The 142,405-nt window shown below is 47.0% G+C and overlaps 5 protein-coding genes and 2 long non-coding RNA genes across 21 annotated transcripts; 1 reads left to right on the top strand and 6 right to left on the bottom strand.

Moving 5' to 3' along the window:
• Positions 1–35,601: 35,601 nt before the first annotated feature.
• Positions 35,602–38,411, bottom strand: LOC133168534 (uncharacterized). Its single transcript, XR_009718230.1, has 3 exons — positions 38,290–38,411; positions 37,534–37,690; positions 35,602–36,554 (listed from the first exon to the last, which is right to left on the bottom strand). It is a non-coding gene; the product is annotated as an uncharacterized LOC133168534 (long non-coding RNA).
• A 710-nt stretch (positions 38,412–39,121) lies between these two features.
• LOC133168417 (uncharacterized) lies at positions 39,122–40,521 on the bottom strand. Its single transcript, XR_009718208.1, has 3 exons — positions 40,041–40,521; positions 39,703–39,821; positions 39,122–39,631 (listed from the first exon to the last, which is right to left on the bottom strand). It is a non-coding gene; the product is annotated as an uncharacterized LOC133168417 (long non-coding RNA).
• Positions 40,522–66,848: 26,327 nt separating this feature from the next.
• smg6 (SMG6 nonsense mediated mRNA decay factor) lies at positions 66,849–101,055 on the bottom strand. 6 transcript variants are annotated; one of them, XM_061298741.1, is made up of 19 exons: positions 100,918–101,055; positions 98,528–99,805; positions 85,549–86,143; positions 85,219–85,405; positions 85,031–85,141; positions 84,828–84,934; positions 84,485–84,563; positions 84,114–84,401; positions 83,685–83,746; positions 83,448–83,593; positions 83,245–83,379; positions 75,507–75,675; positions 75,206–75,425; positions 74,939–75,109; positions 74,565–74,747; positions 69,106–69,250; positions 68,037–68,263; positions 67,805–67,886; positions 66,849–67,690 (listed from the first exon to the last, which is right to left on the bottom strand). In XM_061298741.1, the coding sequence occupies exons 1-19, from the start codon at positions 101,003–101,005 to the stop codon at positions 67,557–67,559; spliced, it is 4,407 nt and encodes a 1,468-aa protein (XP_061154725.1). In that variant the 5' UTR covers positions 101,006–101,055; the 3' UTR covers positions 66,849–67,556. The 6 variants fall into 6 exon arrangements, with proteins under 6 accessions (XP_061154725.1, XP_061154724.1, XP_061154727.1 ...); XM_061298740.1 differs by having other exon boundaries at positions 100,858–101,040; XM_061298743.1 differs by lacking the exon at positions 98,528–99,805.
• Positions 101,056–120,077: 19,022 nt separating this feature from the next.
• On the bottom strand, positions 120,078–125,786 carry ovca2 (OVCA2 serine hydrolase domain containing). The gene is made up of 3 exons (XM_061298797.1): positions 125,470–125,786; positions 120,398–120,698; positions 120,078–120,318 (listed from the first exon to the last, which is right to left on the bottom strand). Exons 1-3 carry the CDS (start codon positions 125,615–125,617, stop codon positions 120,120–120,122), a joined length of 648 nt encoding a protein of 215 aa, XP_061154781.1. The 5' UTR covers positions 125,618–125,786; the 3' UTR covers positions 120,078–120,119.
• Positions 125,787–125,831: 45 nt separating this feature from the next.
• LOC133167826 (uncharacterized) lies at positions 125,832–131,605 on the top strand. 10 transcript variants are annotated; one of them, XR_009718108.1, is made up of 9 exons: positions 125,947–126,591; positions 126,856–126,934; positions 127,255–127,304; positions 127,374–127,434; positions 127,506–127,564; positions 127,701–127,759; positions 130,092–130,176; positions 130,805–130,937; positions 131,367–131,605. XR_009718108.1 is itself a non-coding variant. In XM_061298804.1 (8 exons), exons 1-8 carry the CDS (start codon positions 126,503–126,505, stop codon positions 131,368–131,370), a joined length of 486 nt encoding a protein of 161 aa, XP_061154788.1. In that variant the 5' UTR covers positions 125,899–126,502; the 3' UTR covers positions 131,371–131,605. The 10 variants fall into 10 exon arrangements, 9 of the variants coding, with proteins under 9 accessions (XP_061154783.1, XP_061154782.1, XP_061154788.1 ...); XM_061298804.1 differs by lacking the exon at positions 130,805–130,937 and having other exon boundaries at positions 125,899–126,591; XM_061298800.1 differs by having other exon boundaries at positions 125,952–126,591; positions 130,805–131,605.
• Positions 131,574–134,951, bottom strand: LOC133167828 (chromatin complexes subunit BAP18-like). The gene is made up of 6 exons (XM_061298807.1): positions 134,623–134,951; positions 133,908–134,002; positions 133,736–133,837; positions 132,415–132,626; positions 132,101–132,190; positions 131,574–131,924 (listed from the first exon to the last, which is right to left on the bottom strand). The coding sequence occupies exons 1-6, from the start codon at positions 134,641–134,643 to the stop codon at positions 131,860–131,862; spliced, it is 585 nt and encodes a 194-aa protein (XP_061154791.1). The 5' UTR covers positions 134,644–134,951; the 3' UTR covers positions 131,574–131,859.
• Positions 134,952–138,634: 3,683 nt separating this feature from the next.
• Positions 138,635–139,936, bottom strand: LOC133168457 (ribonuclease kappa-B-like). The gene is made up of 3 exons (XM_061300043.1): positions 139,703–139,936; positions 139,102–139,184; positions 138,635–138,974 (listed from the first exon to the last, which is right to left on the bottom strand). The coding sequence occupies exons 1-3, from the start codon at positions 139,778–139,780 to the stop codon at positions 138,830–138,832; spliced, it is 306 nt and encodes a 101-aa protein (XP_061156027.1). The 5' UTR covers positions 139,781–139,936; the 3' UTR covers positions 138,635–138,829.
• Positions 139,937–142,405: the final 2,469 nt, after the last annotated feature.

The following is a 142,405-nucleotide window of genomic DNA, read 5'->3' as shown; positions in this document are numbered from 1 at the left end:
TGAAGCTCCAGACGGTGCTTCCTTGAATGCTTAGCCGCCTTTCGAGCTGCCATGCCGGGCTTGAGTTAGTGGTTTGCGCCCGGTACTCTACGTTAAAAGTCAGGCGGAACGGCTCTGAAGCTCCAGACGGTGCTTCCTTGAATGCTTAGCCGCCTTTCGAGCTGCCATGCCGGGCTTGAGTTAGTGGTTTGCGCCCGGTACTCTACGTTAAAAGTCAGGCGGAACGGCTCTGAAGCTCCAGACGGTGCTTCCTTGAATGCTTAGCCGCCTTTCGAGCTGCCATGCCGGGCTTGAGTTAGTGGTTTGCGCCCGGTACTCTACGTTAAAAGTCAGGCGGAACGGCTCTGAAGCTCCAGACGGTGCTTCCTTGAATGCTTAGCCGCCTTTCGAGCTGCCATGCCGGGCTTGAGTTAGTGGTTTGCGCCCGGTACTCTACGTTAAAAGTCAGGCGGAACGGCTCTGAAGCTCCAGACGGTGCTTCCTTGAATGCTTAGCCGCCTTTCGAGCTGCCATGCCGGGCTTGAGTTAGTGGTTTGCGCCCGGTACTCTACGTTAAAAGTCAGGCGGAACGGCTCTGAAGCTCCAGACGGTGCTTCCTTGAATGCTTAGCCGCCTTTCGAGCTGCCATGCCGGGCTTGAGTTAGTGGTTTGCGCCCGGTACTCTACGTTAAAAGTCAGGCGGAACGGCTCTGAAGCTCCAGACGGTGCTTCCTTGAATGCTTAGCCGCCTTTCGAGCTGCCATGCCGGGCTTGAGTTAGTGGTTTGCGCCCGGTACTCTACGTTAAAAGTCAGGCGGAACGGCTCTGAAGCTCCAGACGGTGCTTCCTTGAATGCTTAGCCGCCTTTCGAGCTGCCATGCCGGGCTTGAGTTAGTGGTTTGCGCCCGGTACTCTACGTTAAAAGTCAGGCGGAACGGCTCTGAAGCTCCAGACGGTGCTTCCTTGAATGCTTAGCCGCCTTTCGAGCTGCCATGCCGGGCTTGAGTTAGTGGTTTGCGCCCGGTACTCTACGTTAAAAGTCAGGCGGAACGGCTCTGAAGCTCCAGACGGTGCTTCCTTGAATGCTTAGCCGCCTTTCGAGCTGCCATGCCGGGCTTGAGTTAGTGGTTTGCGCCCGGTACTCTACGTTAAAAGTCAGGCGGAACGGCTCTGAAGCTCCAGACGGTGCTTCCTTGAATGCTTAGCCGCCTTTCGAGCTGCCATGCCGGGCTTGAGTTAGTGGTTTGCGCCCGGTACTCTACGTTAAAAGTCAGGCGGAACGGCTCTGAAGCTCCAGACGGTGCTTCCTTGAATGCTTAGCCGCCTTTCGAGCTGCCATGCCGGGCTTGAGTTAGTGGTTTGCGCCCGGTACTCTACGTTAAAAGTCAGGCGGAACGGCTCTGAAGCTCCAGACGGTGCTTCCTTGAATGCTTAGCCGCCTTTCGAGCTCTCCTGCCCGGCGTGGGTTTCGCGTCCGCGCCCGGTACATTATGGAAGCCAAAAAAAAAAAAAATTCTAAGTGCGAGTGGGACCGGCCTGGGGGGCTTCCTTGAAAGCCCATCCGCCCTCCGAGCTCTCCCACCGGTCGTGGGTTGGCGTCCGCCACTGCTCAAAGCGAACTTCAAATTATCTGCTTAATAATGTGGAACACCATTCTTAAGTAGTTTTTCCTTAATTTGGGCTCAACTGGCCGGTAATGATCCCCGGTGTCTGAGATTGATCTCAGTGATCCAAAGAGCCCTGACACGTAATACCATCCATGAGTTTAATTGAAAAACAAAAAATGTAATCTTTATGACACATAAATACAATTTGCATAATAATTTGGAACACAGTGTATAACTTAGTCTCCGGAGAATGACAGCGGGCGCGCGCAAGAGGCCAGTCCGGGGATGAGGCAGCATCCTCGGGCAGCAGGCGGGAGGAGGCAGCCTCCCCTTAGTATAACTTAGTCTCCGGAGAATGACAGCGGGCGCGCGCAAGAGGCCAGTCCGGGGATGAGGCAGCATCCTCGGGCAGCAGGCGGGAGGAGGCAGCCTCCCCTTAGTATAACTTAGTCTCCGGAGAATGACAGCGGGCGCGCGCAAGAGGCCAGTCCGGGGATGAGGCAGCATCCTCGGGCAGCAGGCGGGAGGAGGCAGCCTCCCCTTAGTATAACTTAATCTCCGGAGAATGACAGCGGGCGCGCCTAAGAGGCTGGTCCGGGGACCAGGCACTCTCCCCGGACAACAAAGCACGTCCCCCTCCTGAGTGGACAAAAAAAATCCACTCCTGGTACCTAGAATTTTCTCCAGCGGCGGGCTGGGAGTCTAATCTTTCTCCTGGCCGAGAAAAGAGCACTCTCCCCGGACAACAAAGCACGTCCCCCTCCTGAGTGGACAAAAAAAATCCACTCCTGGTACCTAGAATTTTCTCCAGCGGCGGGCTGGGAGTCTAATCTTTCTCCTGGCCGAGAAAAGAGCACTCTCCCCGGACAACAAAGCACGTCCCCCTCCTGAGTGGACAAAAAAAATCCACTCCTGGTACCTAAGATTTTCTCCAGCGGCGGGCTGGGAGTCTAATCTTTCTCCTGGCAGAGAAAAGAGCACTTTCCCCCGGACAACAAAGCACGTCCCCCTCCTGAGTGGACAAAAAAAATCCACTCCTGGTACCTAGAATTTTCTCCAGCGGCGGGCTGGGAGTCTAATCTTTCTCCTGGCCGAGAAAAGAGCACTTTCCCCCGGACACCAAACCAGCCAACGTCCCCCTCCTGAGTGGACAAAAAAAATCCACTCCTGGTACCTAAAATTTTCTCCAGCGGCGGGCTTGGGACGAAAATCAATCTTCCTCCCGAAATTAAACCACTATTGGCGGACGCCAGCCCCAAGCGCCAGCCCCGACCGCCACCCCCCGACCGCCACAAGGCGACCGCCACAAGGCGACCGCCACAAGGCGACCGCCACCGGCCCCAAGCGCCAGCCCCGACCGCCACCCCCCGACCGCCACAAGGCGACCGCCACAAGGCGACCGCCACAAGGCGACCGCCACCGGCCCCAAGCGCCAGCCCCGACCGCCACCCCCCGACCGCCACAAGGCGACCGCCACAAGGCGACCGCCACAAGGCGACCGCCACAAGGCGACCGCCACAAGGCGACCGCCACTGGCCCCAAGCGCCAGCCCCGACCGCCACCCCCCGACCGCCACAAGGCGACCGCCACAAGGCGACCGCCACAAGGCGACCGCCACCGGCCCCAAGCGCCAGCCCCGACCGCCACCCCCCGACCGCCACAAGGCGACCGCCACAAGGCGACCGCCACAAGGCGACCGCCACAAGGCGACCGCCACAAGGCGACCGCCACTGGCCCCAAGCGCCAGCCCCGACCGCCACCCCCCGACCGCCACAAGGCGACCGCCACAAGGCGACCGCCACAAGGCGACCGCCACAAGGCGACCGCCACTGGCCCCAAGCGCCAGCCCCGACCGCCACCCCCCGACCGCCACAAGGCGACCGCCACAAGGCGACCGCCACCGGCCCCAAGCGCCAGCCCCGACCGCCACCCCCCGACCGCCACAAGGCGACCGCCACAAGGCGACCGCCACAAGGCGACCGCCACAAGGCGACCGCCACAAGGCGACCGCCACTGGCCCCAAGCGCCAGCCCCGACCGCCACCCCCCGACCGCCACAAGGCGACCGCCACAAGGCGACCGCCACCGGCCCCAAGCGCCAGCCCCGACCGCCACCCCCCGACCGCCACAAGGCGACCGCCACAAGGCGTTAGTGGCCGCGCCCGGTACTTTACTGGACCCTATTTGGCCCGCGGACCGGCCGGCGTCGCTTCCTTGAATGCTTAGCCGCCTTTCGAGCTGCCATGCCGGGCTTGAGTTAGTGGTTTGCGCCCGGTACTTTACTGGACCCTATTTGGCCCGCGGACCGGCCGGCGTCGCTTCCTTGAATGCTTAGCCGCCTTTCGAGCTGCCATGCCGGGCTTGAGTTAGTGGTTTGCGCCCGGTACTCTACGTTAAAAGTCAGGCGGAACGGCTCTGAAGCTCCAGACGGTGCTTCCTTGAATGCTTAGCCGCCTTTCGAGCTGCCATGCCGGGCTTGAGTTAGTGGTTTGCGCCCGGTACTCTACGTTAAAAGTCAGGCGGAACGGCTCTGAAGCTCCAGACGGTGCTTCCTTGAATGCTTAGCCGCCTTTCGAGCTGCCATGCCGGGCTTGAGTTAGTGGTTTGCGCCCGGTACTCTACGTTAAAAGTCAGGCGGAACGGCTCTGAAGCTCCAGACGGTGCTTCCTTGAATGCTTAGCCGCCTTTCGAGCTGCCATGCCGGGCTTGAGTTAGTGGTTTGCGCCCGGTACTCTACGTTAAAAGTCAGGCGGAACGGCTCTGAAGCTCCAGACGGTGCTTCCTTGAATGCTTAGCCGCCTTTCGAGCTGCCATGCCGGGCTTGAGTTAGTGGTTTGCGCCCGGTACTCTACGTTAAAAGTCAGGCGGAACGGCTCTGAAGCTCCAGACGGTGCTTCCTTGAATGCTTAGCCGCCTTTCGAGCTGCCATGCCGGGCTTGAGTTAGTGGTTTGCGCCCGGTACTCTACGTTAAAAGTCAGGCGGAACGGCTCTGAAGCTCCAGACGGTGCTTCCTTGAATGCTTAGCCGCCTTTCGAGCTGCCATGCCGGGCTTGAGTTAGTGGTTTGCGCCCGGTACTCTACGTTAAAAGTCAGGCGGAACGGCTCTGAAGCTCCAGACGGTGCTTCCTTGAATGCTTAGCCGCCTTTCGAGCTGCCATGCCGGGCTTGAGTTAGTGGTTTGCGCCCGGTACTCTACGTTAAAAGTCAGGCGGAACGGCTCTGAAGCTCCAGACGGTGCTTCCTTGAATGCTTAGCCGCCTTTCGAGCTGCCATGCCGGGCTTGAGTTAGTGGTTTGCGCCCGGTACTCTACGTTAAAAGTCAGGCGGAACGGCTCTGAAGCTCCAGACGGTGCTTCCTTGAATGCTTAGCCGCCTTTCGAGCTGCCATGCCGGGCTTGAGTTAGTGGTTTGCGCCCGGTACTCTACGTTAAAAGTCAGGCGGAACGGCTCTGAAGCTCCAGACGGTGCTTCCTTGAATGCTTAGCCGCCTTTCGAGCTGCCATGCCGGGCTTGAGTTAGTGGTTTGCGCCCGGTACTCTACGTTAAAAGTCAGGCGGAACGGCTCTGAAGCTCCAGACGGTGCTTCCTTGAATGCTTAGCCGCCTTTCGAGCTGCCATGCCGGGCTTGAGTTAGTGGTTTGCGCCCGGTACTCTACGTTAAAAGTCAGGCGGAACGGCTCTGAAGCTCCAGACGGTGCTTCCTTGAATGCTTAGCCGCCTTTCGAGCTCTCCTGCCCGGCGTGGGTTTCGCGTCCGCGCCCGGTACATTATGGAAGCCAAAAAAAAAAAAAATTCTAAGTGCGAGTGGGACCGGCCTGGGGGGCTTCCTTGAAAGCCCATCCGCCCTCCGAGCTCTCCCACCGGTCGTGGGTTGGCGTCCGCCACTGCTCAAAGCGAACTTCAAATTATCTGCTTAATAATGTGGAACACCATTCTTAAGTAGTTTTTCCTTAATTTGGGCTCAACTGGCCGGTAATGATCCCCGGTGTCTGAGATTGATCTCAGTGATCCAAAGAGCCCTGACACGTAATACCATCCATGAGTTTAATTGAAAAACAAAAAATGTAATCTTTATGACACATAAATACAATTTGCATAATAATTTGGAACACAGTGTATATGGGGGAGTTTCAGGTATTTTAGATGCATGTTTTGCATAGGAGCAGAAAGAGCTTTTTGCCTCAGGCTCCTCTGTTTAACAGTGCGCCTGCGCACTGTGGCTTCATATTCTGACAAACATACTTGGGCCTCATCGTTCTTAATGACACTTGCCTCAAGTTTCGTAACTTATTTAACATGTATACTTCTCATCTTCTTATACATTGTCAATAACACTTTGACGGCCCCCCATTTTAATGAATTTAGTCCAACTGTCAAATCTTGGGGATTTCTAAAGCTGGAATGTTTCTTTAGTGGGATAACGACTTTCTGTGGTAATTCCTGCTTCGACCAGTTTTCTGGTGAGGAATTCTTGCCTGTGCTTCCACAGAAATTCGTTATTTCTTCCCACTATATTACATGCAGCACATACGTGCTACCATTCACACACACATTCACACTGCGGAATTTTAACACCACGAGGTGTATTTACGTCTACAAGTTCCATCTGTAGACCGAATTCCTATCACTTGGAATTCACAAGGACTCCGCCGCCCTTACCCGGGTACCCTTTTTTCCAGGGACTAAAATACCCCAACCACGCAGCCAACAAAGAGGTCTCACTGAATCTCTGAAAGATTTCTCTTGAAGATTCCGTCAATCGTCGCCGCCGAGAGGTGCTGAACTGGACTTCGCCGGCCTGGTGGATTAACATCGCTCCCCAGGGCTTTCCTTCAGGGTCCTGTGATGACCTCTGCCGTGCACGGATTCGGCGTCTTCAACACTCCTCGGATCAGCAAGCAGATTTTCAGGAATCCCCGTACGGGCCACCAGAAAATGTTGGGTTCACAACATTTATCTGAACAGAATCTCACAGAGGCGGGATAAGTCTTTTTTGGCGTGCGACCCCTGCAGAAGGACACACCTCATGCCACAGCGAATGTGGATGGGATCTGCGCCTTCCCTCAGTTTGGTCGTGCCTTTTATTGAGGAACAAACAATGGGGCAAGTGTACATGTACATGAATGCATAGCTTCCACAAGGAGGTGGAAGGACTTTCCACAATTACATCTCATGACCACCGCGCAACAGCGACACTATTAGGACAGACGCGGTATGGTCGTCTCATGACTTTAGCTAGACAAAAGATGTAGTCTTAGTGCTCATGGGATGGATACCTCTGTTGGAGTCCTCATGACTTCTACTTAAATAAGACGTTTGTCTGCTTCGGCCATCCCATGACAACCTCATGATCTGTTCATGGCTAGCTAACTATGGGGCTCATTGTATAGCGCGGCTCGTGACTCCATACATGAGCTCCTTAGCCAGCCATCTGCTCCCAAGTCATTATCACGAGGCCAAACTGTCACATGTTGCGGAAAATCTTGCACACATAAGTAGATACATAGAATCCAATGATAAAAAGTATATTTTTCCCAACAGCTTGCCTTTCTTCTCTTCTTATTTTTTCAAAATTGCTTTTGTTTTGCGGTGCAAATCAATTCTTTTGTGCACCTACATTAGCCAATTTCATCCTTTTAACACATAACACTGACAGCACACAGACAACACAAAAACTTACAACAGAGACACAGCTCACAAACAATACCAACACACAACGCTGCGCAAACGTCATCATCTATTTTGACGTTTTGATTATACCCTTTTATTTATTTATTTATTTATTTATTTATTTATTTATTTATTTATTTATTTATTTATTTATTTATTTATTTATTTATTTATTTATTTATTTATTTATTTATTTATTTATTTATTTATTTATTTATTTATTTATTTATTTATTTATTTATTTTTATCTCATCAGTGACTTTTATCCTTCATCCAAATGTCACATCTTCCTTAAGCATCACTCTCTGAGAAAATCACACTGTCCCTGCCCCGCCCGCAGCCATAGCACCCCTCGTGTGAGGGGGGGGCGTAGCATCAATGTTGATTGGTCACAGGCTGGCCATTTCCTGCAACAAACATGATGCCGGCCCACCGCCCGCACGAGCAAAGCACAGGCCCACGCGCACAGCCCCGCCCCGCGACAACGCACGAGCGCAGGCACGCTTATCAGTCTCACCTAGGGGTGTAAATCGCGGGTTTTGTCACGATACGATATAATATCGATACAAAGAACTACAATACGATATTTGCCGATATCTTAAAGCTTGCTGCGATTCATTCACGATATATCGCGATATAGTGCTCTACGATTTTTTATTTTTTTTAAATAAAAAATATAGAACAATATCATGATTTATAACAATTCAAACGCAAAATCAACAAGGTACTGCAAACTCTTTATTTAGGAAATTACAAGAGTACAAAGTGCTTATTTTAACACTGAACTTTGATGTCGTGTTTTTTCTTTATAATGTGCGGCGAGATTTGTGCTCCCTGAATATTTGATCACCGCATGGCAGGATTTACAAACTGCACGTGTCTTGTCCGTTGAGCCATATTTTCTTTGGAATCCAAAGTGCTTCCAAACGAATGACTTGAAGCCTAAAGGGGAGCAAATTTCTTCGTCTTTTTGGACACTAGCCATAGCACCAGCCCAGGAGCCGCGTACTGGTTGTCGACTCCCCTTTCACGTGCCTCCTCTGCTCACAACACAACGCCGCGCACTGCGCAAATCTTTTTAAATTTTTATATATTTTTTTTAAGTCCCGATGATCGTCACACACGCAGGGAGGCAATGGGTCCCATTTTTATAGTCTTTGGTATGGTCTTAAATAGGCTGGATGTATTTTTTTTGTTGGCGTTGATTTCTCCGACGGCCCGTAAAGGCACCACCGCGATCAGATGAAAAGAGAGGGAAGTGGCGTGCGGACATGTGAAAAAGGCGGCTCTGTATGGGAGAGACGTTGAAGAGGAATAAAAACACCCTTGGAAACCAAAACTTGCCCCTTGTCTGATACGAGAGCATTGCGGTCGTATGGAGCGTGTTTGAAGTGAACAGCAGAGACGAAAGGAACAAGGCAAAGTGTTGTGAAATAAAATATTACCTGTAATACGCATTGTTATTTGCTGATTGAAACTGCTAATTAAACTGTGAATTGAAACTAATAGGAAGAAAACAACTCTCGCTCTTTATATAGCTGACGTGTCTTGCGCATCCGTTCTGCGCATCGGATCCATAGTGCGCATGCGCAGTCATACTGCCTCCGTATGACGTCCGGTCCGCGATGGAGATTAAAAAACAAACAATATTTGTCATGTCTCGTCCCCAGTTTTGCTATGTGTCTAGGTTGCCATAGTTTCTGTTCGCGTCACCCCGCTCTTCCTGTGTCACCTCAATCGATGTAACGTGTTTTGTATTTAAGTCCTGTCTGCCCCTCGCTCACCGTTGGATCATTGCATGTGTTACTGTCATTCTGTTCCTGTCTTTGGTAATGTCACCCTGTCTTCTTGTTCCACGACTTTGTCGGTCAGTCCTGTTGTTAGTTTTGTTGTACCATGACTTTCTTAAAAAAAATAAAAATAATTAAAAAAAAAAAATTAAAATTTTTTTGTACCCATGTATAATGCGCACCCCAGATTTTAGGACAATAAATTAGTTAAATTTTGCGCATTATACACGGAAAAAAACGGTAAGTACTGTGGGTTTAACCCCGTATGAAACATTGTTTGGGCGACAATATACCGTTTTTTCCGTGTATAGTGCCCCCCCATGTATAGTACGCACCCCTAAAAATGGCATGCTGATGCTGGAAAAAAGCTTGTACCCATGTATAATACGCACCCAATTTTTGTGAATTTTTTAAAAAAAAAAAAGTAATTTCTTTTTTTTTTTTTTTTTTTTTTTTAAGTCCCTATGATCGTCACACACGCAGGGAGGCAATGGGTCCCATTTTTATAGTCTTTGGTATGGTCTTAACTAGGCTGGATGTAATTTTTTTTGTTGGCGTTGATTTCTCCGACTGCCCGTAAACGCACCACCGCGCTCCGTGCGCATGGAGCGTGTTTGAAGTGAACAGCAGAGAAGAAAGGAACAAGGCAAAGTGTTGTGAAATAAAATATTACCTGTAATACGGATTTAGGTAGAGAACTGAACTCTCGCTCTTTATATAGCTGACGTGTCTTGCTCATCCGTTCTGCGCATCTGTAATGGCGGCCTCCGTATGATATCCGGTTTGCGTGTGTGCGAGAGCGAGAGAGAGCTTGAGAGAGAGCGCGCGAGAGAACGCTCAACCGTAGCGCGCCGCCGACCGCCCAACTGCACCGGGCTGGTCGATTATTGTGACAGAGCCGTCGCTGAAATTTAGAAGATATTTTTAAAGTCCTGATGTACTTTCTAAAATTTAAGTGGACCTCAGTGCGCACTGCGCAGGGAGCTTAATTTGGTGCGGTCGCGCAACCGCAGCGCGCCGGGCGCTCACTGTCGCATTGCTTAAAGAGCGCCTTTGTGTTTTAGGATGAACAGCAGAGACCAAAGGAACAAGGCAAAGTGTTGTGAAATAAAATATTACCTGTAATACGCATTTTGTTATTTGCTGATTGAAACTGCTAATTAAACTGTGAATTGAAACTAATAGGAAGAAAACAACTCTCGCTCTTTATATAGCTGACGTGTCTTGCGCATCCGTTCTGTGCATTTTATTTCACAACACTTTGCCTTTCTTCTCTGCTGTTCACTTCAAACACGCTCCATGCGACCGCAATGCTCTCGTATCAGACGCTTGCTCGATCACCTGCTCGTTTGCTGTCCCGTGCGCGCACGAAGCGCGGTGGTGCGTTTACGGGCAGTCGGAGAAATCAACGCCAACAAAAAAAATTACATCCAGCCTAGTTAAGACCATACCAAAGACTATAAAAATGGGACCCATTGCCTCCCTGCGTGTGTGACGATCATTGGGACTTAAAAAAAAAAAAAAAAAAAATTAAAAAAAATTTTTTTTTTTTTTTTTTTGTACCCATGTATAATGCGCACCCCAGATTTTAGGACAATAAATTAGTTAAATTTTGCGCACTATACACGGAAAAAAACGGTAGATTACCATGTTTTAAAACCAAGTGGGAAACTAAGGATGATTTAAATTTGGCATTTACATTTTATATTTATAATTAATATTTTAAAGGCAAAAAGAACAAAGCACGTTCTCATTAAGAGCATTGAAAACAAAACACTTGTGTTATTCCAAGGGGGAAGGGCCACATTGAATATTGATAATTACATCAACTGCCATTAAAATAGCAGAAAGGTCAGTTGAGGTGGTCCTAGCAAATTACAAAAGGGTAATTTCTTTTGAGGTAACGTTCAATCGGAAAAAGTGACCCAAAGGAAGCCTTACCTCTTAGAGGAATGCCGGGAACAAGAAAATGGAACAATGACGTTATTGTATGTAAGGTGGCTATCTTTGTTGCCACTTTGTTAACTTCAGCAATATGGTATTTGTGGGAACTAAGTCATAATGAGTAGGGGAGAGATGAGTGAACAACTTATATTGATCACTCCAAAAAAATAAAATAATTATGCTGCATTGTAGCAATTTAAAAGATCAATTTGACCTTTGCAGGATGATCTGCTGTGTCAAATCTGGACTGCCATGAAAGTATGATGTTTATATGTGTACTTTGTCAACAACCACTGTAGATGTTAAAGAATGGGATGATTATATCTAAAATGAATGTGGATAATTTGTTTCAGGTAACTAGTGTAAGAGTAACTGAAAAACGAAACAATTGATTGCTAATGCAAAACAAGCTGCAAAGACAGAAAAAAAAATTGAATACGTCATATGTATGGGTTTGCGACCATTGCTTTATGTTGTACCGTCACCATTGATCAAAGATTGTGTGAAATCTATCACGTCTACTGGATTGTGAAATCTGTGACAGCGCATTCTATAGAACATCCATTGAAAGAAGAAAAAACAAGCCATTGCTTTCAGAGAATGTAGTCAAGCTAAATTGTATATGTATCAACATCCCAAGATCTGGAAAAAAAGCTGGTAAAACCCAAAATATCTTTGAATTTGAGAGGCGACAATGATCTGACCGAAATTGATGCAATTAGTGTTCCCAGAGGAGTACCGGATAAGTGTAGGCTGGTGAATCAGATAGCAGCTGGTTTTGAATCCGCCCTGTGTTGGTGGTGTACTCTTAACAAAAATGTCGACAGGATCAACTACATCCATTACAACATGCAGAGGCTTGGAAATTGGACCGAGGCAGGTTTCAAGGCGGTCCACTCCCAACTGGCCGCTACTTCCCTCATGGCTTTCCAGAACCGAATGGCCCTTGACATGCTACTCTCAAAAGAGGGGGGTGTCTGCGCCATGTTTGGTGAGCAATGCTGCACATTTATTCCAAATAATACTGCCGCTGATGGAAGCCTGTCCTAGGCCCTTGAGGGCCTGAGGACCTTGAATGGGAAAATGAAGGAACACAGTGGGGTGAACACGGAGGTTTGGAACGATTGGCTAAACGTGTTCGGAAAGTACCGTACCCTGGTTTCCTCGGTCCTAGTCTCCCTTGCCGTTTTTTCTGCTGTTTTGACCTTGTGTGGATGTTGTTGTATTCCGTGTCTCTGGTCTCTAATTAACAGGTTAATTACAACTGCTATCTCTCCAGCAGCTGAGACTTTTCCGTTGCTCCAAGGGGACGACTTTGCGACTGACGAGGGTTGTCGCTCTGGCGATGGCTCCATCTTTGAAGCTCCGGTGGTAAACCTGTCCGATTTGTTTCCCGACTCTGACATTGATTATTAAGGCTCAATCTCCTCCCGAGTGTAAATTTGTTCCTATGAATTGTGATCCTACGGCTGTAAATCTTTTTGACGTGGCCGCTTTTAGGTGATAGGATGGTCTCTGAGAACTTATGATATAAAGGAGGGAATTCTTAGAAAAATGTATATATGTGTTATCATGCGTTCTCTAATCAATGCTTTACCGCAATAGTACTGCAATATATGCTTGCTGTTTGGCCTTGCTGTTTTTATGATGTACCACAGAAGAGAGGTTACAGTTGGGTCAGACAGGACGCAGCTGAGAACTCAGCAAAAAGAAGACATCTACCGAGACAGTTCCTTTCTAACAAAGACCACTTTGTTAGACAACATGCCTCATTGCTGTCTTGCATCCCAGATGAACCTCCAAGTGACCATTAAAGTCAGGGTTTTTCCTAACTATCTTGATCGTAGGATTAGGTTGGAATGTATATAACCAGTAATAAATAACCTAGCTTGTCCCATCCTCCACAATGTCGTAAAACTTCCCCTGCTATGTTTGAACTAGAGGTCAAAGGTTTTTTTTTCTGTATCCAGTCCACTCAAACTCCTCTTCCCAGATGTTCTTATCAGTATGTAAACACCTAGTGATTTTTCCTTACGAGACAAAGCCCACTTGCTTTCCTCCTCCCTTTTTAGTGGCTTTCTGTCTCACATTGTGGGTAGGGTAAAACCAAATAAAAAGAGCGGGAATGCATACAGATATTTAGTGCAGTGAGATTGTTGTAAGCTATCTGTACTGCACTCCTCGCGAGAAAATACTTAATATTCTGTCTCACTTGTGGTTTGTTTGCTGTTGCTCTTCTCTTAATAGTTATTCAGTCAGTGAATTAAACCTTTAAACCTGACACACACCCTCCGGTCACACACTGTCCCCGATGTCCACGCGATGTTGTAGAGACGTGTCAGCCATGACAGCCCCACAACATCCAGAGCCCTTAAGAAATCCGGGCGGATCTCATCCACCCCCGGGGCCTTGACACCGAGGAGTTTTTGAACTACCTCGCTGACTTCAACCCCAGAGATTGGAGAGTCCGCCTCAGAGTCCCCAGGCCCTGCTTCCACAATAGAAGGCGTGTCGGTGGAATTGAGGAGGTCTTCGAAGTATTCTCCCCACCGACACACGACGTCCCGCGTCGAGGTCAGCAGCACGCCATCTCCACTGTGTCGACGTTGCACTGCTTCCCCCTCCTGAGACGCCGGATGGTGGACCAGAATTTCCTCGAAGCCGTCTGGAAGTCATTCTCCATGGCCTCGCCAAACTCCTCCCACGTCCGGGTTTTTGCCTCAGCAACCGCCGAAGCCGGTACCTGTCAGCTGCCTCCGGAGTCCCGCAGGCCAAAACGGCCCGATAAGACTCCTTCTTCAGCTTGACGGCATCCCTTACCGCCGGTGTCCACCAGCGGGTTCGGGGATTGCCGCCACGACAGGCACCAATGACCTTACGGCCACAGCTCCGGTCGGCCGCCTCAACAATGGAGGCGCGGAACAAGGTCCACTTGGACTCAATGTCCCTCGCCTCCCCCGGGACGTAGGAAAAGCTCTGCCGGAGGTGGGAGTTGAAGCTCTTCCTGACAGGGGATTCCGCCAGACGTTCCCAGCATACCCTCACAGAGAGTTTGGGTCTGCCAGGTCGGACCGGCATCTTCCCCCACCATCGGAGCCAACCCACCACCAGGTGGTGATCAGTTGACAGCTCCGCCCCTCTCTTCGCCAGAGTGTCCAAAACATGCGGCCGCAAATCCGATGACACGACTACAAAGTCAATCATCGAACTGCGGCCTAGGGTGTCCTGATGCCAAGTGCACACATGGACACCCTTATGTTTGAACATGGTGTTCATTATAGAAAATCCGCGTCGAGCACAGAAGTCCAATAATAGAACACCGCTCGGGTTCAGATCGGGGGGGCCGTTCCTCCTAGGGGTGTAAATCGCGGGTTTTGTCACGATACGATATAATATCGATATAAAGAACTACGATACGATATTTGCCGATATCTTAAAGCCTGCTGCGATTCATTCACGATATATCGCGATATAGTGCTCTACGATCGATATATATATTTTTTTAATAGAAAATATAGAATCCTGATTTATAACAACTAGCCATAGCACCAGCCCAGGAGCCGCGTACTAGTTGTCGACTCCCCTTTCACGTGCCTGCTCTGCTCACAACACAACACGCCGCCGCGCCACTGCTCCCGGAAAGATGAAGCAAGCAACAATGAACTGGATTTCAAAATAAAGTCGCGTCTAATGTCCGAGGTCAAACACGGCGATATAAATCGATGTTTACGTTTAGCATCGACGCCAATAAATCGTAGAGCATTATATCGATTAATCGATGTGTATCGATGAATCGTTACACCCCTAGTCATTACGTATCAAAAGGAACCTGCAAGGTGTACCCCTCATCACCACACTCATTGTAGCCAGGCCCGCGGAACCTCTAGCTCCCATCTGGGCCCCAGGACCGTCACCCCAAGTCCCTGAAACATGACTGTCCACCACACACTCGGCAACACAAACAAAAATCATCGCACTCCTGTCAGTGAGCTTATTCAAGATTCAAGATCATGTCCTGAAAACCACGTCATCAACAAGTTCATCATAAAAAACAAAAGGGCGAGGGTTAACATATTCTTGTAAAATCAACACAAACGTTCCGTGAACGCAATTGACGACCTGCAAGAAGGAAAACAAGTTACGCAAGCAACGCGCAATCCGCTCCTTGGCTGGTGGCCGTTGCTGCTGCTGCTGCAAAAAATTAAGTCACACAGAAAAACAAAGCAGAGCTCGCTCATGTCGCAAGCAAGCTCAAGCGTCAAACATTTGGTCACTGTCCACCTCGTCTGTCACCCCGTCGGGTGAGCTCAAAGTCATCACACGTCAAATCGTCCAAAGTCTTGATGTTCGATACTAGTTCTGTCTTGTCTGACCATATCACTGAAACGGGCCTTCTCCATCGAACCGTTTTGTTGTCGATGGTGCCCCTGATTGATCATTGAACCATGGTTCCGATCAGAACTCATCACTTACCAGTTCCAGTCCTTTCGATCTGTACCACCCCTTCAGGTGAGAGGAATTTTATCCTCAATGGCAAACACATCACCCCAACTTCAGACCTCTCTGGCCAATCATACTGCGCACACACCGTCATAGACGATCACACGCGCACTCACCCATCCACACACTCACAGACACACTCATCCGTCTCTATCACTCAGCTCTCCCTCCAAACCAAGCAAAGTTAGTATGTTAGTGTGCAGGCAAACATTGACTCCTAATAGTGACTCTTCACATTCTGACATACTCGTCAACATGACCTATTGTAAAATCACCAATTTAATTTTCCATAAACTCGCCCATCAGATTCATCGCAAATTGTCATATATGTCTATCTGAGGGACTAACTGTGGGACCCGCGTTTTGAGGGGGCCTCCATAACCTCAGATTGCTCCTACAAACTCGATCTCTATTACTTATCCTAATTTAATTCAATAAAGATGGGTCAGACTATTCTCTCTGGCTTTTTACATCATCATTTGGCTTTCCCCCTTTTTTCCCGTTGTCTTGCTCAAAACTGTTTCTCAGTCTGCTTCTCTTTGTTGCCCCTCTTGACGAATCTCACTCCCCCCTTTTTTTGTTTTCTTTTTTTTCCTTCTTCTTAAAAATCCTGCCTGTCACACCATCCAGCACCTCTCCCTGCTTCCTTAAATCATCGCCTATTTCCACTCCTTCCGTCTACTCACTCGCGCGGTCTGCCCCCCTTCTGCAAAGCTGCAGCTCCACACAGGGAGCGCCAAGCCTTCTCCCTCGAATGAGCAGTTTTTAATGTAATTTATGTCATTGCTGTCCAGATCTTCTATCCTCAATCTCCCTTGCTGTCAATCCCTGTTAAAATGCCAAAATACCCCCGTTCCTACTTGCTCTAATCCTATTTTTGACAATGGAGTTTGCCCTTATCAAACCTCCGAATATCTACGTCCTCCTGTTATCTTCACCTTCACCTCTTAGTAGTTCTTTTGATAGAATCTCCTATTGGTAATCCTACAGCGGACTGTTTATCATATAATCCCTTACTCCGCTCTCTTGCTTCTACTTTGCCATGTCGGTGCAGTTGAAATTGAGCCCTATCTCAGTCATTATCTTGTTACCTGTGGCCTTGTGCGACTCCTATCCATGATTGTGTGAAAGTCAAAAAATTAACGTATCCAACTTTCTGACCACCCAACCTCCACCAGGGTGCAACACACTTCTATCGTATTGAGTAGGTACATCGAGCGTCCTAGCTTCCTCTTGACTGAATCCACTTTAGTCCAGATGTCCCATTCTAAAATTTATCCAACTCGATTTCTACTTCTTATGCCTGACGAGCCAAAATATCAGATCTCGCTCTTGTTTCTCACCGTTTTAGCCTATTTGTTTTATCCAAATCTGTTCAATCTTTGACCGTGATGCTTCTCTCTGCAGCTCTACGCATTATTCAATTTTTTATCAAATCTCCTCAGTTCTGTCAAACTCAGTGCACAATGAAGCTCCTGTCCACTTCGACCCAAGCCCCACCAAGTTTAGCAACCCCACAGCAAGGAGTGCGATTTGGCCGTCGGACACTTCAAGTCCATATCTTTTGTCGCACCTCACCCTCTCAAGATGGTGTTCTTTTGTTGTTGCTTCAGAGCCAATCCATCACTCTCGAATGAGTCCATTGTTCAAATGAGTCCATTTTTTTCCAACATTGTGAGTTCCTCCACTTCTCACTGTCTTTTCTCGTCCCCGAGGATGTCGTCTTTCCTCCGGAGTGTACTTGCCCCTGTGGTGAATTCTCTTCGATGGTCAGCTGGTCTTCCAAACAAAATGGTGAAAAAGTGGCTGGCTGGGGGAAGGAAGACTTCAGTCACACACGGCTGATTGGGGAAAGATTTTATTCAACCGATGTCAGAAAGAAGTGTCTCGCGCCCTAGCCAAGATGTCAAGTCCCTTTGTCCACTCTCGCCCTAAAGCTTCCCTCCACGCGGGAGCGCGCACATGGGGCTGTTGGCTGACCTATGACCCCGCAGCCTGCCTCCCTATCTCTACATGGTGTGTATCTTAGCAGTTGTTAATGGAAGCCAGATGTGTCTGGCGCCAATGAGTCTACCTTCCTGGACCAAGCCCCAAACAATCCCACACGAACCTGAACCGAACATGACCCGGTCACACTTAGGCTTACTAGTGAGATATTCATTGCATGATACCAGAATAAAAATACACTACATTCCCCCCTGACGGGGAACAACAAGTGCCCCGGCAACAACTCGACAAGAAATGAAATCGGTACATCCAAAAACCTTCCCCCAACCATTTTATGGTTTTCGTCTACAATTTGGACCTATTTGTCTCATCCTAAATCATGCTCAAGGCATGCTACTTAAGGTTACATTAACTAGGAAAGCTCAATCTAGTTTAATACCAAATTCTTCCCTGACAGCAATCCGAGGCCTCTCAGGAACCACATTTGACCAAGATCGAATCCCCCAACCCAATTGACTGATTGACGCCGTCCGCACACCCCCCTTCGGTAATATATCACCAACGCCATCACTTTGGAGAGGAAAAGTTTGCTGTGGCCCGTTAGAAGCCCCAAAAAGTTGCCGGACCGCCGTCGAAAAAAACTCGCCAATCTAATGACGAGGAGAAAGCGGGAGGCCCATTCTACACCCCCGGAGACGCCTCTCACCTGGTGAAGGGAGCTCCGGCACACACCACATTTCACAAAGCGTAGCATGAGCCCCAAACACTGCAACAAACAGAACCACGACCCTCAAATACAAATCGTTCAAAATGCAATGTCGTATGGTAAACATGCCACGGGTTAAACAAATGAGGTCACATAACTAAGTAAATAACATGGTAAAAAAAACAACGAGGTAACACAGTGAGGTATATAAAAACGAATCGTCAAAGCATGCAACAGAGTAACGCCCCACACCCTCCAGTGTTGCCCCCCCCCTTGCGTGTGCGAGTGCGTGCATCAGCAATGTCCAGTCCACTGGGGCCTCCTCGTCGAGGGGCACCAGTTGGCGCTGCCCAGGGCCCGCCGTCCATGCAACGTCCCCAAGTCCATGCCACCGTCCTTAGCATCCCTTGCGAGGCCCCGGTCAGCGTCCAAGTGTCCTGCAACGAATGAGAACTACTGCCAGCATCGAGTGATGATGATGACATAAAATGCAAGGCACACATGCAACATTGGTATGAGGAATACGGCAATGTCGATCACGGGCGGGACGGCCCCTCCATCCCCCCACCCAAACATCGGCCGGGCAACACTGTAGGGCAAACCACATAACAACGAAGAAAAGCAAAACAAAAACACAATCATGCAATCCAACATGAAAAAAATAAGCAAAGTCTAAACTAAACCACCTGGTATACCGGGGCGACACTATCGTACAATGGTTCTTTTCCTGTTTTTTATTTTTATTTTATTTTTCTAAAATCTGTACCTATCATTTACCAGCATCTCCTCCACAAAACCCCGATCCACCCCACGTCCAACCGGGATCAACGGCATCTGGGTTTGGTCCCCCGGCATTACCACGCCGAACCACCGCAGCATCATGGCCTTCTCGCACGTCAATATCACTGTGCAAAAGCAAAACATTACACACAATGATATCCCCAGCGCCCCCGACAACTGAACCGTTTATATGTATACAGAAACAGTACATCATCCGCAAATGTTCGGCCCGCCAATGCAAGTACGCTACCCGCATTGTCCTCCCATTGGGCAGACCCCTCCCCCTTGGGGCACCCGCACGTCAGGATGACGGCGCCTCCCACCACCCCTTCAACACTGCTCCACGTAACGTTTCGGTCGGACTCCGCGGCGGACTGGACGTCTGCTGCTTCGTTCCGCCAGACGACCTTGTCCACCGAGGGGGCCCCGTCCGGCCACAATTGACTCGGTCGTACCGCACTGTGGGGCATCGCTCCCGGCCGAGGTTGGGTGCGTCGCCAGGATCGATGAGGTCGAACTGTTGGCCCTCCCGGGCATCGGTTGTGTTGACCCTGACTCCGTTAGGCACAGGAGCTGCAGGCCCAACAGCATCCACATCTTGGTCATGCCCTTCGACCTCCCGATGTTGGTCCTCTGGTGATCCGCGTTCTGGAAGTCGTTCTGGATTGTCGCAGTAGCGAGTCACTCCTCGGGGTTCTTCGTCCTTGGGCACCTTGACGCAGTGTGTCAGGTGGTACCACGTTGGTGGGCCTTTGACTTGCACCGCCGTCCACCTTGTCCCCTGGCTGAACTGCGTCTTTAGTGTTCGCTTTGAGTCTCTCTTACACTTCTCGTTTTTGTCCGTCGACAACATAGGTGGAAATGTTCCTATGTATTGTGGTTAGGTGTTTGACATAGGCCTTCATTTCGTCCTCCAAAACTGACAGGCTTGGGACTTTGCCACTGGTGCGCAGACACGGTGACGGCATGCGTCTCCCGGCCACTAACTCGTGAGGAGTCAAGTGCAAGTCGCGAAGTGCACTTGACCTGCATACAATTAGTGCCAGTGGCAAGGCAGCTATCCAATTCAAGCCCGTATGTTGGCAAATTTGGGAAATTCTGTTTTTTAGAACGCCGTTCATTTTCTCGCAAATGCCTTGGCTTTGTGGGTGATATACCGCTGTTTGATTTCCTTTTTTTTTTTTGGAAGACTTAGTTTGACCGTTTTATCCACAAACTCTTTCCCGCTGTCCCACGAAAACCTATCCGGAAGCCCCCATCGGCTGATGATTCCGCGGCACAGAAACTTGGCAACAGACTGAGCATCTTTTTGTTTAGTCGGACACGCCTCCGGCCATCTGGAAAACCGGTCTAGGACCACTAACATGTATCTTTTCCCCTCGACTGATTGGATCATGTCGACAAAATCCACCACCAGTTCCCTCATGGGGCCGTTTGGAGTCGGAATGTAACCCGTGGGGGTAGCTACCCCTCGCCTCACATTATTTTTCAAGCAGATTACACATTTCCCGACGACATGATCGCTTTGTTCGAGCAAATATGGCGCCCAGAAACCATATTCTGCGATATTTTCTCGCTTCACCTCCCCCCTTGACACGTGGGCTAGGCCATGTGCCTCTTGTATTAGCAGGCCTAACAAATCTGGCGGGGCCACCACCAAACCCTCGTGGTTTCTCCACACCCCGTCTGAGTCCCGGCACGCCCCCCTTGACACCCACAAATGTTTGTCGATTGGACTAACTGCCTCTTGCATCGGGGTCACATCACGGAGCGTGACCTTGTCCTCAAGGTCAACCTCGTGCGTGACCAGCAAGGTTTTGTCGGTTCGATCACCCTTCGTTATAGCCCTGGCCGCTTCATCTGCCAGTCTATTACCTTGTGTGACTCTGGACGCATCTGACTTGTGGGCAGCACATTTTGCGATGGCTATCTCGCTAGGCCTCATCATCGCATCTAGCAGCTTCAATATCTGAGCATGATGTTGTATGGGATAACCGTCGGTCTTTTTAAACCCCCGATTTCTCCACACCGCTCCCAACAAGTGGCACACACTGTGTGCGTATACTGAGTCTGTGTAGATTGTGACTCTTTTTCCCTCCGCGAGCAAGCACGCCTCCGTTAACCCCACCAATTCAGCAAGTTGCGCTGATGCCGGTATAACTACGGCCTTAATTGTCACAAATTCTGCTCCGTGCGCTTGGATAACCGCATAGCCCGCGCTCACGGTCCTCTGAAGTTGGCAAAAAGTTAGCTGGGTTTACTGTAGTACACCTTGCCAGAGTGACATCCTCTTGCTCCAAGAGCCCGTAATAGTCTCTGAGCCGGGACTCTGTCAAGGTGTACTTCCCATGATTCAGAACAGTCCGAAGGCTATGATGAGTGAGAATGGTCACAGGATAGCCCATCGTGACGGAGGAGGCTTTATCATACATCAAATAGACTCCCACCATCGTTCGATAACAAGGTGGCAGTCCCATCTCCACCTCGGAATAAGATGTTGAGTAGTAGGCTACAGGTTGGGGTCCGGACCCGGTCCCTGTAGGCTGGCAGAGGACTGCACACGCAAACCTACCCGCCGCCGAGGTGGACGTGAATAAGACAAAATTCTTTGAGTAATCTGGTAAAGCCAAAGCCGGAGCCTCCTGCAATCTCGCTTTGATGGTTTCAAATGCTATGTAGCCATCCTGTGTCCAATCTAGCACTGCGTGGAGTTCATTATTGCCTGTGTCTTTGATCATGGCCCTCAGAGGCCCCACTAATTTAGCGTATTCCTCCACCCAGGAGGCTGAATAACCCGCAATGCCCAGAAACGTTAACATCTGCCTGACAGTTCTGGGCTTCGGGGCTGTTCTTACAGCCTCCAAATGGCCATCAGAAATACGTCTCAATCCGCGCGATATTTTCTGGCCCAAATAGTCAACCTGCAATTGGCAGTATTGGAGTTTTTTCTGTGATACCTTGTGGCCCTTTTCCGCGAGAATTTGCAACAATTTGATTGAATCTTTGTGACACGTCTCGACGTCTGATGCACAGACAATAATGTCATCCGCATATTGAATGACGGTGCTCTGCACCTGTCGTTCCAACCCTTCAAGATCATCTCTTAGCACTTCGTTGAACACATGGGGGCCATTGGAAGTCTCTGGTACTGATAGAACTGACCCTTGAATGTAAAACCAAAAAGTCCTTGCGATTCGCGGCTGAGTGGGACGCTGAGAAAAGCGCCACACAAGTCCACCACCCGCGTCAGTTGGAATTTGTTTGAGCAAGGTGTGTGGGTCTGGTACATCAGCCACTCTATCAACCACCACCTCGTTCACCGCTCGAAGATCATGTACCAGCCGGTGGGAATTGTCTGGCTTCTTCAACGGCAATATTGGCGTGTTGCTAAGAGGCGTTTGTGTAATTGTCAACACGTTTGCCACAAGCAGTCCTTCAATCTGTGTCTCAGTCCCCCGCACTGCTTCCTCCTTCAGTGGGTACTGTGTTTTCCACGGAGGCTTGCAGCCAGGTCGAAGATCCACTCTCACTGGTTGCGCTGACTTTACAAGTCCAATGTCTGTACCAGGGGTGGGCAAACTACGGCCCGCGGGCCACATCCGGCCCACGGGACCGTTTAATCCGGCCCGCCAACCCTGAACAAATTGTATTAAACGTTTTTTTTTTTGGTCATTTTGCCTGCAATGACTGCGTTTTCCCAGTAGATGGCGAAGCGCTCGCCTGCGCATTTACTACCGGAAGCCGTGTCAGAAAGCTCGGTGCACACTCACAAGTGCGTGTACGTACTCCGTAGTACGGACTTGGCGCACTCTCGCTCTATTCGTATCAGTCCCGAATTTAGAGCGTGGGTTTTGACGACAGCATTCTTATAATTCGCGCGCTGAGCTTTCAGATGCAGTTTTGCGCTAAAGCCACCCACAAACCTTCCCCTGGAATCCTTCCATTAAAATGAGTCGCCCAAGGAAAAGCAAGGTGGACACTGAGTTCCGAGTGTTTAAAAAAGAGTGGACAATTTGGCTCGACGTACGCGACGTGACGTTCAGCCACATCAACATCAACCCGTCACAGATCAAGGTAAACGGACCAACACCTCGGATCTCGCCTAAGAATTGCCACAAAAAATTTTACTCCAGACTATGACGCACTAGCAAAAAAGGGAGACCAACAACACTGTTCCCACTGAAAATGAACGGGAGGCTCTCAAGTTTATTGTAAAAAAATGCATTTTGAATATGATTTGTACACATAGCAGGGATTGAAACTAGCGACCATTCTCGTTTTCAAACAATGCTGGATGCTCAAGGACATTGATGCACCACCTATTTGCGACTAATCTTAACCTGTAAAGTTCTTAAGGCTTACTTTAAGGAGGTGTTTCCCGTTTCCTCACCTCTGTTACCAGGTGTTTGCGAGTTAAAACTCTGCTCTGATTTTCAGATACCCCTCACCGTGTTGCTGTTTTGATTACTTTATTTGGATGTATGCTTTCACCGATTCTTCAAGATGATATATTTGGTCAGAATGTTTGCCGTTTGATGTGATCTCATAAGATAAACATCTTTCATTAATCCAGTGCTTCTCAATTATTTTCTGTTACGCCCCCCCCTAGCAAGAAGAAAACTATTCGCGCCCCCCCTCCCCACCGTGACTATCCTAACTTGTCTTGTAAGTCGTAAAATGTTGCACTGTCGCAAACGTCACAGAAGTAACAATGAGAGCGCCACTGCTCCCTGCTGGGAAGATGCGCAATTACACTTTATTCTAGTACTGCAAAAAAAAAGCCTGTTCCCCAGGGTCACACGCGCCCCCCCAGGTATAGCACGGCGCCCCCCAAGGGGGGCGCCCCACTATTTGAGAAGCACTGCATTAATCTGACCTGCAGGCACTGAAGTGATGGAGATTGTTCTTCATAATAACAGTGTCGTATTTTATGAGAATCACTGATAGCAGTTTTTTAGTGAATTATTATTTTTTTAATGCTGTTAATAAATGCATTTGTTTTCAAAAAAATTGTTTGGAATATCCATGCTTTACTACCTACTAAAGGCCAAGATCTTTTATGCAATGACCTTTACAGGTCGCTTATATGACTTCACACAACGCCTACGTCCATCTGCTCCTTGTCCGGCCCTCCGGTCCAAATTTAGAACCCAGTTCGGCCCGCGAGTCAAAAAGTTTGCCCACCCCTGGTCTGTACTATGGCGTGACCACACATGCTCGGGAACCCGTTGTAGCATCTCCTCTTGTAGACGGTCCGCTGCCACACTGAAGACGGATTCGTGCGACAGCTGCACCGTCTGAGGCCGCCCGTATCCTTGTGCTGAAATCATGATCTTCATAAATCGTCTATCATCACTCACCCACAGAGCATTGTTCTCCTTTATTAGGACAAATTTGAGTGTCTCCGCCTCCAACATCATCTCTCCCACATTTTGCTGCTCACAGTCCTCCGACACCATCAAGGTCACGTGGGGGACGCTGTCCTTGACTTTGAATTCCTTGTTCAGGTATCCGTCATTGTGCATCTTCATGGCCACTCTCTGTGGTCCCAGGATGATGCAAGTTCCGTTTAGTTGCACTTCGCGGGGTTGTCGCTGCAACCACTCTTCCGCTTGGGCCTGTGTTGTCTTTGGAGTACTGGAGCGTGCAGTGATACGGATATTCGGAGACCCTTGCTCCGTAGGTGTTGGCATACATGAATCTTTCCCCAGAAAGGGTTCACCGGGCCCTGGGGTTTTGGGGGATGGCGGCTGAACTCCCCTCCTAAGCCTCTTCTGGTGGGCATGCTGCAGTTGTGGGCCCAGTGTCCTACTTGGCCACAGTTATAGCAAGCGTCAGGCAAGCCGGTGGGTTTCGACTTTCCTGCCTTTCCCCTGGCTCCACGCACTCTGGTGCCCCTGTTACGTAGTGACGGCTTCTCCAATGATGATGGAGGCTCTAAAATCTTTTGTGTACGTTTTACTGTTCTTTTTATTGTATGGAACAAAAAGGAAGACACTATGTTGTCAGATAACGATAGACAAGTTGGAATGCAAACATTTCCGCAAAAACACCTTCAAAATAAAACACTTCCGGTGTGTCAAAATAAAATTACATAAATTACAATCCTGCAAATCAATAAATGTATGATGAGCAACTTAAAGTTACAACATCCTCCCGCCCGATGAACAAATGTTCATAAATTTGGGCTAATCTTTAACACACTTCTAAGGGATACAATAACTGAACAGGTCTTCTTAATAAACTGCCTGTTGAAGTGCGAACATTGCATGAACGTACAAGACCATCCCTGCCTGGAAAAACATCAACAATTCTTCCCACTTTCCAAATCTGTCTGGGTATTTTATCCTCTCCGATCAAAACCACATCTCCTACTTTAAGGGCTGTTGGGGTAGGAGTGTCCACCATGTGAGCTGATCTTAAGTTCATCAAATAGTCTCTGCGCCAGCTGTTCCAAAAGCTGGTCAAAAGTCTCTGCCGATATTTCCACCTTTTACCGAGCTCCTCTCGATTGGCAGTACTCACATGGGCTGGTACAGAAACAGTCTTTGGTGGCAAGGAAGTCAGGCGTTTACCAACCAGGAAGTGTGAAGGAGTAAGTGGCTGGGGTTCTAAAGCATCACTATGTACATAGGACAGAGGCCTAGAATTCAACACTGCTTCAACCTCAGAAAGTACAGTTGTGAGCTCTTCAAAGTTCAGGGATGCTTTCCCTAGTACCCTCTTTAAGCAAGTTTTCGTAGATCTCACTAGCCTTTCCCAAAAGCCCCCCCACCAAGCAGCTCGCTCGGCTATGAACTTCCAAGTGATCCCTTTGTTCGCAAAGAAATCTCTGAGCTCTGACTCCTTCATAGTGTTCCATAACTCTTTCAAATCTTTGTCCGCTCTTTTGAATGTTTTAGCATTATCAGAATAAATGATCCTACATAGCCCTCGTCTTGCTATGAATCGTTTTAAAGCTAATAGGAAACTTTCTGTGGTCTGATCTGAAACTAACTCTAAATGTACTGCTCTTGTTACTGCACATGTAAATAGTGCAGTGTATGCCTTTACAGGCTGATGCCCTTTAACCTTTACATACAAAGGTCCTGCAAAATCTACACCAGTGACTTCAAAAGGAGGTGACTCAGTAACTCTGTCTCGCAGCAAAGGAGCAGTGATCTGTTGTGCTGCTGTAACCTTTAGTTTTCGGCAAATGCAACAGCCTGAAATGAGACGTTTAACCAGCTGCCTTCCTCTCAAAATCCAGTAATGTTCTCTTAGTTGAATCAATGTGTCTCTGACACCAGAATGCATCACCCTTTCATGGCATGATAGAACCAACAACTCTGAAAACTTGTGATTTGTTGGGAGTATCCAGGGATGCTGCTCTCTGAAACTAATATCAGAGTTCTGTAGTCTACCTCCAACACTAAGTAGACCGTTTTCATCTAGGAATGGTCTCAAGTCTCGGAGTTTAGATTCTCCCTTCACATTCTGTTTTAACCTTAGCTGGGATATTTCAGAGCTAAAACATCTCTCTTGTGTAATCTTTACCCAGTGGGTTTCAGCTGCAATTAGCTCTTCTGCAGTAAATGCTCCCTGAACCTTCTGACTGGACCTTAGGTTAGTAACAAATTGTTTTACCCATGCAGTGATTCTTAACACAGTTTTGAGCCTGCTGTACTTCTCTAAGTTTAACAAAGTTTCAGTCTGTTCAGCGCTGGTGAGTTTGACAACAGCTTGATGCTTAGATTTCAGTTCAGTGTTTACTTCATTTACCACGTGGTCATTGTCAATGTCCTGGGCTTTGTCAGCTGCATGCAGTGAAGTGGGTCCACTCCACCACAGCTGGCTCTCAATGAGGCTCTTTGCATGCTGACCTCGTGTCAGCAAGTCAGCTGGATTCATTTTGCCAGCACAGTGGGACCACGACTCCGGGTTAGTAAGCTCTTGTATTTCAGTCACTCTGTTGGCGACAAACGGCTTCCATCGCTGAGCTGGGCTGCGGATCCAGTGAAGAGCGATCATTGAGTCAGTCCTCATGTTGAGCTGGTTCTTCTCCATGTTCAGCGGATTGAGAAGACTGTGTCCCAGTCTTGCTCCAATAAGTGCACCCATAAGCTCCAAACGAGGCAGTGTCATTTTCTTCAGTGGTGCAACTCGTGACTTAGAAGCCACAAAACTGGTAACAGTCTCTCCTTGTTTGTTTCGTCCATGTAGATATGCCACGGCACTGTAAGCCTTTTCAATTGCATCACAATAAACGTACAGCCTTACAGTGTGTGACTCTTGGTGTTTCTCAATATGGTACCACCTGGGGACAGCCAACAGGTGGAGAAGTGGTAGCTCTGAACACCACTGTTCCCATTTCTCAGTAAGATCATTAGGCAATGGTTCATCCCAACTGAGCCCTCTCTCCCACATTTCTTGAAAAAGGCACTTAACTCTGACAGTAAATGGAGTGAGAAACCCGATGGGGTCAAATATATGGGCTGATGTCTGTAGGACGCTTCTCTTTGTGTCTTGCTTGTTTTTCAAAATGTCCATTAGTCCTCTTTGATCAAAAACAAAATCATCATTCTCAGGTCTCCAAACAAGACCTAGCACTTTGAGCACGTTTCCACAGGACTCTGCATCTCCAGTGAACTCTGCTCCAGTCTCCTTCCACATAGCACTCAAATCAGGTGAGTTGGTGACCCATTTGCAAAGATTCATGCCTGCCTGAGAAAGAATGTCCTTTGCTGCAGTTGTCACATATAGAGCTTCCTGTACAGTGGGTGCGCTTGAAATAAAATCATCCACATACAGACAGTCACTGATTGTTTGTACTGCCTTTGGTTGCTCTGCTTCAAACCCTTGGAGATGTTTTCTAATGGTGGCAGCAAGCAGGAATGGGCTGGGAGACACGCCAAAAACAACTCTGTTCATTCTCAGGATGCGAACTTCGTCTTTGCAGTCCTTAGTTGGAGGTCCGTGCATCCACAGGAACCTAACAGCATCCTTATCCTTTTCCGCAAGAGAAATCTGAAGAAAAGCCTTGGTTATGTCCGCAGTGAAGGCTATCTCATATAATCTGAATTTAATGAGCACATCCAGCAGGTTTGGGTTTAGGTTAGGCCCAGTGTGCAAACAGTCATTAAGAGAAGGGCTGTCTTCGTCATGTGAGGAAGCATCAAATACCACTCTAAGTTTTGTCGTGGACTTGTCCTCTCGCAAAACAGCGTGATGTGGCATGTAATATTTTACAGTCTCTTTGTTATCTACCTTCTCCTTGTCAACCTCTTCACAGATCCCTTGCTCTAGATAGTCTTGTATTACATTGTTGTACCTAGAATACAAGGTTGCATCCATTTTCAGTTTTCTCTTAAGACTCTCAAAGCGTCTCGTAGCTACCCTGAAGTTATCTGGAAGTCGGTCTTTGTCAGATCGCCACGGTAACTCAACTTGGTAGCGTCCATTGTCAAATGTTGTTGTCTGTTCAAAGTTTTGTAGGACATCTGTGTCCTCTGGGCTTTCTGCACGTTTGTTTATAATGCCCAAGGACTCCACTACCCAGAATGCATGCAACTGCGTTGAGATCTGGGTGTCTTCAGACAAACTAATGTGCATGCAAGTGGTATCTGTAACATTGGAAGTAGTCACTGGTCCCTGTAAAGCCCATCCAAAAACCGCTTTCAACCGCCACCAGTGTATTTGTGACTCTTTGGACTTTACCAGTAACTGCTTGCCAGTAGTAGTCTGCTCCTATTAACACTTGCAACTCTTGGTCTTTTGCGCCCTCTAGAGGGAAGTCTGCAAGTTGCAATCCTCTTTTCTTTATTTTTTCTTGAATGGGCTCACTCGGAACCTTTATCACAGCAGTACACACCTGAGAAGTCTCTACAGCTTCAATCTCAAGTCTCCGTTCAGTGTTCCTCATATTCTCTAGCTCAACCTTTACAACATTACGTTTCTCTGTTACTGGAGTAGTGGAACCGAAGACATGGAGGGTTAGTGTCTCTTGTCTTATAACTGGCAGTCCCAGAGCTCTGACGACACTTCTGTGAATGAAACTACGCTGACTGCCTCCATCTAACAGACAACGAGTTATCTTTCTCTCTTTTGGCAGTCCATGTTTTAACAGTCTGAAGCAGTACAGTGTTTTGAGTGTTTGTCTTGACCTTTACAGGACTTGCCACTGAAGACAACACAGCTTCTGTATTTCCGTCACCTTTGGTAGTGTCAATATCGGTCTTGGATTCAGTCTGCTCACACACTGACAAGTGGTGTTTACGGTTGCATAGGCTACACAAAACTTTCACTCTGCAGTATTTTGCGATGTGTTTTGGGCCTAAACAAACATAACACCGTCCAAGTTTTTTCAGATTATCCTTACGTGCACTTACAGTATATTCAGGACAGTTCTCTGGCTTGTGCTCGCTACTGTCACAATACATGCAGGTCCAGGGCACGGTGTTGGCTGTATGCAAAGCGGTTGCTGACGGAATGCTCCACTTTCTGGGTTTGTCGGCGTAGGATGACTTACCCACATGTTTGTGTTGTGGGCTAGAGTCTTTGGAGCTTTGGCCAGGTCTTGTAAGCTGAAGCGCCCGTTCTCTGCTTTGCACTTCATTTTGCAGAAACTGAATCAACTCTTGTACCTTCCAGTCGTTTTTGGAGTTTGGTTGGCGAGTGTAGGCAAGTGCAATGTCCTATGGGACAAGCTGTAAAAGCACTGGACAAAGCAAGCAGCCGTACGTGTCACTCTGTACTCCCAGAGACTCCAAGCTGCGTATCTGGAGCTCACATTCATCATATACCGTTTTTTTCCCTGTATAGTGCGCCCCCATGTATAATACGCACCCTAAAAATGGCATGCTGATGCTGGAAAAAAGCCTGTACCCATGTATAATACGCACCCAATCTTTATGAATTTTTTTAAATTCTTTTTTTTTTTAAGTCCCAATGATTGTCACACACGCAGGGAGGCAATGGGTCCCATTTTTATAGTCTTTGGTATGGTCTTAACTAGGCTGGATGTAATTTTTTTTGTTGGCGTTGATTTCTCCGACTGCCCGTAAACGCACCACCGCGCTCCGTGCGGACGTGAAAAAAGGCGGCTCTGTATGGGAGAGACATTGAAGAGGAATAAAAACACCCTTGGAAACCAAAACTTGCCCCTCGTCGTGACTCGGAGCCACAACAAATGTTTCGGATTTGTGTAGGGTACATTATGACAGCAAACGAGCAGGTGATCGAGCAAGCGTCTGATACGAGAGCATTGCGGTCGCATCGAGCGTGTTTGAAGTGGGGTGGTTTGGGGTGGGGTTTGTCCCACTACCATCACTGGCAGAATTGTGGTTGCTCGGGTTGATCCTTGCTCCCAGCCAAACGGTGTCCCTGGCATTTTGGACGGCACTTTTTCAACTCAAACTTGGCCACCTCTAACTTTTGCAACTGTTCCTCTAGATCCTCCTGCTCTCTTGGTTCCTTGCTCCATTCTAACTCCTCCAAGCATTGTTCTTTTCTGGCTTTGATGCTCCTTAAAGCGGTCCTTCTCCAGTCCTCCATGGCAACTGGGGTGGAGCGTGAAGTAGGCACAGGGCATTCATCTTCCCAGCTGTCCTCGCCGCTTCCGCCCTCCGTACCGCTTACATCTTTCCTTGCTCTTGTCTTTTTCCCTGGGGTGCGTCCTTTTCTCTCCGCTCTTCTCAAAATGCTTCTGATTACGAGGTTGTAGCCCCCCGCTGCTCCTTCTGTGTCGCTCTGGCTATCATCCTGTAGCTCCCTCTTGGTGTACCCTTGTCTCCCCTCTGTCGCATGTCGAGTTTTATTCTTCCAATGGGTCAGGCTAGGACGCAGAACAATGGTGGTCCTAGCTCTTCTGGTTTCGACAATGCCCTTGTCTTCGGTCTCCAACTGATAGCTACCTTTTTGGTTAACTATCGGGAGTTGCGGATAGACATTACGTTTATCACTCACATCGTTCGGCGGGGGACTCTTAACCGGGGCGACATGTGAGAAAGGTGTACTAACCTTTTCCATTAGCTTCCTAGCTTCTTCCACATTCTTCAGTACATCGGCTGTGATTTCCTCTTTTTTCTGTTTAAGCTCCTGATCCAATTTTTGTCCCTGTTCGTCAAATATTTTCAATAATCCCAATTCCAATTCCCTTTTTTCCTTTCTCTTTACCCCTTTTTTGACTCCTGCTTTGTATGTCGATACGAGTACACGTATAATCTCAATTACTTCCCGGTTAAAAGTCCCTTCCACCGGCCAAGGCCTCTCAATGTCAGGCCATCTCTTGCTCCATTTGTTCGAAATTTCTTTAACCCCTTTGATAAGCGGGTTGTTTTTCCAACACCACCTCTATGGGGGTCACTGTTTGACTGGTAAGGCTCCTGTCCCCCATGTTTTTTTTTTTTTTTTTTTTAATCAGAAAATAATCAAGCACCAGAGGTCACAAAACACATAAGACAATGCAATCAGATTTTGCCAACTTCAGATGTTTCTCACGACCGTTATACAAGAATGTTGGTCCGATATGTGTTTGATTCCGTATAGTTATGACCCCCCAATCCCCTGTGCTAAGATTAAAATTCGAGATGTCACCTGTTTGAAAACAACCGTACATCAGTTTGTCGATCAGTCTTTTGTCAAGCCCGCTATGTAATCCCTTGTTCCCGAGTGAGAGTAACACACAAGAGTTTGTGGACAAAATCACACTGGCCTTAAGAATTTGGGTGCGGCGCTCCACGAAGCTTTTCCTCAGACGACCTGGGAGTTCTGTCCGTGTCTCTTTGTCCTCCGGGAGGAGACGTGTGCGTCCACTGTCTCGCATTTGTTATACAAACGGGAGAAATAGAAGTCTTGTTCAAGTTAACATAATCACTCACTTTCTCATTAGTTGCCAGATGGACTAGGGGCGCTGGCCGCCCTCAACAGGCTCCCTCTTAATTTACGAGCGAACCCCCCTTTTCTTCACTTTCTCCCCCCACCTATCGGTCTTGGGCCGAATGTGTAGAAAAGACCAACAGATTACTCCCAATATCTCCTCATTATTTACGAGTTAGCCCCCCTTTCTTCTCTCACTCCCTCTTTCTATCTGTCTCTGGCCACATTTGTGGCGTCCTGCCATAAATCACTGCTGCCACGGCCCAACTCTTTTCTTAAGACACACAGGTACACATACATTAGTATTTTACTGAGTATTGCAAGCATCTCTCTCTTGCCTGTTTGCAAACTGTTAAACATTAGTGATGTTTCAGTTTCAATCATGCACGTTCGCTGTTAATCATGCACCCTTTGCTCATCAACATTTGATCTCCCCCCCCGTCTTGTCTCAGTTCTCATCGACATTGACCTCTACCGGGGGGACCCAGCCCCGCCTTTGCGGGCTCCTCGGCACAGCGCCCCCGGACAAGGGGGGGTCAGCGTATCAATGTTGACGCCACGGTCTGGCCAGGCCCGCGCGTCTCGCCAGCCCCCACCCTCGCCGGTATAACACCATTCCGCGCCTCGGAGCACACAGGGCCCCCTCCTTTCTTGAACATTCTCTGATGCATGCCGCCTTAATTCCCACATGCGTGTGCACATAAACGCACACACACCGAGTGCACACACAACCGCACATGCACACACCCATCCGTGCGCACGCACGCCCGCTCAATACACAAAGCGCGCACACAGCTCAGACGAACGACGACAATTGACAGAGACTTTTCAGACATTACGCACGAACATAGAACACAGACAAAGGGATTCGAATCCATCTCTCATGTAGCTTTTCACTAACCGCTTCCATGCGGTTTGGTCATTCTGTGGCTTCTTACCCTGCGCAGGTGCACTTACAAACCTGCCTGTCATGCCTCGTCTCCAGTTTTGATTATGTGTCTGTGTGCTCGCCCCTCCTTTCCTGTGTGCCCTTGATTAATGTAACCACACGCACCTGCCTCTCGTTACCTGTGATGTATTTAAGTTCTGTTTGCGGGTCACTCCCCGTCGGAGCATTGTGCGTAAGATGTGGACAATGCATGTCTCACGGTCACGGTTTGTTTGGTTTCTGTCTTTTGTTTCACGCTTTGGTCTGTTAGTCTAATTAGTTGGTTGTTTAGTCACGTCAGTTTGCCGAGTCTTTTGAGTTTGCTGCAATAAACCCTGGTCCAAGCTGCACTTGGTCGCCCTGCTCCATTTCTCTACTCCGCACCGTGACAGAATGCTCCGACCATCACAGCGACCAGGGCTTGGACCTTCCAGCATCAGCTCCCGTCCGCGACGCGCAATCCAGGCCCATCGTTCGAGCAGGTTCCAGCGCCATGGGCTTCGCGGCCGCCATCAGAGTTCCTCCCGGTGCGACCGGCTCTGCTGTTGCAATCGGACTTCACCCATCTGCGACGCCAGACTCGCGGTCGCCGTCGGACTTCGCTCCAGCGACGCCGGATCCGCGGCCGCCATCAGAGTTCCTCCCGGTGCGACCGGCTCCGCTGTTGCAATCGGACTTCGCCCATCTGCGACGCCAGACTCGCGGTCGCCGTCGGACTTCGCTCCAGCGACGCAGGATCCGCGGCCGCCATCAGGGTTCCTCCCGGCGCCATCGGCTCAACGGCTGCCATCGGACTTTGCTCCAGCGACGCTGGACCCACGGCCGCCGTTGGTCCTTGTGCCAGCAGCGCCCGAACCTGCGATCATCACCCGACCCCACATCTAGGAAGGCAACATGCTCGACTCCTGCTGCTGCGCACAACTCCACCTCCCAGAATGCCGATTGCGGCATGGACTCCCCGAATGCCGTCGAATGCGGTCCTGTTTCCCCGGGTGTCCGCCGATTGCGGTTCTGTTTCCCCGGGTGTCCGCCGATTGCGGTTCTGTTTCCCCGGGTGTCCGCCGATTGCGGTTCTGTTTCCCCGGGTGTCCGCCGATTGTGGTTCTGTTTCCCCGGGTGTCCGCCGATTGCGGTTTTGTTTCCCCGGGTGTCCGCCGATTGCGGTTTTGTTTCCCCGGGTGTCCGCCGATTGCGGTTTTGTTTCCCCGGGTGTCCGCCGATAGCGGTTTTGTTTCCCCGGGTGTCCGCCGATCGCGGCTCTGTTTCCCCGGGTGTCCGCCGATTGCGGCTCTGTTTCCCCGGGTGTCCGCCGATTGCGGTTTTGTTTCCCCGGGTGTCCGCCGATTGCGGTTCCGTTTGCCCTAGTCGCCGCCCGAGTGCGGATCTGTTTGCCACTAGTCGCCGCCCCAGTGCGGATCTGTTTGCCCCTAGTCGCCGCCCCAGTGCGGTTCTCTGCCCCTAGTCGCCGCCCCAGTGCGGTTCTCTGCCCCTAGTCGCCGCCCCAGTGCGGCTCTCTGCCCCTAGTCGCTGCCCCAGTGCGGCTCTCTGCCCCTAGTCGCCGCCCCAGTGCGGCACTCTGCCCCTAGTCGCCGCCCCAGTGCGGCACTGTGCCCCTAGTCGCCGCCCCAGTGCGGCTCTCTGCCCCTAGTCACCGCCCCAGTGCGGCTCTCTGCCCCTAGTCGCCGCCCCAGTGCGGCTCTCTGCCCCTAGTCGCCGCCCCAGTGCGGCACTCTGCCCCTAGTCGCCGCCCCAGTGCGGCTCTCTGCCCCTAGTCGCCGCCCCAGTGCGGCTCTCTGCCCCTAGTTGCCGCCCCAGTGCGGCTCTCTGCCCCTAGTAGCCGCCCCAGTGCGGCTCTCTGCCCCTAGTCGCCGCCCCAGTGCGGCTCTCTGCCCCCAGTCGCCGCCCGATTGCGGCTCGCTGCCTCTAGTCGCCGCCCGAGTGCGGCTCTCTGCCCTTAGTCGTCGCCCGAGTGCGGCTCTCTGCCCCTAGTCGTCGCCCCAGTGCGGCTCTCTGCCCCTAGTCGCCGCCCGAGTGCGGCGCTCTGCCCCTAGTCGCCGCCCGAGTGCGGCGCTCTGCCCCCCCGCCCCCCCGCGTGCCGCCGTGGGGGGTTGGGTTTTTGGGACGTCGGGAGCCGTCCCTTGTGGGGGGGGTTCTGTCATGCCTCGTCTCCAGTTTTGTTTGTGTCTGTGTGCTCGCCCCTCCCTTCCTGGGTGCCCTTGATTAATGTAACCACACGCACCTGCCTCTCGTTACCTGTGATGTATTTAAGTTCTGTTTGCGGGTCACTCCCCGTCGGAGCATTGTGCGTAAGATGTGGACAATGCATGAACCACGGTCACGGTTTGTTTGGTTCCTGTCTTTTGTTTCACGCTTTGGTCTTTTAGTCTAGTTAGTTGGTTGTTTAGTCACGTCAGTTTGCCGAGTCTTTTGAGTTTGCTGCAATAAACCCTGGTCCAAGCTGCACTTGGTCGCCCTGCTCCATTTCTCTACTCCGCACCGTGACACTGCCCTTTGCACTTCTTGTCTTTGTTTCCCCTAAGAGCGCTTTGCATTTCCCCTTCTACTGCAGATTTTTAACTTCAGTGTGCACACAAATTACTTTTCTTACATGGTATACCAAAATTAAACCCCCTGGGGCCTCTTTTTCCACGTTTTCCAATTTCTATCGGCTCCGCACTCCTCCGCTCTGCCAATTGCGGTCTGCTGCAAGCCGTAAATTTTATCAGACTTTGAGAGGAGTGTGTGCTATTACAGTGCGCCTCGCCAATCGGAATCGAACCGTGACGACTTGGGTACGACCGCAGAGCACCAGTTTGCCCCGGTAAGTTACCCGAAGAGTATCTCTCTAAGAGGCTAACGCGCCAGCAGTCAGCCGAGGGAACCTCGCAACCCGCACAAACTCCTAATCTGATCAGTGCTCAAATAACGTGGTCTGCGCGCATCATTGTCTTTGGCGCCCTGGTCCCAGAACCAGCCGGTAATTCTCCCACATTCGTTCACACAGCTATGGATGCCAAGGCTGCACACTCCTCCGCTCTGCCAATTGCGGTCTGCAGCAAGCCTCCCATTTTCGTGCGACCTTTATAGAGACAAATGCCCCCACCAAACATCTCAACGACCACATTGGGTGTGATCTCAACGTCCCAGTATGACCCCGGGAATTGTGCCTCTGGTGGCTTGGTGGTGCACGTCTCTTGTCGCACAGTGTTCAATCGTACCTGTGTTTTCGCCTCAATCACACAGCTAAAATTTCCATCCTCCATCGGATGTGTCGCCAAAAGAAATTCCACGTTTTATGGGACTTTCTATTATTATTCTCTCGTGACAGCCGATCAGTAATGTCTAAGACATCCTGTCCTGTTTCACGTGCCCTCTCTCTCGGGGCATTTTTCTTTATCATTCATCATTCACACCAGACATGTCACTCACACTGTTGTGCACATTCCCCATTACGTTTTATGCTATTTTTCCATTTTTATTTGCCTTTTTTCCTTTTTTCTATTTTTATTGAACATTTTCATTTTCCTATTGGGGCTACTCCAAAATCCACATCTCGTCGACATCCAGCTAGGGGAGACAAATCCCCCCCTTTTTCGCCAGCCACTGGCACACCAGGCCCATTAACTGTCCCGCTTAGGAGCCACTCCATCCCCCCCACACCAGTGACGAGCACCTCGTAATACTGTGAGTGAAAGCTTCTCACCTCAAACTCAGCCTGCCGGCCGGACGCTCGACAGTCTTTCTTTGTCCTTGCCAAAGGTCAAAGGTGCCTCAAAGCCAGGCACCGTTTTGTAGTCGTCCACGGCTGCAGGCGGAGTCTCGGGATCGAGTTTTCAGGGATCCTGGCACTGAGAGTGACAGACTTGGACATCAAACTTGTACGACTATCTCCAAATGTAGCTGCTGCCATCCATTCACTAGTAACATTTGTTTACCAAAAGTCAAATTCTCCTAGTAACAGCGATCTCGTCTTTATATTGTAAGTCCTGCAACTCATCCTATTTTCGAGCTACGTTTTGTCTATAGGTCAAATTTAATGGGACAGTACATTGTGTCTTCAGTATCATTATTCAAAATTAACTCAGAGGTCTGCGTTCCACATCTAGCCCTGATCTACGTCTTGATCTCTCAAACTTTATTACCTGTGTCATGCTTGCTCAAAAATGTGACTTAGAATATGGTGCTGTGAATTTCCAATCTCCCCGATCAAAGTGGATCCCGCTTCTCAGCTCTCCTTTCTCATACTCCTGTTAGCCTGCGATTGTTCAAATCAAAAATGTTATTTTCTTTTAACTGTCTTTCTGTTGAACCTCTAAATATCTCGTGTTGCTAACCTATCTACTCCAGGAAATGATTTTAAGGGTCTTAAAGAAAGGACCAACAGATTACTCCCAAGTTCTCCTCATTATTTACGAGTTAGCCCCCCTTTCTTCTCTCACTCCCTCTTTCTATCTGTCTCTGGCCGCATTTGTGGCGTCCTGCCGTAAATTACTGCTGCCACGGCCCAACTGTTTTCCCAAGACTCACAGGTACACATACATTAGTATTTTAGTGAGTATTGCAAGCACGCCCTCTCTCGCCTATTTGCAAACTGTTAAACATTAGTGCCAGTGATGTTTCAGTTTCAATCATGCACGTTCGCTGTTGATCATGCACCCTTTGCTCATTAACATTTGATCTCCCCTCGTCTTGTCTCGGTTCTCATCGACATTGACCTCTACCGGGGGGGGGCACACCAGGCCCATTAACTGTCCCGTTTAGGAGCCACTCCATCCCCCCCACACCAGTGACGAGCACCTCGTAATACTGTGAGTGAAAGCTTCTCACCTCAAACTCAGCCTGCCGGCCGGACGCTCGATGCTCGCACCCAGGCGAGCGAGGGCTCCCCGAAGGACAAGAGAACTGTTCGTGACGCCAAAAATTGTGGTGAATTCTCTTCGATGGTCAGCTGGTCTTCCAAACAAAATGGTGAAAAAGTGGCTGGCTTGGGGAAGGAAAACTTCAGTCACACACTGCTGATTGGGGAAAGATTTTATTCAACCGATGTCAGAGAGAAGTGTCTCGTGCCCTAGCCAAGATGTCGAGACCCTTTGTCCACTCTCGCCCTAAAGCTTATCCTCTTGCGCTTCCCTCCACGCGGGAGCGCGCAGATGGGGCTGTTGGCTGACTTATGACCCCGCAGTCCGCCTCCTTAACTCTACACGGTGTGTATCTTAGCAGTTGTTAATGGAAACCAGATGTGTCTGGCGCCAATGAGCCTACAAGCCCCCAAACAATCCCACACGAACCTGACCCGAACATGACCCGGTCACACTTAGGCTTACTAGTGAGATAAACATTGCATGATACAAATACACAACAATAGTACTTTGGTTATGAGCAAACATAGTAAAGCGATTTGACAAACCGTTTCACTAGGCAGAAAGAAGAAAGATTTAATTTAATTATATTGCAATGCAAATTAAATTTTCAAAACCAATTTCTCACCTAGTTGCGGCTGTTGAAAATCTACACAGTTGGAAATTATGTAATGTTTTATTGTAGGAATTAATTTCTCAGATTTCAATATGATATTTTCCTTACCTTGGTCATGAGAAGAAATCGATTATTGTTTGGAATCTGCCATATCAGCCCATCATGCACAAAACCTGCTGTAAAATATTTGTAGGCATCCAGACTCTTGTATGCCTTAAGGCAGTGGTGCGTGTCCATGATGCAAATTCAGGCCTCATTTGCATTAAAGGGGAAGCGCAGCACCAAAAGCGTATTTTTGTCTCTGGACAGCCGTACGCATCGTTGGCATCGTCGGCATCATGGCGATGGTGGTGGCGAGCGTCTATCTGTTGGTGCTCGTCACCCTGGTGATCAGCGCGCTGCAGAACGATGAGCCACACTTAACAAGCAATGGCACCTGTTTCAACCACTAAAATCTTTTTCAACCTTTCTTTGCGCTCAAAGTGGAGAAGGAATGGAACAGTCATGCATTTCAGTTAGAAATGGGAAGCGGTTTTGCCACTTTCTGTGGCGCAAGTGCTCCGAAAAGATGGCTCAGTTCACCCTGGTGCGAGAGCAAAAGCTCCTATTGCCAACGTTAACGAGCAGTTTCTCAGTCACGACTCATTTTGAATACTGCAACCCCGCTTATGTCGGGAGAGCTCCGGTAGTTTCAGTCATAACTTGTCGTACAATGCCGGTTATATCGCGGCGCTCCGGTAGCACCGCTTTTGGGTTGGAAGCGGGACAGGTATGGAATTTTGAGCCAAGCCGCAATGTGGTCAAAGATGGCAAAGGCGAAGCGCAGCGTGACCAAGCATTGTGTAAGCAAGCCCTTTTGTGTGCGCGCGCGTGCGTGCGTGTGTGTGAAGATAATATACAATATGCAAACACTCAACTCCATCAAAGGGACAGAATCATAAAAACTCTGCTGCATTTTATTCTCGAGAAGCATTTCCTGAATCCTTTCCTGAAACTTCTTTTTAGGGCCAGGTTTACAGGTGCTTTTTTCCCCCCTCATCATCCGTATTGCAATTCTTAAATACCACGGGAATGAACGAGTTCCCTATATTTTCTGTCTATTTCAAGCTCCTGCCGCATTCGCTGGCCTGCTGTACGTGCTGGTCAGTCACAAGTACTTTTTGGGCTACATGGGACAAAGCTCACACTTTCTTGCATTTATTTGAACACGCAATAAAAGCCCGAGTGAGTATAAAAGTGTACAATGCAGCATTTCTATTATTCTGCACTAAGCCTCAGCATTGGAATAGAGTCGAAACTTGAACTTCCTCTTGCTGAATCCCAGCCATTACGAGCAGTCAAAGGGTGCGCCTGAGTGGTACTTGAGCGAGAAGGAGGCCTCGGTCCTCGCCAGCCTAGTTCCAGCCATGTTGCGGGCCGCCCATCTGTCAAACGTGTCGGTCAGGTCCACCTGGGCAAGATGGACCCCAACGTCAGCTTGGCAAATTAGGCCAACCGTTCCGCTGTGAGAGTTTTACCTACTTCCAGATCGTAGCTTTCACCCACCACCGACGAGATGGCCCGGTCCAGAACCGCCTCCATGTGCCACCGGACCACGGGGTCGGGGCCGCGCAGACACATGACGTAGTGCTTTGCGACCTCTGCAAGGAATCAATGTTTGTACCAGTGACGTGCGGTGAGGGTTGGGGTTGGTGAGGCACTGACTCTGAGTCAGATTTACAAAGGTACTGTATGACGCTAAGGCAGACTCACAAGTCAGATTTACATGCATACATGGTTGTTATCCCATTCTTGATTAAATTTAATAACATTTTAAACACACCACTGTACATTTAAACACACCACTGCAGTATTCTTACCTTTACTTGTAAATGAAGTCCATTCTCCTGTCCTTCTGGACGAAGATCTCGATGACAGGGAAAGCAATAAAGTCGATTTTTGGCAGCACAACCACAAAACCAGTCTTTTTTAGAGTACCAATCCTTTTGAAACGAACGTGTTGTAGTCCGTCCCGGGAGGCCCGTAGTTTGAATTAATCCTCGCAAATCTGGCGTTGGTCTTCCCTTACTTATGGTTTCTTGCTTTGACTGGAAGTCAAGTTTTGAAAAATTTCTTATTTTCGAGATTATATCCTCCATTGTCAGGGAAAATAGAGCCAAATAGCAACGCGTTAGCACCGGATGTTGTTGGTTGTTTTTCTTTTCTTTCTTTTTCTTTTACTCTCGCATTTACTTGAGTCGTAAACTATTAGCCGCAGGCTCACTATCGCCCCATCTTCGAGGTAAAGGTACTGGCTGCCTCAAGGCCCGTATTTTCCCGCTGACTGCAAGCACGCGCCGTTTGCACGTGCTCAGTACAGTGTGTGAGTGGTGCACACTCACACGCTCGCCCTGAGAGGCACTACCTGTCACTGCCTCAGTCTCCATGATTCTCGTCTCCCGTTGCACTGCCTCACCTTTACCCGGGGGCCGCTGGACGTAGATTCTGGGTGAGGCTGGGCCGCAGCAGGTTTTTCACAAGAAAAGCTCTTACAAAAACATTCCAGTGTTATCAAATCTCTTTGTTTATTCATCCTTTTTTGTCTTAAAAAATTTAAATAAATTAACAACTCAAGAAAAAAATAAATCAGTAAGAAATAAAATGATAACAATAATAATTCAGCAGATATAGAAGACTGAATAAACCAAATATAGTTGCTGACTAGAGAAATGTAATTATTATTCAGATTCAAATGTCTGTATTAACAGCTCTTTAACCTGTAACTTTCTGAACATGAATGGAACATTGAACATAAACTGTTATGAACATGGCTTCTTCTGCCTACTTCTTACTGCTAGAGACCTGGCAGCGCTTCCTCTTGCATAGCTGAGCCACATTTGGCTTAAGGGAGGAGGCAGTCGAGACCCTCAGTAGGGCTTGAAGATGCTCATCTGTTAGTCTGGACCTGTACTTGGACTTATTGAAGTTCAAGGTAGAGAAGAGCTTTTCACACAAGTATGTGCTGCCAAAAAGACACATGATCCGTTTGAACATTCGGGAAAGCTCAGGGAAGCTGGGGGGCAATTCTCTCAAAAATTGCCCAAGCTTGTCTGCTTTCCCACTCACCTCCCTGAACTTGGCTTTGAGTTCAGAGTTGCACTGCAGGTCAATGAGCTCCATCTGAAGCACATCAAAGCAGAAGGGGTCTGCAAAAATTTGAAATGTGGTTACCGTTTTTTTCCGTGTATAGTGCGCCCCCATGTATAGTACGCACCCTAAGAATGGCATGCTGATGCTGGAAAAAAGCTTGTACCCATGTATAATACGCACCCAATTTTTATGAATTTTTTTTAAGAAAAATTTAAAATTTTTTTTTTTTTTTAAGTCCCAATGATCGTCACACACGCAGGGAGGCAATGGGTCCCATTTTTATAGTCTTTGGTATGGTCTTAACTAGGCTGGATGTAATTTTTTTTGTTGGCGTTGATTTCTCCGACTGCCCCTAAACACACCACCGCGCTCCGTGCGCGCATGGGCTGCGGACGTGAAAAAGGCGGCTCTGTATGGGAGAGACGTTGAAGAGGAATAAAAACACCCTTGGAAACCAAAACTTGCCCCTCGTCGTGACTCGGAGCCGCAACAAATGTTTCGGATTTGTGTAGGGTACATTGTGACAGACAGCAAACTAGCAGGTGATCGAGCGAGCGTCTGATACAAGAGCATTGCGGTCGTATGGAGCGTGTTTGAAGTGAACAGCAGAGACGAAAGGAACAAGGCAAAGTGTTGTGAAATAAAATATTACCTGTAATACGCATTTTGTTATTTGCTGATTGAAACTGCTAATTAAACTGTGAATTGAAACTAATAGGAAGAAAACATATCTTGCTCTTAATATAGCTGACGTGTCTTGCGCATACGTTCTGCGCATCTGTAATGGCGGCCTCCGTATGACGTCCGGTCCGCGATGGAGATTAAAAACAAACAATATTTGACAATAACACACCATCAAGGATTGCACCATCGCATCAAACGATGTGTCGTCAATTATGGATTTTTTTGACTAAGTGTGTTGGGCACGATGGCTGAATGCGATGCGCGATTGACACCAAACAAGAAGAAAGGTGAGTTTTATTTCGGGGGAGATTTGTCATGTCTCGTCCCCAGTTTTGCTATGTGTCTAGGTTGCCATAGTTTCTGTTCGCGTCGCCCCTCTCTTCCTGTGTCACCTCAATCGATGTAACGTGTTTTGTATTTAAGTCCTGTCTGCCCCTCGCTCACCGTTGGATCATTGCATGTGTTACTGTCATTCTGTTCCTGTCTTTGGTAATGTCACCCTGTCTTTTTGTTCCACGACTTTGTCGGTCAGTTCTGTTGTTGGTTTTGTTGTACCATGACTTTCTTTAAAAAAAAAAAAAAAAATTAAAAAAAAAAAAATTAAAAATTTTTTTTTTTGTACCCATGTATAATACGCACCCCAGATTTTAGGACAATAAATTAGTTAAATTCTGCGCACTATACACGGAAAAAAACGGTACTTCCTCGCTGAAAATCAAGGCAATTGTGTTTGTCTAATTTCTAAAGAGACGGTTGCCTTGTTTAAGGATTTCAACCTAAAGAGACACTAGTAGACTAAACATGCTGACACATACGACAAGCTAACAGGGAGTAACCGCGCTGATAAAGTGAAGCAGCTCCAAGCTGAAATGGCATCACAACAGCGATTCTTCACGCGGGGCTGTGAGTCAAAATTAAATCAAAATTAAATATTACTTAATATTACTTAATATTAAATATTACGAAGTGGCCATGTTAATACTGTTGATGTCATAAACCTGTAGACATGACACAAACTATTACTTTCTGAAAGATATTGTAAATGACAAGAGCAAAACTCACTTGTTTTAAGTTTTAATAATATCAGACAAATTTGCATTACTTATAACTCCTGTTTAAAATGTTCATGAGGCAAAAATACTTTTAAACTCAGGTAAACTAAGGTATTTCAAACAGTTTGTTCAATGTTATCTGACCCGATCCTACTCTACGGAGCTCTCTTTCACCTCCGTGGATGGAAGTCGGGGGCCGGCGCTCGGCCGGGTGGCTGTCCGGGGACGCCGCCACACGCCTGGAAGTCGACGCCGGTGCTTGGGCCGTGTGGCGGTGAACTATTTATGTTATAGTTATTTGATATATTTTATTTCGTGTAGCAACTTGTATATGTTTTTATCGTTACAGTTCAATAGTTGTTGGCTCGTTGAACTTTTCTTTTGTTAAACAAAGAGCCGTTTACCAAACCCACGTCTTTCTTTGTATTTTGTTAACGCTACAATATAGTTATATACTAGATCTGTGGAATAACGACGAGGCTGACGTCAGGGCGCACGCGCGGCGATGTAGACAGGAATTTGATTGATGGATTTAATGATTTGGAGTGACACAGATGGTTTGATAATAGGGGTGTAACGATACATCGATACACATCGATTAATCGATATTATGCTCTACGATTTATTAGCATCGATGCTAAAGGTAAACATCGATTTATATCGCCATGTTTGACCTCGGACATTAGACGCGACTTTATTTTGAAATCCAGTTCATTGTTGCTCGCTTCCTCTTTCCGGTAGCAGTGCGCCCGGCGTTGTTGTGTTGTGAGCAGAGCAGGCACGTGAAAGGGGAGTCGACAACTAGTACGCAGCTCCTGGGCTGGTGCTATGGCTAGTGTCCAAAAAGACGAGGAAATTTGCTCCCCTTTAGACTTCAAGTCATTCGTTTGGAAGCACTTTGGATTCCAAAGAAAAGATGGCTCAACGGACAAGACACGTGCAGTTTGTAAATCCTGCCATGCGGTGATCAAATATTCAGGGAGCACAAATCTCGCCGCACATTTAAAGAAAAAACACGACATCAAAGTTCAGTGTTAAAATAAGCAATTTGTATACTACAATACTCGTAATTTCCTAAATAAAGAGTTTGCAGTACCTTGTTGATTTTGCGTATGAATTGTTATAAATCAGGATATTGTTCTATATTTTTTATTTAAAAAAAATATCGATCGTAGAGCACTATATCGCGATATATCGTGAATGAATCGCAGCAGGCTTTAAGATATCGGCAAATATCGTATCGTTGTTCTTTATATCGATATTATATCGTATCGTGACAAAACCCGCGATTTACACCCCTATTTGATAATATTATTCCTTATATAATAGTTATTTGATATATAATTTATATATCGTTATATGGGCCTGTGGAATATTGTGAAGTGCAAGCGCCGTCAGCGGCGCGCACCCGGCCGACATTGTTGACATAAAGGACGATCGATGGATTTAATGATTTGGAGTGACACAGATGGTTTGATAATACTATTGCTAATATAATAGTTATTTAATATATAATTCATATATCATTATATGGGCCTGTGGAATATTTTGAAGCGCAACCGCTGTCAGCGGCGCGCACCCGCACATTGTTGACATAAAGGACGATCGATGGATTTAATGAATTGGAGTGAAACAGATGGCTTTGTAAACGTGATATTTATGTAATAGTTATTTGAGAAAACTCTGATTGTTACGTCAGGCCCGTTCTCAGCTCTTCGTTTGTGTTTATGTCACGTTAGCATACCTATCGTTTAGCGGCTAAACAGGGGTGGGCAAACTACGGCCCGCGGGCCGCATCCGGCCCACGGGGCCGTTTAATCTGGCCCGCCAAACCTGAATAAATTGCATTAATTTTTTTGGGGTAATTTTCCCTGCAATTACTATGTTTCCCCAGTAGATGGGGAAGCGCCCGCCCGCGCATTTACTCCCGGGAGCCGCGTCAGAAAGCTCGGCGCACACTCACAAGTGCGTGTGCGTGCGTACTCAGTAGTACGTAGTAATTTCATCTATCAGTGCCAAATTTCGAGTGTAGGCTGTGACGTCAATATTCTCGTAATTCGTGCGCTGAGTTTTCAGATACAGTTTTACGCTAATGCCACCCAGAAACCTTCCCCTGGAATCCTTCCATTAAAATGAGTGGCCCGAAGAAAAGAAAGGTGGAGAGTGAGTGCCGGATGTTAAAAAAGAGTAGACAATTTGGCTCGACCTACGTGTGTGAGAAGACGTTCAGCCACATGAACGTCAACAAAGCCCGTCACAGATCTAGGTCAACGGACCGACACCTCGGCTCTATCCTAAAAATTACCACAACAAATTTTACTCCAGACTATGATGCACTAGCCAAAAAGGGAAACCAACAATACTATTGATTTCTTTATTACTTTATTTAGATGTATTCTTTCACCGATTCTTCAAGATGATGTATTTGGTCAGAATGTTTTCCGTTGGATGTGATTTTGCCTCATTAGATAAACATTAGGGGTGTAACGATACATCGATACTAGGGGTGTAACGATACATCGATACTAGGGGTGTAACGATACATCGATACACATCGATTAATCGATATAATGCTCTACGATTTATTGGCATCGATGCTAAAGGTAAACATCGATTTATATCGCCGTGTTTGACCTCGGACAATAGACGCGACTTTATTTTGAAATCCAGTTCATTGTTGCTTGCTTCCTCTTTCCGGGAGCAGTGCGCCCGGCGTTGTTGTGTTGTGAGCAGAGCACGCACGTGAAAGGGGAGGCGACAACTAGTACGCGGCTCCTGGGCTGGTGCTATGGCTAGTGTCCAAAAAGACGAGGAAATTTGCTCCCCTTTAGACTTCAAGTCATTCGTTTGGAAGCACTTTGGATTCCAAAGAAAAGATGGCTCAACGGACAAGACACATGCAGTTTGTAAATCCTGCCATGCGGTGATCAAATATTCAGGGAGCACAAATCTCGCCGCACATTTAAAGAAAAAACACGACATCAAAGTTCAGTGTTAAAGTAAGCAATTTGTATACTACAATACTCGTAATTTCCTAAATAAAGAGTTTGCAGTACCTTGTTGATTTTGCGTATGAATTGTTATAAATCAGGATATTGGTCTATATTTTTTATTAAAAAAAAAAAAATCGATCGTAGAGCACTATATCGCGATATATCGTGAATGAATCGCAGCAGGCTTTAAGATATCGGCAAATATCGTATCGTAGTTCTTTATATCGATATTATATCGTATCGTGACAAAACCCGCGATTTACACCCCTAATCGATACACATCGATTAATCAATATAATGCTCTACGATTTATTGGCATCGATGCTAAAGGTAAACATCGATTTATATCGCCGTGTTTGACCTCGGACATTAGACGCGACTTTATTTTGAAATCCAGTTCATTGTTGCTTGCTTCCTCTTTCCGGGAGCAGGGAGCAGTGCGCAGCGTTGCTGCACATGAAAGGGGAGTCGACAACTAGTACGCGGCTCCTGGTGCGGTGCTATGGCTCGTGTCCAAAAAGACGAGGAAATTGGCTCCCCTTTAGGCTTCAAGTCATTTTTTGGAAGCCCTTTGGATTCCAAAGAAAAGATGGCTCAACGGACAAGACACGTGCAGTTTGTAAATCCTGCCATGCGGTGATCAAATATTCAGGGAGCACAAATCTCGCCGCACATTTATAGAAAAAACACGACATCAAAGTTCAGTGTTAAAGTAAGCAATTTGTATACTACAATACTCTTGTAATTTCCTAAACAAAGAGTTTGCAGTACCTTGTTGATTTTGCGTATGAATTGTTATAAATCAGGATATTGTTCTATATTTTTTATAAAAAAAAAAAAAAATCAATCGTAGAGCACTATATCGCAATATATCGTGAATGAATCGCAGCAGGCTTTAAGATATCGGCAAATATCGTATCGTAGTTCTTTATATCGATATGATATCGTATCGTGACAAAACCCGCGATTTACACCCCTAATAAACATATTTCATAAATCTGACCTGCAGGCGCTGAAGTGATGGAAAATGTTATTCATCATAACAGTGTTGTATTTAATAAGAATCATTGATAGTAGTTTTTTGGTGAAATATTTTTTTAATGCTGTTAATAAATGCATTTGTTTTCAAAAAGCTTTTTTTTATATCCATGCTTTAGTATCTACTAAAAGTAAAAACCTTTTATGCAACGACCTTTACATGTCATTTACCGTTTTTTTCCGTGTATAGTGCGCAAAATTTAACTAATTTATTGTCCTAAAATCTGGGGTGCGTATTATACATGGGTACAAAAAAAAATTGTAATTTTTTTAAATTTTTTTCTTTTTTTTAAAGAAAGTCATGGTACAACAAAACCAACAACAGAACTGACCGACAAAGTCGTGGAACAAAAAGACAGGGTGACATTACCAAAGACAGGAACAGAATGACAGTAACACATGCAATGATCCAACGGTGAGCGAGGGGCAGACAGGACTTAAATACAAAACACTTTACATCGATTGAGGTGACACAGGAAGAGAGGGGCGACGCGAACAGAAACTATGGCAACCTAGACACATAGCAAAACTGGGGACGAGACATGACAAATCTCCCCCGAAATAAAACTCACCTTTCTTCTTGTTTGTTGTCAATCGCGCATCGCATTCAGCCATCGTGCCCAACACACTTAGTCAAAAAAATCCATAATTGACGACACATCGTTTGATGCGATGGTGCAATCCTTGATGGTGTGTTATTGTCAAATATTGTTTGTTTTTAATCTCCATCGCGGACCGGACGTCATACGGAGGCCGCCATTACAGATGCGCAGAACGTATGCGCAAGACACGTCAGCTATATTAAGAGCAAGATATGTTTTCTTCCTATTAGTTTCAATTCACAGTTTAATTAGCAGTTTCAATCAGCAAATAACAAAATGCGTATTACAGGTAATATTTTATTTCACAACACTTTGCCTTGTTCCTTTCGTCTCTGCTGTTCACTTCAAACACGCTCCATACGACCGCAATGCTCTTGTATCAGACGCTCGCTCGATCACCTGCTAGTTTGCTGTCTGTCACAATGTACCCTACACAAATCCGAAACATTTGTTGCGGCTCCGAGTCACGACGAGGGGCAAGTTTTGGTTTCCAAGGGTGTTTTTATTCCTCTTCAACGTCTCTCCCATACAGAGCCGCCTTTTTCACGTCCGCAGCCCATGCGCGCACGGAGCGCGGTGGTGCGTTTAGGGCAGTGCTTCTCAAATACCGTTTTTTTCCGTGTATAGTGCGCAAAATTTAACTAATTTATTGTCCTAAAATCTGGGGTGCGTATTATACATGGGTACAAAAAAAAAATGTAATTTTTTTTTTTTTTTTTTTAAAGAAAGTCATGGTACAACAAAACCAACAACAGGACTGACCGACAAAGTCGTGGAACAAAAAGACAGGGTGACCAAAGACAGGAACAGAATGACAGTAACACATGCAATGATCCAACGGTGAGCGAGGGGCAGACAGGACTTAAATACAAAACACGTTACATCGATTGAGGTGACACAGGAAGAGAGGGGCGACGCGAACAGAAACTATGGCAACCTAGACACATAGCAAAACTGGGGACGAGACATGACAAATCTCCCCCGAAATAAAACTCACCTTTCTTCTTGTTTGTTGTCAATCGCGCATCGCATTCAGCCATCGTGCCCAACACACTTAGTCAAAAAAATCCATAATTGACGACACATCGTTTGATGCGATGGTGCAATCCTTGATGGTGTGTTATTGTCAAATATTGTTTGTTTTTAATCTCCATCGCGGACCGGACGTCATACGGAGGCCGCCATTACAGATGCGCAGAACGTATGCGCAAGACACGTCAGCTATATTAAGAGCGAGATATGTTTTCTTCCTATTAGTTTAAATTCACAGTTTAATTAGCAGTTTCAATCAGCAAATAACAAAATGCGTATTACAGGTAATATTTTATTTCACAACACTTTGCCTTGTTCCTTTCGTCTCTGCTGTTCACTTCAAACACGCTCCATACGACCGCAATGCTCTTGTATCAGACGCTCGCTCGATCACCTGCTAGTTTGCTGTCTGTCACAATGTACCCTACACAAATCCGAAACATTTGTTGCGGCTCCGAGTCACGACGAGGGGCAAGTTTTGGTTTCCAAGGGTGTTTTTATTCCTCTTCAACGTCTCTCCCATACAGAGCCGCCTCTTTCCCGTGCGCGCACGGAGCGCGGTGGTGCGTTTACGGGCAGTCGGAGAAATCAACGCCAACAAAAAAAATTACATCCAGCCTAGTTAAGACCATACCAAAGACTATAAAAATGGGACCCATTGCCTCCCTGCGTGTGTGACGATCATTGGGACTTAAAAAAAAAAAAAAAAAAAAAAGGTAAATTTTTTTTTTAAAAAATTCATAAAAATTGGGTGCGTATTATACATGGGTACAAGCTTTTTTCCAGCATCAGCATGCCATTCTTAGGGTGCGTACTATACATGGGGGCGCACTATACACGGAAAAAAACGGTAATTAAATTGTGTATTGAAACTAATAGGAAGAAAACAACTCTCGCTCTTTATATAGCTGACGTGTCTTGCGCATCCGTTCTGCGCATCGGATCCATAGTGCGCATGCGCAGTCATACTGCCTCCGTATGACGTCCGGTCCGCGATGGAGATTAAAAAACAAACAATATTTGACAATAACACACTGTCAGGGTTTTCCAAAACTATCTTGATCATATGATTATGTGGGAATGTATGTAACCAGTAATGAATAACCTTGGTAGATTAGTTTTAAGCTTATGTTGGTGTGTAACCAGTAATAAATAACCTAGCTTGTTCCATCCTACACAATGTCGTGAAACATCCCCTGCTCTGCTAATCTAGAGGTCAAGGGCTTTTTAACTTGTCTATTCAGTCTACTGTCACCCCCACCCTTTTTCTCTTAATAAAGATGCTCTTGTGGGAAGCGAGAGTCAGACGTCATTCGATCATTGCTGTACGCACAGTGACGAATGGACTCTCCGCCTGCAGGTGCCCAAAAAGACTTAACTGTCTCCCATGTGGTTCTTGCAAAATAAGTTAGAGTGAGCACCACCCTAACATTTTGGTGCCGAAACCCGGGACCCTCATACCCACCATCTGGCTGACGGAGGACGACACGCTGTACACCGTCGACGGGCCAGCGTCCATTTAGCCGGACCTGGTAAAGAAAGACCTAGGAAGGAAATTCTTCGCTGGGCCAGCATCTTAGGTCTGCCTTCGTCTGACAGATGTGGATTGGCGGGACCCGGCTGAACAGCGAATCAAGGAGACAAGTAAGTTAAAGCCCTAAAGTTGTGTGATTGTGTTGTTGTGAGACGCGTAAAAAGTTAAAAAGGTGCACGAGATACGGCTTTGGTTTGTCCGAGCTATGAGATACGGCTTTGGTTTGTCCGAGCTATGAGATACGGCTTTGGTTTGTCCGAGCTATGAGATACGGCTTTGGTTTGTCCGAGCTATGAGATACGGCTTTGTTTTTTCCAAGCTAGGAAACAGCTGGGATTCTAGTCCTAGTGGAAGGAACGGGCTAAGAAAAAACAGGTTTTTTTTTTTAACTGAAGGAGGGCGTAGATTCTCTTTTTGTCCGTTTTTCCAAGCTGTTTGGAAGGGTTTTTCATCCATCCTGGATAGGCCTAAAAATAAAAAGCGCTGGAGTTTGTGTGATTGAGAGTGACTGGTAAGATAAATTGACTAAATAGCAGTTCCAGCATTGATCCACGGAAATAATACACGCTAGTAATTGTTGAAAGGTCAATTTAAACTTGCATTGAGGATCCTCAAAGAAAAAGAATAAATTAAAAAAAATTAAAAAAAATTGTATAAATTTAAAATACCAAATTAAGATGGGAAATAAAAACGGTAAATCCCTAGCTCTTGATGGAGATGAGAAGTACATGGCGAGTAAATTTGTTAATTGTATGCCGAAGTGGAAGAAAAAGTATGGAGTAGAAGGGAAGTTGAAAGTTGAAGTGTGGAAGATAGTGGTTGATGTCTTGGAGGAGAGTGTGAATAGGAAGTCAGAGGGACTGAAAAAGAAAAGAAAAGAGAAAGAATTGATTTGTGCTAGAATATGGTTGAATGCTTCACAAGAGAGAAGAGAACAAATCCAAAAGACAAAAGATAGAAAGATGAAAAGTGATGAAGCTGCGACCGGGTTTGTCAGGCCGGAAGACAATGAGGCCACAGTGCGCAGGCGCACTGTCCCGGATACAGCAGAGGAGCAAGAGAGGCTGTCCGCTTGTGCGCAAAACTTGTATCCAAGCTTAACAGACCTGCGCCATCCCCCATATAACAGCAAAAAAGGTCAGGGTCAAATGATTAGAAGCCCTGTACAAACAAGAGGTTTGACCACTGCTGCTAGATTTTCCCAAAATTTAGACAATGTTGATGTGTGCCCAATGATCCAAGTGCCAAACCCTATTGTAGGGGAAGGCCAACCTCCACATACATATGTTTTTCGGCCATGGACTTTGGAAGAGGCAAGGAAAGCAGTTGAAAGGGTTACCCCTGTTGCTGAAGACCCAGAAAAATGGGCAGAAGACATGGCTGGAATCATACATTCCTATAGACTAAATGGGCATGAGGCAGGAGAAGCTGCAATGTCTTCCTTGGGAAAAGACTGGGCAAAGGTTAGAGGAAATTACACAGGTAGAAATAATCAAGGGCCTTTTCCCTATCCCGTTGAGGGAAATCAATTGGGAGGGGAGTATGCAGCACAATGGAATGATCTTGTGCAAAGAGTGCGAACAATATTTCAAAGACAAGTGAATTATGGTCATTTGGCAGGAATAAAACAGAAGCCTGGGGAAGATACTGATGATTTTCGCTTGAGATTTGAAAAAGAATTCAGGGTGCATAGTGGCATCCCATTCAATGATGCAGCTGAGAGTGCTTATCAGCAACAGTTTAAAAATGCGCTCCTTACTAATTTCCGCCCTGAAATAGGCAACTGGGTGAGGAAACATTTGGTGGAAGTAGATATTGCAAGTGTGACAACAACTATGCAATGGGCCAGACATGCTGAAAAAGTGATAAAAAAAGGCAAAAGTTCTGATGTATTTCATCTAGACGTTAATGACCTAGATGAAGATACAACAGTCTTCTTCCAAGGGTCCCAGAGGGGCAGAGGAGGTAGAGGCCAACAAGGTCGAAGGCCACCATACAATTCAAAAACCCCACCAGATTCTGGCAACTGTTGGAACTGTGGGAAACGAGGACACCTTGCAAGAGTGTGTTGTTTTGCAAAACAAAACCAATCAAGGGGGAGAGGGAAAGCCAAATTCTCAGCATGACTAGATTGCCCCCCTATGACCTCTTGTGCTCCTACAAAGGAAGAAATAGTAGATGTCCATACAGCATGGGACATTCTGAGTGCATTAAAAGAAAAAACATACGTTACCTTAAACATTGGAGGAAGTGAAGTTGAGTTTTTGTGTGATACCGGAGCTTGTAAAACCGTAATAAAAACTAAAGTCCCTAATCTGAAGGCCTCCCAAAATACAATTTGGGTGAAATCTGCTGATGGGCAGGTACACAAGGAGAGTATCTCCAATCCAGTTGTAGTGAGAGATGATGAAACAGGAGTCATAGCTTCAGTCTCGATTGTTCTATCGCCAAAATGTCCCATAAACCTGCTGGGACGAGATCTGATGACTCGGTTGGGAATTGCAATAATTCCAGTAAAGGATGGCATGCGAGCATGTAGAGTGAGAGACGTAGACTCATATGCTGCACAAGCAGGTGAACAGATTTCCTGCTCCTATGACATCACTCCCGAACGGAATCCCAAGCTACCAAGCAGATTGCTGAGTGAAGCTCGAAAACAATTTTCACGACCTGAATCAGAAATGACTTGTAATCAATTACATGTCACCATGAATATCCTCACTGATCCACATGATGACTATATTGAAAGTTTTCTCAGTGACACAGAAGTAACTTTAACAATCACTACTCTGTACACAGATCGCGGGTCATTTGCAGCTTCTGCTGTGCTCCTGCCCGCTCCTCAGAAAGACAAATACAAGTTGTCGGCTGTACCCCACATTTCATTGTTCAAACCTCACAGTATAACATGGGCAGATGTGGGTTGCCGAATTAAACTTGCTAGATCTGTCACTGATTATGAGGACAAAGGTGATGGGTGGAGCTACAGTACCAGTTGCGACATGTGGAAGCAAACAGTGTGTGAAGTAGCTGTCGGTAGGGCATGCGCTTGTGCGCTAACCTGACTAGTTGACATTTGTTTGAATGAGAAGGAGGAGGAGGAATTGGCTGGGCTTCCTGAAAAACTGTGGACAAAGGGGCAAATCTGATGTAGGATTTTTAACGTCCATTCCACCAGTACAGATCAAACCAAGATCAGAGTGGCGTCCAAGAGTTAAGCAATATCCTTTAAAACACGAGGCAATAAATGGGATTACCCCTGTTATAAATTATCTTTTGACAGGAGGAATCATTAGGAAGTGCTCAGATTCTCCTTGCAACACTCCTATTTTTCCAGTCCAAAAGGCCAATAAAATTGATTGGCGAATGATACAAGATTTACGAGCAGTGAATGATGCAGTGCAGACAAGAGCACCTAATGTGCCTGACCCACACACACTTCTGAACACTTTGAAACCTAACCAGAAGTTTTTCACAGTAATTGATCTTAGCAATGCATTTTTCTCAGTGCCAATTCACCCAGACTCACAGTTTTGGTTTGTGTTTACCTTTAAAGGACAAAGCTATACGTACACCAGATTGCCACAGGGATTTGCTGATAGTCCAACTATTTTCATTCAAGCTATCATGGCCTGTCTGGCTGATTTTCAGATGTCAAACAAAAGCCAACTTCTAGTTTATGTAGATGATCTCCTGATAGCCTCTGAAACTGAAGCTGCTTGCAAGGAAGACTCCTTAGCATTGTTACACTTTCTCTGCAAAACAGGGAATAAAGTGAGCAAGAACAAGCTACAATGGGTCAGACAGGAAGTGAACTATTTAGGTCACACTTTGTCAGCTTCTGGAAGACAGATACAGAGAACCAGAAAGCAGATCATTGCAGATGCACCGAAACCTGAAACAAAAAAACAAATGATGTAATTTTTGGGGCTCTGCAATTACTGTAGAGCATGGATCCCACATTATGCGGAAAAGACACAGCCGCTGCTGAACATTGTGCATGGAGTCCCCATGGCAATGACAGAAAAAATAATGTGGACACCAGTAGCAGATGATGCTTTTGTGGTGCTGAAACAGGCTCTGATAGAAACTACAACTCTTATCTTGCCAGACTACAATAAAACCTTTGTGCAAACAGCAGACTGCAAGAATGGTTTTATGACCTCAGTGTTGCTGCAGAGTCATGGCAGCAAACTAAGACCAATTGCATTTTATTCAAAAAAATTGGATCCAGTGGCTCAATCTTTGCCAGACTGTGTCCAAGCAGTGTGCGCGGCAGCACTTGCAGTGAGACAAGCTGCAGATGTGGTGCTCTTTCACAAAATGGAGCTGCTGGTTCCACATGCTGTAGACGTGTTGCTACTACAAAGCAAAATGAACTTTTTGTTGCCAGCCAGACACCTGTCTTACACTGCTACACTTCTGTCACAACCACACATTGTGATAAAAAGGTGCACAGTCCTTAACCCAGCAACGTTGATTCCGTTGCCAGGGGATGGTACCCCACATAACTGTTTGGATGCCACGGAACATCTACAGCTGCCCAGAGAAGATTTACGTGACACACCACTTGACAAAGGGGAAAGGTGGTTTGTGGATGGGTCATGTTCAAAGGATCCTAGAGGGAACAATCAAAGTGGGTATGCAATTGTGAGATTGCCAAACCAGATTGTTGAAGCAGAGAAGCTTCCATACAACAGGTCAGCGCAGGCTGCTGAGCTAATTGCGCTAACAAGAGCTTGTCAATTAGCGGAAGATAAGGAAGTCACTGTATACACAGACAGTCAGTATGCGTTTTCTACTCTGTTCTATTTTGCGAAACAATGGGAGCGCAGAGGGATAACAACATCGACCGGTAAGCCGGTTACCCATGCCTCCTTGTTAAAAGACTCGTTGCAGGCCATTCATTTACCTGCTAAACTAGCTGTGTGTAAATGTGCTGCTCACACCACTGGCACAGATGAAGTCTCAAATGGAAACAGATTAGCAGACAAAATTGCTAAAGAAGCAGCAGCAGGGAAACATGGACATGAATTCTTTTTAATAGATTCAGAGGACATGCAACTAATAGATAAGACTATACTGACAGATATGCAGGGCAATGCTCCAATGGCGGAAAAACGAATGTGGACGACAAAAGGTGCAATGATGGATACAGATAATATCCACCGCATCAATGACAAACCTGTTTGACCAAAATCACTTTTTAAGGCAGCAGCGATTGCGACTCATGGGCCTTGCCATGTGTCGACAGGAGGGATGAAGTCTATCATACATCAACAATTCACTACCTTTGGTTTAGATGCTTACTTAAAAAAAAATTGTAAAGCATGTCCTGTTTGTGTGAAACATAATCCACTAGGAAATATGAGACCTAAGAGAGGCTCATTTCCAAAACCGTCTTACCCATTTCAAATCATACACATGGATTTTATTGAGCTCACACAAAGTGGACCTCACAAATACTGCTTGTTAGAGTGGTGCTCACTCTAACTTATTTTGCAAGAACCACTCGGAGACAAGTTAGTTGTTTTGGGCACCTGCAGGCGGAGAGTCCATTCGTCACTGTGCGTACAGCAATGATCGAATGACGTCTGACTCTCGCTTCCCACAAGACCATCTTTATTAAGAGAAAAAGGGTGGGGGTGACAGTAGACTGAATAAACAAGTTAAAGCTCTTGCTTGACCTCTAGGTAAACAGAGCAGGGGATGTTTTACGACATTGTTTAGGATGGGACAGAGTTAGGTGGTTTATTACCGGTTACATACCAACGTAAGCATAAAACTAATCCACCTAAGTTATTTATTACCGGTTATATACATTCCAAGATAATCATAGATCAAGATAGTTTGGAAAACCCTGACATATCCCTCCTGTTTTATCATATGATTATGTGAACCCGATCAATCAAACATAAGTAAGTAAGTAAATATAAAGAAGAATAGCAAAAAACTATAATAAAAAAGATCAATAAAAAACGGAGACGACAGCGGACGGGTTGGGGAGCGTGCAGGGTGAAACACGACAAAAACAACAAACAATGATAGCAACAACTTCCAGTGAAGATGAGGTTTTTCCTCAATACTCCAGTCCAAACTTATTGTGTGGTCTAAAAACCTGCTGGCCGATGTTAAATCGCAGGAAAAGTCTCACACGGTCCCTCTGCCTTAGGCGACCATAATGCTATCAATAAGAAAATATAAATAAAGCCACGATCCGTTCCGAATGAAGTAGGACCCGTCCAATGGTACAGCCATGTTGGCAGGAGAGCCCTTACACCTTGAAATGGCTCTCCCATCCTGGCACACAGCGGTGATGTCCAAAGCTCCCATCCAGTTCCCTCCTGGAGAGCAGTTGTCGTGAATGCATCCGTGGGTCTTGTTTTCTTGGATGAAACACGTGTAGTCCATTCCAGGTAGCGTCCTGGTTTAGGCCACTTGTGGCATCTGTCGTCCTCCAACAGTCACATTGGGATTAATCCAAAATAGTTTGATCACAGATTCATTCCTGCGAGTCCAGGGCGGTAGGGGTAGCGTCACTGACTGACAGTACGGTGTTGATATCAAACTCCTCCCATGAATGCCATACATTTCGCTTCAGTGACATTCATTGCTCTGGCCTCCAAGTGAACTTGTGTGGAGCAAGGGGAGTTTTTGGAAACACAGATAACATCCCTCCTGTGTGCGCGCTCCCACAGTGACCTTCACATACCGGTACCAAGCGTTGGTTTTGTATGGGTTTCTGGGGTCTCATGACCAGTCCTCAAAGTTCTCATCGTGTGACCATCGTTTCCCACGGTCAACATTATCACTTGGTCTGTTCAGATGTGTCCATAGACTATAGCATGCTCCAACCAGAACGCAGCAGAGGATCCACCTGGCATGTGGAGCCCCGTTGCTATTAAGATGACAAGAACACCGAGACATACCCCCGCCTAGCGGAGTTGGGATCGTTGTTCGCAGACTTTGTCACCGTCCCGAAATGAGGGGTCCAGCACTCCTCGTAGCTTGCAGTGGCTAAGGTGAATCCAGTTGGGTCTTTCAGCGATCTTCACTGCGGAGGGGGGTAGTCAGCAAGACTTGGAATGGTCCCTCCCACCATGGCTGGCCCAGTTCCTTCTTTTGATGACCTTGATGTAGACCCAGTCTCCTGGATTGATGGGGTTGTCGACCTGTGAGGAGGAAAGATCAGGCGGCAGTAAATTTGCATTGGACATATCTTTCGGTTTGAGGGACCTGATCATGCTACCTATGTTCTTCATCTGCTTTTTGCAACTCTTGTAGTCAATTGTAATGCCCTTTTTAACGAGGCAGATAGGAGTGTTTGAAAGAAGAGTTTGAGCACTTCCTAATGATTCCTCCTAACCAAAGACCGTTTATGACAGGGGCTTTCCCATTTATTGCCTCCTGTCTTAAAGGAGATTCCCTTATCCATGCCGTCTTCTTCCTAACACGTTCGCACACACACAGGTTGTGCACATAAACGCACACACACCGAGCGCGCACCCAAGGCTCAGACAAACGACAACAGCCTGACACAACTTTACAGAGATTACGCACGAACACAGAACACAGACAAAGGGATTCTATACATCTCTCATGTAGCTCCTTTTGATAGAACCTCCTTTTGGTAACTGTATAGCGGACTGTTCCGCATATAATCCCTTACTCAACTCCCTTGCTTCTACTTTTCCATGTCGGTGCAGTCGTAAGTGATCCCTACTGCAGTCATTGTCTTGTTAACTGTCGCCTTGTGCGACTCCTATGCATGATTGTGTGAAAGTCAAAAATTTAACGTATCCAACATTCTGACCACCCAAACTCCACCGTGGTGCAACGAATTTACTATTTTATTGAGTAGGTACATTGAGCAACCTAGCTTCCTCTTGACTGAATCCACTTTAGTCCAAATGTCCTATTCTAAAATGTATCTAACTCAATTTCTACTTCTTATGCCTGATGAGCCAAAACATCAGATCTCGCTCTTGTTTCTCTCCGTTTTAGCCTATTTGTTTTGTCCAATCTGTTCAATCTCTGACCATGATGCTTCTCTCTGTAGCTCTACGCATTATTAAATTTTTATCAAATCTCCTCAGTTCTGTCAAACCCAGTGCACAATGAAGCTCCTTTCCACTTTACCCCAAGCCCCACGAAGTTTCAGCACGGAGTGCGATTTGGCCGTTGGACATTTCAAGTCCATATCTTTTGCCGCACCTCACCCTCTCAAGATGGTGTTCTTTTGTTGTTGCTTCAGAGCCAACACATCCATCACTCTCGAATGAGTCCATTGTTCAAATGTCCATTTTGTCTTCAACATTGTGAGTTCCTCCACTTCTCACTGTCTTTTCTCGTCCCCGAGGATGTCGTCTTTTCTCCGGAGTGTACTTGCCCCTTCCAAGCACAACAACAGTCTTTCTTTGTCCTTGCCAAAGGTCAAAGGTGCCTCAAAGCCAGGCACCGTTTTGTAGACGTCCATGGCTGCAGGCAGAGTCTCGGGATTGAGTTTTCAGGGATCCTGGCACTGAGAGTGACAGACTGGGACATCAAACTTGTAACCAAATGTAGCTGCTGTCATCAATTCGCTAGTAACGTTTGTTTACCAAACTTCAAATTCTCCTAGTAACAGCGATCTCGTCTTTATATTGTAAGTCCTGTAAGTCATCCTATTTTCGAGCTACGTTCTGTCCATAGTTCCTATTTAATGAGACAGTACATTGTCTTCAGTATCATTATTTAAAATTAACTCAACGAGGTCTGCGTTCCACATCTAGCCCTGATCTATGTCTTGACCTCTCAAACGTTATTACCTGTGTCATGCTTGCTCAAAAATGTGACTTAGAATATGGTGTTGTGAATTTCCAATCTCCCTGATCAAATTGGATCCCGCTTCTTAGCTCTTCTTTCTCATGCTCCTGTTAGCCCGCAACTATCCAAATTAATAATGTTGTTTTCTTTTAACTGTCTTTCTGTTGAACCTCTAAATCTCTCTTGTTGCTAACCTATCTGCACCAGGAAGGGTCTTAAAGAAAGGACCAACAGATTACTCCCAATATCTCCTCATTATTTATGAGTTAGCCTCCCTTTCCTCACGCGGGTGCATATCTTGTCAGTTGTTAATGGAAACCAGATGTCTCGTGCCAATGAGATCATGGACCAAGGCCCAAACAATCCCGCACGAACCTGACCCGAAACATGACCCGGTCACACTTAGGCTTACTAGTGAGATATACATTGCATGATACCAGAATAGAATTTTACCACAGTATGACACTAAATGTATTAGAAAATCCATATGTCGTAAAGGTTTGTATTATTACTATCTTCCACTATCTGTCCTATTCACTCCCTCCTTCTGAGGCTTGACAACGCCCATGCCTCACACCTTGACAAACGTTTTGGGAGAACGTGTTCTTCACTACATATGATTCCATCATTTAATTTGACTTTCTTTTCAAAACGCTTCTCAATTTCCCAGTTCACACATCTTCTGCATGTGTTACTGGTTCTCCAGTTTTTTTCTCTAGTTAATCATTAATCCAAAAGCTATGTTTTTCATTTTAGCATTCAACTTACTCAAAACCACTCTTTCAGCAAAGTTGCTCTACTAATTTTCCATAGTAGTCGCCAACAGCTTCAACCATTCAACCTGTATTTTCCTATCATTCAAGGCAATCATTCATCAATGCTCATTTGCATCTCACACACAGTCTCCAAAAAGGAGTCTTACCATCACATTGGTCTCAATTCATCCAAGCTCACCACACAACATCCATATACCATTTTCAACTCAAGGTTCCTGATAGAACAATCCACCAAAAAAAAACTCAACTCATAAAAACTGCTGGCAAATTAATCTGAATTTTTCCTTTGTTTTTAAATTTAAAGAACTCAATTTCTCAGATTTAGCTCGCATATAGCAGTTTGTATAATTTTATAACACCATCAATCAATTATTCCTATTAAATGTAGCATTGCAATGTCTTAAATTCACAATTTTGCTTCTTCCAATTCCTGAAAGCATGTTCTGTCGTTTCTTTTTCAAATTTCTCATGAGGGCTCAACACTTAACATGCACTAGTGTGGATCAATTTCTGCTCGCAAACACATTTTTCTCTTTTCCTCTCATTTTTATCTTTCCAAATCGTTTCTGTTCTGCGGTGCAAATTGGATAGACCACAGTCTAACAAATTTCTTTACACTGAAAGTTTAGCCAATCTTCATCATTTTAACACACATGCACAGCTCTCGCGCGCGTAGGGCAGGTCCCAGCACCAATGATTCGTCACAGGCTGGCCATTTCCTGTGGTCGATCATGAGCTAGTCCCTCCCACGCACACAAGGACAGTACATTCTAATTTTTTTTATTTATCTTCAAGTTGCATTCATTTACCACTTGATTTGCAAATTCTAACTTTAGTGTACACACACAATTTGATCTCTGGTCATTTGTCATTGGGCATACAAACAGCATTGTCATACTTCTTGCATGGACAAGAGCTCTAATAATCCAAAAAATGTTCCAATAATCTGACAATGACATGTTTTGCTGTCATATGGGCATCTATTCTTTCTTTCTCTGTATTAGCATGAGGGGTCAAAGGAGAGGAAGCTTGTCATGCTGTAAATGTGACTTTTCCTCTGCCTCTTCCTCTGCCCCTTGACTGGCACCGTTTTTCTTTTTCTAAAACACTCTCTTGACCAGTGTCCACGTCTCCCACAGTTCCAACAGTTGTCAGAATCTGATGGGGGTTTTGAATTATATGGTAGCCTTCGGCCTTGTTGGTCTCTCTCTCTTCCTCTCCCCTTTGGGAACTTTGGGAGAAGATCGTTGTATCTTCATTTAGATCATTATCATCATCTAGATGAAATACATCAGAACATTTGCCTTTTTGGATCACTTTTTCAGCATGCCTGTCCCACTGCATAGTTGTTGTATACAAGTTTTGCACACGAGCGGAATGCCTCTCTTGCTCTTCTGCTTGAGCTGCGGCTGGAGCCGTGGCCGGGACAGTGCGCCTGCGCACTGTGGCCTCATTGTCTTCCGGCCTGACAAACATAGTCGCAGTACTTTTCAACTTTGTCTTTTGGATTTATTCTCTTCTCTCTTGTGAAGCTTTCAACCACAGTCTAGCACAATTCAACTCTCTCTCTTTTCTTTTTCCACTTCAGCATGTATTACATACAATCAAGAAATCTACTCGCCATGAACTCATCTCCTTCAAGAGCTAGAGATTTATCGTTCCTTTTTCTCATCTTAATTTTAATTTTTCCAGTGTTTTTTTTTCCAATCTCTTTTTATTTTCTTTGAGGATCCTCAATGCAAGTTTAAATTGACCTTCTAACAAATTACTAGCCTGTGTTATTGCCGTCGATCAATGCTAGAACTGCTTTTTAGTCAATTTATCCTACCAGTCACACATTCAACCACACAAATTTCTTATCCCTGCCTACGCGAAGTCCTCTTTTAAAAATAAAAGAGCTGCTTCATCCGGAGAGGGGACTCTACAACACCCCTTCTTTCCCTGGGAACTAAAGACAACAGTCCTGTTACCCAGCCCTGCCAACGCGAAGTTGTACCCCTTAGAACAGTGGTTGTCAAATGAGGGTACACGGAGGTACATGAGATTTTACAAAAATATATAAAACAGTTTGAAAACCACTGCTCCAGAAGAGCCACTTCATCCGGAGGGGGACTCTACAACACCCCCTCCTTCCACAAGACTTCTTATCTTCTGTCTTGCCTATTTTTATTCCTGTGCACTTTTACTTTTACGCGTTTCACAACCACACAATCCCACAACTTTAGGGCTTTAACTTACTTGTCCCCTGGTTCGTTGCATTTCCGGGTCCCGTCAACCACCTCTGTCAGACGAAGGCAGACATAAGATGCTGGCCCAGCGAAGAAGTTCTCTTCCCAGGACTTTCTTTTCCAGGTCCTCCTAATGGACGCTGGCTTGTCGACAATGCAGCACGTCTTCCTCCGTCAGTCAGATGGCGGGTATGAGGGTCCCGGGTTTCGGCACCAAAATGTTAGAGTGGTGCTCACTCTAACTTATTTTGCAAGAACCACTCGGAGACAAGTTAGTCGTTTTGGGCACCTGCAGGCGGAGAGTCCATTCGTCACTGTGCGTACAGCAATGATCGAATGACGTCTGACTCTCGCTTCCCACAAGACCATCTTTATTAAGAGAAAAAGGGTGGGGGTGACAGTAGACTGAATAAACAAGTTAAAGCTCTTGCTTGACCTCTAGGTAAACAGAGCAGGGGATGTTTTACGACATTGTTTAGGATGGGACAGAGTTAGGTGGTTTATTACCGGTTACATACCAACGTAAGCATAAAACTAATCCACCTAAGTTATTTATTACCGGTTATATACATTCCAAGATAATCATAGATCAAGATAGTTTGGAAAACCCTGACACTGCTTAGTGATGATTGATGCATTTTCCAAATGGGTGGAAATAGTTCCATCTAAACGAGCAGATGCCTTAACAGTGGCAAAAGCCATCTGCAAAGCCATCATACCGACTCATGGCATCCCCCAAACCATTTACAGTGACAATGGTCCACACTTTGTGAACCAAGTTGTACAGAACATGGCTGTACACCTTGGGATAACATTAAAAAACCACTGCGCTTGGCATCCTGCGAGCGCTGGCCTGGTGGAACGAGCAAACTCCACTATCAAAAGCAGGTTGAAAAAATGCATGGAAACAACAGGCAGATCTTGGCCAGAGTGCCTAGACTTAGTGAAGCTCTATATGAGAATTACTCCCACTTCAGAAGGGCTAACACCTTTCGAAATCATCCATGGGAGACCATATAGACTACCTTTGTTCCCTGCAGATTTGCAAAAAGCAGATGAAGAGCAGTCCTTGGCAGACTATATGATAAGGACGCTCAAACTGAAAGATGTGTCAAATGCAAATTTACTGCCGCCTGATCTTTCCTCCTCACAGGTCGACAAACCCATCAATCCAGGAGACTGGGTCTACATCAAGGTCGTTAAAAGAAAGAACTGGCTCAGCCCACGGTGGGAGGGACCATTCCAAGTCTTGCTGACTACCCCCACCGCAGTGAAGATTGCTGAACGGCCCAGCTGGATTCACCTCAGCCACTGCAAGTTGCAGAGAGTGCTGGACCCCTAACTCGGAGTGGTGGGGAAGACTAACTTCAAAGGGGTCCTATCGTTTAGGGTGGGACGTCTCAATGTTGGTGAAGAAAACAACGATCCCCACTCCGCTAGGCGAGGGGATGTCCCGGTGTCTCTGCCATCCTAGTAGCAACGGGGCTCCATATGCCAGATGGATCCTCTGCTGCGTTGTGGTTGGAGCGTGCTATGGTCTATGGACTCATTTGAACAGACCAAGTGACAATGTTGACCGTGGAAAACGATGGTCACACGATGAGAACTTTGAGGACTGGTCATGGGACCCCAAAAACCCATACGAAACCAACACGTGGTACCGGTACGTTAAGTTCACTGTGAGAGCACACACACAGGAGGGATGTTATGTGTGTTCGAAACTCCCCCCTTCCTCCACGCAAGTTCACTTGGAGGCCAGAGCAATGAATGTCACTGAAGCAAAATGTATGGCATCCATGGGAGGAGTTGGATATCAACACCCTGCTGTCAAAGTGAGTGATGAAGACCCTTTCCGCCCTGAACTTGCGGAAGGCATCTGTGATAAGCTTTTCTGGACAAATCTCAATGTGACTGTTAAAGGACGAACATTACCGCAGGTGGCCTACACAGAGCGGCGGCCTGGAGTGAACTATACGTGTTACATCCAAGGAAGTAAGACCCACAAATGCATTGACAGTGACTGCTCTCCAGGAGGAAACTGGATGGGAACTTTGGACATCGCCGCTGAGTGTCAAGATAGGAGAGCCATTTCAGTTGGGGAGGGCTCTCCGACTAACATGTCTGCACCATCGAACGGAACATACTTCATACAGAATGGCTGGTGGCTGTGTGGTCACAAGGTTTATCCAATGCTGCCCGCCAACTGGACAGGAGTGTGTGCACCAGTGTGGGTGACAGACCACACCTACAGGATACGACATCGACAGCTGACGACAGCACACAACTCTTCTGGACGTCAACGCAGAGCGGTTGCAACCTTTGACCCTCATGACCCTATCTGGGGTGCGAATGTTCCAGACGACCATAAAGTATGGTCCGTTGGAGACAAAGTTGTTCATGCGCTTTTTCCCTGGGTCGGAATTGGAAAACATTCACTCTTCATCGAGACACTGAACTATCGTTTTCAATCCTTTGCGAATCTCTCACTACAAGTCAACGATGGACAAAATAGAGAGATTCAGGCTATTAGGCTGATGGTCTTGCAAAACAGGATGGTTCTGGACTTGTTGACGGCAGCACAAGGTGGTGTGTGCCACATCATTGGGACTTCCTGTTGCACATACATTCCTGGAGAAAATGACACACACATCTACGACGCCATGGCTTCACTGAAGAACTTACAGCAGGCCATGTCAAATGACAAAGTTCCACAACAGTGGGGTTTCTTTTCATGGCTATTCTCTGGCAACTGGTGGCAACTGCTGTTGAAACTAGTGTCTCCTGTGCTTGTTGTGCTGGTGTTGTTGTGCTTGTTTACGACCTGTGTTATCCCATGTTTGAAGTCTGCTGTGACGAGGGTCGTCTCTTCTACCGTAGCACACGTAAATATACAACTTCTTAGTCGTGACGGATGTGATGACCATGATGAAACGCGGATTGCGTAGGTGCTATTATACTGAGCGTGTTTTACAGAAACTTGATGATTTGACCATCGAAAATGCTTCGCAAGTGATGGATACAATGATGTACTGTTTCTGTGTTTTTCTTTTTTTATTGATAGCATTCTGGTCGCCTAAGGCAGAGGGACCGTGTGAGACTTTTCCTGCATATTAACATCGGCCAGCAGGTTTTTAGATCACACAATAAGTTTGAACTGGAGTATTGAGGAAAGTCCTCATCTTCACTGGAAGTTATTGCTATCATTGTTTGTTGTTTTTGTCGTGTTTCACCCTACACGCTCCCCAACCCATTCGCTATCATCTCAGTTTTTTTTATTGATTTTTTTATTATTGTTTTTACTATTCTTCTTTATATTTTCTTACTTATGTTTAATTGATCTGGTTCACATAATCGTATGCTAAAACAGGAGGGATATGTCAGGGTTTTCCAAAACTATCTTGATCATATGATTTGGGGGAATGTATGTAACCAGTAATGAATAACCTTGGTAGATTAGTTTTATGATTATGTTGGTGTGTAACCAGTAATAAATAACCTAGCTTGTTCCATCCTACACAATGTCGTAAAACATCCCCTGCTCTGCTAATCTAGAGGTCAAGGGCTTTTTAACTTGTCTATTCAGTCTACTGTCACCCTCACCCTTTTTCTCTTAATAAAGATGCTCTTGTGGGAAGCGAGAGTCAGACGTCATTCGATCATTGCTGTACGCACAGTGACGAATGGACTCTCCGCCTGCAGGTGCCCAAAAAGACTTAACTGTCTCCCATGTGGTTCTTGCAAAATAAGTTAGCGTGAGCACCACCCTAACACACACCATCAAGGATTGCACCATCGCATCAAACGATGTGTCGTCAATTATGAATTTTACTGACTAAGTGTGTTGGGCAGGATGGCTGAATGCGATGCGCGATTGACAACAAACAAGAAGAAAGGTGATTTCAAATTTTATTTCGAGGGAGATTTGTCATGTCTCGTCCCCAGTTTTGCTATGTGTCTAGGTTGCCATAGTTTCTGTTTGCGTCGCCCCTCCCTTCCTGTGTCACCTCAATTAATGTAACGTGTTTTGTATTTAAGTCCTGTCTGCCCCTCGCTCACCGTCGGATCATTGCATGTGTTACTGTCTTTGGTAATGTCACCCTGTCTTTTTGTTCCACGTCTTTGTCGGTCAGTCCTGTTGTTGGTTTTGTTGTACCATGATTTTCTTAAAAAAAAAATAATTAAAAAATAAAAAAAAATTGTACCCATGTATAATGCGCACCCCAGATTTTAGGACAATAAATTAGTTAAATTTCGTGCATTATACACGGAAAAAAACGGTAATTCTCTTTTGCAGAGTGACTGTTCTGCTTTTTGTCTTAAATATGTAAAACGTCCTTCTATCAAAATTCCAGTAATCTTTACTCTACTGAAAAGATAAACAATATAACCCAAAACCTACCAATATAAATAACCTGTGCTTATATAAAATTTATCTCACCATCGAGTAAACCAAGTACTGTTATTATTCATATTCAATTGTGTCAAAAATATTTGCTCCCATTACAACCACTACCTGCTAAAAAGGAATAGGGGCGTTGTGTGAGCAGCATCAGAGTGTGATTTAGCAGGCTGTGGGAGGAGTGATACACTTCTGCGTTCTGCAATTAGACCCCTCTCACTCCTGCTGCTGTGGACGAGGTGCGTCCAATCCTCGACGCCCAGGGGTCATACATCAGTGACCAACTGGTGGAGGGGCTTATTTTAATCCAGCACGGTCGCCCAGTTTTTTTTTCTTTTGTTTTATTTTGTCTGTTCTTTTACACAGAGTGCTTGAATAAAGTCGACTCACAATAATATCATCCTGAAGTTTTTAATGACATGACAGGAATGCATTTTGTGTTTCACAAATGTTTACAAAAAACAGAGTCAAATCAAGAAGCGACACGCTCCGGCGGGCACACGAGATGACGAAGCAAATTAGAAACACTAACGTTATCTTTTTTTTAGGAAACGTAAACCAAATATTTGTCTGGAATGAAACGCATCACGAGTCAGTTTGGTTGTTTGGAAATTGTAACCTGAGAATAGCAACAAAAGAAAACAGTCCTTTGCAAAATGTGGGAGGCCATTCTTGAGTGTTTCCCCTTGAAACATATAAGCAGGTGGGCGTTTGCGTCAAGCCAACATAAAAATGCACACAAAGCAGAATCTTTGCCCAAAATCCAAACTAGCATTTTGGTAAAGATTCACAAACGTCACTTTTTCAAAGTCGTTTGAGTGAAGTCAGTACTTCCTCCAGGGCAGGAAACACCCGTGTGTGCATGCGCTAGTTGGCTAGCTAGCAAGCCAGAACGGAGCGCAGTTCTGCCTTGAGGCCACTGTGGCGCAGTGCGCCCGAATTGCTCCGTTACGTTGTTTGGCCGTCAAATGGCCGCACTCACCTCCTGTCATCCCCTCGCGCACACACTCGCACACACGTCATCCCGAGGAAGAGGAGGATGAGGAGGATGGGATGGGCGAGCCTTCCCGACCGTCCCGCCAAAGGTGATCCCACTGGCGCCTTCAGCTCACTTTGGCCCAGTTGAGGAAGGCCGGGATGTCTCGAACGGGGACGTTGCGCGTCAAGGCTTTGACGCGCAGGTTGCGGTCATCAGTGAGGAGAACCACCTCACGATGAAGACGCACTGTAACCCCGCCTAAAAGGCCAAGAAGACACTTGCTTTTTAGTCAACATAACTTGTGAGGTCGTCTTTGTAACTCGGCCGCAGCTGAAATCAAAAGTTACTCGCAAATGAAAAAGATTTCCTTACTTCTCTGGTCAGGCATGAAGTCCTTGGCCTTGTCCTGGCAGTAGTGGAGGCAGCAGGACAGGATGACGTCATCGTTGTTGCCCTGACGACAGCAAACAATTGCAATTGGTTGGTTCTAATCACTCAGGCCACAAATAAGCCTTCTTGCGCCGTTCTTCTGCCCCTGACTAATTTTCGCAGTCCAAAAGTGGGACGCTCCTCCGAACGTTGCAAGCGGAGGTGGTGTTCTGACCTGCTGTCCTGAGGTGTCTTCGCTGCGGAAAGCGATGGACTCCAGCTGGGTCCCCCTGCTGGTGAGCGCCCGCAATCGCGGCTCGCGCGCCTCAAAGGCCTGCTCCAGGAACAGCACGGCCTGGCGAGCCTTCTCCTGCACACCGTGCGCATGCGCCGCCACCACGGGGTGCCCTCCTCCTCCCAAAACCTCCTGGCCTTTCGCCAGGCCGTCCAGCTCCGTGATCACTGCCGCAGCAAAAAACAGAAAAATGCTGGAAAAGGCAACATGAGCCAGATACAAAACCAAATGGGAGCTTTTCCCAACGCATATCACTCCCCTTTGACAACAACATTTGTTTGGGTACTGCTGGTCGTCTCACGGGCATTGGGAGACTGACAAATTGATCGCTAATTCGTTATCAAAACAACATGTCATGTCATTATCTGATGAATTACAAGTCGACTTGAAACAAACTACCGTTTTTTTTTATGTATAATGCGCCCCCATGTATAATACGCACCCTAAAAAAGGCATGTTGATGCTGGGAAAAAGCCTGTACCCATGTATAATACGCACCCAAATTTTTATTTTTTATTTTATTTTTTCCAATGATCGTCACACATGCATCTGGGTGTGGTGAAATTTGTCCTCTGCATTTGACCCATCCCTGTGTGATTTTGATCCATCCCCTGGGGGAGAGGGGAGCAGTGAGCAGCAGCAGCGCCACGCTGGGGAATCATTTGGTGATCTAACCCCCAAATTCCAACCCTTAATGCTGAGTGCCAAGCAGGGAGGCAATGGGTCCCATTTTTATAGTCTTTGGTATGACCCGGCCGGGTTACTTAAGTCCGTAAACGTAAAATTAGTTCAGAAAAAAGATCATCTTTGGGAACAACCGGATGTTATTCTGCCGGTCAGTATCACTGCGCATGCAGTAGCAAACTCGATAGCAAAGAAATATGTGAGACTCTCAACGGGATCACCAATATTTGAGTTTAATTGTACTCATATATAATGCGCACCCCAGATTTTAGGACAATAAATTAGTTAAATTTTGCGCATTATACATGGAAAAAACGGTAATTACCAATGAGTGGCACGACCACAATGTAGCTTCCGCAGCAGAGGAGCTTCTTGAGCGCCGCCAGGTGGTCAATGAAGCCGTTAGTGTCGGGCACCAGGAAGAGGGGTCGCACCTCCAGCTGCAGCCGCCCGCTGGTCTGCAGCACCGCCTGCCCACCAAAATCAAATTGGCAGATGACGACACACTGTTCAAGTCAAGCCACGACATTTGAGGCTTTCGGGTAAATCGGCCGTGCAACTTGTTCGGATTGTAAGATTTGATTTTTGAACAGTAATGGCTAACTTTGCGTTTAGAAAAATACATTTGCTAATACAGTGGTATCTCTTCTTACGAACATAATTGGTTCTACCATCGGGTTTGTAAGTAGAAACGTTTGTAAATAGAAGCAACGTTTCCCATAGGAAGCAATGTAAAAGCAAACAATGCTTGACGGACTATCCCAAAAGTCTCAATAAAAGTCCAAAACTCAAACTCAACAGTGACAAAACAGAGCTCCTCTTCATAGGCACTAAATCCTCCCTTAATAAAACTGGATCCATCACACTCACCATTGACTCCCCAAACATCACTCCCGCCCCTCTGGCGTTATTTTTGACCCCACACTGTCCTTCCACCAGTGGCGTAGCCAAGCCGGCGAGTCAGGGCGGCGCCCCGGTTAGGACTCCATGCGCCCCGGTTGAAAAAAAAAAAATCGAGCTTTTTTGATTCTTTATTTTCATGCCGTTTTTTTCTTTAGGTCTTGCGCGAATGTGCTTGCGCTATTCTATGTGCGCGATGTTATCCATTCACCGTTTGCCTCCCGACCCGGATGTTGTTTTAGCGATTAGTGAACGGCGTGGGTGATGTTCGATTTTTTTTCCTGTGGGCGTGCGCCCCTACTGGAAAAATTCCTGGCTACGCCACTGCCTTCCACCCTCATGTTAGCTCAGTTGTTAAGACCTCCTACTTCCACCTCCGACGCATTGCCAAAATCCGGCACTGCCTCTCTCTCCCTGCCGCTGAATCCCTCATCCACGCCTTCATCTCATCCCGGCTTGACTACTGCAACTCGCTTCTCACTGGAATCACTGCTCACTCACTCCATAGACTTCAACTAGTCCAAAACTCTGCTGCCCGCCTCCTTACCCACACCCGGTCCCGTGAACACAACACTTCTGTTCTCCACTCTCTTCACTGGCTCCCCATTAAGGAGCGTATCATCTTCAAGATACTCCTCACCTTCAAAGCCCTTCACCCCCTGGCTCCCACTTACCTATCCAACCTCCTTGTCCCCTACTTCCCCAACCGTCCCCTCCGATCCTCCAATACTTCACGTCAGTCCCAAAATCGACAGTCCCAAAATCTAAACTCAAATCCTTCGGTGACAGAGCACATCACCCCACTCTGGAACTCTCTCCCTCAGTCTGTCTGTGACTCACCCACACTCCCCATATTTAAGTCGCATCTAAAAACATACCTCTTCTCTCAAGCCTATGACCTCCCCTACCCATAACTGGTTTCCTCTTCTTAATTTGATCCCATTGTCTCTTCCCCAGCCCCCTCCCCTCATGTATGTCTTTGCCTTGTTCCCTGTAAGCGTCTTTTGGTTTTTGAAAAGCGCTATACAAAATTAATGAATCATTATTATTATTATTAAAGTCACACTTTTTGCCCTATTACTGTTATTGCCCTATTATTCTGTGTAAAACACACAGAAAAACAAAACAACAGTTTTATTTTTGCTTTTTCAAACATTTATAACAAAAACTAAATGTCACTTTATTCTAGAGCTCCTAACTTTGCTTAGGGAAGGGGAAACCTTATTTTCTACACTTGCTAAAATATACCGTAATTTTCGGACTATAAGTCGCGTTTTTTTTCATAGTTTGGGTGAGCTTATACTCAGCAGCGACTTATATATGTTTTTTTCCACAAATATTTACTTGATCATTAACACATCACTTACAAGTATAGTTGACCACCTCACGTGTTATTTTTGGTATAGTTGATCACTTCACATGCTTTGATATCTTTATCTTGAACATATTCAAAACACGAAAAATAGAGAGAAAAAAATCAAATAAAGTAATTAACACTTTAAAGCGCCATATCCTCTGGACATGTCCTCTGTCACCAGGATGACATAAAGGACGAGAAATTTGATCGATGGATTTAATGATTTGGAGTGACGCAAATGGTTTGATAATATTGTTGTTTATGTGATAGTTATTTAAAATATAGTTTATGTATCGTTGTATGGGCCTGTGGAATAATTTGAATTGCGGCGCGGCACACGGCATTGTTGACAAAGGACGATGAGATAAAAGACGAGAAATTTGATCGATGGATTTAATGATTTGGAGTGACACAAATGGTTTGATAATATTGTTGTTTATGTGATAGTTATTTAAAATATAGTTTATATATTGTTGTATGGGCCTGTGGAATAATCTGAACTGCGGCGCGGCACACGGCATTGTTGACAAAGGACGATCGATGGATTTAATGAATTGGAGTGACACAGATGGTTTTATAAACGTGTTATTTATCCCTGCAATGTGCACGCTCACATACTCATCTTTACTTATTATTTTTTGGTTAAATTAACGAGTTTTCCGACTGTGAGAGTGGTCATTGAACGCACCTCGCACAGAACGCGAATGAGAACTAAGAAAAAAAAGAAAAGAAAAGCAACCAAGCTTCTAAACATGGTTCGTATCTTGAAAAGTTTGTAAGTATAGGCGTTCGTAAGTAGAGGTCTCACTGTCGTTGCTTTTAAAAGTAGTTAGATTTGATTGATTTTTTTCTTTTTTAATCATTTGCAAGATTTGTTACCAGCCACTTTTGCTAAATTTGCCCTGAAAAAAAGACGTCACCTTTATTTGAAAGAAGAATTGATTGATGATCTTTTTTGTTCTACTTTCTCTTCTAAATGTGTGTGTCTGACTTCATAAGACAAAGTCGGGTTGTTATGATGCGTCTAGTGCAGTGGTCCCCAACCTTTTTTGCACCACGGACCGGTTACATGTCAGAAATATTTTTGCGGACCGGCATTTATATAAATAAATAATACGTTTATATAAATAAATAAATAATACATTTATAATAAATATATAAAAACGATGAAATAAAATGATACGACTGACATAAAAACAAGTACAAATGACAAAAATAAAACTCACCATTACGTTGAATTAGTGGGAGCACTAAGTTTGTTTCTCAGAAACGAGCCGGTCCCATCTAGACGTAATCGGAGACAATGACACCCGAAGTGATTAAGGTTTGTCTTTTATTGCAGAATGCTTGGTCTCCATGTGTTGAAGCAGTTTTGAATGCTTCATTGCCTGGTTAGTTAGCCTGTCGCCACATATTAGCTTTGCGGGCTCGACTGGGGAAACATGTCACGTGACCGGAACGAGTGTCTTGACCTGAATTAATTGATCGTCGATATATATATTTTATTCTGTGCGGCTTGGCGGCCCGGTACCAAGTGACCCACGAAACGGTACCGGTCCGCGGCCCGGTGGTTGGGGACCACTGGTCCAGTGTGTTGATGGAGTGTTGGTGGAGTCCAGTGCATGTCACTACTCACTGTCAACCCTCACCGCTGGCTAGCAGTATGCGAACGGGAGAGCCGAGTGCGTAAGTCTCTCTCTGCCAGTACATAGCCCAGGGGTGGGCAAACTACGGCCCGCGGGCCACATCCAGCCCACGGGACCGTTTAATCCGGCCCGCCAACCCTGAACAAATTTTATTATTAAACTTTTTTTTTTGGGTCATTTTGCCTGCAATGACTGCGTTTCCCCAGTAAATGGGGAAGCGCTCGCCTGCGCATTTACTACCGGAAGCCGTGTCAGAAAGCTCGGTGCACACTCACAAGTGCGTGTACGTACTCAGTAGTACGGACATGGCGCACTCGCGCTCTATTTGTATCAGTCCCGAATTTAGAGCGTGGGCTGTGACGACAGCATTCTTGTAATTCGCGCGCTGAGCTTTCAGATGCAGTTTTGCGCTAAAGCCACCTACAAACCTTCCCCTGGAATCCTTCCATTAAAATGAGTTGCCCAAGGAAAAGCAAGGTGGACACAGTGCCGAGTGTTTAAAAGAGAGTAGCCAATTTGGCTCGACGTACGCGACGTGACGTTCAGCCACATGAACGTCAACATCAACCCGTCACAGATCGAGGTAAACGGACCAACACCTCGGATCTCTCCTAAGAATTGCCACAGCAAATTTTACTCCAGACTATGACGCACTAGCGAAAAAGGGAGACCAACAACACTGTTCCCACTGAAAATGAAGGGGAGGCATTTTGAATATGATTTGTACACATAGCAGGGATTGAATCTAGCGACCATTCTCATTTTCAAACAATGCAGGACGTTCAAGGACATTGATGCACTACCTGTTTGCGACGAATCTTAACCTGTAAAGTTCTCAAGGCTTACTTTAAGGAAGTGTTTCCCGTTTCCTCACCTCTGTTACCAGGTGTTTGAGAGTTAAAACTCTGCTCTGATTTTCAGATACCCCTCACCGTGTTGCCGTTTTGATTACTTTCTTTGGGTGTATGCTTTCACCGATTCTTCAAGATGATATATTTGGTCAGAATGTTTGCCGTTTGATGTAATCTCATAAAATAAACATCTTTCATTAATCTGACCTGCAGGCACTGAAGTGATGGAGACTGTTATTCATAATAACAGTGTCGTATTTTATGAGAATCCTTGATAGCAGTTTTTTAGTGATTTTTTTTTTTTTTTTTAATGCTGTTGATAAATGCATTTGTTTTCAAAAAACTTGTTTGGAATATCCATGCTTTACTACCTACTAAAGGCCAAAATATTTTATGCAATGACCTTTACAGGTCGCTTATATTACTTCACACAAACACTACGTCCATCTGCTCCTGGTTCGGCCCTCCGGTCCAAATTTAGAACCCAGTTCGGCCCGCGAGTCAAAAAGTTTGCCCACCCCTGACATAGCCTCTCTAACAGCAAGCCCTATGTAGTAGTGCCTCCACGCAGCGACACATGGTAACTGGGTACAACACGGACCCAGGCTAAACTACAAGGAACTCGGAGGAGGTTTGGCCCCTAGACGTGCGGCACGCAGGCCCACCGGTGTGTGGACATGCCCTGGTGCCCACGAACATGCCCCCAACTATGGGTTAAATAGTACCACTGCCCAGTGGGCTCCTCGGGAGAGGAATGGGCTAAGGGATTCAACCCCTACAGAAAATCAATTTCCCCTTGGGTTGGTGTCAGGAAGGGCATCCGGCTGTAAAAGGTTTTGCTCCAAACATTTTCTCAGTATAGGACTCTCAACCACAAGATGGCCATTGACCGTCCCCGGTGGAAGAAAGCCATATTGAGAATCCAGTCCAACCCAGCGGCACCTGGAAAGCGGACTTTAAACCAATGATGATGATTTCTCTTCTAAATGTGCTGTTTGTGACCATTTCAAAATGCATTGTGTGAGTTTACTTGTATTTTCTGGCGGCGCTTCTGCTGCTGCACCAGTTTGTTGGTGAGGGCGTGGTGCCGCGCCTTCAGCTGCCTAATGTCGCTCTCGCCGTCTCCGCCCACCGCCTCCTGGTCGGCATTGTCCTTGTAGTCTTCTTCGCCTTCAGACGCCGACGGCGAAGACTCCACGATAACATCGTCAACCTGCGACGACCAAAAGAAAAAAAATCAATCAATTAGAACGGCAACCAGTTTCCTTCCTAGTTGCTTTTTGGAACAAAAAAACATAGAATAAAAATAAATAGAAGAAACATTTGAGGCGTCAGACACCCGTGTGTACTCGGCTTTTGTTTTTTTTGCCTTGGCTTATTAATTTCACACCGGAGTCTCGTCACCTCTTTGTCCGATAGCGAGTCTCGCCCGGCACGGGCGTCCGGAGAGGGAGGGGCTGCTGCCACGGAGACGTATTTGCCGCCCTTGAAGGCAAGCAGAGGTTCTTCCTGTCCGCACAGCGCCTCCAAGAAGTACTTGAGCACCGTCACCCGCTTGCAGTCGGCGGCTATGGCCTGAAGGCGAGGAACGCATGAAGGCTAAACAAGGCATACAGAGGCCTCCAGGGGCATTCGAAGGAAGTTCTTTGCTGGAGCTTGCAGGGGGCGTACCGTGTCGGTGCGCCGGTCCACGTAGCAGGGCTCCTGCGGTGCAGCCAGTAGTGGGATGAAGCCGGCGAGGAGCCTGTCCTCCTTCAGCTGCAGCAGCATCAGCTCCTCGTCGCCCTCCACCTCGTCCATGTCCACTTTGTAGAGCGGCACCTCGCCGTGATCCACGCGCGCCAGCACGTTGCAAAGGCACGCCAGGCACTGCCACACGTCTGGGCTGTCGCTGCCCGACCGGAAAGGAGGACATGAGGGGAAAACAGACGGCCAGGAGCAAGCGGCGGCCGGGAAGAGAAGCGGCATTCACTCTATGCCGCGGGGCGGCGGGTTCCACTGGTCCGGGTGTCCGAGCATCCAGTCGGACCAAACCTTGATGCTGGGCAGGAGCTCCCGCAAGTCTGCCGAGAAATCCGAGACCCTCAGTGGGGCCTCCTGCTCGTCCTCATTATCCTCCCGCTCGACGTCAGACGTGGAGGCTGAGATGCACAGAGAGTCGAGAGCGCAACATCGGTCACAGCGCAAAGAGAAATGAAAAGCGGAACTGTACAAGTTTATGGACAATGTGCCACTCCTTGTGACAAGGATAAAGAATACATGTCTGTGAGCAATGTTCGACTGTCTGCCTACAAGCATGGTTCCAACTTCAAATATTGGTGAAACCTATTGATGCTAACCCAGGGGTGGGCAAACCTTTGACTTGCGGGCTGAACTGGGTTCTAAATTTGGACCGGAGGGCCGAACCAGGAGCAGATGGATGTAGTGCAGTGGTCACCAAACTCCGGCCCGCGGGCCGGATACGGCCCACGGGACCGTTTAATCCGGCTCGCCAACCCTGAACAAATTGTATTAAACTTTTTTTTTTGTCATTTTGCCTGCAATGACTGCGTTTCCCCAGTAGATGGGGAAGCGCTCGCCTGCGCATTTACTACCGGAAGCCGTGTCAGAAAGCTCGGTGCACACTCACAAGTGCGTGTACGTACTCAGTAGTACGGACATGGCGCACTCGCGCTCTATTTGTATCAGTCCCGAATTTAGAGCGTGGGCTGTGACGACAGCATTCTTGTAATTCGCGCGCTGAGCTTTCAGATGCAGTTTTGCGCTAAAGCCACCCACAAACCTTCCCCTGGAATCCTTCCATTAAAATGAGTCGCCCAAGGAAAAGCAAGGTGGACACAGTGCCGAACGTTTAAAAGAGAGTGCCCAATTTGGCTCGACGTACGCGACGTGACGTTCAGCCACATGAACGTCAACATCAACCCGTCACAGATCGAGGTAAACAGACCAACACCTCGGATCTCGCCTAAGAATTGCCACAACAAATTTTACTCCAGACTATGACGCACTAGCAAACTTTAACAAAAAAGACAGCGGTGTCTACAAGCCTACTGGAACCTACAAAAGGATTATAAGGAAGGAACACAAGAACTTTAAGAGACTGCTCATGTGTGTCAGAGAGATTCTGCTCTGACAACTGAGCTGAACTTTTATCTGTTAAGATTGTGCATGGCACAACAGAAAGTTAATGTTCCATGGCTTTATTTTCTATGAAGAAAGAAGTTATTTAGTTATTATTTATTTCCTGTTTTTTCTGTGAAGAACTCAAAGAGGGTTATTTAGTTATTATTTATTTCATTGATAGTGTTATTTGTTTCCTGACTTTTTTTCTGTAACGAACCTGGAAAGGGTTATTAAATAACCGTTATTTGGTTATGTGTGGCTTTCTGGAAAACAATAAATTCTTTAAGCTCCCCTACGATCGTCACACTTTTTCTGTTACAAACTGACCCCCATCAGAGAAGGGAAACGTTATGTGGCCCCCACAGGAAAAAGTTTGGGGACCCCTGATGTAGTGTTTGTGTGAAGTAATATAAACAACCTGTAAAGGGCATTGCATAAAAGGTTTTGGCCTTTAGTAGGTAGTAAAACATGGATATTCCCAAAAAGTTTTTTGAAAACAAACGCATTTATTAACAGCATTAAAAAAAAAAAAAAAAAACACTAAAAAACTGCTATCAGTGATTCTTAGAAAATACGACTGTCATTATGAATAACAGTCTCCATCACTTCAGTGCCTGCAGGTCAGATTAATGAAAGATGTTTATCTTATGAGATCACATCAAACGGCAAACATTCTGACCAAATATATCTTCTTGAAGAATTGATGAAAGCATACATCCAAATAACGTAATCAAAACGGCAACACGGTGAGGGGTATCTGAAAATCAGAGCAGAGTTTTAACTCACAAACACCTGGTAACAGAGGTGAGGAAACGGGAAACACTTCCTTAAAGTAAGCCTTAAGAACTTTACAGGTTAAGATTAGTCGCAAACAGGTGGTGCATCAATGTCCTTGGCCATCCTGCATTGTTTGAAAATGAGAATGGTCGCTAGTTTCAATCCCTGCTGTTTGTACAAATCATATTCTAAATGCATTTTTTTACAACAAACTTGAGAGCCTCATTTTCAGTGGGAACAGTGTTGTTGGTCTCCCTTTTTTGCTAGTGCGTCATAGTCTGGAGTAAAATTTGTTGTGGCAATTCTTAGGAGAGATCCGAGGTGTTGGTCCGTTTGAGGGTGGCTTTAGCGTAAAACTGTATCTGAAAGCTCAGCGCGTGAATTATAAGAATGCTGTCGTCACAGCCCACGCTCTAAATTTGGCACTGATACAAATAGAGCGGAGTGCGCCATGTCCGTACTACCGAGTACGTACACGCACTTGTGAGTGTGCACCGAGCTTTCTGACACGGCTTCCGGTAGTAAATGCGCAGGCGAGCGGTTCCCCATCTACTGGGGAAACGCAGTCATTGCAGGCAAAATGACCCAAAAAAATGTTTAATAATACAATTTACCGTAATTTTCGGACTAAAAGTCGCGCCGGAGTATAAGTCGCACCAGCCATAAAATGCCCAAAAAAGCGAAAGAAAAAACATATATAAGTCGCTCCAGAGTATAAGTCGCATTTTGGGGGGCAATTTATTCGACAGAATCCAACACCAAGAACAGTCATGAACGAGCAACAACGGGCTAAACGATAGGTATGCTAACGTGACATTAACACAAACTAAGAGATGAGAACGGCCCTGACGAGTTATTCAAAAAAACTATTACATAAATAACACGTTAATAAAACCATCTGCGTCACTCCAATTCATTAAATCCATCAATCGTCCTTTGTCAACAATGCGTTAGCGCCGCTGACGGCTCTTGCACTTCAAAATATTCCACAGGCCCATATAACAATATATAAATTATGTATCAAATAACTAATATAAGCAATAATGTTATCAAACCATCTGTGCACTCTAAATCATTAAATCCATCAATCAAATTCCTCGTCCCTTGTCAACATCGCCGCGCGTGCGCCCTGATGTCAGCCTCGTCGTTATTCCACAGATCTATTATATAACTACCGTTTTTTTCCGTGTATAAAGCGCCCCATGTATAATACGCACCCTAAAAATGGCATGTTGATGCTGGAAAAAAGCCTGTACCCATGTATAATACGCACCCAATTTTTATGAGTTTTTTATTTATTTTTTAAGTGCCAATGATCGTCACACACGCAGGGAGGCAATGGGTCCCATTTTTATAGTCTTTGGTATGGTCTTAACTAGGCTGGATGTCTTTTTTTTTGTTGGCGTTGATTTCTCCGACTGCCCCTAAAGGCACCACCGCGATCAGTGCGCAGATGTGAAAAAGGCGTGCGGACGTGAAAAAGGCGGCTCTGTATGGGAGAGACGTTGAAGAGGAATAAAAACACCCTTGGAAACCAAAACTTGCCCCTCGTCGTGACTCGGAGCCGCAACAAATGTTTCGGATTTGTGTAGGGTACATTGTGACAGCAAACGAGCTGGTGATCGAGCAAGCATCTGATACGAGAGCATTGCGGTCGTATGGAGCGTGTTTGAAGTGAACAGTAGAGACGAAAGGAACAAGGCAAAGTGTTGTGAAATAAAATATTACCTGTAATACGCATTTTGTTATTTGCTGATTGAAACTGCTAATTAAACTGTGAATTGAAACTAATAGGAAGAAAACAACTCTCGCTCTTTATATAGCTGACGTGTCTTGCGCATCCGTTCTGCGCATCGGATCCATAGTGCGCATGCGCAGTCATACTGTTGGGAAAAATATACTTTTTATCATTGGATTCTATGTATCTACTTATGTGTGCAAGATTTTCCATAACATGTGACAGTTTGGCCTCGTGATAATGACTTGGGAGCAGATGGCTGGCTAAGGAGCTCATGTATGGAGTCACGAGCCGCGCTATACAATGAGCCCCATAGTTAGCTAGCCATGAACAGATCATGAGGTTGTCATGGGATGGCCGAAGCAGACAAACGTCTTATTTAAGTAGAAGTCATGAGAACTCCAACAGAGGTATCCATCCCATGAGCACTAAGACTACGTCTTTTGTCTAGCTAAAGTCATGGGACGACCATACCGCTTCTGTCCTAATAGTATCGCTGTTGCGCGGTGGTCATGAGATGTAATTGTGGAATGTCCTTCCCGTCTAAAGAAGCTATGCATTCATGTACATGTACACTTGCCCCTTTGTTTGTTCCTCAATAAAAGGCACGACCAAACTGAAGGAAGGGCGCAGATCCCAACCACACTCGTTGTGTCTGGGATTGAGCCCATCTGCAGATGATCGTTCGCCAAAAAGAGATATCCTGCCTCTGTGAGATTCTTTTCAGAAAAATGTTGTGAACCCAACACATACTGCCTCCGTATGACGTCCGGTCCGCGATGGAGATTAAAAAACAAACAATATTTGACAATAACACACCATCGAGGATTGCACCATCGCATCAAACGATGTGTCGTCAATTATGAATTTTACTAAGTGTGTTGGGCAGGATGGCTGAATGCGATGTGCGATTGACAACAAACAAGAAGAAAGGTGATTTCAAGTTTTATTTCGCGGGAGATTTGTCATGTCTTGTCCCCAGTTTTGCTATGTGTTTAGGTTGCCATAGTTTCTGTTCGCGTCGCCCCTCCCTTCCTGTGTCACCTCAATCAATGTAACGTGTTTTGTATTTAAGTCCTGTCTGCCCCTCGCTCACCGTCGGATCATTGCATGTGTTACTGTCATGATGTCTGTTTGCTTTCTGTTCCTGTCTTTGGTAATGTCACCCTGTCTTTTTGTTCCACGTCTTTGTCGGTCAGTCCTGTTGTTGGTTTTGTTGTACCATGATTTTCTTAAAAAAATAAAAATTAAAAAAAATTGTACCCATGTATAATGCGCAACCCAGATTTTGGGACAATAAATTAGTTAAATTTCGCGCATTATACACGGAAAAAAATCGTATATTGTAGCGTTAACAAAGTTCAAGGAAAGACGTGGGCTTGGTAAACGGCTCTTTATTTAACAAAACAAACTTACAGGCGTGTGGCGGCGTGGACTTCCAGCGACGGAAGTGGAAGAGAGCTCCATAGAATAGGACTGGGCGTGCGTAAAAGCCATAACCGAGCCCCATCCACCGGGTGGCTGTCCGGGGACGCCGCCACACGCCTGGAAGTCGACGCCGGTGCTTGGGCCGTGTGGCGGTGAACTATCTATGTTATAGTTATTTGATATATTTTATTTCGTGTAGCAACTTCAATAGTTGTTGGCTCGTTGAACTTTTCTTTTGTTAAACAAAGAGCCGTTTACCAAACCCACGTCTTTCTTTGTATTTTGTTAACGCTACAATATAGTTATATAGTAGATCTGTGGAATAAGAGCCGTCAGCGGCGCGCACGCATTGTTGACAAAGGACGATTGATGGATTTAATGAATTGGAGTGACGCAGATGGTTTTATTAACATGTTATTTATGTAATAAATAGGTTTTTTGAATAACTCTGAATTTTACGTCAGGGCTGTTCACAGCTCTTAGTTTGTGTTTATGTCACGTTAGCATACCTATCGTTTAGCCCAGGGGTGGGCAAACCTTTTGACTTGCGGGCCGAATTGGGTTCTAAATTTTGAGCGGGGGGCCGAACCAGGAGCAGATGGATGTAGTGTTTGTGTGAAGTAATATAAATGACATGTAAATTCTATCAGTGATTCTTATTAAATACGACACTGTTATGATGAATAACATTTTCCATCACTTCAGCGCCTGCAGGTCAGATTTATGAAATGTTTATCTAATGAGGCGAAATCACATCCAACGGCAAACATTCTGACTAAATACATCATCTTGAAGAATCGGTGAAAGAATACATCTAAATAAAGTAATAAAGAAATCAATAATATTGTTGGTTTCCCTTTTTGGCTAGTGCATCATAGTCTGGAGTAAAATTTGTTGTGGTAATTTTTAGGATAGAGCCGAGGTGTCGGTCCGTTAACCTAGATCTGTGACGGGCTTTGTTGACGTTCATGTGGCTGAACGTCTTCTCACACACGTAGGTCGAGCCAAATTGTCTACTCTTTTTTAACATCCGGCACTCACTCTCCACCTTTCTTTTCTTCGGGCCACTCATTTTAATGGAAGGATTCCAGGGGAAGGTTTCCGGGTGGCATTAGCGTAAAACTGTATCTGAAAACTCAGCGCGCGAATTACGAGAATATTGACGTCACAGTTACACTCGAAATTCGGCACTGATAGATGAAATTACTACGTACTACTGAGTACGCACGCACACGCACTTGTGAGTGTGCACCGAGCTTTCTGACACGGCTCCCGGGAGTAAATGCGCGGGCGGGCGCGTCCCCATCTACTGGGGAAACATAGTAATTGCAGGGAAAATGACCCCAAAAAATTAATACAATTTATTCAGGTTTGGCGGGCCGGATGCGGCCCGCAGGCCGGATGCGGCCCGCGGGCCGTAGTTTGCCCACCCCTGGTTTAGCCTGTTGTTGCTCACGTGTTGTTGCGACGCTGCGTCAGCAGCGCGGCGGTTGTTTACATAAAGGACAAAGATTGAAGTGAAGTTTGCTGACGACACGACTCTGGTGGGTCTCATCACCAAGGGAGACGAGACTCAATACAGGCTGGAGGTTGACGCATAGTGAACACGGCTGGTAAGATTATTGGTGCTTCGCTCCCCTCCTTGAAGTACATTTACACCTCCCATCTCACCCGCAAGGCGACCACGACTGTGAGTGATGTGAGTCACCCCGCTCACTCTTTGTTTGAGCTTCTGCCCTCTGGGAAGAGGTACAGGAGCCTGCGCTCCCGCACCACCAGACTCTCCAACAGCTTCATACTCCAGGCTGTTAGGATCCTGAACTCGCCCCCCCTTTCTGCGTAGCGTCTTGTACTTTGCGCTATGCTTACTGGCTGCTGTACGCACACTGGCTCAGTTTTGCTCCTCTTATTTATTGGGTTATTTGTTTATTATTTATTCATCACTCATTTTATTTATTTATTATTTATTAGTTATTGTTTGTGCCTTCTTGTTTGTTATTTTGTGTCGTCTACTTGTATGTTTATCGTGTACTGTGTCACCGTGGGATGGAGGAAACGGAATTTCGGTTTCTTTGTGTGTCTTGACATATGAATGGATTGACAATAAAGTGACTTTGAACTTTGACTCGAAGAGCTGCTGCTGACGCGACGTTGCGTTGCTGTCGTCACTTGAAATTCAAATTACAGTAATCCCTTGCTACATTGCGGTTTCACTTTTTTTTTTTTTTTTTAATTCCTAAAAAAAAACATATATAAGCCGCTCCTGAGTATAAGTCGCCCCCCCCCACCCAAACTATGAAAAAAAACACGACTTATAGTCCGAAAATTACGGTATTCAGGGTTGGCGGGCCGGATTAAACGATCCCGGATGTGGCCCGCGGGCCGTAGTTTGCCCATTCCTGCGCTAACCGCTAGCGTGGCAACGGGATTCTCCATTGTTAGCATTGAGCTCATTTGCTTGTTTAAATACATGTCACTTTCTTTGTTTTGAGTGCCCTTTGAGAAAAGTTCAAGAGGGCATGGCAATAAAAACCAAAAAGCCTCGTTGTCAATCATTTGTTCACAATAGGCCAAACGACCGCTCGCATGAGTTGAATTGGCTGCTATCTTCAATTTTTGCTGGAATGTGAAGTCCTGGAGGTACCTGCCGGAGTGTCAGTGAGCATCTGTGTGCAGCGTTTCACCAGCAGTGCAAACATGGCCAGGCCCAGTGCCGTACTCTGCTCCTGCAGCATCGAGCGACACTCTCCTCCTCCTGCGCTTTCTTCTTCACCACCGCCTGAGACACAGATGACATACACGCGGGTCATACAGTGTGTTTGTGTGTGTTGTTGCGTGTGGCGTTACCTCGAGTGAGGGCGTTGTGTATTGTGAACATGTTGATGGTGACGATCTGCAACAGCTGCGTGCTGCCCAGGAACGACGGGCGGTGTTGGAGCAGCGCACGGAACTCCTGCACAACCCTCCGCAACACCCTGGGGAATGACTCCATCCTGCAAGAGGAACAGTCGCTTTGAGATGTTAGTAGTTTGGCTCAAGTGTGACGCCACTGGACTCGCATAACTTGATCAAACTCAGACTCACCCCACTTTGGTGAAGAGCTTTCCGTGGGCGTGCAGGAAACTCAGGGTAAATCTTCTGTTGAGCTGATAAGAAGCAGGACAAACGGTCATTCATCCAGTCTGGTATTTCAAGTCATGCTACTGAGGGAGCTTTTGAATCAAATTGTGTGTTTGAACTCATTTCGCCAAGGAAACTTAGTCTTTGATGTTTTGACTTCTATGACTTCTATGTCTCGACATGTCTTGTCTTCTATGTCATCAAAACGAGTGTTACAAGGTTTTAGCAAAAGTCACGTAACCAAATTGGCGTAACAAGGGTGTTGTGAGAAGTTTGGACTTGAGTTCCGGGGTACTCGTGCGTCTCGGATGTTTAGGGTTGCCTGGGGCGTGTGTGTCTGCGACGGTACGACTAAAACCACTGGATGGCACGGCAGGAGATTTGGTGGCTTACGTCGCCGGCACTGAGGCCGCTGAGCTCTCCATCCTGTTCCGAGTCGCCGCGTCCGCCGGGGCGCAGCCAGAGCTCAGAGCGTGCCCCGCCCTCAAGCTTGGCGCGGCCCCGGACCGCGGGCCCCCAGGAGCTGCCGTCCTGTTGGTCCTGCCTCCTGCGACGCTCCAGCTGCTCCGTCTTGCGCTTGGCCTCCTCGAACAGGCTCATCAGGCTCTCCCTGGCCGTCAGGATGGGATTGGACGCCGCCAGGCTGCGCATGTAGTAATAGACGGCATCCAGCTTGCGCTTCTGTGGGCGGGGCAAACGCGCAGGGATCAGCGCGCCAAGCTGGCCAAGCGCCGCAAAAGGTCCACGCTCGTTGGGTCACTCACAGTGTAGACGGCCAGCAGGGCCAGCTGGTTGTACGGGCGGCCATTTTTGGGGGCGATCTGCTGCGCTTTCAGGTACCAGCTAGGAACAATTGCATTCAGAGACGCCAAACACATAAGCACAAAGCATTTGCCACTTTCATTGGGTACCTGAAAAAAAACAACTAATCAATCCAAATGAGGTATGTGCAAAGACCAAACATGGCCTACAGTCATCTTTGGTGGCTCTGTGGCGTGGTTATGTTGTTTAAGAACAAAACAAGTCACGGGGCTTGCGATCAGACGTGTCCATGTGAAATAATTCAAGCGTGACAACAAGGGCCCGTTTGCACAAACCTCTCAGTACCTGCGAGCTTTTCCATAGTTGGCAGAGTCGCTGGCTTGTTCCCGGTAGCGAGCGATGTCTCCTTGACAGATGAAACAGCGCTGAGCGCTGATCAGAGCGTACTTCACCTGCGGGGGCACAAAGGTCAGTTTTTGTCAACTTTGAACGGCATGACAGGCGTTTGAATATTCAACGAGGCGCACCGTTTCCAAGCATGTGCCTACCGTTTTGCGCAGCGGCCGAGTCCTGATGGCCATGCCGTCCATGTAGTCCTCCAGTTTGAACTGGTAGACCGTCTGCAGCTTCTGGAGTAGAGTCTCAAAAAAGTGCGCCCCCTGGAAACAAGACACACGGGCAGGTCAGACTCAAGAGGCCGTGCTCTTGCGGCGAGGGCCGTCGTGCTGCGCTTGACCTCGTTGAGCAGGGCGAGCAGCGCCTCACGGATGGCCAGCGGCTCAGCGGCGTCCTTTAGCAGCTGGCGAAAGCGCTCGATGACCTGGTAGAAGACGTTCTTCCACAGCGCCTGGTCCACGCTCTGCGAGTCGGCCAACTCGATGTCGCTCAGGACGACGCGCTCGTACACGGCCAGCAGCTCCGCCCTGACCGCCGGTAGCATATCAAAATGGACCATTTGCAAGCTTTTCAACACGCCGCATGATTTGCCATTGACTCGCTGAAATCAACGTTAAGCCTGGGTACTCGATCGTGCCGAATTGGAATGTTTTTTGTTGATGGCACCAACCTGAGCTGGGCCATGCGCTCCAGGCCGTCGGGGCTGAGTCTGTCTCGGGACAGCAGGTTGCTTAGCTGAACTTCCTGGGCGTCTGCCGCCCGGAGCATGCGGCCCAGCTCGCCTCTGGCCCGCCGCTCCGCCTCCTCCATTGTCAAGGTGCCGTCAGCCTGGGCGTAACCTCGGTACAAGTGAGCCGGCGCGTACGCTCCGTTGGCCACCTGGTAGGGGAAGGGGCACCGTTGGTTGGCGGCGGCCGGCTGGCAGCAGTAGGGGTTGTCCGACTTCTGGAACTTGTAGTAGGCTGCGGCGGGCGCCACTGGAGGGCTCCCCGCTACTTCGTCATCCGTGTCCAGAAAGTGCAGCTGCGCGTACGCCGCCGGCGGGTAGACGGCCTGCGGGTAGACGGCCTGCGGGAGTGACTGGTGACCAGCAGGAGCCAGTGCCGGTTTCTGCTCTGGATTGTTGGGGTCCCAGAGGCGCCTGGCGCCTCCGCCGCGACCTCCTCGAGCCCTGGGTACGGCTCCTCGAGCGCTGCCAAACAGCATCCGCCGGCCCGATTCCAGAGGCTTGGCCATGTCACTGCGCAACGGCAGCACCAGGATACCTGTTGGATTGGCGTTCGGGTTAGCACACTTCTCCATGTGATGCACACAGTGGCCACATGCCAATTCACAAATTTGTTTGCTTTTCTTGTTAACTAAGCACATTCTGCGACCAGATTCTGACAGTGAGAGAAATACAGTAATCCCTCGCTACATTGCGGTTCGTTTATCGCGGCTTCAGTACATTGCAGATTTTTTTCCAGATTAAAAAAATAATAATCAAAATTTCAAAAATTCAAAATAAAACTTCTAAATTGAGGAATTATGGCACGAAGGTTTCCCACTCTTAAGGACTCTGGATGTTGTGGGGCTGTCATGGCTGACACGTCTCTACAACATCGCGTGGACATTGGGGACAGTGCCTCTGGATTGGCAGATTGGGGTGGTGGTTCCCCTCTTTAAAAATATTATATATAATATATATATCGATCGTAGAGCACTATATCGTGATATATCGTGAATGAATCGCAGCAGGCTTTAAGATATTGGCAAATATCATATCGTGGTTCTTTGTATCGATATGATATCGTATCGTGACAAAACCCGCGATTTACACCCCTAATAACTATAGATAACCGTACTATCACTCAGAGCGATACTGTAACTAATCTCGGGGTAATATTTGACCAAACTCTCTCCTTTCAAAAGCACATTAAGAATATAACCAGAATTGCATTTTTTCACCTTCGTAATTGTAAAAAAGGCCCCACTTGTGGACGCCAAGTATGACACCCTTTACTGTGACTTTCTCTCTCCCTGCTGATGACGCATCGCTTCAACTAACGTTCAGCCAATCAGCATACAGTTTGGGCTTGCAATATTACGCTGTAGTAATTCTACCGAAGACCCCGCTCTAACAGCGCCGATTTAGTAATCCAACCTTGTACTCACAGCTGTCCGTTTTATGTGCGTCTTTGGCAAGTAAGAAACTGTATTATGTTCAATAATAACCATTGTGAACGTGTATATTGTTAGTGTAGATTCCTGTATGCGGCCATGCTAACGTGTAGCTTAGGCTTTGCCTTGCCTTGTAGGCCTCGATTTGCTATGTTTCGAAGCGCATGTTTCCGCGATTATATAAACAGTCTTTCAGTTGCCATTACTTGTAGCATTAGTTCGTCTCATATGTGTAGCATAAGGGCTAAAGTACTGTTCTACACATTGTTTATTATGGTTAATTGGTTCGGGCCATACTCCCGTTCACTTGCAGTAGCGGTCACGTGACCCAAACTTTGGGTGCCACATACTGTAATGCGTTCTTGTGACCAATAGAGGGAGCTATTGCTCTGCAGATGGCATACAATTTCCCTGTTTCATGTATCGAGTCAGTTGAACAGCCAAATGGTCATTCCAGCAGGCCTAATGCCTATTTGGACATGTTTATTCCACGTTGGAAATGATTACCGTTTTTTTCCGTGTATAGTGCGCCCCCATGTATAGTACGCACCCTAAAAATGGCATGCTGATGCTGGAAAAAAGCTTGTACCCATGTATAATACGCACCCAATTTTTATGAATTTTTTTTTAAATTTTTTTTTTTTTTAAGTCCCAAAGATCGTCACACACGCAGGGAGGCAATGGGTCCCATTTTTATAGTCTTTGGTATGGTCTTAACTAGGCTGGATGTCATTTTTTTTGTTGGCGTTGATTTCTCCGACTGCCCGTAAACGCACCACCGCGCTCCGTGCGCACACGGGAAAGAGGCGGCTCTGTATGGGAGAGACGTTGAAGAGGAATAAAAACACCCTTGGAAACCAAAACTTGCCCCTCGTCGTGACTCGGAGCCGCAACAAATGTTTCGGATTTGTGTAGGGTACATTGTGACAGACGGCAAACTAGCAGGTGATCGAGCGAGCGTCTGATACAAGAGCATTGCGGTCGTATGGAGCGTGTTTGAAATGAACAGCAGAGACGAAAGGAACAAGGCAAAGTGTTGTGAAATAAAATATTACCTGTAATACGCATTTTGTTATTTGCTGATTGAAACTGCTAATTAAACTGTGAATTGAAACTAATAGGTGGAGAACTGAACTCTCGCTCTTTATATAGCTGACGTGTCTTGCGCAACCGTTCTGCGCATCTGTAATGGCGGCCTCCGTATGACGTCCGGTCCGCGATGGAGATTAAAAAACAAACAATATTTGACAATAACACACCATCGAGGATTGCACCATCGCATCAAACGATGTGTCGTCAATTATGAATTTTACTAAGTGTGTTGGGCAGGATGGCTGAATGCGATGCGCGATTGACAACAAACAAGAAGAAAGGTGAGTTTTATTTCGGGGGAGATTTGTCATGTCTCGTCCCCAGTTTTGCTATGTGTCTAGGTTGCCATAGTTTCTGTTCGCGTCACCCCGCTCTTCCTGTGTCACCTCAATCGATGTAACGTGTTTTGTATTTAAGTCCTGTCTGCCCCTCGCTCACCGTTGGATCATTGCATGTGTTACTGTCATTCTGTTCCTGTCTTTGGTAATGTCACCCTGTCTTTTTGTTCCACGACTTTGTCGGTCAGTCCTGTTGTTGGTTTTGTTGTACCATGACTTTCTTTTAAAAAATTAAAAAAAAAATTTGTACCCATGTAGAATACGCACCCCAGATTTTAGGACAATAAGTTAGTTAAATATTGCGCACTATACCCGGAAAAAAACGGTAGATAGTAAAGTAGAATGCAAACTCGTTCATGTTATTAATGTATATTGTATTGGAACCATAGTTGTACTCATTATGGTGTTTATTTCTGTTTCTCTAAGAACCACACATACACAAACCCTACATACCTGCAAACCTATGTTGCAATAAACCAGCTGTGAAGCAATAAAGAAATTGAGGGAAGACATCTGTGTGATTCTGACCGGTCACCCGATGCGAGCTCTACTCAACGATCCAGTATAATATATCATAGGAAGCCATTCCTTCCGTACAAAGTGGTCCTTCGAGCCGGAACCAGAGCCCGCAGCGGAATAAGATGTTTACCTCACCACAGAATGATCCCAATGCGCGGAGTCAGAGGCAAAGATCCCTCCCCACGTACTTGCAGGATTACGATCTATCTGATCTCCCAACCAGCTCACAAACTCAGAAGCCTTATTCACTACAGTCTAGACACCATCTAGAGGAAGAGGAGCACAGTGAACCTGATTAACACTCTACAACCCCGAATGGTCAGCTGTCCCACAGCCCAGTGCGACGGTCAGTCACTGACACAAGGGATTCTTCCGCAGATGAGTGGAGACGGGAGCGCCAGATGCTTCAGCGTGAAAGGGATTATCTCCTAGTATCCTTAGAGAAATTGAAAGTACAGAACGAACAGCTCAGAGACAAAATGGAGTCCAGCAGTTCCTGTCCAGAGCCACGTCCTGTAACTAGAGATAGACTGTACAGAGAAGGGCTGGATAAAGGGGGTGTCTCATCAAGGTACCAGACGTTAGTCCACTTTCGGGACAGAGACAGGAGATCTAGAAGAGAGACACCACCAAGACCACCCTCTGGAAGGCAGTATGACCCCCGCAGGGATACAAAGGGCTATAGGGAATCATACAGGTACGACTCCTCGTCTCCTGAACACTATCCTGAGCCAGTACTCTACAAGCAGCAGTCCCCGCGACGCAGTTATGAGTCCAGTAAAGAGCGCTACAGCTATGAGCAAACAAGCCGTCACCGCTCACCCGAGCACCATCATCGCTACAGAGGCTCTCGTTATTCTCCAGACCAGCGTGAGAGACGCAGCCCATCTCCACCTTGGCACAATTACAAACATCGCCACCCAGTGACTCCCCCTGGGGGACAGGAAAGAACCTACAAGGGTCCTACTCCAACAATTCCAAACTTTAGCCTCCCTAACCCAAGAGAGTTTGCGAGACTCCACATTGCCATTGACAATCTTCTTCCCAGAGATGCCACTGAACGTTTTAAGTTCCAGATTCTAGTGGACCATCTGAAGCTGGAAGAAGCCTTGCTGGTTGCAGATTCCTACAGCAATTCCGACTATCCCTTTTCTGACACCATGGCAGCTTTAAACCAGCAGTATGGCCAGCCACACCAACTCGCCCTCCAGCGTATCGCTGAACTGATGGATGGCCCCAACATCCAGAGTGGTGATGTCAAATCATTCAGGTTATTTGCCCTGAATATCCGATCCCTGGTAAGCATGTTGGAGCAGCTTGGTTTAAAGCAGGGGTCACCAAACTACGGCCCGCGGGCCGGATACGGCCCGCGGGACCGTTTAATCCGGCCCGCCAACCCTGAATGAATTGTATTATTAAACTTTTTTTTTTTTTTTTTTTTGCTCATTTTGCCTGCAATGACTGCGTTTCCCCAGTAGAAGGGGGAGCGCTCGCTTGCGCATTTACTACCGGAAGCCGTGTCAGAAAGCTCGGTGCACACTCACAAGTGCGTGTACGGACATGGCGCACTCGCGCTCTATTTGTATCAGTCCCGAATTTAGAGCGTGGGCTGTGACGACAGCATTCTTGTAATTCGCGCGCTGAGCTTTCAGATGCAGTTTTGCGCTAAAGCCACCCACAAACCTTCCCCTGGAATCCTTCCGTTAAAATGTCGCCCAAGTAAAGCAGGGTGAACACAGTGCCGAGCGTTTAAAAGAGTTGCCAATTTGGCTCGACGTACGCGACGTGACGTTCAGCCACATGAACGTCAACATCTACCCGTCACAGATCGAGGTAAACGGACCAACACCTCGGATCTCGCCTAAGAATTGCCACAACAAATTTTACTCCAGACTATGACGCACTATCAAACTTTAACAAAAAAGACAGCGGTGTCTACAAGCCTACTGGAACCTACAAAAGGATTATAAGGAAGGAACACAAGAACTTTAAGAGACTGCTCATATGTGTCAGAGAGGTTCTGCTCTGACAACTGAGCTGAACTTTTGTCTGTTAAGATTGCGCATGGCACAACAGAAAGTTAATGTTCCATGGTTTTTTTTCTATGAAGAACCCAGAGAGAGTTATTTAGTTATTATTTATTTCCTGTTTTTTCTGTGAAGAACTCAGAGAGGGTTTAGTTATTATTTATTTCATTAATAGTGTTATTATTTGTTTCCTGACCTTTTTTCTGTAAAGAACCTGGAAAGGGTTATTAAATAACCGTTATTTGGTTATGTGTGGCTTTCTGGAAAACAATAATTTTTTTAAGCTCCCCTACGATCGTCACACTTTTTCTGTTACAAACTGCCACCGGCCCGCCATCAGAGAAGGGAAAGGTTATGTGGCCCTCACAGGAAAAAGTTTGGGGACCCCTGGTTTAAAGGGACAAGTTGAGCTGGACTGTGGTTCTCATGTCACCCGTCTACTAGGCAAGCTACCGCACGACTTGGGGTCCAGTTTCAGACGTTATATTCATCCGCTCCGCATTCCAATCCCCACTCTCCTGGATTTAGCAGATTGGTTGGAGTATGAGCTTCAGATCCAGGAGGACATCGCACAATATCGTAACAGGAAGGACACTGGCCCCCAAAGGAAAGACAAAGACTGTAGGAGTAACTGGAAGCCGTCACCAAAGACCTCAGTCCTCATGTTGGGTGCGGAACCCAAACCCGAGGAAGAGACTGCCAAATCTGCTCCAATCAGCCAGGTACCAAAGAGGTTCTGTGCATTCTGTGACAACGATAAGCACACCTTGAATAACTGCACAAACTTCAAGATCCTATCTGCCACCCAGAAGAGTAACTGGGTTCAAGACAACAATCGATGTTGGCGGTGCGGCAGAGAACACAGATCATCTGAATGTGATCTAAAAATGGGCTGTAAAACATGCAACCGCAGACACCTCCTCGTCCTCCATGAGGTTAATGAGAGAAGTCCAGTCAAGACAAGTAAAGCGGAGAAGAAATCGGACCAGGCTAAACCCAACGAGAGCAAACCCTCAGCAGCACCAACATCAGAACAAGTGCTGTTCATTGGCAAGCCACCACAGGGCCCACGCGTACTTCTCAAGATCAGCAAAGTTATCCTCCGCTTTGGTGACCAAGCTTTGGAGACCTACGCCGTCTGGATGATGGTTCAGAGGGCACCTTGCTCCTTCAGCCAGCAGCACAACACCTTGGTATCGAGGGTCAACCTGAAGTCCTGCCGCTGCGCACAGTCAGGCAGGAGCTGCAGATGCTTCATGGGGCGGCTGTTTCCTTCACCATCTCTCCAGCCAGTTCCCCAGCTACGGTGTTCAACATTCAGAGAGCCTTCACTGCACCCGCTCTGGGACTTGGCCAGCACACGTACCCAGTCAAAGCACTGCAGAGTAAATACAGGCATTTGAAGCAACTGCCTATCCCATCGTTCACAGACATCGCCCCACTGCTGCTTATTGGCTCAGACCACCCCCACTTGGTGACTCCAGTTGAACCAGTCATCTTCGGTGCTCCCGGTGCACCAGTTGCTGTCCGTACCAGGCTTGGATGGACCCTGCAAGATCCGACCCACAACTTGAAACAATACCTCGCTGAACAGCGCTGCCTTTTCACCTCCTTTGGAGCCCCACCAGCAGACATCTATCAGCACGTTGAGAGATTATGGCAACTGGACGTCCTTCCGTGGTGCAATGAAAAGGCCAGCACGAGGTCTCGGCAGGACAAAGAAGCCCTTGAATGCTTGGATAAATACACTGTGGGTATAGAAGTTGATGGTGTTCACCGTTACGCCACTCCCCTCCTCCGTGTGAAAAACTTTCCCAACCTGTGTGCACCAAAGGAGGCAGTGCTTCCCCTGCTCAGGAACACTGAACGAAGACTGGCAAAGACACTTGACATAGCTCAAGTCCACAACGCTGAAATCCACAGGCTCGAACAAGCTGGCTATATGAAAAAACTACCACAGGGCACAGAGAACACCTCGAGCAGCTGGTATATTCCCCACCATCTGGTCGAGCACAACGGCAAACACAGAGTGGTTTTTAATTGTTCTTTCCAGTACGATGGGGTTGATCTCAACAAACTCCTAGTTCCCGGTCCAACCCTTGGCCCACCTCTCCTCTCAGTTCTCCTGCGATTCAGAGAACATTGTGTGGCATTCAGCAGTGACATAAGAGGGATGTTCCACCAGGTCAGGCTTCTTCCGCAAGACCAGCCTCTCCTCTGCTTCTTATGGAGAGACCTCAAGCGTGACGAGCAGCCCGCCATCTACCAGTGGAAAGTGCTTCCGTTCGGGACAACCTGTAGCCCCTGCTGCGCTACATATGCCCTGCAGAGACATGTCACCGACCACACTCAACCCACCGATGCAGTCCAAGACTCCGTACTGAGGCACTTCTATGTGGACAACTGTCTTCAAAGTGTGTCTTCAGCTGAAGAAGCCAAGTCCATCATCGACAAGTTGCGGACTCTGCTTGCTAAAGGGGGCTTTGAGCTACGTCAATGGGCCAGCACTCACCCCGAAACCATCCATCAACTTCCTGCCGAGATCAGATCAGTCAGTGCCGAGAAGTGGATCACCCAAAGTCACCCAGGATCAGAAGAGTCAGCACTGGGCCTGCAGTGGGACTGTCAGAAGGACACGCTGTCGTTCAAATGTCGAGCCACCGTAACTACAGGAAATCCCGTCACTATGCGTTCCATTTACAAGGTACTGGCAAGCCAGTATGACCCTCTCGGCTTCCTTGTACCTTACACCACAAGAGCCAAGGTCGTCATCCAACACTTGTGGGATAAAAGGCGTGACTGGGATGACCCTTCTCTCCCTGATCATCTGCTTGCCGCATGGAGAGAGTGGGAGGAGGAGTTACAGCACCTACAAAGTATAGCCCTTCCAAGATGTTACACTAGCACAGAGTTGGACTCTTCTACCTGCAAGCGTGAAGTGCATGTGTTCTGCGATGCCTCAGAGCAAGCCTATGGCTCCGTGGCATACCTCAGAACTGAGAACCCTTGTGGCGTAGTTCAGGTGGCCTTCATCACTGCAAGATCCAGAGTTGCTCCAAAGAAGCAGCAGTCAATTCCACGCTTGGAGTTGTGCGCCGCCCTGACTGGAGCGCAGATGGCACAACTCCTCAAATCTGAACTCACACTTCCCATTCAGCGTGTGGTGCTCTGGGCTGATTCTACCACCGTGCTCACATGGCTCCAGTCAGAGACATGTAGATTCAAAGTGTTTGTCGGCACACGGGTGGCAGAGATTCAAGATCTCACAAAGGGTGATACATGGCGCTATGTAGAGTCCGCAGAGAACCCTGCAGATGACATCACGCGTGGCAAGCCTCTCCACACCTTAACTACGGATAGCCGCTGGGGCCAAGGTCCAACGTTCCTGTGGTGCAACGCAGACAAATGGCCACAAGCCCCTCAGCTCCAAACTGGGCCAGAGCAGAGTGAAGAACTTAAGAAATCTCCATTCTGTGGCCTCACTACTGCTACACCTAGTCAGGTACCTGACGCAACACAGTTCTCATCTTTCAGAAATCTCCTGGCGTCTACAAGTCAGACTCTGCACGGGGCGGCTTCAGGCGATGCCACCGCTGATGACTACCACCAAGCCCAGCTGTCTCTGCTACAACAGGTACAACTGGACAGTTTTCCCACTGATTATGCCCAGCTACAATCAGGAAAATCTATCCCCAAGAGCAGCCGTCTTCTCATCCTGGCCCCTGAGTTCGACCACAATGACAAGCTCATACGTGTGGGTGGTCGTCTGCGTCACAGCAACCAGCTCGAATCAGAAACTGTGTACCCAATAGTGCTTGATGGCAAACACCCTATCACCCATCTGCTCATTCAGGAGTACGATGATCGTTTGCATCATCCTGGTCCAGAGAGGGTATTTTCGGAAATGCGCCGGAAGTACTGGATTCCAGGCGGCCGAGAAGCCATCCGCCGCTTCCAGCGCAAGTGCCCAGGGTGTCAGAAATGGCGTGGAAAGCCACAGATCCCTAAGATGGCGGACCTACCACCTCCCAGAGTCCGGCTTTTCAAGCCTGCATTCTACTCAACAGGAGTGGACTGCTTCGGCCCATACACTGTGGAGATTGGTAGGAGAAGTGAAAAGCGCTGGGGAGTAATCTTCAAATGCATGACCATCCGGGCAGTACATATTGATCTCCTCTCCAGTCTATCCGCAGACTCTTTCCTCATGGCCCTGAGACGATTCATCGCTCGAAGGGGAAAACCTTTTGAGCTGATCTCAGACCAAGGGACTAATTTCAGAGGTGGTGAACGAGAGCTACGCGAAGCATTCACTGAATTTACACCAGGCCTTCAAGCTCAACTTGCTTCTCAGCAAATCTCTTGGCGGTTCAATCCACCTAATGCCCCCCACTTTGGTGGTTGCTGGGAGCGTGAGATACGTTCTGTGAAGCAAGCTCTTCAGGTCACACTCGGAGCACAGCTTGTAACTGAAGAAGTTCTGAGAACTCTGCAAGTAGAGATTGAAGGGATTCTGAACGCCAAACCATTAGGCTACACTTCTGCTGATATAGCCGATCCCGATCCAGTGACCCCCAACTCCTTGCTCATTGGTCGTCCAGATGCCTCTCTCCCACAGGTGGTGTACCCAGCTTCCGAGACCCTGAGCAGCAAGCGTTGGCGCCATTGCCAACAGTTGGCCGACCACTTCTGGAAGCGGTTCATCCGATTCTACCTGCCCAGTCTCCAGGTCCGGCAAAAGTGGAACGCAGAAAACCCAGACCTGCAAATCGGCCAGACGGTTCTCATCCTTGACCCTCAACTTCCTCGCTCACTGTGGCCAGTGGGCAAAGTGACCAGCATCATCCCAAGCCTTGATGGTAAGGTGCGAGCTGCCGAAGTGAAGGTCAGAGAGAGAACATACACCCGTCCTGTGGCTCGACTCATCCCTCTTCCAGAGCTGCCGGACAACTAACTACAGGACTTGAGATGGAGCCTTTTCTTCTTATGCAGATTTCCTACTGAAATCTGGGGGCGGCTGTAAAAAAGGCCCCCCTTGTGGACGCCAAGTATGACACCCTTTACTGTGACTTTCTCTCTCCCTGCTGATGACGCATCGCTTCAACTAACGTTCAGCCAATCAGCGTACAGTTTGGGCTTGCGATATTACGCTGTAGTAATTCTACCGAAGACCCCGCTCTAACAGCGCCGATTTAGTAATCAAACCTTGCACTCACAGCTGTCCGTTTTATGTGCGTCTTTGGCAAGTAAGAGACTGTATTATGTTCAATAATAACCATTGTGAACGTGTATATTGTTAGTGTAGATTCCTGTATGCGGCCATGCTAACGTGTAGCTTAGGCTTTGCCTTGCCTTGTAGGCCTCGATTTGCTATGTTTACGAAGCGCATGTTTCCGCGATTATATAAACAGTCTTTCAGTTGCCATTACTTGTAGCATTAGTTTGTCTCCTATGTGTAGCATAAGGGCTAAAGTACTGTTTTACACATGGTTTATTATGGTTAATTGGTTCGGGCCATACTCCCGTTCACTTGCAGTAGCGGTCACGTGACCCAAACTTTGGGTGCCACATACTGTAATGCGTTCTTGTGACCAATAGAGGAAGCTATTGCTCTGCAGATGGCATACACTTTCCCTGTTTCATGTATCGAGTCAGTTGAACAGCGGTCATTCCAGCAGGCCTAATGCCTATTTGGACATGTTTATTCCACGTTGGAAATGATTAGATAGTAAAGTAGAATGCAAACTCGTTCATGTTATTAATGTATATTGTATTGGAACCATAGTTGTACTCATTATGGTGTTTATTTCTGTTTCTCTAAGAACCACACATACACAAACCCTACATACCTGCAAACCTATGTTGCAATAAACCAGCTGTGAAGCAATAAAGAAATTGAGGGAAGACATCTGTGTGATTCTGACCGGTCACCCGATGCGAGCTCTACTCAACGATCCAGTATAATATATCATAGGAAGCCATTCCTTCCGTACAGTAATATTGCAAAGATTCGTCCGATCCTCTCGACTGGTGATGCGGAAACTATTATACATGCGTTCGTCACGTCGCGCCTGGACTACTGTAATGTACTATTGTCGGGTCTTCAAAAGTCCCGCATCAAAGGTCTACAGTTAGTACAAAATGCTGCTGCAAGGCTGCTCTCTCGGGCAAGAAAATTTGATCACATTACCCCAATACTAGCCAACTTACATTGGCTCCCGGTCCATTTAAGATGCGACTTCAAGGTTCTTCTATTAACCTATAAATCACTGCATGGCTTAGCGCCTTCATATCTCGTCGACCTAGTTGTTCCTTATGTTCCGTCTCGTAACCTTCGTTCGCAAAGCGCTACCCTTTTAGCGACACCGAGGGCCAAGAAAATGTCTGCAGGCTCTAGAGCATTTTCTATTCGGGCTCCAGAGCTTTGGAATGCCCTACCAATGGATATTAGGACTGCTACCTCAGTAGAAACATTTAAGACACGTTTAAAGACACATTTCTATGACATGGCCTTTAACTAACCTGTAGTGGCCGATTCGGCTGGAGTTTGTTTTCTCTCCCTCTCCACCCCCTCCCTCCCCCCTCCCCGGCCGGGGAGGTGGTTAGGTGGCCCCCATGCTGACAGTGGCTATCTGGATTCTCGTGGGTCAATTCAAGATGGGGGAACTGCAGCTCAACCTCCTCGAAGACACTGCCAGGACAATTGCGGGCTCCTTCGGCAGCCCTTTGCTCTGACATGGACAGCCACTTTTTATTTCATTGATTTTCATATTGTATCATTTGTGCCCTCTCTGCATCCATTTCAACCTGGTGATCCTGAAAGGGGGATCCTTCCATCTGTGGTCTCTTCTCAAGGTTTCTCATTTTCCCCTGGTAGGGTTTTTTTGAGTTTTCCCTTGCCCTTTTGGGAGCTTAAGATCAGAGGATGCTTTGAGAATAATTGTCAATTTTTGTCTATGTGAAGCCCTTTGAGACTGCTTGTGATTTAGGGCTATACAAATAAACTTGACTTAATATAGTATTTAAACTATTATTTAATGTTCTAATGATAACATATGCACTTATATGGTTTGATAAACACTTATTGATACACAAAAAAAGTATGTATGTTAAAAATGAGAGGGTGACACTACTTCGCGGATTTTCACATATCGCGGGTGGTCTTGGAACCAATTATTCGCGATAAACGAGGGATTACTGTATCACCGCGTTCTAACTACGGCTCTAAAACGCATTACTTTGAAATAAAATAAAAACAACTTTTCCATTGAAGGCTAAACAAAATATTCATTGATCAATGAATTTTGGGGGATGAACCAACCAATCATTCCTTGATTCCTAAACAGGCAATTATTTGAAATTAGCAAAGCAGGAAAATTTGCCAACAAATTCTGACTTTGTGACAGCCTTGGTCTTGAACATGTCAGAAAATCAGATCAAAGATTCATCATTGCTAACGACCCCTCCCAACACACACACACAACACAAACACGTGCGTGCGTACGTACGTACGTACCCCCGCCTCGGCCTCGAGGGGACGGCCCGTGCTTATGGCGGTCCCCGGAGGCGGCCCGCTTCTTTTCTGTGGAGAGCCTGAGGATTCCTCGCCCTCTGCCTTCAGCCCCCTTGGCCCTGCCACGGGAGTCCCCGGCTCCGTCCGTGGCGTGCGAGCGTCCGCAATCGGCCGCGTCGCTGGTCTCACCCCATTCGGCGGAGTCGGCCGAGGAGGTCCAGCTGGCGTGGCGGCGCAAGCCGCGTGTTTCTCTCCGGGGACGGTCGGGCCTGCTGGCGGCATCCGGGCCGGCGGCGCTGCTAGCCGAGCTGCTGCTATAGGTGCGTCGTCGCGGGCGGCGGATGTCCAATTCGGAATAGCGTTTAGAGGCGGATGCGGCGCCGTCCCATTTGCTGCTCTCGCTTCGCTGGCCTTTGCGTTCGCTGTTCCTTTGCGTTGGAGCGCCTCTGCCAGCTTCTCTGCTGCCGCCGTTCTTGCTGTTGCAGCTTCTTCTGGTGCTCTCTCGTCCCTTGTTTGGGTGAGCTTCTACTGGTTGATTGGCCACATTGCCTTGGCTTCTGTCTTTCTCCCGCTCAGCGGGACCCGAGACAACATTCCGGCTCTTCTCGCCGCCTCTTCTGCGACGATTGCCCCTCTTCTCGGCATCCTCGCGCCTTTTCTGATCCATGCTTTTGCCTCTGTCATCGTCTTGCTGGGATGCTTTGCCCTCAAAGTTGAGTTTCTCCACTTTGCTAACCAGTTCCTCCACCGCCGCCTGGCATCCTTCATTGGCGTTCGTCTCTATAAATTTAGCATTTTCCTCAGTGCTCTTTTCGCCTTGATTCTTGCCCTTTGCCTCTCTTTGTTTGACTATGTGGTTTCTCGGCGGAGGCTTATCCAGCTCTTGCGCCCTGCCGCAGTCTTTCCCCGCCACGGTCCGGCGGCTTCCGGGCTGGTAAAACTCCTGGTCGGGTTTGCGGGCTTTCTTTGAGTTGGCGGCTCCGGCAGGCTCCGGACTTTCTTGGTGGCGTTCTGGCATGTCTTTGTCACGAGCGGCGAGGCTTTCGACAGTGGCAATGTTACTGCCATCGCCTCGCATCCTGTGGTCAGCGTGCTTGGGGTGGTTCTTTTTTATGTTCTTAGGTTTTGATTCTTGCAAGTCAGGCGGCAGGGATCCACGGTGGTCGCTTGCAGTGTTTTCGGTCTCCTCGCTGTCGCGGTGCTGACATCCCTGTCCTGGGCCTCGCTGGTAGCGCTGCAAGTCAGGACGGCGTCGTTGCTTCTTGGCCGCGTGATTGTCCTCTGCGCTCCATGAAAGCATGCGCACACATGCATGCCCACACACACACGCACGCACACACACGCACACACACACACACACACACACAAACTTTAGCTAATTAGAGTCAGGTGCAAAGGTCCAGATAAACTTCATTGGTCTGAAAATTATTTACAACAAAGAGGTATCAATCTATTCCAGCGATGAATGGTGTGACAAGCAGAATCAAATGCTCTGCCACCATGTTACATTTTTCTGCCAAGGAACATTGTTGACATGAGTTGAGGAGCTTTATTTGGACAAATGTCATGCTGTGATCCCATATTGTGATATTGTTAAGCAATTAGGAATCTTTTTAGGGAACTACTTGTAAACTACTTGTAAATTCTCAGGGTTCATTTTCTACCATTAGCACATAGTATGATTTGCTGTGAGGGGCATTAAAGCCACGCAAAACCGGGATTTAACCAAATCACAAAGTGATAAGTTAAGTTAAAAAGTTAAAGTCCCAATGATCGTCACACACACATCTGGGTGTGTTGACATTTGTCCTCTGCATTTAACCCATCCCCGTGTGATTTTAAGCCATCCCCTGGGGTAAAGGTGGCGCGCTCGCTAACCCCCCAATTCCAACCCCTTAATACTGAGTGCCAAGCAGGGAGGCAATGGGTCCCATTTTTATAGTCTTTGGTATGTCCCGGCCGGGGTTGAACCCATAACCTTCCAGTCTCAGGGTGGACACTCTACCACTAGGCCACTGAGCTGGTTCACGGTTACAACACGAAGCGCTTCGCTCCAGCTCAGACTTGGCACAAGTTTCTCCATTTTGTTGCCCTCGTGACGTCAATGGCAACGCTCGTCGTTTGAGCGCACTTGGAAAAAATTGAAAACCGGCGCACACACACACGCTCTTATGTGTGTGCTGCTATCAGTTGCAGCAATGAGTCGGCGACGGAAAGCAAAGCGCGATGTTAGAGGATTGCACGGGTGAGAAGATTTAGCCACATTAGCACAAACATTAGCCAAGCGCGCGCACGTTAAACAAGTCCGAGAGCTCGACGTGCCGTTGACATACGAGCAAGTTGGAAGCTTTTAAGCTTCCCGCCGCGTTGTTGTGTTGTTTCCTCGCCCGCACCTTGCTGAAGTGTATCACTGGACGCCGCGGCGCCTTGGATTCGAAGTTCGGCCGCCGAAATTCGCACTCGGTCCAACTTCTCCGCCATCTTTGTTGGCCTCCAGACAAACAAAACAAAAACATCGCGCTGCTACGGCGGCCACCCCGGGACAAATTTGGCTGCACGTGACGTAATCTGCTCTCGCGCTATAGTAATATGTTATTGCCTAACATAATATTTCAAGAGTTGAATACTGATGACTGACTGCATGTGGCATTTTCTGCTGTGTGCTTTTTAAGAAAACATAAAATCTGCTTGAATTTGATGTTACATGCTGTTGCCATGGTGATATCAAGTCGTCGTCGTCAGGAGTTGACTTGGTGACCAGGTTTAGACGACGATGACGTCCTTCGTTTCCATTTAGGTCATGGAATCCTCTCGCCATCTTATTTCGCATCTGCGCCCCTTTTTTAGATGTTACTGTCTGCAGCGTGTATGTGCGCGCAAATGTGATGGGGAACCGAGTGGCGTGCGTGTGCACGTGTGAGTGAGAAGGGGGTGCCTTGCCGGATGTAGTGGGTGTGTGTCTCCCCCTGTGTGTGTGCTGCAGCAAAATGCAGGTGAAGCAATGCTGGATGACACGCACACGCCGCACACAGGCGGGGTGAGGGTGAGCAGGAGGAGGAAGAGAGCTGGTGTGAATACAAATGAGAGAAAAGTGAGGGCCGACTTTTTTTTTTTAATCTCATCAAGCCGCCAAAGGGGGCTTTCACCTGCCCGCCCAATGGCGCCCCTTCCCTGGCGAATCCCCCCGCCGATGAGCGAGAGCGAGGAAGGATGCCACTCGAGTGAGAAGAGAAGACGGACGGTGACCGTACGCTGAGAACAAAGTTGTTGCTTGCGCTTGAGGGAACGTCAAGTCGACGTCATGACATCCAATCTTTGTTACACTGCATCAGTTGGCCACAAATATTCGTCGATCCCCGCAGAAGACAAACGAAATACGACCGTGACCGCGCTACCATTTGTTTGCGTGTGTTGCCGATACAGTTGAGCCGGTTCGAGCGCTGCAGCGTGCATTAAGAACGTAAACACTCAAAGGCTCCATGGAGATTTAAAATGTAGAAGACGTGGTTCTCTTCGTTTTATTCTGCGCATGGAGTATAGGAGAGGCCAAAAAACAGGTTGACACTTTAGAAACGCGCAAGCCGGGGTCATACTGTAGCAGTTATGCTATTTGCTAGCCTGTTAGCGTTAAGTGGGACGCGACACCTGTGTGAATGTGTTTGAGGATTTTGCCATAAGAGCCCGAGCGTGTGTATGCCAGCGTACAGAGGCGTAGCCGAGCCGGGGCGGCGCCCCGGTTAGGACTCCCTGCGCCCCGGTTGAAAAAAAATCAAGCTTTTTCTATTCTTCATTTTCATGCCGTTTTTTTCTTTCGGTCTTGCTTGAATGTGCTTGCGCTATTCTATGTGTGCGATGTTATCCATTCACCGTTTGCCTCCCGGACCCGGATGTTGTTTTAGCGATCAGCGAACGGCGTGGGTGATGTTCGATTTTTTTTCCTGTGTGCGCGCGCCCCTACTGGAAAAATTCCTGGCTACGCCTCTGCCAGCGTACGTGCGTCTGAAGAGGCATCATGCATGGGAAACGCTTCACGCCGCACGCGTGGCGCACTACAAATTGAAAATCCTTTCTCAGAGTTTGTGGGTGAGTGGGCGGATGCCTCGCTGTGTGAGCGCGTGGGTTTGATACGTCCCGCACGGTGCGTGTGGGCAGGAGCAACTCTCGCGCAGGAAAGAAGCGGGGGCAGGCAGGGATTCACCAAGCAACATCCTCCTCCTTTTGTCCTCCTCATCTTTCTTACCTCACCCCTCCACCTCCCCTCCCCACTGGCACTCTTGATGCTCCGATATAACTTTTTTTTATGACTGCCTCGATTTTCATCTCGATATTTTCCCTCCATCCATCCATCCATCCATCCGGCCATCTATCCATCCATCCATCCATCCATCCATCCATCCATCCATCTTCTGGCCCGTCCACTTCCACGTTTCCGTTCCTTTAACCCTCTCTCCAGCCTCACCCCTCTTTTTCTGTCTTCCATTCCTCCATTTCTCTCTTCACGTTTTTCCTTCTCAATGTTTCTGTCATTCCTTTTTCCACCACTCCTCCATCCTTTTTCTACCTTTTCAAAAGGTCCTTTTCCCTCCTCCTCCATTTGTTCTTCGTCCGTTCTTCGCAATCAAAGGGAGAGAAAACACAAACGTGCGGGCGCGTGCGTGCGTCTCACTGGGTTTTCAGTATGAGTCAGAATACGGGGAACAGAGGGAGTGGGCGGCTGCTGATAGACAAGAAGAATAAAAAAAAGGACATGAAAAATCGCTTTAAATTATTGCAAAGAACTTTATGAACCCCGAAAAATTGGACAAAACCAGGAACCGCGTGAACACCAGCGCGGGACCGGCTGTAGACAGGGTCGGGGGTGCTGGGGCCCGGGTCGGTCTGCTCGGAAGAGGGCACTTTTGGCCCACTGAAGAAATAAATAAATAAATTAGAAAAATGTATATATATATATATATATATATCACAAAGGAAAATAAATAAATACATAAACTATATATATATAAAAATTTCCCTCTCACCCTCCGCGGGTGGTCTCCCACTCCAAGCTCGGGTCCTCTACCAGAGGCCTGGGAGCTTGAGGGTTCTGCGCAGTATTTTGGCTGTTCCTAGCACTGCACTCTTCTGGACTGAGATGTCTGATGTTGTTCCTGGAATCTGCTGTAGCCACTCCTCCAGTTTGGGGGTCACTGCCCCAAGTGCCCCAATGACCACGGGCACCACCGAGGCCTTCACTTTCCAGGCCTTCTCAAGCTCTTCTTTGAGGCCCTGGTATTTCTCTAGCTTCTCAAGTTCTTTTTTCCTGATGTTGCCATCGCTTGGTATTGCTACATCCACTACAACGGCCTTATTCTGCTTTTTGTCCACCACCACAATGTCCGGTTGGTTCGCCATCACCATCTTGTCAGTCTGGATCTGGAAGTCCCACAGGATCTTGGCTCGCCCGTTCTCTGTCACCTTAGGGGGTGCTTCCCACTTTGAACTTGGGGCTTCCAGCCATACTCTGCACAGATGTTCCTGTACACTATGCCAGCCACTTGGTTATGACGTTCCATGTATGCTTTCCCTGCTAGCATCTTACACCCTGCTGTTATGTGACTGTCTCAGGGGCCTCTTTGCACAGCCTACACCTTGGGTCTTGTCTGGTGTGGTAGATCTTGGCCTCTATTGCTCTGGTGTTCAGACCCTGTTCCTGTGCAGCCATGATGAGTGCCTCTGTGCTGTCCTTCAGTCCAGCTTTTTCCAGCCATTGGTAGGATTTCTTGATGTCAGCCACTTCACTTATCTGCCGATGGTACATCCCATGTAGGGTTATATATATATATATATATATATAAAAAATAAAATAAAATACAGCTCTCGGGAGCTCTGGCTTCAATTCAACGCTCCTTCTGCTTTGGGCGCCTTGGCCGCCAGGAGGCGATAAAAGACAAACAAAGTCGGCAGCGGCGGCATTTTGTCTGCATCGCTTATTAGCATCAAGCTAAGCTAAGGTAAGCAAAGCTATGAGGCAGACGCAAGGTGTAATTCTCTTTGTTCCGTTTCATTCAATTCAAAAGGTCGATGAATTTCGTGGCTTCTGCCCTCTACAGGACTCCTCCTTAAATCGCTCTGCCCGTCACGATAGCTCACTGGCAGAAATAGATAAACAAAAGTACATTAATTCATTTTTGGACCAATTAGAGGAAATTTAATTATTTGGTACAGCACGGCAACGAAGAATATGATGGTGCGCACGAGCTTTCCATGCAAGAAGCCAAGCTCCCGTTTGCTCTCCCCTAACCCCTTATAAATAGCAACACACGCGCCTCAGTGACGTGTGTGTAGGTAAATCTTTGAATGAATGCGCCCCCCCCCCCCCCTCATACACACACACACACACACACCAGGCACCCTCCCATTTACGAGTTACTAGGGCATCTCTATAAAAGGCCCACGGAGGATGGGAGAGCCGCTCTGTGAGGGAAGCGAGCGCCGGCCACGGACACCAACCGGATCGCGAGAAAAAAAAGGGGGGGGGGACCCAAAGAAGAAGAAGAGAAACGTGCACGCTTGGACACTTGGCACGCACGCTCGTTGACTGTCAAACGCGCGGCACACGGAGGCAGGTGAGAGGAAAACCTGGGTTTGTACAGAGCAGTTTGCAGAGTGACTGTTGATGATGATGATGAAGACGAAGGTGAGAGTTCCTGCAGCGTGAGTCACTCGCGCAACTCGAATTATGCCGTTGATAACATTGTATTGACTCCAAGACGGATGACCGTGCGTGTGTGCGCGCGCTCTTTTCACCCAGCGCGTGTTTTTCCACTTCGGTCATTTGGAGCGTCACTTTCATGGCTTCCTTGCGGCCGGGAGCCCCCTCTTCCTTATATGGACTTCCAGCCGTTGTTTTCTCCCGGTGACGTTGTCGTTCAGTGACGTCGACCGCGCTTCGTTCTTGTGCACGTTGCAGATGACAGCCTATTTACACGCATGCGCATGGCGAAGAAGAAGTGGGCGTCGCGCACACGTACACTGCAGTGTGATCCTCCGGTGCGCGTGGGCGGAATGCGCAGAAGGTAAAGGGGGGGGGGGGAATACGCTCGCTTGTGCAAGAAGTTGGGGGGGAATGAATGGACACTCATTCACAACTCGTTTGCGCGGGAACGCGAACGGTTGCTGCTGCCTTGGAAACCGAGCGGCCTCTCTCTCTCTGTCTCTCTGTCTCTCTCTCACACGCACAAGCACACGCACACGCACACACAGCTCAGAACCACGGACAGCGCGCATGAAGAGATACACGCGCGCCAATTAGCATTAGCAACAACTTCCCTCGAGGACACGTTCGGTAATCATTTCGATACATGAATTAAAACCTAAATAATACCAAGGTGAGATTCATCGTGATTTAATGTCATTGCCCGCTCAAAGCTTTGTACTTTTAAATATGTTACATGTGAAATGTAAAAAAATTGGGAATGGATTGTAATTGAAAAAATTTACATCTCTTTCAAGACTTTTTTTCTTTTCCTTTGAAAGAAATCAAGTAATGCTAAACTTGCATTAGCGTTGTCCAAAAAAAGACCACTCTAGCGAGCCACAACAGTGATGTCGATTACATGACTTTTTCTCATCCATAGCAAATCTAAGAGCAAGTGTTCTCAATTTAAAGATGTTAGTGTTTTCTTTGGAAAAGGTACCATCGTGACACATTGCATCATTTCTCCGTTGATGCTCTTGTGCCCGCAAATTCCTCCACATCCATCAAGTGAAAACAGCCAAACTGACTCTGAACCTCTTCAGCCATCTTCATTTCGGGTCGCTCTCAATTCAACATCTCGGGGGAGAAATAATGTGCTTAATGAGAAGGTTGTCTTGGTTTGTTTTGTTTTCCAGTCTCCAGCTGTAGGCAGAAATGGCTTTTGTCCTCGATGGCGTCGTGTTCTTGAGTTTTCCTCTTTGGCCAAGATGGCCGGAGCATCAGTACCTTGGCTTTAGACTGCTTACTGCGTGTATGCAAACTCCTGCTACAGTAACAGTCTACAGTCATGGCTACTGATGCCCAGCAAATGCATCGAAGGGCCGCCATCCATTTGCAAAACTCCACTTGACTGGCTGCCAACTCCTCATTGTCCTTTCAGTATATTGCTGCCCTCTGTTGACACTGCGGTCAAGCAATGGGCTTTCCCCTGCGAGGTTACAACAGCCATGACATATTTGGCCGTACGTCACGTCAGCCACAACATTTCGAATTTTTTGGTGCGGCTTACATCCTTCTGTTAGCCTAGCACGGTGAAGTGGAACATACAGTGCCTTGCGAAAGTATTCGGCCCCCTTGAACTTTTCAACATTTCGCCACATTTCAGGCTTCAAACATAAAGGTATAAAATTGAAATTTCTTGTCAAGAATCAACAAGTGGGACACAATCGTATAAATGCACCTGCTCTTTGATAGTCTCAGGGTTCTGTTTAAAGTAAAAATCTGGCCTTTATGGAAGAGTGGCAAGAAGAAAGCCATTTCTCAAAAATATCCATAAAAAGTCTCGTTTAAAGTTTGCCACAAGCCACCTGGGAGACACACCAAACATGTGGAAGAAGGTGCTCTGGTCAGATGAAACCAAAATCGAAGTTTTTGGCAACAATGCAAAACAATATGTTTGGCGTAAAAGCAACACAGCTCATCACCCTGAACACACCATCCCCACTGTCAAACATGGTGGTGGCAGCATCATGGTTTGGGCCTGCTTTTCTTCAGCAGGGACAGGGAAGATGGCTAAAATTGATGGGAAGATGGATGGAGCCAAATACAGGACCCTTCTGGAAGAAAACCTGTTGGAGTCTGCAAAAGACCTGAGACTGGGATGGAGATTTATCTTCCAACAGGACAATGATCCAAAACATAAAGCCAAATCTACAATGGAATGGTTCACAAATAGACGTATCCAGGTGTTAGAATGGCCAAGTCAAAGTCCAGACCTGAATCCAATCGAGAATCTGTGGAAAGAGCTGAAGACTGCTGTTCACAAACGCTCTCCATCCAACCTCACTGAGCTTGAGCTGTTTTGCAAGGAAGAATGGGCAAGAATTCCAGTCTCTCGATGTGCAAAACTCAGAGACATACCCCAAGCGACTTGCAGCTGTAATTGCAGCAAAAGGTGGCGCTACAAAGTATTAGCGCAAAGGGGCCGAATAATCGGATTTTTTACTTTTGCGCTATGCTTGCTGGCTCCGTTATTTATTGTGTTATCTGTTTATTTATTATTTATTCATCACTCTTACTATTGATTGTTAGACTTTTTGCCTTCTTGTTTTTATATTGTGTCGCGTACATGTATGTCTATCGTGTTATGTGTCTCGTCACCGTGGGATAGAGAAAAACGTAATTTCGGTCTCTTTGTGTGTTGTGACAGGTGGAGAGATTGACAATAAAGCTGACTTTGACTTTGACTTTGAATATTGCACGCCCCACTTTTCAGTTTTTTATTTGTTAAAAAAGTTTAAATTATCCAATAAATTTCGTTCCACTTCACGATTGTGTCCCACTTGTTGATTCTTGACAAGTAAAATAAAATTTTATATCTTTATGTTTGAAGCCTGAAATGTGGCGAAATTTTGAAAAGTTCAAGGGGGCCGAATACTTTCGCAAGGCACTGTATTTGACGGGATTTGTGGGCAAGATATGGTGTTAACTGTTAAGATGTGGGTATTTGAAATTGTAAACTCATCTTTGTAACAAGTAGTCCCGGAGCCTGCAGGCCGGCCAGCCTACAGTTGCCATGCAGACCAGCTCAGTTCAGCGCCATCTCTGCTACTGTCTCCGTGGCGACCGTGGCTTCAGATTGTTACTCTAGTGAACGGTAAGCATGGTAACAGTCTACAGCCATGGTCGCTAGGGGCAGGTATTGTCGGGGAGACGCAACCTTTGGCCTCTGCTGCACCCCCATCCCATTGCTGGCTACAACTGCATCAGCGGCCGAACCAGGTAAAATGCATCTCAAGTCTTTTCAACTCTCAAAAGTGGGTTCGCGCTACCTAGTGGCCAGCGGGATACGGTTTTTTTTACGTTAATTCCTTTTTCTTCTGCTCTTTCACGAACAATGCACAGCAGCATTTACAAACTGTTATATTTATGATTTATTTCATTTTTATTTGAAGATACATACTTCCTACATCCTAGGGCAGGGGTGGGCAAACTACGGCCCGCGGGCCACATCCGGCCCACGGGACCGTTTAATCCTGCCCGCCAACCCCGAATAAATTGTATTAAACATTTTTTTTTTGTCATTTTGCCTGCAATGACTGCGTTTCTCCAGTAGATGGGGAAGCGCTCGCCTGCGCATTTACTACCGGAAGCCGTGTCAGAAAGCTCGGTGCACACTCACAAGTGCGTGTACGTACAGACCTGGCGCACTGTATCAGTCCCGAATTTAGAGCGTGGGCTGTGACGACATCATTCTTGTAATTCGCGCACTGAGCTTTCAGATACAGTTTTACGCTAAAGCCACCCACAAACCTTCCCCTGGAATCCTTCTATTAAAATGAGTCGCCCAAGGAAAAGCAAGGTGGACACAGTGCCGAGTGTTTAAAAAAGAGTGGACAATTTGGCTCGACGTACGCGACGTGACGTTCAGCCACATGAGCGTCAACATCAACCAGTCACAGATCGAGGTAAACACTTTGGATCTCTCCTAAGAATTGCCACAACAAATTTTACTCCAGACTATGACGCACTAGCAAAAAAGGGAAACCAACAACACTGTTCCCACTGAAAATGGAGAGGCTCTCAAGTTTGTTGTAAAAAAAAATGCATTTTGAATATGATTTGTACACATAGCAGGGATTGAAACTAGCGACCAGTCTCATTTTCAAACAATGCAGGATGCTCAAGGACATTGATGCACCACCTGTTTGCGACTAATCTTAACCTGTAAAGTTCTTAAGTGTTTCCCGTTTCCTCACCTCTGTTACCAAGTGTTTGTGAGTTAAAACTCTGCTCTGATTTTCAGATACCCCTCACCGTGTTGCCGTTTTGATGACTTTATTTGGATGTATGCTTTCACCGAATCTTCAAGATGATATATTTGGTCAGAATGTTTGCCGTTTGATGTAATCTCATAAAATAAACATCTTTCATTAATCTGACCTGCAGGCACTAAAGTGATGAAGTTGTAGTGGGGTGACATAATTCACCCGGAACCAAAGTTCACGTTGCCGAGTTCCGGTGGGATGGTTTACACGTGTGGGAGTTTCCTGTTTGGTTTAGTGTGTTAGGATCTCGAGGGGAAAAGAGTCGGGCCGTGGTTGAATGAAGCTAATTATAAATGTCATTAAAACAACTGCCGTTGGCACCGTCATTTGTCACTCCGCCTCCGACTCCAGTCCTTGCACACCACACTGGTGACCCCGACGTCAGTCCCGCTGAGGATTCCGGGACTGAACAGAATACCGAGCGAGACGGCATGGCGCATTCCGCCGTCCTCAGACTGCCTGAGTTTTGGGAGACTTCTGCGGCAACGTGGTTCGCACAGGCGGAGGCTCAGTTTGCCCTCCGGGGAATTACGGCCACACGCTACTACCACGTTGTCTCAGCATTCGGAAGCTCTACCGCGGCCAGAGCCGTAAGTTTCATGTCAAGTCAAGTCAAGTCAAGTTTATTTGTATAGCCCTAAATCACAAGCAGTCTCAAAGGGCTTCACATAGACAGAAATTGACAATTATTCTCAAAGCATCCCCTGATCTTAAGCTCCCAAAAGGGCAAGGAAAAACTTAAAAACCCCTAGCAGGGGAAAATGAGAAACCTTGAGAAGGGACCACAGACGGAAGGATCCCCCTTTCAGGATCACCAGGTTGAAATGGATGCAGAGAGGGCACAAATGAAAATCAATTAAATAAAAAGTGGATGTCCATGTCATAGCAGAGGGCTGCCGAAGGAGCCCTCAATTGTCCTGGCAGTGTCTTCGAGGAGGTTGAGCTGCAGTTCCCCCATCCTGAATTGGCCCACGAGAATCCAGATAGCCGCTGTCAGCATGGGTGCCACCTAACCACCTCCCCGGCCGGGGAGGGGGGAGGGGGGAGGGAGGGGGTGGAGAGGGAGAGAAAACAAACTCCAGCCGAATCGGCCACTACAGGTTAGTTAAAGGCCATGTCATAGAAATGTGTCTTTAAACGTGTCTTAAATGTTTCTACTGAGGTAGCAGTCCTAATATCCATTGGTAGGGCATTCCAAAGCTCTGGAGCCCGAATAGAAAATGCTCTAGAGCAGGGGTGGGCAAACTACGGCCCGCGGGCCACATCCGGCCCACGGGACCGTTTAATCCGGCCCGCCAACCCTGAACAAATTGTATTATTAAACTTTTTTTTTTTTGGTCATTTTGCCTGCAATGACTGCGTTTTCCCAGTAGATGGCAAAGCGCTCGCCTGCGCATTTACTACCGGAAGCCGTGTCAGAAAGCTCGGTGCACACTCACAAGTGCGTGTACGTACTCAGTAGTACGGACTTGGCGCACTCTCGCTCTATTCGTATCAGTCCCGAATTTAGAGCGTGAGCTTTGACGACAGCATTCTTATAATTCGCGCGCTGAGCTTTCAGATGCAGTTTTGCGCTAAAGCCACCCACAAACCTTCCCCTGGAATCCTTCCATTAAAATGAGTGGCCCGAAAAAAAGAAGTGAGTGCCGGATGTTAAAAAAGAGTGGACAATTTGGCTCGACGTACGCGACGTGACGTTCAGCCACATCAACATCAACCCGTCACAGATCAAGGTAAACGGACCAACACCTCGGATCTCGCCTAAGAATTGCCACAACAAATTTTACTCCAGACTATGACGCACTAGCAAAAAAGGGAGACCAACAACACTGTTCCCACTGAAAATGAACGGGAGGCTCTCAAGTTTATTGTAAAAAAATGCATTTTGAATATGATTTGTACACATAGCAGGGATTGAAACTAGCGACCATTCTCATTTTCAAACAATGCAGGATGCTCAAGGACATTGATGCACCACCTATTTGCGACTAATCTTAACCTGTAAAGTTCTTAAGGCTTACTTTAAGGAGGTGTTTCCCGTTTCCTCACCTCTGTTACCAGGTGTTTGCGAGTTAAAACTCTGCTCTGATTTTCAGATACCCCTCACCGTGTTGCTGTTTTGATTACTTTATTTGGATGTATGCTTTCACCGATTCTTCAAGATGATATATTTGGTCAGAATATTTGCCGTTTGATGTGATCTCATAAGATAAACATCTTTCATTAATCTGACCTGCAGGCACTGAAGTGATGGAGATTGTTATTCATAATAACAGTGTCGTATTTTATGAGAATCACTGATAGCAGTTTTTTAGTGAATTTTCTTTTTTTTTTTAATGCTGTTAATAAATGCATTTGTTTTCAAAAAAATTGTTTGGAATATCTATGCTTTACTACCTACTAAAGGCCAAGATCTTTTATGCAATGACCTTTACAGGTCGCTTATATGACTTCACACAACGCCTACGTCCATCTGCTCCTTGTCCGGCCCTCCGGTCAAAATTTAGAACCCAGTTCGGCCCGCGAGTCCAAAAGTTTGCCCACCCCTGCTCTAGAGCCTGCAGACATTTTCTTGGCCCTCGGTGTCACTAAAAGGGTAGCGTTTTGCGAACGAAGGTTACGAGACGGAACATAAGGAACAACTAGGTCGACGAGATATGAAGGCGCTAAGCCATGCAGCGATTTATAGGTTAATAGAAGAACCTTGAAGTCACATCTTAAATGGACCGGGAGCCAATGTAAGTTGGCTAGTATTGGGGTAATGTGATCAAATTTTCTTGTCCGAGAGAGCAGCCTTGCAGCGGCATTTTGTACTAACTGTAGACTTTTGATGCGGGACTTAGGAAGACCCGAAAATAGTACATTACAGTAGTCCAGGCGCGACGTGACGAACGCATGTATAATAGTTTCCGCATCACCGGTCGAGAGGATCGGACGAATCTTTGCAATATTACGAAGGTGAAAAAACGCAATTCTGGTTATATTCTTAATGTGCTTTTGAAAGGAGAGAGTTTGGTCAAATATTACCCCGAGATTAGTTACAGTATCGCTTTGAGTGATAGTACGGTTATCTATAGTTATAGCGGTTTCCTTGAATAAGTGTTGATAACGAGTTGGACCAATTATCAACATCTCAGTTTTATCTGGGTTAAGACGAAGGAAGTTGAGAGACATCCATTGCTTGATCTCCGCAAGGCACTTCTCAAGATTACAACAATCCCGCGGATCTGTCATCGATAACGGCATATATAATTGGGTGTCATCCGCATAGCATTGAAAACTAATATTATATTTACGTATTATGTCCCCAAGCGGAATCATATAAATATTAAAAATAATTGGTCCGAGAACCGATCCCTGTGGGACACCAAATGTAACATTATAGAGCTCCGAGGACGCATTGCCATGGACCACTCGGTGCGTCCTGTTTGATAGATAGGAATGGAACCAGCCTAGTGCTGACCCTGAAATACCAACACAACTTTTAAGACGCCCTAATAAAATATCGAAGTCTACAGTGTCAAAGGCAGCACTAAGATCGAGTAGTAACAGTACAGACGAAATGTTTGAATCCATAGCTATGAGGAGATCATTAGTCACTTTAGCAAGTGCTGTCTCAGTGGAATGATTAGCTCTAAAACCAGACTGAAAAGTGTCATATCGATTATTGGCGACCATGTAATCAATAAGCTGCTGCGCTACTACTTTTTCAAGAAGTTTTGCTATGAATGGGAGGTTTGAAACTGGCCTATAATTACTGAGACAGTCCGGGTCAAGATTTGGTCGCTTAAGTAACGGTTTAATGATAGCGGTTTTAAAGGCTGTTGGCACTATCCCAGAGGAGACAGACAGATTGATTATATGTAAGACGGACGGTCCTAAAATTTGAAATAATTCTTTAAGTAGATTGGCTGGAAGAGGGTCGAGTAAACATGTTGTTTGTTTAGCCGCACTAACCAATTGTGTAAGCCAGGGGTCACCAAACTACGGCCCGCGGGCCGGATACGGCCCACGGGACCGTTCAATCCGGCCCGCCAACCCTGAACAAATTGTATTAAACTTTTTTTTTTGTCATTTTGCCTGCAATGACTGCGTTTCCCCAGTAGATGGGGAAGCGCTCGCCTGCGCATTTACTACCGGAAGCCGTGTCAGAAAGCTCGGCGCACACTCACAAGTGCGTGTACGGACATGGCGCACTCGCGCTCTATTTGTATCAGTCCCGAATTTAGAGCGTGGGCTGTGACGACAGCATTCTTGTAATTTGCGCGCTGAGCTTTCAGATGCAGTTTTGCGCTTAAGCCACCCACAAACCTTCCCCTGGAATCCTTCCGTTAAAATGTCGCCCAAGGAAAAGCACGGTGATCACAGTGCCGAGCGTTTAAAAGAGAGTGGCCAATTTGGCTCGACGTACGCGACGTGACGTTCAGCCACATGAACGTCAACATCTACCCGTCACAGATCGAGGTAAACGGACCAACACCTCGGATCTCGCCTAAGAATTGCCACAACAAATTTTACTCCAGACTATGACGCACTATCAAACTTTAACAAAAAAGACAGCGGTGTCTACAAGCCTACTGGAACCTACAAAAGGATTATAAGGAAGGAACACAAGAACTTTAAGAGACTGCTCATATGTGTCAGAGAGGTTCTGCTCTGACAACTGAGCTGAACTTTTATCTGTTAAGATTGTGCATGGCACAACAGAAAGTTAATGTTCCATGGTTTTTTTTCTATGAAGAACCCAGAGAGAGTTATTTAGTTATTATTTATTTCCTGATTTTTCTGTGAAGAACTCGGAGAGGGTTATTTAGTTTTTATTTATTTCATTAATAGTGTTATTAGTTTCCTGACTTTTTTTGTGTAAAGAACCTGGAAAGGGTTATTAAATAACCGTTATTTGGTTATGTGTGGCTTTCTGGAAAACAATAACTTTTTTAAGCTCGCCTACGATCGTCACACTTTTTCTGTTACAAACTGACACCGGCCCGCCATCAGAGAAGGGAAAGGTTATGTGGCCCCCACAGGAAAAAGTTTGGGGACCCCTGGTGTAAGCCTTTCAAGAGACACGCTTTTAAAAGTTGAGAGGTAGCAACATCACTTCCCCTCCGGCCCAGGATAAATATGCCGGGCTCAAGGCTTATCTCCTCAGGATTTTTGAACTGTCACGATCCGAACGAGCCTGCTTGCTATTCAAGGCATAGGGGACAGCAAACCCTCTGAACACATGGAGATGATGTTAAACCTGCTGGGTGGGGAAGAGCCGAATTTTCTTTTCATTGAACTGTTTCTGCGACATATGCCGCCGCACATCCAAACGGCCCTCGCAAATACAACTATTACGGAGCCGCGTGCTCTGGCGGAGGAGGCGGACCGTTTCTACTTGGCCACCCAGCGTTTCGCCCCTGGTGTGCTGGCCCCAACACGCAGCTACACGTCCCCAAGCGCTGGCGTTTCCCCTGGCAGAGGACACGCTGCAACTGACAGCCGCACCAGCACAGGTTTGTGCTACTTCCATGCACGTTTTGGCACCAAGGCTAAAAGGTGCCGCTCCCCTTGCAACTTCAACGCGACGGGAAACGCCAAAGCCTGCGCTCAGTAGTGGCCGTGACCGCAGGCAAAAAGAACCGGCTGCTGTTCATTGAGGACTCCCTCTCTGGTCGCAGATTCCTCTGTGACACCGGTGCCCAGAGGAGCGTCCTGCCGGCTACTGTGGACGACGCCGCTGGAGGGTTGCACGGCCCGCCCTTAACATCCGCCAACGACACCCCCATCAGGACGTATGGCACAAAGACTGTGGACATATGTTTCGGGGGTCAGTGTTTCACATGGGACTTTGTCACTGCCGACATCTCCTTCCCCCTGCTCGGCGCAGATTTTTTGTGCGCCCACGGACTGCTCGTGGATGTTAAGAACGGCCGCCTGGTGGACGCGTTAACCTTCTCCTCCTTCGCATGTGTCCGCGATGAGGGGAATTATGTGAGTCTCTCCAGTTCGCTCTCCGAGGGCGACATGTACCAGAAACTCCTCGGAGAGTTCCCCAGCCTTACACAGCCCACTTTTGCCGCCACCACAGCTAAACATGGGGTCGAGCACCACATCGAGACCAAAGGCCCCCCCCCATCTACGCTAGGGCTCGACGGCTCAACCCGGAGAGACTGACAATTGCTCGGGACGAGTTCGCCAACATGGAACCCCTTGGCATTATTCGCTGATCTGACAGCCCGTGGGCCTCCCCACTCCACATGGTGCCTAAGCCAGACGGCGGTTGGCGACTAACGCCGCCTCAATGATGCCACCACGCCCGACCGCTACCCGGTCCCCCATGTTCAGGACTTTTCGGTACATCTAGCAGGGAAGCACCTGTTCTCCAAAGTGGACCTGGTGCGGGGTTATCACCAAGTCCCAGTGCACCCTGCTGACATCCCTAAAACGGCAGTGGTGACTCCTTTCGGGCTTTTCGGGTTTCTTAGGATGCCCTTCGGCCTGAAAAACGCGGCCCAGTCCTTCCAGCGGTTGATGGACTCTGCGCTTAGGGACATGCCTTTCATCTTCGTCTACTTGGACGATGTCCTCGTCGCCAGCTCCTCGGAGGAGGAGCATGCGGCACACCTGCGGGCCCTTTTCACAAGGCTCGACCAGCATGGCCTGATCATTAACCCGGCGAAGTGCGTCTTCGGAGTACCGTCGATCCAGTTTCTTGGGGATCTCATCGGCAGTAATGGGGCCACCCCTCTCCCGACAAAGGTGGAAGCAGTCTCCGCTTTTCCCCGCCCACATTCGGCCCGGGGGCTCCGGGAGTTCCTTGGGATGGTTACATTCTACCACCGATTCATACGCCGGGCGGCCCACATCATGCACCCACTGTATGAGGCCCTTAAGGGTAAAACCCCCAACCAGGACATCGACTGGACCCCCGAGAGGATCAAGGCTTTCGAGGATACTAAGGCTGCGCTGTGCCAGGCCACCATGTTGGTCCACCCGTCGCCTGGAGCCCCGGTCGCCCTCACAACCGACGCATCTGACTACGCAGTTGGTGCTGTGTTTGAGCAGTGGGTTGGTGGCGCCTGGCAACCGCTCGCCTTTTTCAGCCGCCAGCTGGTCCCTAGGGAGCGCAAATACAGCACATTCGACAGGGAGCTACTCGGCGTCTGGTTGCCGATCCGCCATTTCCGCTCCATCCTGGAAGGCCTTGAGTTTACGGTTTTCGTCGACCACAAACCCCTCACGTTCTCTATGTCCAAGGTGGCTGAGCCGTGGTCCGCCCGCCAGCAGCGTCAGCTGTCTTTTATCTCCGAGTACACCACAGATATCCGACACATCGCTGGCAAGTCCAACGTGGTCGCCGATTGCCTCTCTAGAGCGGTCATCCACACGGTTCAGCTGGGGCTCGACTACTCAAGTATGAGTGCTGACCAAGCCTCAGATCCTGGGATCCAGTCGCTCAAAGACTCGGACACTGGGCTGCGTCTGGAGGAGGTCGCGGTTGGCGACTCAGGAGTCAGGCTGTGGTGCGACCTCTTTACCACCCAACCTAGACCACTTGTCCCTGCCGGCTGGCAGCGGGCTGGCAGCGGGCTGTCTTTGAGGCGATACACGGCCTGTCCCATCCTGGCAGAAAAGCGTCCGTGAGGCTGGTGGCTCAGAAGTTCGTCTGGAAAGGGCTGAAGAGAGACGTGCGGGCCTGGGTCGACTGATGTGTAGCTTGTCAGCGTGCGAAGGTTCGACCACGTCAACATCGACCTTGTGGGCCCGCTCCCCCCTTCCCATGTTTTCACCTACCTCCTCACCATGGTGGACAGGACGACCCGTTGGCCTGAGGCCGTCCCCCTCTCCTCAACCTCAGCCGCTGACGTGGCCCGGGCGTTTATCGGCACATGGGTCGCACGCTTTGGAACACCTTCAGACCTCTCCTCGGACCGGGGTGCACAGTTTACTTCCGAGATCTGGAATGTGGTTGCTAGAGACTTAAGGGTTAAGCTGCACCGCACCACCGCATATCACCCCCAGGCTAACGGGCTGTGCGAGCGGTTCCACCGCTCCATGAAGGCTGCTCTGCGCGCCAGTCTGGTGGATGGCAACTGGGTGGACAGACTTCCCTGGGTCATGCTGGGCCTCAGGACGGCCCCTAAGGAGGACCTGCAGTCCTCGTCTGCTGCGCTCGTCTACGGCCAGGTACTACGAGTTCCTGGGGACTTCATTCCGGACACCACAACGCCTTGGTCGGCGGCCGGGCAGCGGTCCTCCCTGCTGGAAGTTGCCAGGACGTTCACACCTGTCCCCACGTCACAGCACGGTACCCCCGTTTCCCGGGTGCCCACCGACCTACGCTCGGCGGGTTTTGTGTTCATCCGCCGCGACGCCCACCGCGGACCGTTGCGTCCGCCTTACGACGGGCCTTTTAAGGTCTTGCAGCACGGGGGTAAGAGCATGGTCGTGGACGTCGGCGGTAGGCCTGAGACTATCTCGGTTGATAGGATTAAGCCTGCCCACGTGGATGTTTCCCGGACATTGGAATTGGCGCAGGCCCCACGCCGCGGACGCCCCCCAGCGCCTCGCCCCTCCGACCTGACCGAGCTCCCGCCTGCCCGACCGACAACGCGACCGTCCAGCCCAGCGGTCTTTCCCACGGCGCCCCCTACCCTTGACCCCCTGCCAGCCCCTGCCACCTACACCCGCTGTGGTCGGGCTGTCGTTCCTTTCCGGCGTGGAGATTTTGACTATGGGTGAATTCTGGGGGGGCTTGTGTAGTGGGGTGACATAATTCACCCGGAACCAAAGTTCACGTTGCCGAGTTCCGGTGGGATGGTTTACACGTGTGGGAGTTTCCTGTTTGGTTTAGTGTGTTAGGATCTCGAGGGGAAAAGAGTCAGCCCGTGGTTGAATGAAGCTAATTATAAATGTCATTAAAACAACTGCCGTTGGCACCGTCATTTGTCACTCCGCCTCCGACTCCAGTCCTTGCACACCACAAAGTCGTATGAGAATCACTGGTAGCAGTTTTTTAGTTCATTTTTTTTTTTTTTATAATGCTGTTAAAAAATGCATTTGTTTGCAATGACCTTTACAGGTCGCTTATATTACTTCACACAAACACTACGTCCATCTGCTCCTGGTTCGGCCCTCCGGTCCAAATTTAGAACCCAGTTCTGCCCGCGAGTCAAAAAGTTTGCCCGCCCCTGTCCTAGGGGATGTGTTAATATTTTCCTGCAAAAATAAACAATAAAAAAGTATTTCTAAAGTTTTAAGTTGATTGAAATACCAAAATTAGGTGAAAACCTGAATTTGAAGAAAAAATAGCAGGACAAGTTCAAATGCGGGTCATGTGTTTGATGTGCAATTTATCCTGGTATGAAAGCAAGCAATGTGTATTCTTACCTCGATTAAACCTTTGATAGACAAACGCCAAATCGTTTTGGTGCAAAAAGCTGTCAAGCTGTATCGGAGCGTGTATGTGACTGTCCTCTTTCGTTTGTCAGCTTGACAAGGTGTATTCGTAGAACAAGAAAGGAAGAAGGCGACGACGAACGTCACACCACGTGCTCTTGCGCGCCTCCTTTGGTGGGGCTGTCACAGGTACACAAAAAGGAGGCTGCCACCCTACGGCAGTGGTGGTCCCCAACCTTTTTTGCGCCATGGACCTGTTACATGTCAGAAATATTTTTGCGGACCGGCATTTATATAAATAAATAATACATTTATATAAATAAATAAATAATACATTTATAATAAATATATAAATACAATGAAATAAAATGATACGACAAGAAAACAAGTACAAATGACAAAAATAAAACTCACCATTACGTTGAATTAGTGGGAGCACTGAGTTTGTTTCTCAGAAATGAGCCGGTCCCATCTAGACGTAATCGGAGACAATGACACCCGAAGTGATTAAGGTTTGTCTTTTATTGCAGGATGCTTGGTCTCCATGTGTTGAAGCAGTTTTGAATGCTTCATTGCCTGGTTAGTTAGCGTGTCGCCACATATTAGCTTTGCGGGCTTGACTGGGGAAACATGTCACGTGACCGGGACGAGTGTCTTGACCTGAATTAATTGATCGTCGATAATTTTTTTTTCTTTTCTGTGCGGCTTGGCGGCCCGATACCAAGTGACCCACGGACCGGTACCGGTCCGCGGCCCGGTGGTTGGGGACCACTGCTCTACAGGGTTCCTCTGCATTTTTTAAGCAAATGTGAATAGTATGCAACAGGTAGCTGTTGAACGTGTTTGCTTTTTCAGCCACAAGCTGTGAGGCCGTTTCGTGCTGTAGTGCAGCCACTTGTCCACTCAAAGGTGCCGTGCTGTGCTCCTTCTGCTTTTTGGGGAGGTATACAGCCAGATTAACAACCCAGGTCAGACTTAAGGCAGCAATCAGGCAGGGCAGTGGTGAGCTCTGAGGGACGAGGCGCAACATAAGCTCCGCCTTAAAAACTCATGTGATGACTAACAGCACAGGGAAGGCTTACTGTTCCGGGACAGAACATACACACAAACAGACCCAGTGTCATTTTGGACATTGGTGCTGTCAAAGAGGACATAGGGGAAATTAGAGTTCCAATCATTTAATGCACTTATTGTGTGTCCCTCGTCACTGGAAGCGCTCCAGAAAGTTCTGGTAACTTTGCTTATGAGCGGAGGCGGCTGGGACAAAATGTCTGCCGGTGTGCGTGAGCACATACGGCTCTCGGAAGATGGAGAGGAGATCTCGGCTCATGTTGGCGGGTATCACACCGTCCTCCAGGCCGAACACGTGCATTGATGGCATCTGGAGCGGGCTGGAGTAGAACCTGAGGACAGACAGAGTGCGACATTGTTTAGGCCACGACCCTCGCCAGCCCCTGCCTGCAAACATTTTGCCAGCCTGACCCGAGGTGTTGCGCGCAGGCGCTGCGGAAGCCGGCCACCAGGATGGCGAAGCGAAAGGCGAAGTCCGGCTCGGCGTTGGACTCCTGCAGCGCACACAGCATGGCCACCAGAGCGGCGCCTTGGCTGAAGCCCAACACGCCGTCGAACGGTCCGTCCCGCCGCACCGCCTGTCTCAGCGCCGCCACGCTCTCGTCCAGGCCTGCGCCCCGTTCACAAGGCTGCTGGGCGCTGAAAGTCCGGGCCACAGGGTCCGAGAACCACCAGCCTCGGGCGTACGGATTCCCGTCAGTGCCGTCGCCCTCTTGAGCATGAAAGTAGACATGTTGTTTTGAGAGAGAAAAAAAATCACACCAACAATTAAAAAGCATATCAAATGATTTCTTAGCAGGAATTTCAATCTCAGACCACTGTGTAGTGACTTTTACTGACTATAGTGTCAAAACTGTGCAAAAAACGCTCAATTACATTACGTAGTCCCCAACAGCAGACCAACAACCGTACATTGATGCCTATCGGCAAAAAGATGAATTGAATACAGTGGTACCTCTACTTACGAACGCCTATACTTACAATCTTTTCGAGATTCGAACCAGAGTCCCGCTATTTTTTTGCATCAACTTACGAACCAGTTTTCGACTTCCGAAATGACCCCCCAGCCTTGTCTCTTTTGGTCTACCATTCTCTGTTTGTCTCGGTGCGTTATGTCGCCTAAGACTATCGACAGAAACTCAAAATCATAAAGGAGCTTGGCTGGTGTTGTGCCAAAGTTGGTATCCCCTGCTGCAGGAGTGCGCACGCACTGAGTGAAAGGCGGAAACAGTTGCCATGCAGCAGACAGTACCAGCTTATTTTCAAAAAACATGAAGAACACACTTTTTGTTGTTTGTCAATTTTCATCTTTAGAAGCTTGCTCGGTTGTTTTCCTTTCCTTTCTTTTTCACACGCGTTTTGAGCAAAATACGTTCAATGACCACTCACGGAGTCGGAAAACTCATTAATTTAACCAAAAAGTAATGATGATTACGTGAGCGTGCACCTTGCCTAGACTATGTGGAAGGATACAATAATTTATTAGCCTGACTTTTTCTTTCTTCTCATGGGTATTTTTTTTTAACATGTGTAGAAAGTACCGTTTTTTTCCGTGTATAGTGCACCCCCATGTATAGTACGCACCCCTAAAAATGGCATGCTGATGCTGGAAAAAAGCTTGTACCCATGTATAATACGCACCCAATTTTTATGAATTTAAAAAAAAAAAAAATTTTTTTTTTTTTTTTTAAGTCCCAATGATCGTCACACACGCAGGGAGGCAATGGGTCCCATTTTTATAGTCTTTGGTATGGTCTTAACTAGGCTGGATGTAATTTTTTTTGTTGGCGTTGATTTCTCCGACTGCCCGTAAACGCACCACCGCGCTCCGTGCGCGCACGGGACAGCAAACGAGCAGGTGATCGAGCAAGCGTCTGATACGAGAGCATTGCGGTCGCATGGAGCGTGTTTGAAGTGAACAGCAGAGAAGAAAGGAACAAGGCAAAGTGTTGTGAAATAAAATATTACCTGTAATACGGATTTAGGTAGAGAACTGAACTCTCGCTCTTTATATAGCTGACGTGTCTTGCGCATCCGTTCTGCGCATCTGTAATGGCGGCCTCCGTATGATATCCCGTTTGCGTGTGTGCGAGAGCGAGCGAGAGAGAGAGCGCGCGAGAGAACGCTCAACCGTAGCGCGCCGCCGACCGCCCAACTGCACCGCGCTGGTTGATTATTGTGACAGAGCCGTCGCTGAAATTTAGAAGATATTTTTAAAGTCCTGATGTACTTTCTAAAATTTAAGTGGACCTCAGTGCGCACTGCGCAGGGAGCTTAATTTGGTGCGGTCGCGCAACCGCAGCGCGCCGGGCGCTCACTGTCGCATTGCTTAAAGAGCGCCTTTGTGTTTTAGGATGAACAGCAGAGACCAAAGGAACAAGGCAAAGTGTTGTGAAATAAAATATTACCTGTAATACGCATTTTGTTATTTGCTGATTGAAACTGCTAATTAAACTGTGAATTGAAACTAATAGGAAGAGAACAACTCTCGCTCTTTATATAGCTGACGTGTCTTGCGCATCCGTTCTGTGCATTTTATTTCACAACACTTTGCCTTTCTTCTCTGCTGTTCACTTCAAACACGCTCCATGCGACCGCAATGCTCTCGTATCAGACACTTGCTTGATCACCTGCTCGTTTGCTGTCCCGTGCGCGCACGGAGCGCGGTGGTGCGTTTACGGGCAGTCGGAAAAAAATTACATCCAGCCTAGTTAAGACCATACCAAAGACTATAAAAATGGGACCCATTGCCTCCCTACGTGTGTGACGATCATTGGGACTTAAAAAAAAAAAATAAAATAAAATAAATAAATAAAAAACAATTAAAAAATTTTTTGTACCCATGTATAATGCGCACCCCAGATTTTAGGACAATAAATTAGTTAAATTTTGCGCACTATACACGGAAAAAAACGGTAACAGATATCCCCTTCCCTAAGCAATGTTAGGAGGTCAAGAATAAAGTGACATTTTCTTTTTTTTATAAAAGTTTGAAAAAGCAGAAATAAAGCTGTTGTTTTGGTTTTCTGTGTGTTTTACACGTAGGGCAAAAAGTGTGACTTTTGGGATAGTCCAGCGTGCATTATCTGCTTTTACAGTGATTCCTATGGGAAACCTTGCTTATACTTACAAACGTTTCTACTTACATACCCGATTGCGGAAGTAATTAAGCTTGTTAGTAGAGGGACCACTGTACTCTTCTTATACGCTGAAGGCAAATTCACACACTGACCAACAGAGTTGATTGCAGGGCTGAAACAATGACGGGAATAGGATACTTCCGAAACACTATATTGAGATTTTCAAAGTCAAAGTCAAAGTCTGCTTTATTGTCAACTTCTTCACATGCCGAGACACACAAAGAGATCGAAATTACGTTTTCTCTATCCCACGGTGACAAGACATATTACACGATAGACATACAAGTAAACGACGCAATATAAAAACCAAGAAGGCACAAACAATAAATAATAAGAGTAATAATAAATAATAAATAAACAGATAACACAACAAATAAGAGCCAGTGTGCATACAGACAGTAAAAGTACAGGACGCTACGCAGAACGGGGAAGCGAGTTCAGGATCCTAACAGCCTGGAGTATGAACCTGTTTGAGAGTCTGGTGGTGCGGGAGCGCAGGCTTCTGTACCTCTTCCCAGAGGGCAGAAGCTCGAACAAAGAGTGAGCGGGGTGACTCACATCACTCACAATCGTGGCCGCCTTGCGGGTGAGATGGGAGGTGTAAATGTCCTTCAAGGAGGGGAGCGAAGCACCAATAATCTTACCAGCCGTGTTCACTATGCGCTGCAGGGCCTTCAAGTTGTAGTCAGTGCAGCCGCCACCCCAAACAGCAATACAGCTGGAGAGGACGCTCTCAATGGTGCCGCGGTAAAATGTAGTCACGACGGCCGGAGGAGCGCTCGCTCGCCTGAGTTTCCGCAGGAAGTACAGGCGGCGCTGGGCTTTCTTTGCCAGTGATGCGGTGTTGGTGGACCAGGAGAGATCCTCACTGATGTGCACCCCCAGGAACTTAGCGCTGCTCACTCTCTCCACCACAGCACCGTCGATGGTCAGCGGCAGGGTTAGGTGTGCCCCTTCCGGAAGTCCACAACAATCTCCTTGGTCTTTTACGGTAGACTCGTGAGGTGCAACGAGTCACTGACAGCTTTTCACTCGAAAATCGAACATCACCCACGCCGTTCGCTGATCGCTAAAACAACATCCGGGTCCGGGAGGCAAACGATGAATGGATAACATCGCGCACATAGAATAGCCCAAGCACATTCGTGCAAGACCGAAAGAAAAAAAACGACACGAAAATGAAGAATCGAAAAAGCTCGATTTTTTTCAACCGGGGCGCAGGGAGTCCTAACCGAGGCGCCGCTCCGGCTCGCCCCGGCTTGGCTACGCCAGTGGGTGAATGAGTAATACCAATTAATTCTTGACAGTCTCTTTGACTGTCTTATCGTTTTGTTGTACAATACACTATCATTATCCTTCTTCATAACGGTGATAGTTGTTAACAGGATTTCAATTCAGTTTAAGGAAAAACCTAATTTACTAAATAGTAAAGCATTCGGTCACGGAACTGACGTGTTTCAGCTGGGAAGCATAGTGCGCCAACCTGTGGCCACCGAATAAACTGCGCCTTCTGTCATCTTTGCGTCTCGTATTTACTGGAGGACTTTTGAATGCCAACATTGTGCAAAGATTGCTCTGCTATCAAACTTAACAGAACAATAAATATAACTTGGCTGGGGGTCTGTGCAAGTTTACCACCTTTTCAGTGGTAAACTTTTGTTATCGCACCGCTCACCCTCCGCGCGTCCCATGACAGTCAACCATTTGTAAAATTCTGTTCTCTCCACACTCCTATTAATACGCAAAACCGATCAATATAACACCGCTGTTTTAGTGCTTGGACCCATTCGTTATGTGCCTAGAAAGTTGATCATGTAACAAATGCATGATGCCCTGCTGCGAGGTTGGCGTGAAGCCTGGGAACGCGACCATGTCAAGTTGTTTCCGAGGAGCCAGTTAACATGGGCGGGTAAACACAAGGCATCAGATCAACAGTTTTGGCAATATTAAAGATAATTTGTTCCAGTAGCAGTGAGTATACGATAGCACAGCAGTTAAGGCGGTGCAAAGTGAGCTGTCCTTTATTTCTTTACGGGTTCAAATCCCGCTGATGACTGTTTTTTTTTTCTTTTTCTTCTTTAGTGTTTGCTATTTCTTGCAGCCAGTCGGACATGTAACCGAGACGTTTCGTTCAACGTTTTAATTGAGAATTTGAACAGTTTTGCAATCAGGCAAGTTCCATGTCGCTTGTGACGAATCTGCAGTCGCGAAACACAAAACTTCGCAACTCGCTTTACCCTAACAGTCGTAACGCGAGATGGGGAGCAAGATAACTTGGGAGCAAGTTGACGTGTAACACCGGCTAGCCTAACTTTGAAGGGCGATTACCTCGATTTAGCTTACCTTCGCCTTGGACCAGCAAGTGCGGCGCGTTCACGTAAACCAATTCAGCCTTGTTCTTGAGGAGCTTCCTCAGGGCACCAGTCTTCTCCCGGAACGAGGCGCCATTCTGTCGGTAGCCGTGAACGCACAACACTCGTACAGGCGCCATCCAAAGGGTCTGCTGGCTGAACGTGAAAGCACTAAAACACGTGACATGAGGTTCCGCGTGGCAAAGGGGTGAAAGGTCAAGGATGCTGCTGGTGTCCTCTTTTGCTTCTCTTTCCCGTCGCGATCATAGACAACACGCACGCATTGCGGAAGTTGAAAACTACGGAAGAGGATTAGGGCCAGTGAAGGAAAAAAATCGAGGGGTCACAGGATTCTACGGAAGAGGATTAGGGCCAGAAATTTGACCGAAGTGCAAAAAATAAAAAAGAATGTGTCAAATGTTGCAATTTCGCACGCGACCACAGGAGAGGGCTGATGGCTTGCCTTAACTTCCGTCCAAGTGTTGCGTCAAAGTTGCGTGCGGTCGCGAACCCGTCCAACATGTTGAGGAAGTGCGTCGGGCGCGCGTAGGGCGGCTCGCCCGATCGTCTGCGCCCGGGGGACGGAACCCTTGGCCCGGTTCGTGGCGGCTTGGCGACACTGATCAGCGCCGTGGCCAAGCGCCCCTCCGCCTCTTCCAAAGTGAGACAAATGCGTGCCGACTGCAGGACAAAGTCGGACCCGTCCTGCTGACTTTTGGACCTCATTTCCCGACACAACTTTTTTTTGCGGGATTTGACAGTCTTCTGGCGTCGTTGCGGATTTTAACTGTGGCTCGGAATCGTCGTCGGATCGGAACCTGGTCGTCGAGTTTTATCATTTTTAAAGGAGGGGGTGATGCGGTAGAGCAAGGGCTGCGTCCCCTTTCGGACTGGCGCTCAAGCGGCGGCTCTCAGTGAGCGAGGCCTGCAGGTCGGGCTTTTAGCGGGCTCGAGTAGAGCCCTCGGTCGCCTGGGAGGCTGCGCGGATCGGCTCTGATCGCCGCCCCCTGTTGGCGCCAGGCGCGATGGAGCGGATGGAAGTAGACCAGTGCGCAGGCGCAGCTGCCGGGGGTCTACGCAGGTCCATCAGCGCCCCCATGATTACAAGTGTCAGGTTAGTGGTACTGCAGGCTGTAATGAGCCCATTGCTATGTAAATTAGAAATTGCTAAATGAATCAGAAAAGGATGAGTCTGTGAACATTCCCGTTGTTGTTTTTTTAAAGACATGTAGTCGTATGGACTTGAGGCGGGTCTCTGTACACCTTCAAGCAATAACAAGTGAACAGTCTCTTTACTTTGTAGCAGCTGGCGTTAACTCCAACATTAGCTCTTAAGGTCACTTTGCATGTTGCCAATACCAGTGTTTGTGTCCATCAGTGAACGGATGGCGGCTTCCAGTCCTGTGTTCTCGCTGCGACAAAGGCGAGTTTCTGTCAATTGCAGCTGTCCGTCACAGGTCAGTTTTTCCATTGCACACTGGGGCTGGGCCAATCATTTCAGATTATTAGGATTGTTTTTACCTATTCAGGGGCTTCATGGTAGAAAATTCATCTTTGCTGATGGGCACTTTGATGCTATAGCTCACAACATTTCTGACCACTCTCTTCAAAAAAGTTTGTTTGGTATTAGGAGAAATGAGATGAATCCTGAATGGTGGAAGAACCCAAAAAGCAAAATTTGCTCGGACTGGCTTGTGCACTATTTGACTTCCGTGACTGCAAGCTTTCATTTTGTGTGCGTCCATCCGCCACCAGTAAACAGGACGTTTGTGCGCAGGAGGACAACATGGAGGCATTACTCCAAGGGACCCCACCTCACAGACTCAGGTGGCCACACCCCAGACGCCTCCACCCATTTGCGGCCACTCACGTTCACACTTGCCGTTTGCCTTCCAGAGTTCCCCGTCAGTTTCCGGCTCCGTCTGACAGCCACTGGCAACAGCAGCCGCCGGCCGAGGTGGCGTTTGCCTTTACGGCGGTGCGGCGTGTCGACGCCGGCACTCACGTTTGTGTTTGTGTCATCTTCAGTGGTTCGGCTGCCAGGAAAGCGGCGTGACGCCAAACTCTTCGCCGAGTCCCACTAGGAGGTCAGCCTACGATGGCTCACTCAGCTGCTCCCGACCTCTCTCGCTCTCTTCCTACCTTGAATTTTGCAAACGTTCTTTATTCCACTTGACTGTGTAACTCGCTGCCGCTCTGTGTGTTGTCTCCCAACTTGTCCAGCAGAGCTGGGGGCGGAGCAAGCATCAGATGGCCCGCCTTAACGCCGCTCAAACGAAAAGGTTTGGATGTTTTCAGTCCACCCGACTCTTTGACATAATGCTATCTTGATTCAGGAGTGCTCTAACCCAGTGGTCCCCAACCTTTTGCGCCACGGACCGGTGACATGTCAGAAATATTTTCGCGGACCGGCATTTATATAAATAAATAACACATTTATATAAATAAATAAATAAATAATACATTTATAATAAATATATAAATACATTTATAATAAATATATATTTACGATGAAATAAAATGATACGACTGACATAAAAACAAGTACAAATGACAAAAATAAAACTCACCATTACATTGAATTAGTGGGAGCACTGAGTTTGTTTCTCAGAGACGAGCCGGTCCCATCTAGACGCAATCGGAGACAATGACACCCGACGTGATTAAGGTTTGTCTTTTATTGCAGGATGCTTGGTCTCCATGTGTTGAAGCAGTTTTGAATGCTTCATTGCCTGGTTAGTTAGCCTGTCGCCACATATTATCTTTGCGGGCTCGACTGGGGAAACATGTCACGTGACCGGGACGAGTGTCTTGACCAGAATTAATTGATCGCGATAAAAAAATAAATAATTCTGTGAGGCTTGGCGGCCCGGTACCAAGTGACCCACGGACCGGTACCGGCCCACTGCTCTAACCCACAAATTGTAGTTTTCGTCATCAAGATGGACCACTTGGGAGGGAGAGCGACTGTCTGACTGGCAAATTTGTTTTGACTTGAATTTAATCAGGCGGCTCGGTGGAGCACTTGGGTAGCACGTCAGCCTCACAGTTAGGAGGGTGCGGGTTCGATTCCACCTCCGGCCCTCCCTGTGTGGAGTTTGCATGTTCTCCCCGGGCCCGCGTGGGTTTTCTCCGGGCACTCCGGTTTCCTCCCACATCCCAAAAACATGCTTGGTAGGCCGATTGAACTCTCCAAATTCTCCCTAGGTGTGAGTGCGAGTGCAAATGGTTGTTTGTCTCTGTGTGCCCTGCGATTGGCTGGCAACCGGTTCAGGGTGTCCCCCGCCTACTGCCCGATGATGGCTGGGATAGGCTCCAGCACGCCCGCGACCCCAGTGGGGACTAAGCGGTACAGAAAATGGATGGATGGATGGATGGATGGATGAATTTAATCAGCCGCCTGAAACAAGTGGACATTCGGGTTTCTTTGCTAAGCGCGGCCACGCTGACCCACTCCAGCTCGTAATGTCACTCCTGACGCTACACCCCTTAAACACAGAGACCCAAAACAAAGACTTTTGACAGGGACTTAATTTGGCTATCACATCGGCTGAAAACTATTTTGATCATCGTTTTGAGACCTCGTGTAATGTAAAATTCAGGGCTCGAAACTAACGATTGCCCGATTGCCCGGGGCAAGTAGCGATGGCAGACGGGCAAGTAGAATTTTTCCTCACTTGCCCTGCCATAATACCATGTTTTCAAGCTGTAAAAAGACGATTTTGTGCATAATTTCTCGCAACTTCTGCCGCTTCTGGTCCGACATTTTGTTTTCTAGGGAGCGGTTAGTTTCTCGTGTAAGTCTGCAATACATTGATAACGGCAAAGCTCTTCGTAATTAAATGCATGCTCCCTCACCCGTCCCTGGCTCTTCTGCGCCTCCGCACCAGCAGAGCTTGTTTCCGTGTCGGGCAAGTAAAAATCCACTCCAAAAAAATTCGGGCAAGTAAAATTTTGTTTCGGGCAAGTAAAATTTTCTCCAACTTGCCCGAGGGCAACTTGGGCAAAAAATAAGCTTCGAGCCCTGAAAATTGTCCAAATTCTCAGAATTTGAGGCTCTGAACGATGCTCAATGTGTCATCCTTTGTGAAACCAGACCGATTATCTTTTGACTTTTCAAAATGATCAAAGGGGTGCACGTCTGCCTCATAGGAGTGTCCATGTGCGATTCCACCTCCGGCCCTCCCTGTGTGGAGTTTGCATGTTCTCCCCGTGCCCGCGTGGGTTTTCTCCGGGCACTCCGGTTTCCTCCCAGATCCCAAGAACATGCACGGTAGGCCGATTGAGCACTCAAAATTGCCCCGAGGTGTGAGTACGAGTGCGGATAGTTGTTCGTCTCTGTGTGCCCTGCGATTGGCTGAACCGATTCAGGGTGTCACCCGCCTACTGCCCGATGACTGCTGGGATACGCTCCAGCATGCCCTTGGGGACAAGCGGTATAGAAAATGGATGGATGGAAAATGATTACTACTTTGGAAACATTGCTTGATAATCAATTGGATATACCAGCGGGCGGGGTTACGAGCTTGCTCGCGACGCCACTCCTGAGTCAAGGTAGGACTGCATTGATGTCAACGCGAGTCGTCAATGTCCTCTCTCTATGTCGTCTCTTAGGAGGGGCAGAGTCAGACGGTCCCCCCAAGAAACTTTTTGTGACTGGAGTGTTAGACCCCGCCCACCACAGCAGATATGCACTCAGGTGATACCCAATCACAAGACGATTCCTCGCTTTGTTTGGTTTCGTGCGTTCCCATGTTAGATGCTAACGTTTGCTAATGGTTTGTTAGCCCGAATGCCGGAAGTAACATTGCAAGCTACTTCCGGCAACTTACGAGTTGGTGCTAACACCTAAAGGTAAATTTGGTTTTGCTAGTGGTAACATTGCAAGCCAAAACCAAAGGCTAATGTCAAAAAGCCAACGGTGGCGATTCAAGTGATTAAAATGAGTTGTGTGTTTACAGCGCACATAAAACTCTTCAAAACATGTTTTGTGGCCTTGCCGATTTTTATCGATTGGATTTTCATGATCTAGATCAGGGGTCACCAACTCCGGTCCTCAAGGGCGCCAATCCAGCCTGTTTTAGATGTATCCACCCTGCAACACACCTGATTCAAATAATCAGCCTTAATCGAGCTTGCTGATGAGCTGATCATTTGAATCAGGTGTGTTGTTGTAGGGCTGCACCTAAAACAGGCTGGATTGGCGCCCTTGAGGACCGGAGTTGGTGACCCCTGATCTAGATTCTAGAACATGCCTTCCCTCACAATAAACAGGCTTTCAAGTGAATGTTCACTATTATTACTCCTCGCTTTGTCTTTGCCTGCAGCGCCTCAGCTGCAGACTCCGCTGCCAGTGGAGGTCCTCAGTTATCCCCACCCAATTTCACCACTCACTCGACACGTTGAGTCCACCCTCACCGCCACGCAAGTCCCACTGCGGTGACGACGAGGTCCAGTTAGGTGGGCGGACTGAGCCAATTTGGGAGCGCCTTCGGGCTCAGTCGCCATCTTGAGTCGGATTCCAAATTCTGTGAATTTTTCCAGTTTGGAATGTTTCCAAAGTACCCCAGTTTCCCTTTCCACCACAAATCGTGACCAGGAGCTCCGATTTTTGTATGCTGCAACCTGATTGCTTGACAATGGCCTGGTCGCAGTGGCGGCATTTTGATTTTGGTGTTTCCCACGAGAGTGTTACTGTGTACAGCAACGGTTCTCAAACTTTATGGGACCAGGAACATTTATAGGCTGATTTTGTTTTCACCTATTCACCAAACATAACTTTTTTGTGTACCTCCCACTACCCACCCCAATAAACAAGTCATTGTTTTTAAGAGCAAAGTGAAGTTGGGCTAAGAAAATAAAATTGTCTCCTTTCACGTTGGTTTGCAGTTAGACTCTCTTCCGCCTGCAAGTTTCTCAAGCCAAAGACGCTGGAGCCAAAAGCCAGCAGGAGCCCACCCCCACCCCGGATTTCAGTTGGCTCGCGGCCGGATTCGAAGCAACGTTTGGCGTTCGCACGCGAAGGTTGTAGGACGCAAGACAAGTTTGTGCAAATAAAAACTGACTTGATGAAGGCGACGCACAAAGAGAAGAAAATTGTCTGTGAGGAATAAAATATTTTTATGCAACTCAAAGTTTGGATCATTTTGTGTCGCTCATTGTCTGCTGAAAGGATTGCTGTGCGTGCGCTCATGTCAAAACAGGCGGAGTGAAAAGTGACAATTTGGAAAGCTACGTGGTAGTCGCCAAGGTGGTCAGGTTTGAAGATACTAGGGGCAAAGCGGGTAGAAATTCTGACTTGAAATTTTTGTCATTGTGATTCAGGGACTTTTCCTCCTTCCTTCCAACTAAACGTTAGCTCAGAACCTGCAGGTGGCGCCGGTCAGCGAGAGAGCAGCGGGAGGTCTCCGGGGTTGATGATGAGACTGGAGTCCAGGTTGAGATTTTCTGGGGAGAAGCACAAAAAAATGTATGTTGAGCCACCAAAGCCGAGTCTGCTCTGTTTCCATGACGCCAATGGAAAAAAACAACCAAATGACTTTTGTTCCAAGCAGGACTCAGATGGCTATCTGTTTTGGAAGGAGGCAAAATGTGATGCATTTCATGAGTAGGCTGAAGCCTACCTTGGTCGAAATTGAGCTTCTTGCCGAGTCCATCCATGTCCACCAAGTCACTGTTGACGTCTGAGTCGTTGAGGGCGCTCAGCGTCACGTCTGATGACAGCGGAAAAAATTGAGTGCTAGCAAAACAGCGAGAGCTTTTGCAATCTTTGCCCAGAAGGAGCAAATGACAGCATTTCCTTGACAATTGTGCCCCAAACAACATTTTGATTTGGACACAAATGAATTTTAAGTTTCTGATTCGAACAATTGCGAAATGCAGCAATTTGTTGGAAAAAAACAAAAAAATCAGGCATTTTTGAGGATGAGAGACGTACCTGCCGTTTTCTGCTTCTTGATGGGCGGGGCCAGGGAGGTGGCACTTTGCATTCCTGTCGCCACGACGACCTGCGGGGAGGATGCGGGCACAGCGGTGGGCAGAGTAGGGGGGGCGGCCACCTTCTTGACGCTCTTCTTGAGCGAATCGACGGCGAGGGGTACCCTGCTGTCCTCGTACAACTTCCTCTTGACCGTGCTCTTGATCTGCGCGCTGCCGTCCCACAAAAATTCATCTCATCAAAATGTCCTTTTTTGAAAACAAAAAGGAGCATCTCTCCTATTGATTCCACTGCATTTTTTGGTATACAAATATCGACTCATTGGTGCATTGACACAGGCGTACCATGTTAATAAATACTAACATTAATTTTAGCTTTGTAAGTCACAGCGTCCCATCACAGTTGATCAATTAATAGTGCATGTGGCTAAGCAGTACCTGACTAGGACCACTTTTTTTTTAGGACATCAACAGATTAAAAAGGTGTGGAAGCATGTTTTGCTATAAAGTCTGGAAGGAATCTGCATCGGCCTGGCCAATGGACTCGACTGCGACAGCATTGAGCACTAGGGGTGTAACGATTCATTGATACACATCGATTAATCCATATAATGCTCTACGATTTAATGGCATCGATGCTAAACGTAAACATCGATTTATATCGCCGTGTTTGACCTCGGACATTAGACGCGACTTTTTTTTTAAATCCACTTAATTGTTGCTTGCTTCCTCTTTCCGGGCGCAATGCGCGGCGTGTTGCGTTGTGAGCAGAGCAGGCACGTGAAAGGGGAGTCGACAACTAGTACCCGGCTCCTGGGCTGGTGCTACGGCTAGTGTCCAAAAAGACGAGGAAATTTGCTCCCCTTTAGGCTTCGAGTCATTCGTTTGGAAGCACTTTGGATTCCAAAGAAAAGATGGCTCAACGGACAAGACACGTGCAGTTTGTAAATCCTGCCATCCGGTGATCAAATATTCAGGGACCACAAATCTCGCCGCACATTTAAAGGAAAAACACGACATCAAAGTTCAGTGTTAAAATAAGCACTTTGTATACTACAATACTCTTCTAATTTCCTAAATAAAGAGTTTGCAGTACCTTGTTGATTTTGCGTATGACCTTTTATAAATCAGGATATTGTTCTATATTTTTTATTTAAAAAAAAAAAAAAAAATCGATCGTAGAGCACTATATCGTGATGTATCGTGAATGAATCACAGCAGGCTTTAAGATATCGGCAAATATCGTATCGTGCTTCTTTGTATCGATATGATATGGTATCGTGACAAAACCCGCGATTTACACCCCTATTGAGCACACATACACGGTGCGATCTTTAATCACGCTGCTGATGCTGTTGAGATCATCCCCAAAACGCCGCACAGCCACCCGCAGCATCTCGATCTCCGTCTCTGTCCATTTGGCCCTGAACATAGGTGGCATTTAATTCAACTGGTTTTAGCTTAACGCAGCATAGCATCAGCAGCTGGGCTTACCCCGCGGGGCTGCTGTCGGACACCGGGTGCAGCTGCATGGTCAGCTCGCCCAGTTTGCTGAAAGCGGCGCCCGCCGCCGAGAAGATCTCGCCTACCTGCACCACAATTATACAACAATCACACAAAGGTATCATTTGGAAAGCACGGGGAGGAGAAAAGCCGCATCTCACCGACCGTTGTGCAACTTTATCACAGATTGTGTTGCCCGTGAAACGTTACGTAAACAATAGTGATGCAAATGCAACTTTTTGTCAACTTTGTTGTGAATTTTGCCAAATGTTGCAAAGTGAGCGCATTGCTAATTTGGAACATTTGTTGACAATTTTGTGAATGCAGCATTGTTTAGGAACACTTATGATGGTAATGCATCTCGTTAACAGCTACGTTGTGAATGAAACATTTTATGAGCAATTACAATGAGAACGCAACTTTGTTGACTTTTATCACGTCAACTCAAATTTTTCTACAACGGGATGCAAATGCAATTTATGTGAACGAGTTTTATTATAATTACGATGCAAATGGACCATTTTGTTGACAATCGTGATGCGAATGGACCATTTCGAAGGCTTTTGTCACCTTCCTGGTTTAGGACAAAATCTTAAGTGGCTTTCAAAAGACCGTCTTACCCTTGACAAGATACTTGTTTGCGTTTGAAAGGCACTTCCAATACGTCGGCCCACTGACGACCCCTGTTGCCCAATTGCTCATTTACCTTCGCAGAAGCAGACGTCATGTTGACCAACGGTCTGCAACTCTTCTTTTAGCCGACCTGTCTCGGTCAATGAACAAAACACGAGCTAACGCAGCTCGCCGCTAGCTGGCTACCTAGAGGACGTTAGCCGGGTTGACTCGTTGCAAACTGGCTGGCGCTTAATTGCAGCGTTTCATGGAGACGCACGTTCCATTCCTGCATCGACAACGCGCCGACTAAAACTTTATTTGTCGTCGCGAAAGACCTCCATACGATTCCCGAGCAGAAAGAAACGTTAAAACAAAGGGAGGCGGTAGTCGGGACCAATTTGCAAACTCTGCACGCCATTGGATACTCATCGGAAAAGGCGGGGCTTCTTGATCCAACGTTGCTCATTGGCCGCCTTGTAGCCAATGGCCATGACCGTCGAGTTTTGCAGAACGAGAAGAGAGCGCTTGTAAAGTGGTATTCCTAAAACTCGAACAACCCCGAACCTCCATGTGGTGGTTAAGTGGTCAAGATGTCTTGGGCATGCAGTCATTGTACACCAGGGGTGTCCAAACTTTTTGCAAGGAGAGCCAGATTCAATAAAGTGAAAGGGACCGGGGGCCAATCGTTTTTTCAGACATTTTTTAACGACAGAAATTTCATGCAAATACACACTGTTATAAAACAAACTTCATTGTCACAATTGACAAATGACAAAATAACCAAATATAAGCCATTCAGGCAGATGTGAACAACTCTAAAAACAGAAATTCTGCCATTCAATCATATCTGAAGAGTCAGATAACATTGAACAAACTGTTTGAAACACCTTACATTGACATGAGTTTAAAATTATTTTTGCCTCATGAACATTTGAAACAGGAGTTATAAGTAATGCAAATTTGTCTGTTATTAAAACAAGTGAGTTTTGGTCTTGTCATTTACAATATCTTTCAGAGAGTAATAGTTTGTGTCATGTCTACAGGTTTATAACATCAACAGTATTAACATGGCCACTTCGTAATGTTTAATATTAAGTAATAATTTATTTAATTTTGACTCACAGCCCCGCGTGTAGAATCGCTGTTGTGATGCCATTTCAGCTTGGAGCTGCTTCACTTTATCAGCGCGGTTACTCCCTGTTACCTTTAAAGGGAAATGTACTTTCGGCAGTTTGCAAACACATTTGATTAAGGCTGCGTTAGACACATATAATGATATCAATATAATTTCTAGTAGTAGTGTGGTCGCTTAATAAGTGGAAAGGAATGTGCAGACTACATGGATTTGTTTTCTTCAAAGTATTGTGGAACAGGATGTCCAGAAAGGGAGGATATCTCAAGGCCGATGGGGAACGCGAAAAACAACTCGTCTTTGTGGTCCAGACACCTGTACTGAGCAGGGGAAAACCCAAACGAGGAGGAGATAACCATCAACCAATCACCACACAATATTTTGCATGCTTGAATATTCATATTGTGTTTCTTTAAAACTGGGCAACCCGGAAGAATGTGTTGTCTTTTCTGGTCACGAAGGCACACGAGTTTTTGTGTTAAGGACCCAAGGCCCAGGCGCCTGTATTAGCTTGCTTTGTCAGGATTAAACAATTGGTGAATTTGGCCTAATTGATCTACTGGTCTTCTCTTTGACAGAACGAACTCGCAAAATTGTTAGGTGCGCCAGTGTGTGGATTAGAACATAGCAATTCTTGTGTTAAGTGTTGATCACAATTTGGAGTCAGATCAATAACTAAAAATCTGTAGCCTAACAGTAGCAAAGGGGGCTATCAAAACCCCACATGAGAGTGATGCTTATATTGTTTCCCCCTTGTGTTTCGTCGAGCTGGTTGTTTTGTTATTTGATATGTCCTTCATAAAATATGGCGACCAAGTGCAGCTTGGACCAGGGTTCATTGGAGGAACTCAAAACACAGACTTGGTAAACTAACATAACTCTCTAACAAAACCAACAACAGGACTGACCGACAAAGACGTGGAACAAAAGGACAGGGTGACATTATCAAAGACAGGAACAGAAACCTGTGTGTTGGAATAATTTAAGTAAAGCCTTGTCATTTATGAGTTTATGGCTTTCCTTTCATCTAGGTTCTTTCTCTTTAGTGACAGGGAAGTCTTTTGATCCCTGTCAGCCATATGTGTCCTTCCTGTCCTTATGTTATCTGTGTGTTTTTGTTCCTGTAAGAGGCCTTCACTAACAATGAGCAGAGCTTATTTGCATAGGCGAAATGTTCTTATTTGGTTGAAAGAAACTCCATTCCTTTTAGTTAACTGTAGGTTTGGTTCATAGATTGTTGTTGATCAGAACTGTTTTTCTTTGTTAAGTGTTAAACACAGTTTGAAGTGGTTGCGTACAAGTTATCCCATATTTACTCAAGTCTTGTTCAAGTGTTTAGGACAAGTCACTCTTGTTATTGCGTGTTAATTTACTAAGTAGATAAAGTCTAGCAAAGGTCTAGTTGCATTGTTCCACAGGAAAGCGGCAATAGAAGTTATCTGATCTCATTCGCGGACGACTCGGCCAACAACTGGAGAAGAACAGATGGACAAACTCTGCGGGGGTCACGGGCCGACAATGAAATGCTAATTCACACCACACTACATTCTTTTGCTAATCAGCGTTGCTACAGACACAATCTTCCCTCCCTTTAGTGTAGCAACGCCTCTGTAACCAGGGCAACCAAAACATTAAATAGAGGAGCACGTGGAGGGAGAACTCAGAATTGATGGAGATTGTAACCGAGTTTCCTCTCTCTATCGTTCTCCTCGCGAGAAAAGACTTAATATTCTGTCTCACTTGTGGTTTGTTTGCTGTTGCTCTTCTCTTAATAGTTATTCAGTCATTGAAATAAACCTGACACTGTGTTATTGTCAAATATTGTTTGGTTTTTAATCTCCATCGCGGACTGGACGTCATACGGAGGCAGTATCACTGCGCATGCGCACTATAGATTCGATGGGAATAGTCCTCTTCTTGACTGACAATGAATGTGATAGTTTAAATAACAAAATGCGTATTACAGGTAATATTTCTCCATCGTGGACTGGACGTCATACGGAGGCAGTATCACTGCGCATGCGTACTATGGATCCGATGCGAATAGTCCTTTTCTCTTCTTGACTGACAATGAATGTGATAGTTTAATACAATCAGCAAATAACAAAATGCGTATTACAGGTAATATTTTATTTCACAACACTTTGACTTGTTCCTTTTGTCTCTGCTGTTCACTTCAAACACGCTCCATAGGAACGCAATGCTCTCGTATCAGACGCTTGCTCGATCACCTGATCGTTTGCTGTCACAATGTACCCTACACAAATCTGAAACATTTGTTGCGGCTCCGAGTCACGACGAGGGGCAAGTTTTGGTTTCCAAGGGTGTTTTTATTCCTCTTCAACTTCTCTCCCATACAGAGCCGCCTTTTTCACATGTACGCACGTCACTTTCCTCTCTTCATTTTAACCTTTACGGGCAGTCGGAGAAATCAACGCCAACAAAAAAAATACATCCAGCCTAGTTAAGACCATACCAAAGACTATAAAAATGGGACCCATTGCCTTCTTGCTTGGCACTCAGCATTAAGGGTTGGAATTGGGAGGTTAGATCACCAAATGATTCCAGAGCGCGGCGCCGCTGCTGCTCACTGCTCCCCTCTCCCCCAGGGGATAGATCAAAATCACACGGGGATGGGTCAAATGCAGAGGACAAATTTTACCACACTCAGATACGTGTGTGACGATCATTGGGACTAAAGAAAAAAAATTCGGGTGCGTATTATACATGGGTACAGGCTTTTTTCCAGCATTGACATGCCATTTTTAGGGTGCGTATTATACATGGGGGCGCATCATACATGGAAAAAAAACGGTAGTTAAATTTTGCGCATTATACATGGAAAAAAACTGTAATACAATATAAGACCGAAGCTGCGGGCTGTATGAAATCTGATCGGGGGCCGGATTTGGCCCACGGGCCGGACTTTCGACATGGCTGTTGTACACCAAAAGATGATTTCCACACAAAATTCCATCCATGCGACTTTTATTTTGACATCCACACTTCCTATCAGAGGTTTCTACTCGAGAGGAACACTCACTGACAAAGTGACAACAGAGCAGAGACGACAAGAACAGAAATAAATTACACAGCTTGCTTCATCTTCGTCCAGCCGACGAGCAGCGTCAGGTGCCGGCCTCGCCCCCTGCCCTACTTCGACTTCTTAGGTCACCATGTACTCCTGCCGCTTGTTGAGTCGAATCTGGCACAGAGACACGGCGCCCACCGCCACGTAGACACCGGCGGCGATAAAGCAGTTGATGCCTACTTGGCTGTACAGACCGTAAATGTTCCGAGGAGGCTGTTTACTGCGGAGAGACAGAGGCAGTGATGTCACTTCCTATTGCCAGGCCTAACGGTCTTCCTACACATTGTGTCCATCTAAATTGCAGACTTCTTTATCAAAATGGAGGCGGAGGGGCAGGCAGCACTGACTCGTTGCGGATGTCCTCTTCGGTAAACGGGACGTCCTCGATGAGCACGGCCGACTTGGCGCTGAAAAAGATTCCCAGCATGGCCTGAAACAACAAACCGCACAGCCGAAAAATGACCCAATACTGGCTTGACCTCCAGAAATTTGTCTTTTCCTCACATCACAAATCCAACTAAATGTTCCATTTGACGTTTATCCGTCCAAGGAATTTGAAAGCAGATTCCACTTTGCAAAACCCACAAGCTATTTGGAGAAATTACTCAATTGACAAAATTGTCAAAAAAAATGCCCCATTCACAATGTCATTCTGAACAAAACATGAACAAGAAAAAGCACGACTTGGATGCTGTCACAATCATACCCCATCACGAAATGTATGAATTGATGCCGAAGCCTTTCTCAAACTTGCGCAGTCTTTCTGCCACTTCCCTTTCGCAAAAATCACGTGAAGACGAGGAAAGAGAACACGTGATCACAGAACAAGCCCAACGCTTCGTCTCCATTCTGGAGTCGAACGAATGGCACTAATGAAGAAGCGCCTGCGACAAAACAAAAAGGAACCGCGAGAGGAGGATGAAGTTGCGTGTAGCTTTGTTTTCTCACCAACATGATGACGCCCCAGATGCTAATAACGATGCCGCATGCGGCCATCTTCGGGCCGCAGAAGAGCAGCGACTGCATCCTTCGCGCTCAACACTCGCACGACACGACGACTATTTTGTCGCCTTTCGACAAGAACAGACGCGGCCAAGGAAGGTAGGACGTCGGCCAGTCCGAGTCGACGCAGGCTTCGTGTTAAAGCTGATCTGCGGCCAGCAACTGCTTCTTCTTTTTCTGTCGGTGGCGCATTACCGCCGCCCACTGGAAGCAATTGTGGCTCGCCCTGAAAATAACCGTTAGTGTTAATTTGTTTTGAAGGTGTCAAAGTCAAAGTCAGCTTTATTGTCAATCTCTCCACATGTCACAACACACAAAGAGACCGAAATTACGTTTTTCTCTATCCCACGGTGACGAGACACATAACACGATAGACATACATGTACGCGACACAATATAAAAACAAGAAGGCAAAAATTCAAACAATCAATAGTAAGAGTGATAAATAAATAATAAATAAACAGATAACACAATAAATAACGGAGCCAGCAAGCATAGCGCAAAAGTAAAAAACATCATAAACAAAAAGGCACAAACAATAAATAAGAGTAATAACAAATAATAAATAATAAGAGCCAGTGTGCATTCAGACAGTTCAGACAGTAAAAGTACAGGACGCTACGCAGAACGGGGGAGCGAGTTCAGGATCCTAACAGCCTGGAGTATGAAGCTGTTTGAGAGTCTGGAGGTGCGGGAGCGCAGGCTTCTGTACCTCTTCCCAGAGGGCAGAAGCTCGAACAAAGAGTGAGCGGGGTGACTCGCATCACTCACAATCGTGGTCGCCTTGCGGGTGAGATGGGAGGTGTAAATGTCCTTCAAGGAGGGGAGCGAAGCACCAGCAATCTTACCAGCAGTGTTCACTATGCGCTGCAGGGCCTTCAAGTTGTAGTCAGTGCAGCCGCCACCCCAAACAGCAATACAGCTGGAGAGGACGCTCTCAATGGTGCCGCGGTAAAATGCAGTCATGACGTCATGTAATGTTGCCAATTCTGTGTTTTGCGCCTACGTACGGTACACAATTCGCTGTTGCGAAGGTCTCGCTAAGTCTCGGGTGGTTCATGCGCGGGAAAAAGACCACGCATTGGCTAAGGGTGTTAATCGCAATTAAAGAGACGCAAAAGCCTCTGAGAAACTGTTGCAAGTTTTCTGCAACTGATCTTGAACGTACCCTCACACTGACACCAGTGCACCAGCTGAAGCCAATCTAATAAATGACTTCTTGCCTGTAAAAAAAAAAGTTAAAGTCCCAATGATCGTCACACACACATCTGGGTGTGGTGAAATTTGACCTCTGCATTTAACCCATCTCTGTGTGATTTTGATCCATCATCACCTGGGGAAGAGGGGAGCAGCGAGCAGCAGCGGTGCCGCGCTCGGGAATCATTTGGTGATCTACGGGATAAACATCTATTAGAAGTCTATTAGACGTCTATCCGTGACGTCAATATGTGAAAGATTTTTTTGACGTTTATTGCGGAGACATTCGAATGATGTCTAATAGCTATTAGTGTGATTAGCGCTAATCGCGCTAATAGCTACTGATCATTTGAACATCTCGACGTCTATTCAACATTGAGATTCTGTTCAATACATTTAACCTGTGATCCTTACCTTGGTGTAGTTCCAGGATGTGTAAATGCATTTGATTCGTGATGGTCCAGGTGTGAAAATATTCGGTTTTTTTTAATATAAAAATAGGTTTCAGTAACAGTAATACTTATGTTAGCTGCAGATATAAATACACCTTTTGTGTATTTGTTGTAAAATACATGTCAAAATGAACCAAAACAATACCGTTTTTTTTCCGTGTATAGTGCGCCCCCATGTATAATACGCACCCTAAAAATGGCATGCTGATGCTGGAAAAAAGCCTGTACCCATGTATAATACGCACCCAATTTTTATGAATTTTTTTTTTTTTTTTTTTTTTTTAAGTCCCAATGATCGTCACACACGCAGGGAGGCAATGGGTCCCATTTTTATAGTCTTTGGCAGGGGTGGGCAAACTTTTTGACTCGCGGGCCGAACTGAGTTCTAAATTTGGACCGGAGGGCCGGACCAGGAGCAGATGGACGTAGGCGTTGTGTGAAGTCATATAAGCGACCTGTAAAGGTCATTGCATAAAAGATCTTGGCTTTTAGTAGGTAGTAAAGCATGGATATTCCAAACAATTTTTTTGAAAACAAATGCATTTATTAACAGCATTAAAAACATAATAATTCACTAAAAAACTGCTATCAGTGATTCTCATAAAATTCGACACTGTTATTATGAATAACAATCTCCATCACTTCAGTGCCTGCAGGTCAGATTAATGAAAGATATTTATCTCATGAGATCACATCAAACGGCAAACATTCTGACCAAATATATCATCTTGAAGAATCGGTGAAAGCATACATCCAAATAAAGTAATCAAAACAGCAACACGGTGAGGAAACAGGAAACACCTCCTTAAAGTAAGCCTTAAGAACTTTACAGGTTAAGATTAGTCGCAAATAGGTGGTGCATCAATGTCCTTCAGCATCCTGCATTGTTTGAAAATGAGAATGGTCGCTAGTTTCAATCCCTGCTATGTGTACAAATCATATTCAAAATGCATTTTTTTACAATAAACTTGAGAGCCTCCCGTTCATTTTCAGTGGGAAC

Source organism: Syngnathus typhle, linkage group LG15, assembly GCF_033458585.1.
Source record: "Syngnathus typhle isolate RoL2023-S1 ecotype Sweden linkage group LG15, RoL_Styp_1.0, whole genome shotgun sequence".
In the NCBI taxonomy this organism is placed as follows: domain Eukaryota; kingdom Metazoa; phylum Chordata; class Actinopteri; order Syngnathiformes; family Syngnathidae; genus Syngnathus; species Syngnathus typhle.
This window is presented reverse-complemented; position numbering and strand designations above follow the sequence as displayed.

Bases quoted from the DNA above. Each gene is read 5' to 3' on its own strand.
- LOC133168457 (XM_061300043.1), bottom strand. From the start codon at position 139,780: ATGCAGTCGCTGCTCTTCTGCGGCCCGAAGATGGCCGCATGCGGCATC. The intron at 139,185-139,702 runs GTGAGAAAACAA...TTGTTGTTTCAG, and splicing joins TCTGGGGCGTCATCATGTTG to GCCATGCTGGGAATCTTTTT. The intron at 138,975-139,101 runs GTCAGTGCTGCC...GTCTCTCCGCAG, and splicing joins GAAGAGGACATCCGCAACGA to TAAACAGCCTCCTCGGAACA.
- LOC133167826 (XM_061298798.1), top strand. From the start codon at position 126,503: ATGGAGCGGATGGAAGTAGACCAGTGCGCAGGCGCAGCTGCCGGGGGT. The intron at 126,935-127,254 runs GTCAGTTTTTCC...GTTTGTGCGCAG, and splicing joins ATTGCAGCTGTCCGTCACAG to GAGGACAACATGGAGGCATT. The intron at 127,760-131,366 runs GTTTGGATGTTT...GTTGGTTTGCAG, and splicing joins AACGCCGCTCAAACGAAAAG to TTAGACTCTCTTCCGCCTGC.
- smg6 (XM_061298740.1), bottom strand. From the start codon at position 101,005: ATGGCGGAGAAGTTGGACCGAGTGCGAATTTCGGCGGCCGAACTTCGA. The intron at 85,142-85,218 runs GTCAAGCGCAGC...TCTTGTTTCCAG, and splicing joins TGCTCGCCCTGCTCAACGAG to GGGGCGCACTTTTTTGAGAC. The intron at 84,402-84,484 runs GTGAGTGACCCA...CCCCGCCCACAG, and splicing joins CCCTGCTGGCCGTCTACACT to AAGCGCAAGCTGGATGCCGT.
- ovca2 (XM_061298797.1), bottom strand. From the start codon at position 125,617: ATGGCGCCTGTACGAGTGTTGTGCGTTCACGGCTACCGACAGAATGGC. The intron at 120,699-125,469 runs GTAAGCTAAATC...TTCATGCTCAAG, and splicing joins CTTGCTGGTCCAAGGCGAAG to AGGGCGACGGCACTGACGGG. The intron at 120,319-120,397 runs GTCAGGCTGGCA...GTCTGTCCTCAG, and splicing joins GCCTGCGCGCAACACCTCGG to GTTCTACTCCAGCCCGCTCC.
- LOC133167828 (XM_061298807.1), bottom strand. From the start codon at position 134,643: ATGACGTCTGCTTCTGCGAAG. The intron at 132,627-133,735 runs GTATGTGTGCTC...GTGGGACGGCAG, and splicing joins GTGATTAAAGATCGCACCGT to CGCGCAGATCAAGAGCACGG. The intron at 132,191-132,414 runs GTACGTCTCTCA...CGCTGTCATCAG, and splicing joins CAAGAAGCAGAAAACGGCAG to ACGTGACGCTGAGCGCCCTC.